At 39.7% G+C, this 144,179-nt stretch overlaps 1 protein-coding gene and 1 long non-coding RNA gene across 2 annotated transcripts; one reads left to right on the forward strand and one right to left on the reverse strand.

The window, feature by feature from the left end:
• Nucleotides 1-14,606: 14,606 nt before the first annotated feature.
• Nucleotides 14,607-110,399, forward strand: slc16a2 (solute carrier family 16, member 2 (thyroid hormone transporter)). The gene is made up of 6 exons (XM_031891160.1): nt 14,607-14,932; nt 97,889-98,033; nt 100,165-100,624; nt 101,857-102,000; nt 106,995-107,223; nt 107,428-110,399. The coding sequence occupies exons 1-6, from the start codon at nt 14,629-14,631 to the stop codon at nt 107,643-107,645; spliced, it is 1,500 nt and encodes a 499-aa protein (XP_031747020.1). The 5' UTR covers nt 14,607-14,628; the 3' UTR covers nt 107,646-110,399.
• LOC105947986 lies at nt 32,268-36,024 on the reverse strand. Its single transcript, XR_001171392.3, has 3 exons — nt 35,358-36,024; nt 34,973-35,200; nt 32,268-33,785 (listed from the first exon to the last, which is right to left on the reverse strand). It is a non-coding gene; the product is annotated as an uncharacterized LOC105947986 (long non-coding RNA).
• Nucleotides 110,400-144,179: the final 33,780 nt, after the last annotated feature.

Raw genomic sequence — 144,179 nt, forward strand, 5'->3', positions numbered from 1 at the left:
ATCCTTTAGCGTGACTTGCTGACAATTTCAGATGGAAAGAAACGATGTATTACGCAAGTTGTGCTATGCTGTCTATATTTTTACTGTATAGAGATTGGGCTCTAGGGGGAAGCACCGTCACACCAACAATATGTTCAGTAGCAGAGAATCAGAACGAAAATATCTAGCAGCAGAAAAGAACCAGACTGCTCATTGACTCAAGGCTGCTTATTTAATTCAGTACTAGACCGGGTCAAGGTTTTTATAACTGGTCCCTAGGGCTCATGAACACTTCACATTTTAAGGTGACTGATCACCCCCACCCCTTGCTTCCTCCCAACAACAGTGATCAACATAGGTAAGCCAGAGATGTCAGTGTTGATTTCTAAAAGGTGGATGACCATGCTCCATGAGTGTCCTGGTCAAGGCCCTGCCCTCAGTTTATATATGACTCCCAGAAAATCTGGGTCCATTAATAGAACTAGTAGAAAGAGGTGTTGGACCCCCTGCTACATAAGCTGGTTGTCATTTATTGACACCTTGCCTTTCTTGTTTGCAGCCATGATCTGCCCCCTTCTAATGCAGCTATAGAGTTATATAGGGGGGCACAAAAGCAGGAGAGCGTGTCTTACCCCAGTGCAATTGAATTAATTCTTATAACAAATTCTGACACGTGGCACCATACATAAAGTTTAGACAACAGAAAGGTACAGCCGTCTGTTTCTTCAGGGATCTTCGTAGGAGACATTTACTAACACTGGGCAAATTTGCACCTGCGTGGTACCCTTTTTGGAAACCAATCAGAGATCAGCTTTGTTCAGCCAGCTGCAGGTAAAACAATGGAAGCAACTATTTGATTGGTTGCTATGGGTTACTGACCAGGTGCAAAGTTGTATGAGTAAATGAGTCCTACTGCCTGAGAACCTCTAATAAATATGAATGACTACTGCACATATTAGTTATGTAATAAAAGACACTTAGGCTGATGCCACACATGGCGTTTTTTCTAATTCTCTCGGCGGCTGAAAAACGCCTGATATCATCATCCATAGAAATAGCTTGAAAAGACTTGAAGCAAACCGCACAATGCGGAAATACGCTAGAAAATGCCTTAGCACGGATTTTTCAAGCATAGGCCGAAATACGCCAGTATTTGCAAAGCAAGCTATTCCTATGTATACGCAAAGGCAGCTGCCAGACCTAGCGGAAATACGCGGCGTTTTTTGCTATTTCGCACTATTAGCACCATGGAAACGGGATTTGCTTACGTCACCAGTACTAGGCTGAAAAACGCCATAGTCTCGGTCTGTGTGGCTTGCACGGCATTTTCAGGCTGAGAAAAAATGCCACGTGTGGCATCAGCCTTAGGGGACCTAACTTGCGGTTTCAGAGTGACAACTCGCAAAATATCGAGTTTCATGCAACTTTTTCGCACACAGACTTTTCTTTTTTTTAGTAAATGTTAGACATTAGTGCAGTAAACCCTAGCAACCAATCAGCAGGTAGCATTTACTAGTCACTTGTTTAAAATCATATTGGATTCTATAGGTTACCGCACCTGGGCAAACTTAGTGTTATTACAGTCGGAAAATATGACTTTTCCTTAAGTGAGTATCTACTGCAAACATTTATTTTTTTTCCAAGTGATATCTGTTTTTACACAATATAAGTGCCATCCTATCTATATATCGGAGTATACTGGGCCTGTTCACTAGTTATGAATAGCACATAAAGATACAGGGGGCCTTGTGGTGAAATGCAATACTCGAAACTGTACTTTTAAGCACATTCTGTTACTCAACAATTCCTAACGTCCCTGTTCTTATTCACAAATAACAATGGTTCCCAAACTATGGGCTTCCACACAAGACCTGGAGCAGTAGCAAAAGGGGAGGGGCTCAAACTTAAGGCCAGTTATGGTGAGATTTGGTAAGAATACCTGTTTGCTGTCTTAGATACCATAGCTAGGGTTGCCACCTTTGCCACTGGCAAACCCCAGATAATTACTGACTGGTTAATACACCAATATTTTCCTACAGTTTTAATCTTGTTATAAATGGGAGCCTGAGCTTCAAGGATTCTTGTTCTGAAAATGACAACCACTGCCATACAGTTTACCAACACTCATACCCATAATCCTGGCTAAAAAACGAAACATTAAATTAATGGATTTTCTTTACTAGAAGCAGATATTATCGATTAGCCAGTCAACCAGAATAAACATTGATTTTCATTGGTCCCACAACCAAGCTGGAAGTAATTCAGAACTAGATGGGTCATGACATAAAATAACTGTAACTCCGGCAGCTCCCAATATGTGCAAAGGATTAAGAATTTAAAATTATTTACCCAAAGCATTAATGTTATTTGATCAGATACACTAAGCTCCAAACAGAACATTCCATTTATATAGCAGGTTTCTGGCTCATTCCTGTTTGAACTGGGATTTCTATTTTGGTTTAAATACACCTACAGCAGCACTAAAGACAAATAAATATGTTTTCTATGCAGTATGCACGGGGATGGATAACTAAAAGGGACACAGCAATTGAGATTAGCTACTCTAAAAAAAAGTAGTTAAAAGTTGAAAAAAATCTTTATTAAATATTCATCTCACAAAGCCTTATGCGTTTCGTGTTTGTCTGACACTTAATCAGGCTAGTTACACTACTGATTTAAAAGGGGCCTGCAGGAGGGTGCAGTTCCTAAACAGGACCAGGAAGACAGAATACGCAGCTGCCTAGTGCTTTAATTAAGTACAATACATAACTATCACCTTCATTTACAACTGCTGTTTTGCTTTATGCCTTTTACTATACTGCAGGCTGCAGCAAATCATGACAAGGTGGGCTCATCCACTGCAATGCCCCCCTACATTCCTAATGCTGCACTAAACTATTTGTTAAGTGGCTAACTCCTTACCTAACTCATCAGCCATGGCCACATGGCAACCCTAATAGTTCTATCCCTACAGAATCTATCCACCATCATGGTTGCTAGCTCTGCAGTTATCCCTTACTTACTCTAGGATAAAATGGCATACACAGTGTCTGCTGTGATTTTATCCACTCCCTGCTAACCTACTGTATCTGGAAGCTTAGCCATGTGTAGCCATATCTGTTACTAAGGTCTGTATGAATAAACTGCATCTAACATGCAGCGACTTGTGCAATTTACATATATGCATATAGGTTTGTTTCCCTAAAATCCTTCGTGCGTTAGTTAAATAAATACAGTGCACACCTTCATTACACGTGCCCTCCCTTCCTTTTTTTACATAGTCTACTGATAATCCTCCATTTTCATATCTACATTATGCCCCAGGATACTTGACCCGGACAGTTGTCTTCTACATATTTTGGATAAGGACTTGGCCAAGGTTCAGGGAAAGGTTTGTCTTTTGAAATTAATGTTATTTAAAGGGGTAGTTCACCTTCAAATTAAATTTTAGTATCTTATATAATGAGCAATTCTCAGCAAATATTCAACTCTGTTTTAATGGGGTTCAATGACCTTGAAAGCCAAAAAACTATTGCTAAACGAGGCTACAGTTTTGCTATATTTTATTACAAACCTTCATATTAAGGCTTCTTCTTTTCATATTCACACCATTGCTTGGTTGCTTGGGTAATTTAGACTATAGCACCCAGATAGCCGCTCCAAACTGGGGAGCAGCTGAAAAAAAAGCTTAATAATTCAAAAACCACATATAATAAAAATAAAGACCAATTGCAAATTGTATCGGAATCTCACTCTCTAAATCATACCCCTTTAAATACTCTTAGGGAAAAGTTGATTGTACAAACATGGGTGTATTTTGTTCCACTGCTGCCCTGGGCACAGGCCTTATTATAAATATGCCCCTGGGTACAAATTTGCTCAGTGTTAATAAATGAGCCCTATGCCATCAACAAATTACCATCCCAACATATCCCATCCTAAGACTTCAGCTTCTTCTAAATCAATAAAAAATAGAACCTATTAATCTACTGTTAACCCTAGCAGCATCAAGGCACCATTGTCTCTGGTCTAAAGATGCTGCCAATGCTGTGCCCCCCCCCCCCCACCAACTTAAAAATAATCATTAATGTGCAATCATTTGTCACTGCTACTAAATCACAACAAAAATCATGGGCTGTAGATCACAAATGGAACAGAAGAGGTCCCCCTATTACAATACAGACCAAACCAAGTAAAGGGAAAGCACCGGTTCATGTGTCAATCTGCCAAGTATTTTCATAACATCTTTTTAATAAATACATTCAAAAGCTGCCAAACCCATGTTATGTTACGTTTATTGCTGCATCCTGTTAAATCTTAGACCCAGAGCTTAATTGTCCTTTTGCAAACTTTAATAATCTTCTGATTGCCAGGGGAGGCCAAGTCTATTACAGAACGTGCTGGCACGGGAAGCCTGAGATTATTACAAACCCTGCTGCATTATTTGCCAGTGAGCCATTGTGAGTGTTACTGCCAGTACACACTGTTACAAGAAACAGAACCAACACTTGCTTGTATCGGAGCATGGGTTGATTTATATAGACTTGCTATAACTATTTGTTCTGGCCCGCAGTCTCAGCCTGGACCTTGGTGTTTAAATAGAAACATGCCCAACTAAATTATTATATTCAATTTGTTGCCACTAAGTAGCTTATTGCGTGCACTGAATTCTTCCCTCCATGTTTATGTCTGAGAGCTGCAATGGTGCTTGTGCAGTGCTGTTTCACTGGGACTATATGATTATGACTATTAATGGGTACTGTAGCTCTATGAATAATGCTTCTTCGGGAGCAGCTACAGAAAATAAGCACATAATTACTGTTGTGGGTAAGCAATAGACTATGCCCTCATACTTTACTCTCTAATGGAAAATAAATAACAGCTAAGCTCTGTTTTAGTTGAGATATGGCCAGCCTGATGTTGCAGAACCACAACTCCCTGAATCCCCTATAGGGTTACTTTGAGATATACAATTTTTCTAAAATATCTGCAGTGGCGAAGCTTCTACTTTAAAATGTAGAAAATAATATCAGCACAAAATGAATGACAGCCATACAAAACACCGCTTTCCTCTGTGTATTCCTATCTAGTGACCTTACAGCCCAGGTAGAAAGCACAACACAAGCTATCCATATGTTCCAAGGCATGTTCAGACCTATTAGCCTGCACAGTCAGCTGTATATGTGTCCCTTTCTCTTTACTGACAGGTGTTTCCTTGCAGGTAACATCCTGCCAGCTTGTCGGGCACGTGACATGAAGTTGGCACATGTCCTCAAGGCAAACTTGGCAGCAGGGAGATATTAGACAGGGCTATGCCTGTTGCTTCATTGTCCTTTAGAGATAACTAGTTATGCAGTAGCTGAATGCATTAAATGCTGTTATTAGGAAACTGGTTCCTTTATAGACAGTGTAATGAATGTGCAGTTTGGCTCTTATGCTGATTGTCAGTGTAATTTTACACAAAGCAGCTATGCCTGTACACACCCTGGCATTTGTTTGCAAAGGTGCCTTGCACAGCGTGGAGTTGTTCACTACATCTGCTCGTGCCGAGCAGTTAAATATCTTGACAACTCCACATGATCCTGGAATGGATTTTCTTGGCACATACAGCAAGACCAAATTTGCTGTGAAATAAAGGCACCAAGAAGCATTTATCACTGTTGGCTGTTTGGCCCTCAGTAACCGACCACTGTAGTTATTGTGGCATGGAGATAAAACCCACAGCCTTCCAGGTGTGGTAAACTACATACTGTAATCCTGCATTCTTTCACCTGTAAAGGTGGGAAAAGGGGTGATACAACTCCCCCTGCTAATCTACTAATTATGGTGCTTTTTATGGAAAGAACCATCCTTGCCATGTCTAAATTGTGCTTCTTCCTCAAGCTGCATGCTGGTGTTTGTGCTGCATGATTTTAAATTAATCCCAATTGATTATGCGGCAGGAAGTGCTAGACATTACAATGATCTCCAACAATTAATTCTGGAAGAAATTGTTCTTGGCTCACAAAAATAGACATGTGCACATACATTACAGCACTATATTTCTGTATTACCATCACCACCAAGAAAAACAGATGAATAGAGAAAAAGAGCGAGAAAGAAAGATGAATAGATAAATAGATAGATAGATAGATAGATAGATAGTCTATCAAACTATATATTTGGCTTGCTTTTTTTAACAAATTACAAAAGTATTTGCAGAACCAGCAAAGCTTTTAAATCCACCCTACTGCTCAATGGCAGGATGTGTTTTCAGTTTTACTTGTGAGGATACAAAGGCCGCAGTTATCCATAAGTTGCACAGGGACTCATGCAGACCAAGATTCCTTCATGGGTCAGGTTAATATTTGGGTTGGATGCTCTCCGAGGTGCGAAAGTGAATGTGATGTGATCACTATTCCACAGATAAATCATGGGATATATCAAAGTATTACTGAGTTTCTAGCAAATCTTTGAGCAGCCGAGGCAGCTAGGTTTCAGTTCAAGCAGCCCAAGCTGAGAATGTGCTATGTACTTTGTTTTTTTCAGATACCAGTTTTTTCCTGCAGTAAAACCCCCCAGAAGGATCATTTTAATATCATACCCTGGCTTCTGACTCAATGTTTAGCACCTATGCATAAATAATGCTATAAAATGGCTTGTTTCTATATGCAAAAACATAATTACCAGCAAAATGTATTCTCATTTTTGACTTGTTTAAATTCTTCATTATGCTTTTACTGTTATACTTACATAAAAATTACAGTTTAACTTTTATATGAAGCCAAAATTAAACAATAAATTTTGTTGTGATAATGCTGCATTTTCCTCGCAAGGCAAAAGGACTAGCATTCCCTTGGCAAGTCTATGTGCGCTTTGAGGGATCTGCACCAAATCTCAATTCAGCTACAAGAAAAATGTAATTTGCACCTTTTTTGTAATTGCTTTTTTGCTACATCAGATAGACTCACTAGATGGAACCTAAAGGGTAAGTAACTTAAGCAGCAGCATAGAAGGGGGCATTCACTTACCCAGACACAGTGAGCAAAGTGCCATGTTTTTATTCCCTCATGCATCATTGTGGGCATGATGTGTGTGTTGAATCAGACTATTGGGCTGCACATTTGCTTCATCACAAATTGGATGCAGTTGCACCAAATATTTTTGCAGTTTGCTTAAGACATTTCCAGCAAATGACGTCTGCGCCCAATTCTTTAGCTGCAACTGTGCTGCACATATTGATGTAGGGTGCCGAATGAACCCTAGAGTTACAGCCTGGTCAGAAAGTAATGGTAGCTCCAGGCTAAAATCATTGGTTATATCTAAAGAATGTATATTGGAAAGTACCATTTTGGAAGAACATTTTTTTTTACTTTTTAAGTTGCTGAGAATAGATCTATCTATGGTACACTAAAACATCACCGTCCCAGTTATTTAATGTAATAATTTATCATGGTGTATTTCTTTGTTCTGTGACTCTTCATTTTGGAATTTAAATTACTGCCCAGTTGATAGAGTTACTGCAGCTCGGATATCCGAAAGGAATATAAGAGCACCTGAAAAGGAAAATAAGTACTAAAATATAACAATAGCAATACATATAATAATAGCATCACAGTTACTTACTCTGACAACTGGATCAGCACAGTAGGGACACAAATAAATATGCAGAAAAAAGCCAAAATAAGAAATTGCAAAGTAGCATAGTGGTTTAATCTGGAATCACTTGCTTGGCGAGGATGACATGCTGTGCAGACGTACTAAAGGAGGACTTTCAGCCAGATATCGGTTGGAATGGTCCCATACACAGGGCATTAAGCTCCCAACTTGGTTGGTAGAGGGGCCAAATTGTTAGCTTATAGTATACAGTGTCAGACTGAGCTAGTCTGGGCCCACTGGGCACCCAACCTGTAGGGCCTTTTTCCAAGCCGACTGCTGCAGATCATCTGCAAGGCTGCACCCCCACTGACGCTGCAGTTCCTGGCACATTCCTACAACATGCACTCCAGGTGGAAACCTATTGGTCTCCTCTACTATCCAAAGCAACATAGCTGTACCTTTCCTTTGCCCTTCCTTATTATACCAATATCTCTTCTTTGTACAAAAAAATGAAAAATCTATTTGACAGTAATTACATTAATAAAGGGGAACATTGATACAAATTTACAAATTTACATTACCATAACATTTCTGGAATAATTAAGTTGCCATTTACTTCATGCAGGAGTCAGATTTTGATGGATAGCAAAGTCAAATACACTGGTGTGTGCTCCCTTCGAGTGTATTAGAGCTGACTGTCTTTCAATAAAAAACACATTTAATTATATAAATATATATAAATTCTTATATCAATGAGATGAAGACTTAAATCAATGAGATGAAGACTATACATTGTATTAAATGTTTATTTTTCAGTAGTTTCCCTTTAAAAACAGAGCCTCTGTATGATAAATGTGGGAAAGCAGTCAATGCTGGCTGTAAATGAAACATTTGCTTTCCTTGCAGGTCACTGGGTTAGCATTTGAGGGTAACAAGGGACAAAGGAGAAATAGAATGCTGTTTGTTTCCAAGCTGCTCTTCCTATGACACACCTGGGAATACAGTGAGACACTGTTTACACTCTCTGCTTAGAGCCTCAGGGTTACAATATTCCTATGTGAAAAAGAATTTTATATTTTATGTTATTTGTTTTCTATCACCCCAGCAGGTATGTAACGTTCCGTTTGTAATTCTTAATTAACTAGGTAACTGCAGTTGCAGTTTCAAATCATTTAGTCTCAGAAGTTCTGCATTCTTAGAAATAGTATTTGATATATGTTACAGGAACTAAAACACTGGCTTTGCGTTATTCTACGGGGTAGTGTAATAAATTGCCTAAAGTCTGCTACTTGTCTAACAAACCAAAGTAAGTAATCAGCAGGTAGCTAGTCATCTTTTTGATTGGTTGCAATAGATTACTAGCAGGTATAGTAGAGAGAGATGGTACCTTTAGCAGCAGTGGGGATAATAGCCTTGGGGAGGGGACTGTGGCTGTGGGATAACACGTATAGTAGGGAGAGATGGTGCCTATAGTAGCAGTGGGGGGATAATAGCCTCTGGTAAAGACTCTGGCTGTGGGATAGCAGGTATAGTAGAGAGAGATGGTGCCTATAGTAGCAGTGGGATAATAGCCTCTGGGAAGGGACTGTGGCTGTGGGATCGCAGGTATAGTAGAGAGAGATGGCACCTTTAGCAGCAGTGGGGATAATAGCCTCTGGGAGGGGACTTTGGCTGTGGGATAGCAGGAATAGTAGGGAGAGATGGTGCCTATAGTAGCAGTGGGATAATAGCCTCTGGTAAAGACTCTGGCTGTGGGATAGCAGGTATAGTAGAGACAGATGGTGCCCATATTAGCAGCGGGGATCATAGCCTCTGAGAAGGAATTATAAATGTATGACACCATTTATAGTTGTACAAAACATTGATAGTAGCATGTACATGCCAAAACTTATAAATGTTGCTGATTTGTCACTCCTTCTACAATATTCCTGCTCAACCCTAACCTTACAGTACAGTTTTCATCTTATATTCTGAAAAAGAGGCCCATAATAATGTTCAGCTAAGAAGAAATTAAATCACATTTTTTAATTGTAATAATTAATTTTTTTTACACTTTAGCTCTGCTCCTTCCATTCACCCCACCATTATAAATAACTTGAATACAAATGTGTGCCCTCAGTTCATGTATCTTTGTTCAGATTCAGACAGGCAATTACTGCTATTTTAGAGATCCCAAGTACTGGGATGATGACATCATTGCTTAATGGCTCTGCATTACATCATGGACTCTGGGGATGCAGGTTATAGCCTGTGCCCAATTGGTTCAATGTGCCCAAGGTAGTTGCGGTCAGTAGTTTATCCCCCTGGAGTTAAGAGTGTGCTGGCTGCATACAGTTACCCATTAGCCTTCCTTTGTGCTATTTACAAGTGCTTTTCTTGAAGAGACAGTCTGAAAGAGACTTTGTCCATATTCTGTCAAGAAGGGCATACATTTGGCAGCCCTATACAGATTAAAGAAAAAAGTGACAGCTCTTAAGAGAACAGTTTGCCTCACCTATCACCAGTTTTTTGATGGGAAAACAAAGGCTCAATTCTTTACAGCACATTTGGGTGGAGTACTGAACTTCCCACAATATATATAGCACCTTTAGAAGAGAAACATGTATTGGAACTGATGTTTAGGGCATTTTTCTGGACACTAAGGGGCACATTTACTAACCCACGAACGGGCCGAATGCGTCCGATTGCGTTTTTTTCGTAATGATCGGTATTTTGCAATTTTTTCGGAAATTATCGCGACTTTTTCGTTACCAATACGATTTTTGCGAAAAAACGCGAGTTTTTCGTAGCCATTCCGAAAGTTGCGCAAAGTCGCGATTTTTTCGTAGTGTTAAAACTTGCGCGAAAAGTCGCGATTTTTTCGTAGAGTTAAAACTTGCGCGAAACGTTGCGCCTTTTAAGTTTTAACGCTACGAAAAAGGCGCAACTTTTCGCGCAAGTTTTAACGCTACGAAATAATCCCGACTTTGCGCAACTTTCGGAATGGCTACGAAAAACTCGCGTTTTTTCGCGCAAGTCGTAATGGCTACGAAAAACTTGCGTTTTTCGCGCAGATCGTAAGGACGCCGAAAAAATCACAAAAAATACGAAAAAGTCGCAAAATGTTCGTTTTCCAATCGGAATTTTTCCAATTCGGATTCGAATTCGTGTCTTAGTAAATCAGCCCCTAAGTATTCCCACAGATGATTCCATGTCTTGTTTTGCCCTGTGAATTTACTTTTGTTTTAAGGTCTGGCATTTATTTTATTAGATCCTAACTGATAACTAGGCTACAGGAAAAAATTGAATTCTTCCCAATTTTCAACCTAATTTTCTTTTAGGCTGGTATCCACATCCATTGTTTGGGGCTTACCTAGGGAGGGTGGCCCCGACGGTATGAAGACATATGCTGTAGTGAATCAGATTTCTAATGTTAGATTTAATATTTAAATCAGAGACTGGGTGCATCTTGGACCTACCATAGATTAGTTATGGGGGTGCAATGAACAAAGCTGCTTCTCAATTATGCAGTATATGCCCACTTAAATAGCTAAATGCTGTTCACAATACAGTGCTTGCAATGAGCTAACCATAATGCAATGCTCTTAGTGTCACAAGGCACTAGACCCTGTTCTTTCTTTGTGCGGTTATGGATGGCTTAAATGGTCTCCTTTTTCTTCCAATTTTCTCCTTCACTGTACAGTGCAATGCAAATGTAGAATACTGCATGCTAGAGAATGCTCCCACCGAGACGCTGAGGCCAGTGATCCCCAACCAGTGGCAGAGGAGTAACATGTGGCTCACCAACACCTTGGATGTTGCTCTCAGTGGTCTCAAAGTATAACTAATACCCATTATTTGAATTACTGGCCCCAGTTGTGCAAGTGATTGTATTTGTACATACACTGGTGAGGAGCTACTGTACCTATGCTTGGCAGATAAAGTAGAGAAGTTGAATTCTGTAGCAATGCATGGGGGTAAAACCAGAACCAGAATTAGATTTAAAATAGGCCTTGGTATTTCCAATACACAGCCACACACAGTCCCCCACAGGCCCAAAATTTGTCAGAATCCACAGACTGCCAGTCTGGCCCTGGGTTACACAGGTAGGCCAGTCCAATAGGCTCACAGCTCACAGACTTTGCTTGCACCTCCAAATAATGCTGAGCAATCACCAGTTCCTCTGTTTGAGAGGCATTTACCGCCTATTCAAATTAAATTAAGCAACACCATTAAAACATGTATTAAACCAGCACCCTAAGCTTAAAAGTAATGCTGACATTTAGAGTTTATGTGTGTTGGGTATTCTTGCTACTAATACTATAATTAATGCCAAAATTCCTGTTCTATTTGGGCCAGTGGGGAAGCTACACTGATCTTGCAGTGGTTTTTGATATTCAGGGATGCATGCAGAGGAGGAGAACAGCTTGCTTTTTAGGAAACTGCGCAGATAGTATTTATGACCTCCCCTTGGAACCTATCCTAGACGTCTTATTATTGGAATCAATATGAAATAATCTGTAAAGCTGCTTTTCCAGGCACACAGAACTGTTGCCTTTATAAATAAATGTACACTCTCGGTTATTTTAGAGAAGGAGAAAGCACAAGGAGATGTTTTTATACCCAGACGGGATCACACAGTCACAATCATTCATGCTCACAGAACTGAACAGCTCTGCAGAAAGCCCTGGCGATCGCTCTGTAGTACAATGTGCTCCTTATCATGCCAGAATCAGGCTTGAATGTGGAATTATGAGTGGAACCTTCTGGCTCTGCCTTGGGATCAGCACGTGTTATTTGGAACTGGGTAACCTCCCTCTTGTGTGTGCAGAAGAACAAATTGTTCAGGCTGCGCCAGTGCTGTGCACTAGTGTCTGGCTGCTGATATACTCACAATGACAGCGCCTCCCCTGCTTCCCACGTGTGCAGTCTGGGTCTGAGCCGCATGTGCATGTTGTGCTGCAGACAGCCCTCCCTGCTGTACAGAATGTAAACAGAACAATGCTGTGCTCATAGCACAAGTTCCTATACTGGCACAGTGCACCTGCCCAGCCACAGGAGTGCCACAGCAGGCAGGGCACAAAAAGGCACCATACACAAATTAATCTGCAGAGAAAATATAATCTTCCCCAAAAGATATGCATACACAATTATAATTTCTGTAATAAAAATGTCACCCTTCACCCCCAATTATTGTATACACAACTCCACCCCCCCCCCCAACAGGAGCATATTATGCAAAGATATATAAAAAACACTGCACATGAATATATTATAATCATGGTTGTGTTGTTAAACTGAAAAAACAACTGGAAAATCCATCCACAGGAACACGTTATGCAACTGCAGGGATGGAAAGGTGTGTTATATGCCCCCAAGCAAGATAGTTATATCCCATACATGCAGGATACAAGTCACTGTGTGTGTAGGAGGTTATTACCATGCAGGGTTGCCAGCCATTGTGTTGCTGGAGTTCATAATCTGTGCTGTGTGCCAATCATTATGTGGTTATAAAATATCTGTGGTTTTAGGTGTCAGGGTTTAGTAATGTGAATTCCGGTTTCCGGGTGCCAGGCACAGTGCTCAGGGTGCTATTACAATATATACTGTATGCTTAGAGTGGCAACCATTATGGGGCAGGGTACAAGTGCCCAGAAATGCAGTATTTAGTAGTGCGGGGCAACCCTAATATCCAACAGAGCCAAGATGGCTGCCATGCTGCTGGCTGATCAGGACCCAAAAGACTCACAAGGGTGCTGTACATAGGATAGTTTATGAGTAGAGTTGTTTTAGGGTGCACTGTGTAAACCACACATTGCAGTGTCCCTATAAATATACTGTAGGTAGCCAGGGTGCACAAAGTTCTTACTGTAGGTTGGGGCTGTGGAAGCATGCTGCTGGTGTTTTTTTCCTGGGGTGCAATGAATTGCAGCAGAAGTTGGTCAGGGGCAGATGGTGGTGGGTTGGGGTGCAGAGGGTGCATGCTGTTGGTGGGTTGGGGTGCAGAGGGTGCATGATGTTGTTGGGTTGGGGAGCAGAGGGAGCATGCTGTTGGTGGGTTGGGGTGCAGCGGGTGCATGCTGTTGGTGGGTTGGGGTGCATGCTGTTGGTGGGTTGGGGTGCAGAGGGTGCATGCTGTTGGTGGGTTGGGGAGCAGAGGGAGCATGCTGTTGGTGGGTTGGGGAGCAGAGGGAGCATGCTGTTGGTGGGTTGGGGAGCAGAGGGAGCATGCTGTTGGTGGGTTGGGGTGCAGCGGGTGCATGCTGTTGGTGGGTTGGGGTGCAGCGGGTGCATGCTGTTGGTGGGTTGGGGTGCAGAGGGAGCATGCTGTTGGTGGGTTGGGGTGCAGCGGGTGCATGCTGTTGGTGGGTTGGGGTGCAGAGGGTGCATGATGTTGTTGGGTTGGGGAGCAGAGGGAGCATGCTGTTGGTGGGTTGGGGGGCAGCTGGTGCATGCTGTTGGTGGGTTGGGGTGCAGAGGGAGCTTGCTGTTAGTAGGCTGCAGTGCTGAGGGTGCATGCTGTTGGTGGGTTGGGTGCAGAGGGAGCATGCTGTTGGTGGGTTGGGTGCAGAGGGAGCATGCTGTTGATGGGTTGGGTGCAGAGGGTGCATGCTGTTGGTGGGTTGGGTGCAGAGGGTGCATGCTGTTGGTGGGTTGGGTGCAGAGGGTGCATGCTGTTGGTGGGTTGGGTGCAGAGGGTTCATTACTAGGGGAGCAGTAAGTACACAGAGTAGGATATTGGGGGTGCCATATAGCGGGCGGGTTGCTGGGGGTTGGGGGTGCAGCATTAGGTGGGTATTACCCACGTGTAACAGAGAGGCATGTGGGCTGTACAGGAAGCAGTGCCTGAGTAGCGAGCAGTGTGCGCACTTACACTACAGCGTGTGGGAGTCAGCGGCTCCCTGTCTGGGTGTCTGAGGCTAGTTTAGCGCTGCCGCACGCTATCCGGGGCATTAGAAACGCAGCGCTAAGTGCCTGCTTGGGAACACTGCAGCCAAAAAACAGGCGAGCAGGTAGAGTGGGGCGGGAGGAATGGGAGGGTCCGGGGAGGGGACCAAGGGAGGGAGCAGTGGGGAGGAGGAGAGCCAAACGATGGAAGAAGAAGCAGAAGAGGACGAGAACCTGCCGCCGGGGGAAGAGCAGGGGATGCGGGACAGCCTGCTCGGGGGAGCCCCGGAAGGGGCTGCAGTGCCAGCTGAGGTGCCTGTGCCAGGGAAGAGAGAGGAAGATGGCAGAGGTAGGGTGCCCGAAGGAGGCTTCGGCTGGGTCGTGGTGCTGGCGGCCACCTGGTGCAGCGGCTCCATCTTCGGCATCCAAAACTCGTTCGGGATCATATATGTGATGCTGCAGGGGGAGATGGATGGCACCGAGGAACAGGGTATGGACTTCAAGACAGGTAAGTGCCCCTGGTACCTGCACAACTTCTTGGAGTTTCCTTAGTTCTACTCACATCCCGGTCTCTTCTCTCTCTCTGGTATGAGTCCTGGTGTGTGTGTGTGTGCGTGGTTACTCTATCCTGGGCTCATTCCCTTGCCCATAATACTCATGTGGCAGCACCACAGCCGCACTGCCAGAGTAACTTAGGCGCTAAGGACTGAGGGGACTGATATGCGCACTCACCACACGCTACTTTATGTATCAACTAATGACAGAGTGTATGGGAACCCGTGAGAGGATAGTGATAAGCAAAGCTAGGCATGGTATATATACACCCATCAGAGTTTAATTAATGATAGTAATTATGTATGTATAATTATATAATTCAGCCATATTTAGCGTCTATGGAGTAACTACAGACACGAACTATTAATAATATCTATAGGCAAAAGCAGAGGGAACTGATTGGCATCAGCTATTAGTACCATGTGAATCACCCCCTTGGCAATCATGACTTCTAAAGCAACCAAAAGAGGATACTGCTTGGCTATTGGAAGTAACTATAGGCACCTTTATAGAGTTCATAGTACATGTACAAACATAGAATTGCTCAGTTATTCTCAATTTCAGAGGCTGCAAGGAGAGTATTATTTGCTACTAAATAAGTGTCTGCTTAGCCTATGTGTGTGTACTGTACATTACTGACACTTCTGTCAGCTATACATAATTCACTATTAGCAGGCACATATTCTGTACCTGGTACATTATTTTCCCATAAGATATATTCCTGTCATCACCTACTGATAACACCACTTTCAGTACTTTCCTTGTCTGCAAAAATTCTCACCATGCACTGACAGTGACATGTATCTCCCATCTCTGTCAAATTCACAGATAACTCTATACATGTTATAAGTACATTTGGGCAAGCTTGTCCAAACAGCAGCCCCCCAGCTGCATACCATAACTAGGGCTGGAGGGCCACAGGTCTGACAGTTAGCCTTTGTTACTTTTTATATTTAACATATATAAAAAGACTAGGATTAGTTACCTGTAAATGACTAATATAGCCATGGCATCATTCAAAATTATTCCTAGCTACATTTGATTTAATCTGAAACTTACTTTAATGGTGTTAGTGCAGGGGTGGGCAAACTTTTTGGCTCAGGGGCCACATTGACTTTTAAAATTTTACAGACGGGCTGGGCCGGGCAGAGTTACGCCATCTCCATTCGTCAGTCCAAGTCTCACATGATGAGACTTGAGGAGTTGGCGGGCCGGATTAAAAAGACCACGGGCCAGACGTGGCCCGTGGGCCGTAGTTTGGCCACCCCTGTCTTAGTGCATTGTTAACTCCCTACAATACTTATTGCCTATTGTTTTATTGAAAATCTGTGGACTTTGTTATTTCTTGAGTTAAAAAGGCAAAAAAAGACACTGCTTCATGTTTTGTAATTGTGAGGCAGATAATTTGATAGTGCCCTATTTTGCCCTGCTTTTCCTGTTTATCTAAAAAAAGTTATACAAAACATAGTTTTTTCATTATCCCTTCCCAGAGGCTATTATCCCACTAGGATAGGCACCATCTCTCCCTACTATACATGCTATCCCACAGCCCCAGTCCCTTCCCAGAGACTATTATCCCCACTCATCCCGTTCTCAGCCTGAAAACTATAGGCCTGTTAGTCTGACATCAGTAGTAGGAAAACTTTTGGAAGGGGTAATAAGGGATAGGGTACTTGAATACATTGCAGTTCACAATACTATTAGTTTGTGCCAGCATGGTTGTATGCGTAACAGATCTTGCCAGACTAATTTAGTTGCCTTTTATGAGGAGGTGAGTAGGAACCTTGATGCTGGAATGGCAGTTGATGTCATCTACTTGGACTTTGCTAAAGCGTTTGATACAGTACCTCACAGAAGGTTAATGATCAAATTAAGGAATATTGGCCTAGAACATAATATTTGTAATTGGATAGAGAACTGGCTGAAGGATAGAGTACAAAGAGTGGTTGTAAATGGAACATTTTCTAATTGGACCAGTGTGGTTAGTGGAGTACCGCAGGGGTCAGTCCTTGGGCCTTTGCTGTTTAACTTGTTTATTAATGACCTGGAGGTGGGCATAGACAGTACTGTTTCTATTTTTGCTGATGACACTAAATTGTGCAAAACTATAAGTTCCATGCAGGATGCTGCCGCTTTGCAGAGCGATTTGACAAAATTAGATAACTGGGCAGCAAACTGGAAAATGAGGTTCAATGTTGATAAGTGCAAAGTTATGCACTTTGGTAGAAATAATATAAACGCAAACTATCTACTGAATGGTAGTGTGTTGGGGGTATCCTTAATGGAGAAGGATCTAGGGGTTTTTGTTGATAACAAGTTGTCTAATGCCAGGCAGTGTCATTCTGTGGCTACTAAAGCAAATAAAGTGCTGTCTTGTATAAAAAAAGGGCATTGACTCAAGGGATGAGAACATAATTTTGCCCCTTTATAGGTCCCTGGTAAGGCCTCACCTTGAGTATGCAGTGCAGTTTTGGGCTCCAGTCCTTAAGTTTTGGGCTCCAGTCCTTAAGAAGGATATTAATGAGCTGGAGAGAGTGCAGAGACGTGCAACTAAACTGGTAAAGGGGATGGAAGATTTAAACTATGAGGTGAGACTGTCGACGTTGGGGTTGTTTTCTCTGGAAAAGAGGCGCTTGCGAGGGGACATGATTACTCTGTACAAGTACATTAGAGGGGATTATAGGCAGTTGGGGGATGTTCTTTTTTCCCATAAAAACAATCAACGCACCAGAGGTCACCCCTTTAGATTAGAGGAAAGGAGCTTCCATTTGAAGCAGCGTAGGTGGTTTTTCACGGTGAGGGCAGTGAGGTTATGGAATGCCCTTCCTAGTGATGTGGTAATGGCAGATTCTGTTAATGCCTTTAAGAGGGGCCTGGATGAGTTCTTGATCAATCAGAATATCCAAGGCTATTGTGATACTAATATCTACAGTTAGTACTAGTGGTTGTATTTATAGTTTATGTATGTGAGTATATAGATTGGTAGGTGTGGGTTAGGTGTGCTGGGTTTACTTGGATGGGTTGAACTTGATGGACACAGGTCTTTTTTCAACCCTATGTAACTATGTAACTATGTAACTGTAACTGCTACTATAGGCACCATCTCTCCCTACTATACCTGCTATCCCACAGCCCCAGTCCCTTCCCAGAGACTATTATCCCCACTGCTACTATAGGCACCATCTCTCCCTACTATACCTGCTATCCCACAGCCACAGTCCCTTCCCAGAGGCTATTATCCCACTGCTGCTATAGGCACCATCTCTCCCTACTATACCTGCTATCCCACAGCCACAGTCCCTTCCCAAAGGCTATTATCCCCCCGCTGCTTCTATAGGCACCATCTCTCCCTACTATACCTGCTATCCCACAGCCACCGTCCCTTCCCAGAGGCTATTATCCCCCCACTGCTACTATAGGCACCATCTCTCCCTACTATACCTGCTATCCCACAGCCACAGTCCCTTCCCAAAGGCTATTATCGCCCCACTGCTACTATAGGCACCACCTCTCCCTACTATACCTGCTATCCCACAGCCACAGTCCCTTCCCAGAGGCTATTATCCCACTGCTACTATAGGCACCATCTCTCCCTACTATATCTGCTATCCCACAGCCACAGTCCCTTCCCAGAGGCTATTATCTCACTGCTACTATAGGAACCATCTCTCCCTACTATACCTGCTATCCCACAACCACAGTCCCTTCCCAGAGGCTATTATCTCACTGATACTATAGGTACCATCTCTCCCTACTATACCTGCTATCCCACAGCCACAGTCCCTTCCCAGAGGCTGTTATTCCACTTCTACTATAGGCACCATCTCTCCCTACTATCCCTGCTATCCCACAGCCACAGTCCCTTCCCAGAGGCTATTATCCTACTGTTACTTAAGGCACCATCTCAGCCTACTATACCTGCTATCCCACAGACCCTTCCCAGAGGCTATTCTCCCCACTGCTACTATAGGCACCATCTCTTTTTACTATACCTGCAATCCCACAGCCACAGTCCCTTCCCAGGCGCAATTCTCCCCACTGCAGCTATAGGCACCATCTCTCCTTACTATACCTGCTATCCCACAGCCACAGTCCCTTCCTAGAGGCTATTATCCCCACTGCTACTATAGGCACCATCTCTCCCTACTATACCTGCTATCCCACAGCCACAGTCCCTTCCTAGAGGCTATTATCCCCACTGCTACTATAGGCACCATCTCTCCCTACTATACCTGCTATCCCACAGCCACAGTCCCTTCCCAGAGGCTATTCTCCCACTGCTACTATAGGCACCATCTCTCCCTACTATACCTGATATTCTACAGCCACATTCCCTTCCCAGAGGCTATTCTCCCCACTGCTACTATAGGCACCATCTCTCCCTACTATCCCACAGACACAGTCCCTACCCAGACACTACTCCCCCCAGAGATACTATAGACATTTTTGTACAGTGAGACTCAAGCAGTAAATTTATGTTGGTAATTAACTTTTACACTCTTACATACAGCTGCTGCTCTGCAAGGCCCATTGTGTGTGGGAGAGAGAGCAGTTATCCCCAGTTGGACCACCCCAAAGAGAGTTCTGTCTGAAGCCATGCACCTGTATTTTTACTACATCTTCCTGCACTGTGTGATATCCATCCTATATCCTATATCTTCACCAGACTTCAGAGGCACATGTTGCTTCCTCCTTCCCAAATCTGGGATTACACACAAACACGCTGCTGATTAATCCTGTCCTGCCTAATTAGACGGTATTGTTTAATCAGATTGGTAACCCGCTCAGTGTCCCTTTCTGCAAAACCATTAAGCAAAAATATATTTATTTATGTGACGTGATGCCATCTGCTCTCAGTAGGCAGATGGTTCGCTTCCATTAGCTGAAAATACACCGTGCGCGAGGGCACCTTCCTCCCCCGCCATACTATAGTAATAGGTGAAACCTGAGCCCTTTATTCCTATTCATTCACTAGGGGCCAGTGTGTATACCTGCGTTGGGCTCTATAATCTTCCCAGACATTTAGCGATTAAATGCCTTTCCATAAATTCACGTTCTTAAAGCAGCAGCCTGTGTTATGGCTGTGAGTCAGCTTCCTAATAGAAACAAAGCAATTAATATAGTGATAGTTATTACAAGTGCATCAACCACATTACAGGAAACAGAAGTAGAACTTTTGTGAATGGAAGCCTTCAAACTGAGCAAAAAAGGGAAGGTTAAAAGTAAATGTTATGCATGTTTGCATATAGAAGTCCCATTCTTTCTCTGTCTAAAATAAAGCTTTTGATATATATCTGGTTGATTGGGATAGTCGACATAGCAACCAAACAGTAATCTGATTTTTTAAATTTTAAATATTGTTTTGTTTTTATATTTTTCTATTCAATGTCATTTCTATTAATACTTCATTTAAATAAATGCCTGGTTACTAAGGTCAGTGATCAGAAACCAGACAGAGATTCAACCCCTTTCCTGCCACTGTTCCATAATTTTGCTGCTTTGTGTGTTGCCAGGAAACACACAGCAAGGCAAAGTTCAGAGAAAAACCAAGAAAAGTACATTTTAATAGTGAAGTTATGTCCCTGGAACTTAGCACTGTAAAAATGGCGGGTAAGCTGTTAAACTGAAGACTGAAAACTAATAGCGCTCAGAATGTTATGGAGTCATGTAATAAAAGATTCACATTTTGTACAATTTTAGTAGTCCATAGACACAAGTGTTTTGGTCTGATGAATAGTAAGTGCTGCTTGCTGATTGGGTGCTACAAATTATTAGCAAAGTTTATGCAAACTTTGCTACATTTATTATATTACCTGTTATTATTGTCTTAGTCTACATCAACAATTAATAACCTGTAGATATGGTTAGACTACAACTCACAGAAATGACTGGTGAAGGATATTAGGCAGTTGTGTGAGTGAGTTTTGGTAACATCAAAAATATACAAATCAATAAAACTTGTTATGGTTGGATTGTACCATTCTAGCACATTAGCCAACAAACAGGTCTCTTAACATAATATAAACTATTACAGAACCTTGCCAAACTGGAATATATATATCAGTAAATATTGCCCTTTTACATCCTCTCCCTTGATCCTCCATTTTGTAATGGGCTTTGTGATCCTTCAGAGATCACCTGACAGGATATAATGCAGCTCTAGCTGTAACAGGAAGAAGTGTGGGAGCAAAAGGCAAAATTCTGTCCATTAATTGGCTGATGTGGCCTAGAATGTATGTCTTGGCTTGTTTGTGTGCACTGTGAATCCTATGATCCCAGGAGGCGGCACTTAATGGTAAATGGCACTTAAAATGGCAGTTTTTTATTTAGGAGTACCCAATAGCACATACTACTAAAAAGTATATTTTTATGAAACAGGGTATTACATATGAAATATTTTATGCAATATATTTTTATAGAGACTACTATGTTTGGGGGTATATTTTTCCTTTAAGCTAATGTATAAAAGGCTTTGGTACCTGACAGTAGCTCAACAAGGCTAAGGGAGTCATTAATCTGACAATTATATGGATCATAGAGGAAGATTATAACATCTAGAGGAAGACTAATAAAACTAGTATGTCCATTACAAATATTCATGTACAGTCCAGTGAGAATAGAATACTTTTTGATGGCCTCCTGTTTGTATCGGCTGATTATCAAATGATAGATCATGTAAAAGGAAAACTGACTTTAATGCCACAATGGAAGGACATGTTTAGTAATGGGACACATGGTATGGGGTTTCATGATATTTGATGGCAGCTTTAATAATAGCCAAAAAGTATAACAACTGTGGGCCCTTAATGTAAGCCATTCTTCACCCTATATCATGGCTGTTGGCAAGATATGCTTCTCTAGGACACCTGCTGCTTTGATTTATACTCAGGATCTCCAACTGACTGTGGTGTATTCCCAGAGCACAGGCAAAGTAACTGTCTTTGTACATCTGTTGCAGTATCTTAATCAGGCAGCTGGTTTGGTTTTAAAAGGTGTTCCCCTCGCTACAGTCACACTTCCTCTGTGGCTTTAATAAGGACCTCGTTGGGGGAGGCTGCTGCTGCCTGTAATTGGTAAGAAACCAAAGCATTGGGTTTCTGCAGACACTGTCCAAGTGTACATTCAGAGTGCTTCCAAGAGATGGCTGCCATGTTCACTGTAAGTCCATTTTAGAGAAAAGGTTAAAACTATTTATCAGTTTAATCAGCGCCTGGCTATAACGTGCTACTCGGCTAAATGGTTTCAATTATTTACAAGGTCTGATTTCTGTGCATGACTCGTTTTTTTCTCCAGCGTAAGCCTTACAGGTCCCGACTGGGATTCGAAAGAGGCCCTGGTATTTCAAGTACACAGAGGCCCAAACAGCCCCCACAGGCCCAATAAATAGTGACTGTCTATGGGATCTTACAGCAGCCCCTCTGGCATTTGCCAGAATATACAGAATGAGTACACTTAAGCTATAATTATAATTGTGCTGATTAAAATGTATCCTCCTAAAAAGTAAATAAAGCTATTTTCACGCATTTACTTTTTTTTAGATAACACCTTGTCATTTTCTTGCAAGATTAAATCATTTGGTATTCTTTTCTGGTGCACTTGTGAATGGGCAATACTGGGCTGTATTCCTTGGAACTAATAACTGGACACACTGACCAAAGGCTTTTGGGCCAAGTTACTAAACTGTACCTGACTGACATAGCTTAAAGTCACTTAGCTGTTAAACTCTTGTTTTGCCATGGTTACACCATCAGTTCCTCATTGTATGTGCACATAACAAGCAAAATAAAGGGTACACTAATGTAAAGTATCTTTTTTCACCAAAAAGGAGCATTGGCACAAGAAACTATTTCATTTTTACCTATTTGGTCCTTTAATAATTATCTTTCACAAATAGCTTTTATCATTTTTTGCTCAATTTTTTTGAGATATTAATAGTTTCTTTAACTAGTATTTTAACATTATTGGCTGCTACATATAACAGCCATGACGTTTGTCAGGAGTGTATTACAGAATTGCTGACACGTGCAGGAATCAGCCAATTACAGCAGGGGTTTGTCAGTGACAGAGTGTGTTGTTTTCTTCAGAAAATAAGTTTAGGTAGAGGAATTCATAAATACAAATTCTATATAAAAAAAACTGTACATTCATAAGAACTATTTGTAGATTTAATTAACTTTCTACTTAGTTTAATGGATTTTTTATAACAGCTTTTAATCCTGCAGTAAACTGTATGTGCCAGCCAGGGCATTTGGCTAAAATAACTGCTGTTTGTTTTATATTTTTGTTGCACTGTTATATTGGGGCTTCTGAGCTAGTTCCTTCCATGCTCCCATCATACTACTTGTTATAGCACACACCAGAGAGCTATTGTTTGCAGAGAGTAAAATTTTATGATAATGTGATTTTAAAATGGATATTAAGCAAATATTTTCTCTCCAAACTATCCTGCTTTACTAAACTTTTTGGGTAAAATTAGTCCTTTTTTAATGAAAATATAATTAAATGGGCGTCACAGTAGTAATTTGGCCTGGCAAGCCTATTCCCTGTTCTATAAGGATGGGTGCAACAAAATTTCTGAAGCCCAGGGAGAAGCAGTGTAAGTTTATATAATATATCAGCATGAACAGAGGTGTATTTCCGTAGAAGGGAATCTGTTGCAATATCATTTAAATGAAGAGTCATAATCTTTTCCTGGCTCACGATAATTAGGTGTTGTAGTAATTAGGCTTCTGTATCAAGCTTTGCAAAATGAGTGGCCCAGAGATAGCGCCCATTTTGTATACCCAAGCCTGGGGTACTGTTTGCACAGCAACATCTTCTTTCTTTGCCCGGGCTCCCCTTGGGCAGTTCTTCTGGGGCTCTTCAGCAGTACAAAAATCTCATTTAAAATTCTGTACTGTGCGTGAACCCAGCCAAACTGAAGGGGATGCCCAGAGGACAGGAAGAAGATTGAAATGTGGGGCTCTGAAAGTTCTCAGGTTCATGCATTTTTTGAAGAAAATGAACCCCGGCCCAGGTAAGGGGTAAGCAACTAGAATCATTGGCGTGTGCCTAACAACTTAGTACTTCCTAATGATTTTACCCTTCCTTGTCCTTTAATAGTACACAGGGCTACGGCGGGTGCCTTAACTTAAAACCTGTGAATGCGGCACCCAAACCATAGACTTGATCATATATTTCATAATAATCAGTTAGGGATGCACTGAATCTAGGATTCGGTTCAGGATTAGGCCAAGATTCTGCCTTTTTCAGCAGGATTTGAGTCTGGCCTAACCCACGTGACTGAACTGTGCAGATTCCTTAAAATCGTGTGGTTTTTTTTAGCCCCTCCGTGGCCTAATTTGCATGCAGATTAGGATTCAGATTCAGTTTGGTATTGGCCCAAATCCTCCCTAAAGGATTCAGGGTTCAGATGGATCCCAACATTGTGGATTTGGTGCATCCCTACTGGATGTCCTAATGAATTCAAGACTATGGAGGTGGAGCAATAGGGTGGTGTGTTTTCAAGCTACTAAAAATAAAGCAATTAAAGCTCCCTGAAGTAGAAAAGGAAATCTTTCAAAGCTGGCATAAAAGTAAAAGTGTTCCTCTGAGTACTTTTGCACTTCAAATGAGCTGTTGTTTAAGAATTTCTCTATGTGGAAGGGTTCTCTAGTCAGAAGCTTTAGGGATCCCTCCAGGTGTTGTTAGCTCACAGCCATTGTTTTGTTTTAGATGACAGAGCCTAAAATTGTCCAGATCTCGATGGGGCAGGTTTGATTTTCAGCTGGATCGGGGATCACATTAGCTCGTTGATATGATCTTCGGTCCGATGGCGTATATGCCCACCACTTTAATTCGATAGTTTGGCCCTAGGGCTAAATGATTGAATTAGCCCAATATCGCCCACCATAGGTGAACATATCAGGAGAAGATCTGTCCATTTGGCGACCTTGCCAGATGAGCGGATCTTACCGTGTATGGCCACCTCTACTGTGTGTAAATGGGGGAAATATAATGGGCCCCATAGCATCTGTCAAAATACACTGGGCTTCCAAAGCAGGAGGCTTCTTATTAGAGAGACTTCCTGCTCCGCTGCAGTAGACGAAAGGAAAAAAGTTTAGGAGAGTTCTTTCTGCATATTTACCTTAATTCTGTAACATCCTTTAGACAACTTAAGACTGGACATTTCATAATAAAAAAGCAATTTTGTTACATTCCAAGAGCTGTTGCAAAAAAATGTTTTTGGTATTATTTAGTTTCTAGTTTTTTACTTGGTATGTGTATTTTGGTATATGGTGCCTGCTTTAAGAGGACAGTATGCCTCCTTGTTCAACACAGGTTTCATATATATAGGGCTTGTACTGAACATACTTTTTACCTACTGTTTTAAATAAGAAATATCTATTTTTTTGTTTTTTGCTTTAAGTTTAAACAAACTATCCTCATTATAGTGGCAGAAAGGGGAAGAAAGTACAGATAAAAAAATAAACAGTGATCCATAAGTCATTTTTAATAGAAATGATAGGGAATATGCCCACATAGGTCCACAATCCGCCCCAAATCCTGCTCACTGTCCCTTAAGGTTTAAAGTCTGCAATTCAGAACTCAGGAGTGACCCCAAAATTCATGCATCTTATTGGACAGTGAGCAGGTTTAGGTGGATTGTGGACTTGTGTGGTCATAAACTTGTATTGCAGGGACAGACTAAGGGAGGGGCTAAAATGTCCCAGTTTTTAAAGGTATGCTCTTCTGTGTTAAGATGCAAATGGACAGCTAGCATACAAGGGGCCTAACATTGTGGCATATTCATTAATATTGGACACAAACATTACCAGTGATGTTGCCTATAGCAACCAATCAGATCTTTGCTTTTGTTTTCTAACTTGAAGGTGACTATTTAAATCTAATTGCTGATTGGTTGCTGTGGGCAACATCACCAGTGAAGTTTGTCTCCAATTTTAATAAATACTCCCCATGGTGCAGTCTTCATTTCCATTGTTGTGATCGTTCATGCAGAGAGCACAAGCACAGTAGGAAGTGAAGAGGGTCTGCTGCTCCCTTCACTTCCTCATCTTCTGAAAAACATTTACAGGCCCATGCGGTGCATTTCAGATGAAGTTTCCAATTCTACATCAGGGTTTTCTCACACGTGTACTCTTTGCTTTTTATATTTATTTTTTTTGCACTAAGGGTGCAAAGGGTTTACATAATTCTTCTAATATTTTTTCTGAGAGTTCTCTCCTCTTATCTATATTACTTTGCATTGGCATACAGAAACAGATTATCATCCGAAACTTTGTTTCATGCCATTTTCTCTGTGTGTTTTTGGCCACCTTTGAAAATGTTTTTCTGCTGTCTGAATAAAGCCCACATCTGGCCATATATGCCCAAATTTGGTTGAGCAGTTTGACCAACTTTACTTATTGTGCTCAGCCACCTGGGATGTAAATAAGTCCTGAGGTTGGTTTAGCATAGCATCCAGTGATCCAGATGATCAGCTGACATGGTGCAGATGAGTATTTTACATTTCATATGAGAGCAAGACAGAGTAGAAAGATAAATACTTCAATAAACACACAAAAAGACCAACTGCAAACTGATATCAGCTAGATAGCACTTTTTCAGGTTAGAGAGTGCTTGGGAGTATAAAATTTAATTTCAAGGTGAACGTTTTATTTAGGATATAGAGAAGTATATGGGTATTTACTAAATAGACCTTTTCGGTAGGCAAATTGTGTTTAAGCATTCCATGCTGCCAGGCAGTCCCCTCCCAGTGTGGACAGTCAATACCAGATGGTTCATGTGCATATGGACATTTCTGAACAGACAGATGAGTGGAAAAAAGTAGCATTTTTGTCCAGCTTCTTTTTAAACCAAATGCAAAACAGTTTTCATGAGATCTGGTCCCAATGTGCTTCTTCCTAATGAAATACTATACATATTGTGCCTGCACCCTAACTAGAGACAGGAGTTTGCATACGTGTTCTGTTTTGTTGTAGAGTTTGGGCCCACGCTCCCACAATTACTCACAGCAAGTGGCATTTTTAATAACAGGTCTGTTACTGCTGCTAAATAAAGCTGGCATTATAGGTAAAGTATATCATTAGAATAGATCAGATCCCTAGTTTATTTAACATTCTTATTTATGTCTTTTGCTCTGTGGTGTTTAGGTGGCTCCATTTTATTTGACTGCTCTGTTTCACTGTGGTGCATGTGGGAGTTTTGCAAAACACTGTGCAGTGGTGGCTGTATCGTGACTTAGTATGTCTCTTCATTGTAGTAAATAGCAGGAGGTTATATCATTTAACTCGTACCTACACTGTACAGCAACACAGGTTTTTTGTTTACTTGATTTAAAATACACTGTACTGTCAGTGGTGCAGGGAGCTAAATAATTAGCAACTTATGTGGCAGAAGAATTTTATAATTCAGCTAAACACTGGCTTTAGAATTGGTTAATATAGTGAATATAAGAAGTTATTTACTAGGATCTACTCGCCCTGATGATTTTCAACTCTTATCTGTATTGTTCAGTCCTTCACAGTGCTTATCATTTTTCAGACCCATGGCTAGCTGAACTGATCTCAAACCCTGCTCTTCCGATATATTTTAGCTTCATGGCACAAATAATTATATGGGGCACCTTACACCTTACCCACCACATTTTCTCACCTCAGCTACTGTACCTATTGCTGGGAATGGAAATTGTCACCTTAGCTACTAGACCCATTGCTTGGAAGGGAAATTGTCACCTGAGCTTTATCCATTGCTGTAAACAGGAATTGTCACCTCAGCTATTATACCCATTGCTGAGAACGGGAATTCTATTGACCATTGCTGAAAACAGTAATAGTCACCTTGGCTACTATACCCATTGCTGGGAACAGGAATAGTATAATATGAGCAGAGGTGACATTTTCATTCAGTTGATAGTAAAATCAGCATCTTTGGGTGTTTTGAATCTGCATTTTGAGCAAGGACTTCAAATGAGGTGGACAAAATACCTGTAATTCTTCTTTCCAGTTTTTTTTAAATGTTTTATCGGTTCTCAGAGCCCAGGCTACTTTTACCTGATAACAGGTGACTCTACAAAAACCTGAGCAGATCTCCTCTACTCCAACCCTGCTCTGCCCATACCCCCTACAATATTACATAGATTCCTTTCATTTGAGTAAATGATTAGCACCATACCTTGGCATTTAGTTGTGGACATGTTCAAATCTCTTTGTTGTGATCAAAATTCCAGTGGAAAAACAAAAAGCAGGATTGGAGTCTTGTCCTGCTGTGGCGGAGAGCCAGGCCAGGATTATTATAAAAAAGATGGGCTGAAGGGGGTAGGATTCATTATTTTAGGATTAAGATATATTTCGTAATTATTTGGAACACCGAATTCTAGTTTATTGCTGTTTAGATTTTTTTTCCTTCCTCATTTATAAAGCAGACATGTTTACATTCTACCTGACTAGGTTGGAGCAACCTATGGACTTTAAAATTTTCTTAAAATACAGGGGGGGGGGGTGGGACTTAGGCAGCATCTATCTACATTAAGCTATAGCAATGATAGTCAAAGCGCTTTTCATTTTCTAGTGGAAATGATCATGTTATATACCCATAAGATCTTGCCATGTATGTCAGCACTGAAAGGGTTACATGGATGAAGATGGAGTGAGGTTGACTCTGATGACTATTCAGCAAATCCAATAACAGGTGGAGGGAAGGTATTCTAGCTGCGGGCTGTTTTTGTTCATCCTCTCTTTCTGCAGGAATGCTGGGGGTTTCACCATTGGAAATACTTTCATTATGTGGCAGTCTGCTGTGTTCCAGGGCATAAAAGCTTTTCCAAATTTTTATGACCCCCCCGTTCACTTGCATTGCATTCATTTTAACACAATGCTTAATAATTTAACAAAACTTACAGGGGTAGTTTACCTTTCAGTGAACTTTTAGAAGTTAGCTTAGCTTTTTGTTCAGCAGCAGATCGGTTTAGAATTTCACAGATATCTGGTTGCCAGGGTAAAAGCTACCTTAGCTACCAGGCAGAGGTTTGAATGAGAGACTGGAAGATGAATAGCAGAGGGTCTGAATAGAAACTTAAGAAATAAAAAGTAGTTAGCTATTAGGAGAATATTGACAATGTACGAAAAGGCAGAGGGTCTTAATTATATTAGAGTAGTTCCAGAAAGGGGTATGTCGGAAACAGGGCCTAGACCTATGGCATATTCAACAATTTCTTTGCTGTAGTGCTCTCAAGCAGAACTGTGCTGGTGAAAACATCCTTCCCCTCTTGCAGCCTCTCCCATTCATATGAAAGGGAAACACTCTGCCTGTGGCAGATGCTTGTGCTTTCAGAAAGGGCTCGCTCATGAACACCAATTTGGCGATTGAAAACTTCTTCTTTTACGTCAAAGACCCGGTCTCCTGGAGGAGGAGGAGGAGGGGGGGGTCTGTAGGATATTCAGTTTTTTTTAAACAAAATGTTTGCTTTTCTGATAGATTTAGTTGCCCACAAGTGTCCCCTAAAACCCTAGATGGGATTCCTCCGGTGTGACCCTTCCTCCTAAAGTATATGCACACCAGTACTCTGTATCCTAAGGCACACATTTTGCTGTAGAAAAATAGGAGGAGGAGGGTCCCCAAGACTAAAGGCTGTGGAATGATGTTCAGTTGCCCTGTACCCTAGTTTTATCTGGATCTGTAACTAGAAATTACATTTTTATTTTGCAATCTGGGAAAATGTTATTGGTTCATGTTTCACTGAAAGCATGCATCTATTGAGCAAACATAAACTACACTGTTTGCTAAGGGCATACTCACAAGCATTTTTTTATGCGTTAGACATGCATTTGAGAAGCGTGTTTGAGTGCACCTAAATGCATTTGCTAATTGATTCTATTATATTCTGCCCGGTTGTGCTAAGAAGTGTTCAAATTTGCGTTCTCCTGCATTGCATTGTTTTAAACCCAACATTTTCTTGCACGTGGCCCCTGTTTGCCTTTGGAACTGATAAAAGTGCATATATCTACGTTTAAAAAAACGAATATGATGCATTTTTGTAAACATGTGTTTGTAAACACATTAAGAAAACATTTGTGAGTATGAGCCCTAAGGATGCAGTGATCTTTAGTCCAAAGTCTTAAGTGAATGGCTACCAGAGGTTTTATTTATATGCCTAAAATCGCTAACTCAAATGCTGAGAGGAGGGTATCACAATGATAATATCTTGGCTGGGTAATGAATAGTTTATTCGACTGCCTGGAAACATTGCTTGCTGGGTAATCACTGAGGCCATGACTAAATCAGTCTTTTTTTCGGCATTTGCTTTATGATAGCAGCCTGTTATTAGTCACTGGTAAACAACTCAATTCAGCTGCAAGAGCTCTTCCCCTCCCATCTCCTGCACAGTGGCCTTGCATTCGGAATTCTGCTTACAAAAATCTGTGCAACCAGTCACGTTCCAGGCAACTATTTTAACATGAAAAAAACTGCACGTTTTTAAATGTTAATTTGGTTTAATTTCTTTTTAGTAATAGGTTTCTACTAGATTAGAGACTTTGCCTGCAGGCACGTGAGCAGGTCACGCTAACACATTTACTTGTAGCTCTGACTGCCAGCAACTTCTCATCGTCACCATCCTGTGCCCTGAACAAGATGCTTGCTGCCCATTCTGCATCAATTAGATGCTTACAACTCGTCCCTGTTTGTAAATGAACTCTTCCTCTGATGTAGCACCTGATGCCAAACAAATTAGGAGGGAGGAGCTCAGGTACCATAGAGGCATCTCTGTGCTTTTAGTATGGTTAATTTTTTGAATTTTGGATGCAATTATGATAGTTTTGTGCACCAAATAAATGTTTCATGTGTGATACGGCCTACCACGTGTATTACTATATTACTTGTTCTTCAGCCTTGACAGTGAACAGTTAAATTTGGATTCGTTTGCATGATGCAAGTGGTGGCTGTGCACTGTCCCTAAAAGTCAATAATCACCAAGTTTACTTTCCCTTTAGGGCACCGGCATACCGCACATTTTAATGAAACATCAGAAAATACTTTTGAATTGGTGTCAGTGTGAATCACAGGTGGTAAAACATTTAAATCATGTAAGCACTGAAAATTGCTTTCTCCTGCATTTTCTGCTGCTTATGAGATCAAATGTTTTTTCTCTGGCGATTCACTCTGACACCAACGCAAAGGTTCTGAGGTTTTGTTGGCCGGCTTAAAGAATAATAATCCCGGACCATCAACGTAAGTGAGAAAGGGGTGTACACAAATGAGGATGGGGCTCATTTATCAACACTGGGCAAATTTGCTTTGGGCAGTAACCCATAGCAACCAATCAGCTGGCTTTTTTTCAGCCTGGTAGAACAGGTAGAACAATACATTCAAAAATTTGATTGGTTGCCATGTGTTACTGCCCACGGGCAAATTTGCCCAGTGTTGATAAATTACCTCCAATTATTATTATTCTTAGTGGCCCACGCCATTAAACCAGTGCTGTCCAAGTTTGATACTCTGGCAAGTACCTTAGTATGTCAGATGACTGACAGGGAAAAATGACAATCCGCCTGCATCTGTATAAATCTACTTTGGGAAACTAGGGTGAACAAAAGTCAGTTTAAGGTAAGGAATAAAAGACTTTGCCCTAGTTGTTGTTCTGATTGAACACTGCTTTCCCCCTTCACAGGGGCTGGCCTTAAGTTCTTTGTATAAGGAAAGGCACTTTTAGGGAAACCTAATAGAAAGTGAATACAATTTACAAATAAGTTATATGTTTTACTTATGTACAAATGAATATTTTGATCAGGTAAAGCCAACTTAAAATATTCATTCAAGTGAAAATGTTAACAGCTTAAGTTGGTTGCCATGTGACTGTAACCGTATAATCACTGGACATTGTCCAATTATAACCCAGCGTAGCCATAAAAAGAAATGGTAGAGCTGTTTTTTTTTACATTTCCCATGTCATATCTGAGGATGTGCATACTGAAGCCCACCAGCTTACTGCATGTTTGCCACAGAGCACTGATAGTGTGTGATTGACTCATTACATTGCAAAGAAATACACTAAGGGCCTTCTGCAGCCATAGTATAAAAAAAGCATAAACTAGGGGCACCCTATAATTAAGAATAATTAAGGCCCCTGCAGACCTCTAACCTCAACCCATAAGCCATAGGGTACAAGCTTGCTTTTATTCTGATGTCTTTAACTTACCAGCCCATTATAACTGGATGGTAGAATTAGTCAGGCCCAAATGAGTTATTCTGAGGGAAAACATGTAGGCGCCTCTCACTTCTTAATCCTTCCATTTACAGCAAAGAAGCAGCACACAAATACCATCCGGGATGCTCTGTTTAAATCCCTTTCCATCCCTATACACACACAAACATGGCGAAATACATGGTCAGGTGGTCTGGCAGTATAGGCACAATTGGTTAAAATTGTTCAAGGTATGTATGGTTATCTATTGTTCTAAATGATCTGCTAACCTTCCAGTGATAGAGGGTGCTACATTACAGTATTAGCCCTGGATCCCAGCAGTCAACACAGAAATACTGTGAATACTAAGTAAAAAAGTATAAAAATTGGTTGAAAGCTACTCATCTAAAATAAAATACATATGCCGATGCTGAGCCTGTACTTACCCTTTAATCCCTAAAAATAGACTCTTTGTATGTGTTTGTTTGAGCTTGCATGTGTGCGGATGTCTTAACTAATTCTTCATACAGAAGACTTCTGTTTCTCTTTAAGTCCTCTAGAAGCAATAAAATAAAGTACTAACTGTCGGAAATGCTTGCAATTGAGACACAAACATTAGCATTTTCGCCGCAGATGTATTCAAAGCAAGCAAGCAAGCCCCACGGAGGCCCAGACTTTTGAAGCATTAAATATTCCTGGAATGTTTCTCCAAGCACAAAACAAAATGCATCTGATCAGATAAAGGTAACTCTTGGTACGAAAGGGACTTTTTACCGAAGGGCAATATAGAAAGTCCCCAGAAAAGCAGCACTAAGGTGTGTCCTGTGCTGTCTCTGACCATGTTGTGCAGAGTCAGAAAATATACCGGCGCACGTATTTATAAATAGTTGCTTTTCTATAAAAGGGGTTATGTCATAAAAAGCATGGGGGAATGTAATAAAAGTCGGTAACAGAAAATTATTAGCAATGCAAAAATGTATGCCTCTGTGCAAACAAATTTGCTTTGCGCAAATCTTATATGGGCTTTGCGAATGTGGAAACTGCTTAGAAAAGTTTGCACATTTTATTGCTTGCGACAGTGCGCAGTGTATGTAATAAAACTTCTTAATGAAAAGTTGCTTGCTCCAAAAGTTTACGCTACCTTCAAGCCTTAAAATTTGCAATGCAAATAACAATATTAATGAACAACTAATGAACAATATTAAATTGAGAAAGATGAGAAAATTCAACAGGGGACATCCACATGTTATTAGGAGCTTGAGAATGAAAAGTTCTGCAGAACATACACCTTTCACTTAATCCAACATACTATTATAGTGCTTTATAACTATTACCTTAATACATTGTCCCTCTTTCCTTTTACATTCTGGTTTGTTAAAAACTGACATTCTGGTTTGTTACAAATTGACATGAAATATGGAGAATAATGCAGAGTACTCCCATTGTCCTAATTCACAAGGAAGGAAGATATCCAACAATGATCCAACACAGTCTGAGATCACTAGGGCAGCTTCCCTCATTCACACGCACAAATGCCTGCCAAAGTCCTTGTTGGTCAACTGTAGCCTCTTTCATCCATATAAACCCGCGGGGACCAAGGTGGATTTTATCGCAGCAAGACAGGCTGCTGATAACATAAATCACACAATTAACATTGTCTCTTATATGCGAATATAAAAATGTTTCCTTTGATGTTTCTGTTCCGGAACATAGAACAAAAATAGTTACTCAGAAGTAGTACAGATTCTCAGGGGTATTTATAAAACTGACCTCTGGGCCATGCTTCCTCTTGAGGTGTATATTAAAGGGATATTGTATTCTATTATTAAGAGGACTTTATCATTCATATGTTCTGTAAGTTTAAACAGACCGTGTTGAATTCTTATCCCCCACCTTTACCCCTGGGTAACTATATTATAAAAATAAGACCATATCACTATTTTTTAAATTTTTGCTCTATATCAGAGAAGGAATATAGCTACATTCTATGATGTTAGTATTATCTGTGCCCTCTTTATGACTTCATGGAATGAGATTATGCCCTAAGAAGACTACTATGTGCATCAAGCCACCACATAGACTGAGACAGAGGCTTGAAAGTCTTGATCATTTGGTTTACACGTGTGAAATATGCATGTTCCAGTCCGTGGCTCTCATGAGCTGATTATCTGATAATAGAAGTTTACACACTAGAAGACAATTTGGTCCTACTTCAAGTGAACATACCCTTGTTCAGCAAACAGTTCCAGAGAACCAGTGACCAGAAGTCATGTGGCCAATGTTGGGAGCAGCAAATCCTGCTCCAGGGATCGTGGAAAGATTGTAGAACCCTGTTGCTGCAATTAGGGTGAGGAAGCTTTTTAAGTGGTTCTGTGGTCAATATATATAATTGGCTTTATTTCTCCTTTAAATATCTAGCAATACCATATAAACAATACTGGCAACAGCTGATACATAGAACTTCTGTTCTCAGATAATCAGTTCATGAGAGCCAGGGACTGAAAGACAAGAGGGCAAACGTGGCAGACACTAATTTTAGCTTGTAACTCTGCCCTAAGATGTCCCAAAAGGTGGAAAGTATCTTCCTCAGGACCCTAGTTGCTGTGGGCAAGGGGGTGGTCTAAGCATGGGTCCTGTGGCCTTTAACTGGGTATACTTCTCCTTTAAAACCCATGAAGCCCTTTTACAAACTGAGATATGCGCTGTTGAAAAATGACAATGGGAAGAAATTGGCAATGTGCAAAGTTGAATGACTAATGTAGCAAATCTTCAGTACATTGCATAATGGGATTTTAGATGTATGAGAAAACTTACCTTGTTCTTAATCCCAGGAAAACTTAATTTTTCTCACCAAATCTGACAGCTAAAAAGAAAACCACTCATTCATATATCTCTAATGTCATATGTTCACAGTTGCACAAGTTATTTCTTGTACGCTTTGTGCTGCTCTCTGATAATAAATGTGTTTCTTTAAGCCTGTGTAGACAAACATATCCATGTTGCTTTTATTAAGATTACCAGATCCTGGTGCATCTTGCAGAGCTGCAATACAGAGTGGTTCCTATTAGAATGGGTCCCACTGGAATTACAGAGGAAGTTACTCTTATACAGGTTTGTCATTACTGACTCCATGAAGTGCAGACTATTTATTAACGCTTCTTAATAAAAGCTAAGGGGCTTAGGAAATGTTTCTCCTTACCTGTACTGCTATCAGGGTGTCACATCTGAAATATTTAGGGCTTGTTCTCACTAGTAGTTGAAAAGCAGCAGAGCCAGTGCTGCAGTCCTGTTAGGTTTCTAGAACTTTTCCCATCTTAGTCCAATGGCATTCTGAAGGCTTAACATAGCTGGAATCATGCTGAAATTAGAAGGCTGTGCTTCGGGTACATCTTCGTTCACAGGTGCATGTAGCTTTGTATGCTTTTTCAGTCAGTGAGCAGTATTTGTGATATTATTCCGCCAAATACAGCTATTGATCACTGGTTCACTGTTCATAGCTGAAAAGTTATATTGAATGCAACCCAAAAAGTCTTTTGCATAATTAGAGAAAATGAAATTCTAAAAAACTAAGTAATTCATTAAAAGTCCCTGTCACTTTAAATTTTATGTACTGCAGTTGAAATATAACTGCATATTCTCTATGTTTCTGGGTCTGAATCCCACTTCAAGTGTAACATCTGAGCTCTATTGTGACATATTAGACATATTATATGTGTTTTGGGCTCTGTCAATAATGGAACCCCTTACCATTATACCTACTAACTGGACCCCAAATGTTGGCCTGAACCCAGCAAAAAATAGAGAGCATCCTGGGATTAACCAGTAGTACCAGGGCTGGTAACTCCTTTTAATTAATAGATACAGTATTACAGCGAATGCAGCTGAACATATTGTGATTCCCCCAAGCACTGGCGGAAGTAACTTGGCTTGCAGTGCCCTATATATATTCTTATGTTAAACAAAATGCTCTTTTATTGACCATTACAGAGGCATTCGTATAGTTTAATAAACTGAAATACAAGACAAACATATTTTATCACCATATAAAGCATTTTTATCTCTTAGACCTATGAAGGAATTGCAAGGTGAAGCTTCTGCTTTTTCTCTGTAGTAGCTATATATCATTCTTAATGTGCAAAAGCTGGCAGGATACTCTTACAAGCAAACAATTAATAAGGGACCAGGCTTTCTGAGTGATTACATCAGTCTGCTGGACTCTTGCAAATGTTTCAGTTCGTTTAATTGGCTTTAAGAAGTGATATGTTTTCAATTTTGAAAATTACCAAATGGAATTAAAGGAACACTATAGGTTTCATTCTCAGTTGCTTGGTGCTCAAATGGGTACATAAGTGTATCCGTCAGAATGACATTCACGGCACGCTTTTACCTACTTGCATTGTGCGCCAGTTGATCAGTTTCACCTAGGTGCCTGCACATACCACAAGGTGCAACACACTGTGCAGCAAGGGAGCTATGTACTTAAGGGCTCGTACTGACAAGCATTTTTTTCTGCGCTCTCCTATGGTGGCTTTCTCCTGTGTTCCAACATGCTGCATTTCACATGCATTTGGAACTTTCATGTGCCTGTGTCAGTGCAGCACATTCAGAAGAATAAATTGCGTTTTGTCCTGCGCTTCCTTGCAGTAAATGCAAGTATGCCTTTGCAGAGATGTGTCCATTTTCATGGAGTTACCTAACTTTTCCTCTGCAGTAGGAACAGTGATACTGAAACTTGCACTTTGCAAATGATGCCCAAACAGCAAATCAAGACAATTTGTGCCATATTCCTGGATAGGGTTGCCACCTCACCCCTTTAATACCAGCCACATATTGAATCCACATCCTGCATGGCTAGTCAGTACGGCACATTTAGAAGTATTAATTGTGTTTTGTCCTACACTTCCCTGCAGTAAAACGCAGGTGTGCTCCACTGCAGGGAGACACCTGTGAGTACAAGCCCTTACAGGGATGTGTGCATTTTCATGGAGTTACTTAATTTTCCCTTTGCAGAATATTCGCAAACAGAAAATTGAGACAATTTATTGCCATATACCTGGATAAGGTTGCCATCTCACCCCTTTAATACTGACCACATATTGAATCCACAGCCTGCATGGCTAATTAGAAATTAATTTAGATGCATGCTGCAGACTGAACTAATTTATGTGCAGCTATGCAGCATGTATCTAAATTAATTGATAAATAGCCATGCAAGATGTGGATTCAATAAGTGGCCAGTATTAAAGGGGTGAGGTGGCAACCCTATTCCTGGGCCATATTCATACAGCATCCCAGTGCATTTAAAAGCTGCTTACTTTAGGTTAAGTATCACACCAGGACCATTAAATAGTACAGTGCTGCCTTAATAGGGACAGTGGGAAGGTATGGCTGTACACCTGTCAACTTTTTTTTATGAATGACTGGCATTTATACTCCCATTTGGGGGATAGCAAGGGGTGTGGTTGGGAAGTAATGAGTCATGGTCAGGGTGTAACACAGCTTAGTTGGGGTGTGCCATGCGCGTGGCTACGAATCACCCAGATTCAGTTACCCAAAAGTCAGTGCCTCTGTGGGCAGGGAGTTTAAAACATGTTATCCAATCCCAGTCCTTGCTCCCCAAGTCTTTCAAATGCTGTGGATAGCATATTGCCCATTAACACACAAATATATTTTAGCATGAAACTCAGTAAAATTATCTGTAACATGTAAGGCAATCATTTCAGTGTATGAGCTAATGTTCTCAAGTGTTGTTACTTACGGCTTTAAGAGAACCACAAGACTTGCCTCTGTGAATCTTTGTGCTAAAACACTGGCAATTCATTGGGACGGAGGAGAGAATCACACTGAGTGAGTGAGCCTGGGGGCTGAATGAGAGCTACTCTTTCTGCACTCAGGAAATGAGCGCCAGTCTGCTGTCACAGGAGACAAAATGTAAAATTTGTGATCAGAAGTCTGTTCAGGTTTTCAGTTGAAGTAATACATAGGTTTGTGAGAGGCAAACGCCCACCCAGAGGTCTAAATATAAACACCTAAATACAAGCTCTGGAGTAGAAAGTGCACTTTGTCCTAGTGTTCAAGTGATGGCTGTGGACACGTTCTTATCAAATGCAGACTTTGTAGCAGCATCACTCAAACAAACCAGCTGGTGTTTCCTTAAGCTTCACTTGCCATTCCCCTTAGCCATGCAGCACCTTTCGGTGTCTCGCCCCCCAACGTATATAATATAGAGCCCACACAAGTTTCCTGAACTGTTTAAACCTGAAGGACTATTGCCCAGGTTTAAGTGCAGGTTGGTTACTTATGTGTATGGCAAAATTCACTCATTTGAATGACTTCCTTGCAGGATGCTCTGGTGGCTGAACAGGCTGAACTCAGCGAATGGTTTTGGTTTGAAAGACCAAATTGTTTTGATTTGTGGCCACAAAGGCCCGGGCCTAGGGCGGCCTTGAACACAGAGGTTGTATAGTCAGGTTGGAAGCTGACCAAATGGTCCAGAAAGAAAAATCTACATGTCCAGTACATTAGCTAGAGCTCTGTATTTTGTCAGAAACTGGACATGTGATGTAAAGTTAATTTGGCTGAAAAAATGCTTTAAAGGAGTTGCACACCTTGGAGGTAACTTTTAGTATGATGTAGACAGTGATATTCTAAAACAATTAAAACTTGGTCTTTATTTTTTATTTGTAGTTTTTTTAATTATTTCACTTATTCTTTAGCAGCTCTCCAGTTTGGAGTTATAACAGCTATCTGGTTGCTAGGATCCAAATAACCTTAGCAACCAGGGACTGGTTTGAATGAGAGACTGATATATGAATAGGAGAGGGGCTGAATAGAAACAAATGTTATAAAAAGTAAGAATAACAATAAACTTGGAGCCTGCTGGGATCAGTAACCCTCATTTGAAAGCTAGAAAGAGGCAGAAGAAGAAAGCAAATAATTAAAAAGTTATAAGAAATACATTATGAAGACCAGTTAAAAAATTGCTTGAAATCAGCCATTCTATAACATACTAAAAGCTAACTTTAATGTGAACCACCCCTTTAAATAGCAGAACCACTAAATAGTACTTTCCCATATTTGTGTTCCTACCTGGGTATTACCGTAGCCGGAGATCTGTCCTGTTAGATGTACAGTAGGAAATGGGATTTAGCACGTGTGGATAACACTCATAGTTGCTGTAACTACAAAGCACTGCCTACCTCTATAAAATTTAACAGAAGCCCTCACATACATACATTAATACATGTTTAATCATCAAACCATAAATTGATTAACACATCTATACATGACTACATGATTTATAAGCCTTAGCCACAGCTCACTCAGCTGTCTCTGTTTCATAGCAAGGAAAAGTCTATATTTAGGGTTCAGAGCCTTTTATTGTGCAAGAACCATTTCCTACTTGCATCTGCAAAGTAGTGTCATTCAAAATAGATTGTGAGTTGTTTATGCTTTCAACATAGTTATTACTTAATGGCCACACAGAATCTTCCCTCTGACCAAAACTTCTTTAGTCTTATAGTCCCCAAAACCGGACCCCTTATCCGGAAAACCATTATCCAGAAAGTTCCGAATTAAGGAAAGGCCATCTCCCATAGACTCCATTTTAATCAAATAATTCACATTTTTAAAAAGTTTCCTTTTTCCCTGTTATAATAAGACCTTCTATTTGATCATAACTAAGATATAATTAATCCTTATTGAAGCCAAAACAATCCTATTGGGTTTAAATAATTTTTTTAGTATACTTAAGGTAGGAGATACAAATTCCAGAAGGACCCCTTATCTGGAAAACCCCAGGTCCCGAGCATTCTGGATAACGGGCCCCGTACCTGTATCCAGAAAGCTCTGAATTACAGTAAGGCCATCTCCCATAGACCTCATTATAAGCCCTTTTCTCTGTAAAGGTAAAACAGTACCTTGTACTTGATCACAACTAAGGGATGCATATAAGTGGCAAAACAGTTCTATTGGTTTTTATTTAATATTTTTTTGGTAGACAAAGTATTGAGATCCACATTACAGAAAGATCCCCTTATCCAGAAAATAATTTTGGACAACAGGTCACATACCTGTATACTGACCCGGGCTGGATGAATTATCAAGGTTCTGGAGTCCCTCTCAGCAAAACTGAACCTTATCAACTTATGTTTTGACAATTCAATGTGTTTCCTTTATTGGAATATTGATGTATTTTAGTTATTTTTTATAAAATCTTGTTTAAAGAAATACATATGTGAGCTCTATCCATTTATTTTGATTTCACTGGAGAGTGGATTTATAGTCCAAAAAGAAACCACTTGATATGTTCTAGAAGTTAAAATCCGTTTTTTTCCATTCAAGGGAACAGATGTGAGACTGAAGTAAGATCGATAGGATTCATAGTTCAGCAGTAATGTTATGGCAGGTGTTACCTAGTTCAACATTTACAACAAGGTTTAGTCCATTACCTAAACCCTTTAGATGACCGATATTTTATTTATCACATTTTGGTCAAAGCCAAAATCTTGGGAGATTTGTTTTTGTAAGCTCATATTTAATATAGATGTAGATTAGCATAACATTTTTAAGCAATTTTGACACACTGTATTTGTCTAAATGTGTTACTTCTAGTAACGGCACCATTAACAACATTAGCATCCTATTCAGGGTTGTATTTATATATAGGCACCTGAGGGCCTGTGCCCTTGGGTACCTAAAAAAACCTCCCCAGCACCTGCCAGGCACTACCTGCATAAATCCGGCAGTGGAGCAGGGGTTGGGGGGTCCCCAGGCAATCTTTTTTGCGGACATGGCATCACTAATGACGGAAGTGACATCACGCATATACACGTGATGTCACATCTGCAGTCTGGGGGGGGGTTGCAGTTCTAGAGCCTAGGGTGGCAACGGACCTAAATACAGTGCTGATCCTATTAAATTGGCACAAGTTAGTTGTGGCTATGGGCAACCTGTTAAGGGAATCCAGGTCCAAGCTTCTGGTAACTCCCTTGAGCCCATGTGCGTAACCGCAGGCTGCAAAGAAGCATGTATGTGTGCAAGTATCCATATGCCTTGCCTGTGCAGGGTAATATCACACATGGCTCTGTGTGATATGGAGCGGTGTTGTACTTTTAGTGATGCATTGAGCTGTGGCTTGAGGAAACTCTAGAAAGTCCTGGCAGCTGAGACCCTGTACTTTTGCAGCTGATTCCCCAGCAGGCTCATTCTCACTGTTACAGTGGAATAAGCAGCCAGTCTCTTGGGGCTTGTGAGCCCATATGTGGTTAGCCACAATGGGTTGGCTGGATTTTATAAGCAACAGGGGAATGTCAGTAAGCCAGTTAGTAAAGCAGCTGACACTCCATCCAACATAATTAGTCATATTCTGAGCAAATCTCCAGTGAGCAGACTTGAGACTTCAAGTTTCAACCCCAGCTGATAGAGCAGTCAAAGAGCACAGTGTCAGCAGATGGCACCTCTGGGGGTCATTATCCAACTGGTAAATCTGCTGTTGAGACCCTAGGGATAAAAAAGAAATATTCACATGGTGATGTCCCTTTTAGGATTTTATCAAACTAGGTGGCCTTCCATGTTTAAATAAATGTAGAGGTAAGCTGCTTGTTGTGTTGTATTGCCCCTAGGATGGCACATGATCATGTGTTAACCTCAATGTTGCCTCAAAGATCCGGGCAGTGCAAGTTAACCTTTCCACACACTCAGTCATGTGGATCATTTTGGGACGTCACTCTGTAGCTATGGTGTTGCTGTGAATTAACGTTAATGCCATGAACAAGGCCCACACTACCTTCTGCCTCTGATTACTTCATTAGTTCTGTTACCATTCCTATAAATACTTGGAGTTATCTCAGGGATGTCGTTTATTAAAAAGGGGTTAGTGAAGATCTGACAGGGTGGGCCATATAGTGTTTCATTTGTGTCTCAGGAGAAGCAGGCAGATGCACCAGCAGGGGGAAGAGATATGAAATGAATTCCGTAGAACCTTCTATCCTCTGTAGTTATCAAACCCCTTGTGTAGTCAGAACAAGCGGATAGGAGTAAACCATTAATAGTCTTTCCTTTGCAGAGGAAGCATGTTGGACACAGCTGCCTCCAAGATTAGCGGCTTTCCTGGATTCTACAGGCGCCTCCAAGAGCAAACGGGGGTTCAGCAGGACATCAAACAATGAATTCTGTGTGGTCCTGCTAGGGTAAAATTTCTTTTTTTTTCTGTGAAATTAAAAGCAGCATTCATCCAAGGGGTAATAAATAATCTGGATATTACATGGCGTCCTAAAGTCTTAGAAATGAAATCCTACGCAGTATCATGGGAAATTCATACTTTGCAGAAAAACAAGGCAGATATGTGATTTATTTCTGCTCTGAAGACCCTGAGGATTATGTATCGTGTAGTGTGCATTAAAGACCCATTTCATTTCTCTTGTCATTTATATTCTGTATGGCATTGGGTAGGGAAAGGTCCCCTGATGCCAGCGACTCCACCATCACATGACCAGAATCTCTTATTTTCCCATCAATTTTTGGCTTTTTTTTCCACTGACTGATGGGAGTTGGGAGCTGACCAAATTAGAAAGGCATTTAATTCATCTATTATGTTCAGATTACAATCTTAAAGGGCAAGTAAAGACCTGAATAAATATATATTTTCCTAATTGTTTTTATTCAAGTCACCATAATACTTATCAGGAAACCTTGTGTATAATCAGGGCTGTACTTGCCATTTAAAAATACGGTTTTGCGACAAAGATAAAACATTTGCTCATACATACCCACAGCTGAGATCTGAGATTGGTTCACGCTAGTGTCAGGATTTTCTGTGAGCAGTGTATATCCTTTTTTTCTGGAAAGGGTTTGCAAGTATGATAGTATGTATGACAAGATGATGTGAACTGTAAAGTAAGGCAAGAGGAGGTAAAACATTTTATCTTTTGCTGCCAATGGCTGTTGAAGATGTTGGGAGCTGTAGTTTAACAGCAATTGGTGGGCTTTAAATTGCATAGTCCAGCTAATGGGGCCCATGCACTTAGGCTACTTTGTCCATCCATGACAGCTTGCTGCTTGGTTATAGTCTGGAAAAAGACTGTTCTTTAGATTCCCTGACCCTTACATTTAGTAAACTCAAGCACAGTTTGTGGTGTGTGACATTTTTATGGAAAGCGCTGAGGGACTGGGGAGCCGAGTTAAATAGGATTCCCTCCAGCTAACAAGGAGTTAATGAGGTCAGCCTACTGGGCGGGAAAGAAAGCAGCTTGTACTCACCCCCTCCCCTTCTGCTTGCCAGCTTTTCTCTGCAGGGGTCACACAGCAGGCACGGAGCTGCATCTCCCTCCCCCCCTCCCTGTTTAAGAGCAAATAGCTACACCCATTGGTCGGTAAAATCTGTCAATTGCATGTTTTAAATATTTTTATTTGCAGGCTCTCCTTAATAAAAAAAAAAAAAAAGAAAAAAAGTTTTTCAAAAATAAAAATGTATTTTGTATAATTTACATTTCGGTTTGTCACAGCAAATGGCGGGGGACAGTCCTTGGCCATTTAATTTCTGGTGGTGTTTGATGGTTTTCACATGCCCACTGCTTTGCAGTGGCCGGCATTCGTTATAAACAGTTATAAAAAAATGTTGTTGCGATGTTTGGTAAAGTTCGTATTACATGGCAAGGACTGTTTTTCTATTTTCTGAAATAAAGCTGTGGCCGAACTCCACCCACAAAAAAGCCCTGGTGTCATTGTGTTTTTCTTGGTTAGGCATTGCAGGCAAAAGGGGTCAATTTTGGTGGGGAGGGAATAAGTCTCCACAGTCTGGCCGAGGAACTGCCTGGTAATTGAATCAGTGCATTTTGGAAAGGCACTCATCTCTTAGTGAGCATGGCAGGAAATCATAGAGATACAGCAATTAGCTGGTGATAATAAAACTGCTGTTACTGCTTTCCCATCACTTCATTAAAAGAGAAACTAATTCTGTTGCTGTCAATGGTTCTTCTTCAACAATTTTTTAAAGGGATGCTGTTGTTTCAAAACCCCTTTAGTAAATTATTCGGCTTAATTTTTCTGCACTTCCAGTTAGTGCTGCACACTATTATTTTATTCATATTTGATATTTGATACTTGCAATGGATTTCATTTTCTTGCTATTGCTATTGGTATTATTTACACGCATATATATATGTATACTGTGCATTTCTTTCCAATACATACAAATTACATAGAAAGTTAAAGAGAGCTTATGATTCAGTCATTCTGCTAATTGATGAGGCACTGTCTTTGAAATAAACATGCACCCAAGCTGAAGTGGATGCCTAATAATCACTACCCACTAATAGGTTTTATTTTTTTTTTCATAATGAAAGAAAATGTAATTCTGAGCAATTTTCCAATATGTGTTCTACAGCCAGTTTAACCCCCATCCCCCCCTTATTCAACATGAGTACAATGGATAGGGCTTGAACTGAACATACTTTATGCCTATTGTTGCAGTTGTTGTGTCTTTTGTTATTTCTTGAGCTAAACAGGGAAACTGAAGGTACTCCATGTTTTCTCCTTGAGAGGTAGATAATTAGATTACCAGAGCACGAATAAAGGTGGCCATACACGCACCGATATTATCGTATGAAACCTCGTTTCGTATGATAATCGGTGCGTGTATGGCATGTCGGCGAGTCGACCGATATCGCAGGAAGCTGCTGATATCGGACGACTCGCCGATCGGACCAGTTTGAAAATTTTGATCGGGCGCCATAGAAGGCGCCTGACCAAAATTCTCCCTTCAGAGCTGAATCGGCAGAAGGAGGTAGAAATCCTATTGTTTCTACCTCCTTACCTGCTGATTCAGCCCTGAATGGTGTGTGGCGGATCTTACGATGTTTCGTGCGACCGATGGTAGTACGAAACATCGTCAGATCGCCACGTGTATGGCCACCTTAACCCTTCTCATAATGGACTTCTGTTTATCTGAGAATGGAGAATCTAATTGTATACCTCACAAGGACCAAACATGGGACATTTTGGTTTTACTATTGTTTTAATGAAAATTCTGTGTTTAGCACAAGACTTGCTCACTGATCTCTGAAAAATGTGCAAAACTTTAACAATATGAAATATGTAATAATGCACATGATACATAATACACAGCCTTTCCGTAGGACAAAGGGTGTAACTCTGTGTAGCAGATCCTTTAACACCTTAAATGACATAGATGTCCTTTTGGGTCAGTATTGTGGAGTTATAAACAGGCTTTATATGCTAAGATCTCCTTGTTTGGCAAAGTTGCTATTTGGCCTAATTTATGGTCATTACCTATTTCTCTATGGGACCAAAGAGACTAAATATAATGAAGAATAGAGTATAGTATGTAAAGATAAAAGACTAGGAAAATTAAGAGGTTGAGTGAGGAGTGGATGAAAAATAGTTTGGAGAGTGGGTCCATGGTCTAGGGTTTTCTGGTGGGCCCCAGTGATCCCAGTCCGACACTGGATCCAATTGTTTGGTCTCTGTGAGAAGTGGACCTCATCCACTGCCTGATGCTACCTGATGGAATTTGGGTAAGTGAATTGTCTACTAAGATTGCAACTGAGAGCCAAGTTCAGGGGGATCCAAAAGTCTGTGGGCATTGGGAAAGCTAGAAAAAGACAATTCTTTAACTGCACTGGAATGTCAATGGTAAGTTTCATGACCAACCATAGCTGTGGGTGGCCTTTTTGAAGACAATGGTCTGTTTATATCTTGGATTATATTCAAGATTCAGTTGTGCGTGGAGGCATACATGTTTGACACCCTGGCTGTCTAGAATAATTGCTCACAAGTGTTTCCCTGTCAACATCCATGCTAGTTTGAGCTTGGATGCTGTGGGTTGTCTTGAGGAGGGGGGCTTTGCACCCCACAGTTTGACAAAAGGGAGGTTTCTCAGGGAATCCAAATTAAGTCGGAACATTAGCTTTATCACCCAAAAGTTGGTTTATATGACTATGTATAATAGAAAGAAAGTTCAGTGTTTATAAGATGATCACGGTGATGCACCATAAACAGCATAGGCTAGATACTTGCTTTTGTGACTATACTTTGGATTATGAAAGTCTTTCTATGTGATGGAAACACATTTCATACATTCTGTGTGTCTTGCTACGTAACAAATCTCCCCCTATCATTTGATAGATGTTCTGATATTCTGCATGAATCCCTACATCAGGAATGGTCTGGCTCTGCGCTCCTGCAAACTGGCTGAGAATGATGGGAGTTGTATTTCTGCATCTTCAGTCTAGACAAAGAGGCACAAATGAATATTTCACATTCTTTAAGGAAAACCAACCTCAGTCGACAGGCACGTTCTGAAATCAAATAAATGCTGCCCATGTACAGAGCTGCAAGCATGAAATAGCATCAGGTCAGATGTGTTCTGAGCCCTCTAGGGGGGTTAAGTAAGGACACCCAGAATCAGTCGATGTGATTGGCTAAGAGCAGGAAGTGCTGTGCTTTAGAGCTCAAGGATCTAGCTTGATTTGTCCTCGTTATGAAATGGCTTTGAGTGATTGCATAACGTAACACAACAGCAGACTATATATCTGGCTGTTTGCTGCAAGGGGGAGCACCCCCCCAGTCATAATGTTCTTGATCCGATGCCAGCTACTAATCTGTGTGTTTTCATTTAAAGACATCCATTTCCTAAGCTGCATGTAAACAATGGACGCCCAAGGTCTGGCCCCCAACTGGGCAAGAGCTCTGAACTTCCAAACGTTAGGATGTAACATGGAGGTTGCTATAGAAAGCAAAATGGACTAATCTGACTTTGTACGTCAGGAGCAATAACACAGACTTGTTCTGGGTGCAGGTTTAGCGAAGGAAGCTTAGTTACAGCGTAGCACCGGGAAAGCTTATAATGACATTCATCCTCCTCTTCCCAGCACAAAAGGTAGTCTGTGCCTCTGTGGAATGTGACAATCGATTATAATCCGGTTTAACAGGCCAAGTAGCTACAAAGAACAGTTGCTACAACAAATCTATTAACCATATCAATGCAACACTTATGCACTAGAATAAAGGCCAATGGAAATAATTTATAATGTAAGCAGGTGTCACTGGGCTCCCCAGAACATGTCAGGGTTTGGCTGATACACCCACAGGCTCATTTATTAACAATGGTCAGACCTGCACCTGGTTAGTATCCCATAGCAACCATCCTGTGACTAGCTTTGTTCAGCCAGTAGGCTGTAGAACAATAAAAATCAAATTTTGATTGGTTCCTATGGGTTGCTGCCAAGGTACAAATTGCCCAGTGTTGGTAAAGAGGCCCTCCGGTGCCTTGCGTCCCCACAACTGAATGTACTCGTCCCCACAACAGAATGTACTGGCAGTAGATTCTTCTCTCCAGATACATATTACAAACATACTTTAAAGTCAAAGTGCCTGTCCTTGTTTATCCTGCTCAGTTGCATTTTTAATGTGACACGGAATTCAGCTTTAGCGTAAAAGCTGAACCCTTTGCCCTTGCCCAGCGTGCCCCATATCTCCTAGATGGTTAAAATATTTCATCAAGACAGGTTTGACACACCTGCGCTGTATAAGCAAGAACATGAATGGGAATGCAGCTTCAGTCTCATTTTGGGCATGATTCCATTTTCTGTAACGCAGTTTGAGATTTCAAAGAAGCCGCTCTGCATTTTTGCTGCATCTTGAAAGAAACCAATTTAATGCCACACAGGTGGTAGTGGGACGCTGGTGGTAACTTGGCATTCTTAACACATCCTTCTCCATAACAGGTCTCAGCTACATAATATATATTAGAAACAGTATACTCACAGAAAATCCTAAACCAATAGATCTTTCTGTGTATGGCCAACTTTATATATCCCCCTCCCTAACAGCTGTTCTCTGGGAGTGGGGTTAAGGGGGTACAGTGGACAGAAATTATTTTTGAAAATTGCTGCTATTTGTATTAGTTGTGGGGCTGCCAGTGCTGGCACCGGGAGCTGTTGCTATAATGACCCTTCCAGCTGCACTTTCAGGGAGTATTGGATGTGATGTTGGTGGGTGTTTTATAAAACTCTTAACTTTATAAAACATTTAACATTATTTTTTCTCTAAAGCTGTTGCCATTAGAAATGGCTTGAGAAACAATTGCTGACCAGCATATCGTGTTTTTTTTTTGGGGGGGTGCTATAATGTTGAATCCTTAGGGACATAGTTATACCCTTAGAAACATGGTGCAATTACCAAACTACAGTAATCACAGCAGCCAATTAGGTGTCTGCTTTCTTTATCTTATAAGTAATACACCAGTTATGGTTGACAGTATTCAGGTATCTCTTCTAAAATCAAATGTCGACAGTTGCATAGTTCTGAGTTGCAAAACGTCTCTAGAAGCAGTGTTAATACAATCACTACTCATTGGGAGCGTGGGTTATTAATGGATGAGCAGCTGTATTATCTGGAGTGGTGAATCACACTGTGGCAATGATGTGGGTGAGTGTAGAGACCTGGAGTTCCAGCACCACACGGAGGGACAGATCCACTGACTGTCAAACTACTATAATGACCAGGACTGTTAATGAGAGTGCCAGTACCACAAAACTGACTGTAACCTAAGAGCCCCCCCTAAGAGCCATCTAAATGGACTGTGTAAGATCTTTTACATTATGCCCTGTGTGTTTTGCTTTGCTGTATTAAATGCTCTTTTACTTAATCTTATATTAAGTTTTCTGTTATGTGTCATGTGACTTGTGGGTCACCCACAATCCCCTTTGCATGTTCTTATGGGTCCCTTTTTCTCCCAGGCCATCATGGGGTCTTTTCACCTCTAGTTATAATAGTAGCTCTTAGCATTGAACAACTCTTTGTCCTCCATCCTAATGGTGCTAGTTATGTGGGGAAAGAAGCATTGAGGGCAAAAAACATTGTGCCTGTTTTTTTGCTCCTAACCTAACCCAGTACCCCTCCTCTTGTCATTAATCATTTTTAGCTGGTGTATATAAGAACATTTTAGGAAAAAAAACATTTGTGACAGTTTTTATGCATCTGGCCAGTCTCCCACTGCCCCTGCAATTTGCCATTTTTTGTTCACAATTCACCTCTATTTGTGCTTTCTTGTTTCTAAACTGTTTGTTCCTCCAGTATGAAGGGCAAAGAAACAAACTTACTCTAAAGCTAATGGCACACAGAGTGGACTTTGGTACAGAAATGATAAAGTATGCATTTCCATGCCAAAAACTGCTCTGTGTGTGCACTGACAGGCTGATCACGTGCCTGACAGCACATTCAGTGAGTGTAAGGCAACATGTCAGCTTTTTTTCTGCTGGCTAGGCCTGGACTGCAATCTTTGGATTCTAGCAAATGCCAGACGTTCTGCTGTAAGATGCCTTAGACAGTCGCTATATATTGGGCTGGTGGGGGACACTTTAGCCTCTGTACATGAAATATCAGGATTTATTTTGAATCCTAGTTTGGGCCTGCCGCTGGCATATATACCTGTGTGGGTTTATGGTGTATCTTGCATTTTGCTTTTCTGGGATATTTTTCTGTAAATAAACTTTCTTTTAATTTTCACGAGTTGACATAAAGGTCCAGTTCATTCCAGCCAGTTGGTATTGTATGGTTTACCTGCCTTAAGCTGAAAGTGTGGGGCCAGGTAGAGACGGTAGATGATAAGTACAGGCATTCCAGGTGCTGTAAATGCAGTAAAAGCTGAGCTTATAGTAAATGAGCTCTTTAGTGTCTTGGCTGCCTTAGCTATTTTTTGTGTATCAAAAGAAAGGGCAGGTCTCACTCTTTGTAGTGTATGCAGTTTATTAGCCATAAGGTACTGTGTACGTTCTTTTGAGAGAGTACATCATGCTCACGCATGCCATGTGTTAATCTTTTTGAAAATAAAAAGGTGGGTTTATGAACAGCAAATTATTTTTTTTTCTTCTATTCCTTTTCTAACTCAGAGTTAGACATGGTCTACTTAAATGCAATGTGTAATTTAAGTTTCACTTAATTTGTGCAGAGGAGGAGGTAAGGGAAGGTGAAGTGGGAATTTGAGAGGCTCACTTAATTTACCAGAGCTTGGATCGAATAGCAGAATAGAATGTTCTTGTGCAGGTAGACTTAGTAATAAAGGGCTGAAACATTAGGATGCAGGGGATCCACAGATGAACTGAATGGAAATTCTCAGTTTAATAGACAATAAATGCAAAAAATGTGAAACGCTGCCTGTGATGATAATTTAAGATGGGCAACAGCAACTGAATTTAAGTCTAAGGGGAATTAAACTCCCCTTTAACACTTTATACAATGGGAATATGTAGCGCTGCACTGCAGGGTTGGTGGCTGCCATGTTTGGCAGGATCACTTCCAGTTTCAGACGCCACAGTGCTAATTGCCAAACAGAAGCATGCACACTGGAGGCAGACCTGGTTCTGATTTCAATGCAGGTGTTGTTTTTCAATGTGGAGCCTGAGACTGGAACAGAAATGTCAGGGCAGGATCTTAAATTAGGGTGAATTGTGAAATCATATCTTTAATATGGGTAAGTCTCCTGGGTAACTAAATAACAAAATAATGGTGCCGCAGGAAATGTATGACTCTTGCATGCCGCCATTTCATTTTCATAATACATCCAAATGTAAAGCAGGAGTATCCAACATGGATTTGGGGAGTTACAGTTCAACTACAGCTGGATGGGTGCGGGTTGAATATTTGTGAGGTAGAAGATTGCAGCTGTGCTTATTAAAAAGCTGAAAGGAGTGGCTGTTCTGAAAAGTAATTAGAGATTTATATTTGGCTTTGGTTGTTCTAAAAAATGTTATAGTTTGTGTTTATTGTGTGAGGAACTGGCAGCACTAACCATATATAACACAGGGGAATGAGGGAGGTGGAGAGGGTGAGAGTGGGAAAAAGTTTAGATAGGGACATAGAAGGATGTGGAGATGGTTTAAGACAAATGGGAGGTAAGATGAAAGGGATATTGGTGTAAGAGAAGAAAGTGAAAGTAGGTGAAGGGCAAATACAAACAGTTGTAACCGTGTGAGATGTCTAGGATGTAGGGCAGCCTTTAGACATCTTATATTTAGTGCTGTACAGAGAACATACATTACTTGCAGGTAATGCTTAGGTTAGATTCAACCTTGGGAAAACAGCAGTGCGAAGCGGAATTTCAAACAACTGAGCCACCATGCCATTCAGATGCCTCTCAGAACCTGCAGAAAGGTTGTTGAAGGATTGGGATATTACATAGGAATAATGGATTACTATTATTACTGTACACTATATTTATTTTAGCAAATGTTAAGCACTGGTGTTGGCATGTAGATTAGGAATGCTGTTTACGTAAGAAGAAAGGAAAATGTATCTATGTGTATAGGGTGGCCATGGGAGGACCAGTTTACATGCCATTCAGCTGAATACACTTTATTCCCAACGGTCAGATTTTTTGTGATTTGGCCGTTTATCAGCATAGGCAGTGCTCATTGTGACACATGAATGAAAAAAGCAGTTTACAGTCTTAAAGGTATACTGTCATGGGAAAACCGGGAAATTTCACATGGGGCTAGCCATATTCTCTATTTCCCAGGGTGCCACATCTTGAGAATATTTTGTAGCTATAGAGGGACCCCAGAACATACTGCCACCATGCAAGTAATGGGGTTGGATGGGCTTGTCTATGTATCAGGGAGTCTCCTGCTGTAGGACAGTATGCCATTAGCTGTCTTTATCCCAGTATAGCATCATCTCAAAGCAATGCTGTTTAGCATATTTTATCTCTGCTTGTGCCTAGAGTGGGCTTAGATAGTCCGGCTTGGGACTCCTCCAGTTACTGTACATGGGAGTAGGGGAACAATTGGTTACCTGAAAGCAGTTCTAATGTGTAGCGCTGGCTCCTTCTGAAAGCTCAGACTCAGGCACAATGCACTGAGATGGCGCCTACACACCAATATTACAACTAAAAAACAAATACATTTGTTGGTTCAAGAATAAAATTTTAAATGGTAAAGTGAATTATTTTCTATGTAAGCAGTGTAATTTAGAAATAAAAAGTATGCCATAAAAATCATGACAGGTGCTATTATGTGCCTAAGCTAATTTGTGCCTAACATTTTTCTTTGCAATTAGTCAGTTTAAAATTCAGTGACAAATAGTCAACACCAGGGACTTCTGGATATTAAGGTTATTCGACAAATAGCATCTCCACAAAAATGACATGGTACAGAAGTGCCATGATCAGCCTCCTGATCTATGCTATGAACTGCCACATATATGGCTTAGATCAAACAAACATGGACTGTAAGGTGTCAGCACTTTTCTCTTTTTATTTCTATACCAAGAATATTTCGCTCATTAGCACCTTTTGATTCTTGTCTTTGCTGCAACAGGCAGCAGTGCTCTTTAGTGCTATCACCCCAAGAGTTGGGCAGGTCAGGTGTTACAGATCCAAAAATTCCCAGCACTCGCAGAAAGTTGTGGTTCTGCAACAGCTGGCCGCCCAAAGGTTGTCAGCCTTTTGGTTTATAGAATAGTGCATAGGGGTAGAAAAGGGAGAAAATAGAACACAAAGGACATGAGATATAGGAGAATAGAGACAGATTAAAAAAAATAAATACCGGGGGTGGAAGGAATCCTCCCTTGAAATGATAATTATGTACTGGTTAAAACAAATATCTGCTGTTGCTTGCAAAGAAAGGTTAAAAAAAAAAAAAGAGAGCTCTGCCATGCTGATCCAATTAGGATGCTGAAGTCTGACAGGCTCAGCATGAGTAACAGAGGAAGACAGGCATTTGCACTTCCCTGAGCCGCTGGAAATCATTCAGTGGTGGTATGCAGCTATCACTGGCCACAAGGGGTAAAACAGACATCATAAATTCCACGATCTGCAACTTATCAAAAGTTCTAAACAAATTAGCCCCAGAGCCATACATAGTACAAGCCATTGGCTGATTTGGCAAAGCAGGGTGTGGTTTATTTATTTATTTCAACGCTGTGCACAAGGGAACTTCTTGAGAATATTTTGTAGCTATAGAGGGACCCCAGAACATACTGCCACCATGCAAGTAATGGGGTTGGATGGGCTTGTCTATGTATCAGGGAGTCTCCTGCTGTAGGACAGTATGCCATTAGCTGTCTTTATCCCAGTATAGCATCATCTCAAAGCAATTGAAGCAATGCTGTTTAGCATATTTTATCTCTGCTTGTGCCTAGAGTGGGCTTAGATACCAGGTTCTGTGGTGGACCCTGAAAGACCCAGTCTGGCATTGCAAGTACATTGATTGTAGAAGAATCCTCTGTGTGTGTGGTGGGCTTTTTTCATATAGTGGTGAGTATCTACCCAGCATTGCCCGCTTTCCACTCAGTACAAGACAAGACTAGTTATTAAACAACTAGTAAACACAGTTTTCATGTTTACTAGTGTATGGTTCCCTTAACGTTATATAAAAATAAAAATGCAGCTGCTTATCATATTTTTAATTCCAGTCTTCTTGAATGCTTGTAATCAAAGACAATATGATAGCAGTTTGATTATTTGCAGTTAGTATTAAACATAGAAAAAAAACATAGAGCATAGGTGCTTAATTGAACCACTGCAAACCAATCAGCATTTAGCTATAATGAATGTGCTGCAACAAATTAGAAAATGAAAGCAAAGGTCTGATTAGTTGCTATGCATTACTTCACTCCTGCTTATTACTCCAATTGGCAAATTGGGCCCCACTGTCTTCAAAGTTATTGTAAATATTTCAGTAGATATTGTCCCTTTCCCTTAGGATACTGGCACACAGGGTGATAAGTCGCCCACAATCAATATTCGCTACCAAGGGCGACCTATCTCCCCAAATGCTTTCCCACTGGCAATAAAGTGAATTACCAGAGGGAAAACATACACAGCACTTTGTTTTTCCGAAGTTGCCGGCATGAAATTCATATTAAGAAGCCTAATATGTTCATAGATGTACTAACTGGTTAAGAGCATAAAAGTAGATATTTTGCAAATGATTGACATAAATATATAGGCAGATGTCTACTTTGGAAACACAGTTTCAGGCCATTAAATTCCAAAATTACTATTATTAATTTATGTATCATGTACAAACATGTTCTGCAGCCTTTTCACAGTAGGGAACTGATAAAAAAAGGCTTAAATGGAATCATATTTTGCAGATACTTCTAGCCCTAATAATAATTTTAGCTCTAGTCCTAATTTTTAATTTTAGTAGTGATGGGTAAGACTTGAGTGTAGAATATAATAAGGCCTTGGCAGAAAGGATTGACAACTTTAGCTGTTCAGGAGCCCCATTACTTGCATTAGAACATGTAACTGTGTTCTTGCTGCCTTGTACATATATGGGATGTCTTATTTGTTTGTTACTACTGAGTACATTTTAAGCAAGTAATTCTATTTTTTTTTATTGCTTGATCTTGCTTGCTGCATAACTCTATATGAATCCAAAATGCCTCCCTTTACATTTTCCCACGGTTAGGCCAGATCGCCACAAGTAATAGGTTTTGCTTGCATAAATTGGATCACCATAGGCCTCATTTGCATACTGCTGAATGCAGCATGCAAAGTTCCAAAAAATAGCAGATTTCAGCCTTTTTTTGCACTTTGCACACTGCGTTTGTTTTTGAAAATGAGTCCTATGGTGGTCCAAATTAAGTAAAGATCACTTATCCATGATACCCCATTTCCTAAGCATAATAGATACCATACCTGTAGCTAATAAAGGATGTGTAATGCTTATTCTGTAAAACCCCAGTGGGCTTTGGTGTCAGGCCATCTATTGCCACCCATTATGATAACATAATGGCAATTGTATTGTTCAGTATTTATTTTTTCTGCTACAATACTGTATTTTCCGGACTTAGGGGGCCTCTGGTTGAACCTGAAGTCTGTTTCCAGTTGCCTGTGGGGGGTTTTCTGTTCTTGAAAGGGATTCTGCTATCCTGTGCATTAGCCTTATATTTCCTATCTGTTCTATGTGCATAACTCAGCTCAAAAGAATGTCAGTCTGTGATCTGTTTATCCCGAGATATTGCAGGATTCGTTTCATGGCCCCAGTATGTCTAAGATGTTATTCAGTGCCACTGAGAAAATAAGTCTTACCTTCTGCTATGTGAATAGTGATCAGTGGTATAGCTACCTATACAGCAGACCTCACGACCAGGGTGGTTAGAGGGCCTGGACCATATAGTACACTGTATGGTAGTTTTATTGTCCCTACCCACTTCTTAAGTTGGCTTAATGGTGGCTTGCTCATTTACAGTGGGCTGCAAGGTAACTGGTGAACAGGCCCAAAGGGTTAGGGGGTTGGGGTTGAGCTTGAGTGTTCAAGCCAGGCCCCCTCAGAAGATTTTTTTGTTAGGGTGGGCCTAGACCAATTAAGGTACCTTACTGATCCAAAGGAATTATCATCAACAGGGGAAATTACATCTGTATCAATTAATGATCCTGTCACATTGGTTATACAGTTGAATGCAAAATTTTGGGCAAACCTTGCGAAATCACATATTTTGTAAGTTAAAAATAGTAAACAACAACATATTTATGAATGTTAATGATCAGAAACGTTTTATTTTTCTAACTTTAAGTACAAAGAAAATAGTAACTATGGTGTGTGCAAAGGTATGAATACACTTTTTTCTAGTAATAAACATTGTTTTTGCAAGGACCCTAATTACCCTATTAGCCCTTAATAGCCATTAGGAGTTGTCAACTGTTAATAATATCTCTGATACCCTAAACTTTGGGCTTTCATGTAGCAATTATGGGCTCCTCTGAGTGAGGATCTGAAACTGAAACTAATTTATGCCTACAAAGCAGGGGAAGACTAGAAAAAGATTGCAAAACGCACCCAGCTCATAATTTCCACTTTCCTTAATGTCATCAAAAACTAGCACTTAAGGGGAACTGTGGAGGTCAATGGAAGATCGGGAAGAGCAAGAAAACTTTAGAGAGAACTGCTTGTATGCTGACCAGAGAGGCAAAAGGAAACTCTAATGTGACAGCAAAAGACCTGCAGGAAGCTTTGGCTGACATAGGAGTGGTGTTGCACTGTTCTACCATGCAGCATTTCTTGCACAAACATGATCTTCACAAAAGAGTCATATGGAGGAAGCCTTATTTGCAGTCTCATCACAAACTGAACATGTAAGGTATGCAAGCAGCGTCTAGACAAGCCAGGGGCCTTTAGAAAACAAGTGCTGTAGAACTGAGTAAAAGTTGAACTGTGGCCACAATTACCAAAGGTTTGTTTTAAGGAAAATAAAAACACTTTGCCAACTGTTAAATGTGGGGATAGATCCATTATCTTTTGGGGTTGTGTTGCAGCTAGTGGCACAAGAAACATTGTATGTGTAGAGAAATGTATGGATTCCACGAAATATTGGCAAATTCTGGATGCAAATGTGAAATGGTCATCCAGAAAGCTGAAGCTGAAAGGGGAATGGCTCCTCCAACAAGACAACATACCCCAGCAGCCACCATAAGCCAATGAAGATAAGCCAGCTGAAGGTTTTGGAATGGTCCTCACAGTCCCCTGACTTAATGGGGTAATTCACTTTCTACTTGTTTCAGTTCAGTTGTTTCTCACCCCCTACCTAGCCAGGCAAAGGGAAAATTTGCCTTACAAACATGTTTTCACTTTCATAGTTTGATAACAGTACACCCAAAATAATGACTTTTTTTAATTGCTATGTATCTTCAATTTCATGTAGGAATTATGCTTAGCATGGCTAAAGATAAGATATGTATCAGCTAATGTATATATAGTATAGAGGGTTGGGGACCTCCAGAGATTTGCTGAGGTTGCCCTTCATTTCTTCTCAGTGGTTGCCCTTCATTTCTTCTCAGTGGTTGCCCTTCATTTCATCTCTAAAGGTTGCCCTTCATTTCATCTCAGTGGGTCCTATTTGAACAAAACAAGCGTCCATCATCAACTCTTGATCAAATGATGTATATGGGGTGTTTTTGAATTGAAATATTGGGATATTTTATGTTTTCAGTATTTTCTCCATAGGTTGCACCTAATTGTGACATGTGGTCTAAACTTTTGAGGGAAAAACCATAAAAACTCAGTGAATTCAGTGTTATCTAAAAGTACATGGAAAGCAATAGATTAGGTGGGTGGAGTTTGTTTATACAACAAATGAAAGATGTCTGGCATTAATAAGTAAACACATTGCAATTAGAAAAATAGCATATTAGCATGGTATGACAAAAGCTAATAATAATTTTGGACAACATTTTATATAGAGAATAATGTGAAAGGAATTCCATAGTCATATAAAGACACGAGTAATGTAAAATATTAATACACAAGAGCCATGAATATCCTGTAAATGATATCCTTATAAATGGTGCTTGGTGATATCACCAGTTCTAATCAGTGCTTAGTGATGTCATTTCTGCCATATGACTGCCCCTGTTGAAAACTACCTGCTGTATAAAAGCACTCAGCCTTCAGTCTTGTACCTTTGTTTGGTCATGAAAGTCCTCGGTTGCTTACAATATCCTTTTAGTTTATAATAGAGTGTACTTTATTTTATAACTTATTTAAGGTTTTTGTGAATGGCCAGATTTGGACTGGTGTACCCGGGGCCCACAAGGTACCTGAGTCATAGGCCTACCACCCTGCCACCACTATATTAAATTCCCTCACCCCTTTCCATTGAACCGCTCCCCTCCTAGCTACTTAATGCCCAGGCTGCACCTCCAGTAAAGATATTAAAAATAACAGTGAGTTCAACAGTGTAACGTAAGTTCACATTTAATTTTGGTTGAATCTTTTCAAAGCTGCGTGCAGACCTGGATTTGCATATCAGGCACCCCTAGGCCCCCGTCTAGGCGCATTACCCTGCCCCCTCCCCTTCTTGCGCAAACATGAGCAAATTTCTTTTGTTGGGTATAGAGCACTGGGGATCAGTGCCCAGGTTGCCTGCACTTGCCCAGTGCTCCGGACCCAATTTACAGGCAAGTTTTGCTGCCCTAGCCCCATGCCTTTGTGGCCTTGCCACAAATCCAGGCCTATTGGTTTCTTTAGGTTACTAGATGTAGGTAAACTTTAGACCTTTATTACATTACCCCATTTCTATCTATTGTACATCTGTTATCTTTCTTTCCTATTAATAACATTTGCTTCAAACATTATTTTTACTGTCTGGGCCAGTACAGTAACGGCCCGGTGCCAACCCTAGCACACACCAGCTCCTCTTTGATGAGGTTTCACAGCGCAAGTGACTAAGAAGCAGTACAGGAGAGATCATGCACCCAGTAAGCTGGAGAGGCAGATGTAAATGCCAGAGAAGTTATAAAATCTCTGTATGGAGTTCACAGATCCACACACTCAAGTTGGCTCGAGCCATTTCTTTAAACATTGTCTAAAATTGTGTCTGTAATCTCTTATCCCAGTCCTCATTTTCAGTAAAGTTTCCCTTTCTGTTTTGATGGAATAAATTACCATTTAGCTGCATTTTTTTTAGGGGTGGGGAGTTGAAAGTGCAATTGAAATAAAATTGATTAAAACTGAATAAGGTGTCAGTTTATCAGAATGCATTTAAACAATTGAACACCATTCAGCTGGTGGGCTCAGCAATAGCACTATCACTTGTCTGAATCTTTGCCCCCGATGTATATCACACGCAGAGAGAAAGAATTCCGGCAATCATTTTCCTCTCTGGAAACTGTATTAACGGGTCAGGGCGAGCTGTACCTCATCTATCCTTCTGTGTAAGTATGTTGTATTCACCCGCTGCTGTAAGAACAGATTTAGCAAGAACTGGTGATTATGCAAGATACAGTTACTGGGCCAGCTATTGCATTTGTCCCAGATGAATTGAAAATGAAACTTGTGACTTGTAAGCAAAACAAACAGTCCTTTCTTCAGTTTTTTTAGGTGGGGGGGGGGGGGGAATAACATTTAATATGTTCAAGAATAACCTACAATTAGCAAGAATTTTTGGCCATCATGTCTAGTTTTTAAAATAATTTTAGATTGCAGTTGATAATGCTAAAAGTTCTTTTCAAGGTATTCCATGTTGCGGGCTGTTTGATCTGTTCAGTGGGCGGGCAGCACAGAGTAGAATCATTCATAAAAATGAAGACAGCTGCAAATTGTCATAAAATATCACTAAATCATCATACATCATTTATGGTGAACTATGCCCTTTAAGTATAAATGTATGTATGAATCTCCAAGTTTCATAAACAAATAACCACATCTCTGGAATTCTCCCGTTCAACAACTCAGTCACAAAGAATGTAAACTAAAAGGTTTCTGCAGATGTTTGTGACAGTCAGTAAACGTAGCTTTAATAGATAGACTCATGCTAAGCTTGACTGAATTCTGAGTCAGTGTTTACAGTTTCCCAAAGCCTTGGAAACTGTTGTGTAAATCCACTATACTTGTATGTCCAAAATTCCACACACACAGTTTTCTTAAGACTTTATTTCTGTTCTCTAATGCACCCTTAACCTTTGCATAGACCACCATAACATTAGGACAGGGGTCCCCAACACAAGCATGAAAAATGTACCTGGGATGCCAAATATGGGCTGTGATTGGCTATTGGTAGCCCCTACCCAAAGACAGGAGTCTTTGTTTGGCACTTGCTTTTAGGCCACTGGGAGAAACATCCAAAGTGTTGGTAAGCAACTTGTTGCTCCTGAGCTAGTGGTTGGGGACCGCTGCATTAGGATAATCACTGATATCTGTGCATTAGCAATGGAGCATGGTAAGGTCTGATATTAAGCTATGGGCACAAAGAAGTTGTTAAGATAATAAATATGGCACAGACTACTTTTCAAAGCACCTTAACATGTAAATGTATACATATATATTAGTATGAGGTTGTATTATATGGGTGGAAAGGTGAAATTTTCAGTTGTCAAGACATGTAACCATACTGTTAAGCACAACTCTGCTCATGCATTTAACTTGTTTAACTCTGCATCTCCCAAGCATGTTATATAGCTTTGATTTAAATTGTGTACCCAATCAAACATAGCAAAGCCAGATAACTGAAAGCCTTTGGATAGATATTTTAAGGCTTAGGCAGCAAATGTAATTTGCCCAGCCTTAATTTGCTTTTACAACCTTGGCATGTTCCTTCAAAAGATCAATGAATTCCTTTATTTTACCTGTGTGTAGGCCACTCTATAATTTTATAAGTACAAAAGGAGCAAGCATGTATAAACGTGTATGCAGCATGTAAACAGTAATTCATGTCATTGTCCTTAACTGTAAGCTGTGAATGTAACCTGGCAGGAGGACTTTTCTCATAAAGAAGGTTAACCCTGGGAAATGGTCATTAATGTATGTTAGAATATTTTGCCAAAACCTCTCACATAAATGCCAACCATATTGTTAATTGTTGATGGATCCTGCTGGTTCCTTTCTCAGTGACATTATTTGGGATATTTTCTTGGGATCTGCTTCTCTGTGGTTACTTATTTTTTTCTTAGGAACCCTAAGGAAGCCTTAGTACCACATATACCAGGCATAAATTTGGTAAAAGTAACTGCAGATTTGTTGGCTTTGATTTTATGGGTAAGAACATGGTTAAGACCTGAAAAGCAAAATAAGCAATAGGTTGCATGTTTGATTAATACTCTGCCATGTGACGCATGAATATGCCTGGATGGTATATATCACCAGTTGTAATGAATGTCAGAATTAGTGATAAAAAGTGTTTCGTTTCACCAAATATTTCTCAAAACTACAGAAAATGCAAAAATTTTTAGAAAATGCAAAAAAATTTGCCAAAACATATTGAAGTCAATGAAGTCAAGGCTATACAAAATATCTGTGACACATCAGGCACAACTTAAATAAAGGAGCAACAATGGCTCAAATAGATGGCACCACAGGATCAGTTCAGTATAAAACTGGGTCACTCAGCACTAAGCTCTAAGAACTGTCTGAGAGCCACAAGGGTACCTAAAATTGGCAGCTTGCATCACACTGAAGCTTTTAGCTGTGGCATTCCCACAGGGCTCTCTGGGTGCAGGTTGGCTCTGGGAGGAAAAGTTCATGCTCTCTACTTTTATTGAAGGAACAAGCAACTTAATAGCTAGACCATATCATGAAGTGCCCCATGAGGTGTCTATACATGTTAAGATTTTTCTCTCCCTACAGACAAATTTCAGAGCGATCCAACAAATCCGTCAAATTATCGTAAGGTTAGTGGGCATTAAACAATCAGACATCTAGCGATCTTGGTTCTACAATAACTAAAATTTCTTTTACAAATCTTAACATGTATGGCCAGCTTTACTTACCCCAACATCCTTCCAGTGTTTACCCAACTTTACACCTAGTACTATTCAGTCATTGTTTGGGTAACCGCTGAGTGTGAGTGTTCTGTCCTGTCTTTCATTCCATGAGACATAGCTGTGCATGATTATGCCCGAGCACCGGATATTTAAGTGTACATAAGAATTTTTCTTTGGGTGTTAAATTTCATTTTATAAACTGTGTCTGTCAGTTTGAGTATTCTGAATGGTGGAGGAGGGTTAAACTAGATTGGTGAGGAGAGATGGTGTGGAGAGAAAGGGTAAACCTTTCTATAACCAAGGTCCTAATTTGCCTGTTTAACCCAAAGGCACACAATATTGCTCTTTTCATTTTCTACATAACATACACATATAGACACCTACATCCTAGCAAGACTCTGGGTCTCTGTGGCATCTTGTAATATACATCCTTGAAATGTCAGCTCAAAACTGTTTTCAGTTAAATACAGATATGGTAAGGAAAATCTGGAGTGTATGTCGTCATAACCTCATTATGTCCATTTCTCTTCTTTTAACACTTTTGGTACCAGTGATGAGGGACCTGCAAATATCTAGGGTTTTTTTGCCCAGGGCAAAGATCTTAGTGGTGAGCCCCCTGCAAACTTCAATGAAATTTGTGATAGTACTACCCTCAAGCAGGTGAACGTTAATATAATATGGAAGACAGCATTTAAAGGGGACCTGTCACCCTAAGAAATAACTCCAAATTATTTTCTATATTGTTAGTTGAGCAAAATAAACTTTACTTACTCTATATAAATAATATAAATCTTGTTTCCTTCTGTCTTGGAATTACACAATCACAGCAAGCAGGCAGGCGCCATTTTGTGGACACTGTTATGAAGGCAAGCTTTGTATCATACCAAAATCTTGTTTATGTGCCAGAATGGGGGACCAGATGCCCATACACATGCACTGGCTACACAGTTAGATGAGGAGGAGGGAGGGGAAAAGTGAGATGTGCAGTGACATCTAGGTAGTGCTGAATGGAAAGTTAAAGTTATTGTCTGCTCCGCCTCTATGCCTAAGGCATAGAGGCGGGGCAAGCAATATATGATTGACAGATGGGTTTTTTAATTGCCTTTATAATGGGGTTGGATGTGTTAATATAAAAATGAATTTGGGTTTCATGTTTAATTTGAAAAGGACTTTTATTATACAGCTTTTTATGTCTCGGTGACAGGTCCACTTTAAAACAGCCTTGCACCATTGGTTCCTACCTGAAATCCAGTAGTTATTACAAACAATGCAGCCCCAAAAACAATATTGCACTTAGCTTTAGTCGCAAGTGCTCGTTGCTCAACACAACCTACAGTTTAGCTATTGGGCTATGACATATAGGATGGTTTATCCAGTGTGGAAGTTCCCAAAACATTCTTGCTGCCTCTCATTATCTGCAATGGAAATCACCACATACTGCTGGGACACCTATGCTTGAGGTGTACATCAGTTCCCATTAATTGGTTCCTATGGTACAGTATCTTGTCATCAAATGTTTCAGGCATATCCCATCATTTAAAGGAAGCTGCTTCTTTGCATGAGACCAAGAAGTGCTATATGTGCCAGTAGCCTTAGATGTAAAGTGTGCATTTACTCTTATGCACCCTAGGAAGCATATTTTATATCACCCAAGTTGTTCCTAGTTAGGCAAGACAAAGTTATTAAGCAGTTGGCTTTGTATGATATTTATTGAGCTAAACATGAATCTTTATACAAAGCTCATCAATACTTCTTAATTTCCAATGGCCAGTGGACTAGGAGGATGACTTATATGTGCTAAGGCTCAGCAATTTGATTCGGGCTGCTAAACCTTTATGTTGTTCCTGACAGGGTTTGCCATGGAAGACATTTAATATGCCACTTTTAATATTAGGAATGCACCGAATCCAGGATTCTGTTTGGGAATTTCAGCAAGGTTTGGATTTGGCCGAATCTGTGGTCCTGGCCAAACCAAATCCTTAAAATTGTGTGACTTTTTGTAGGTATGAAACATTCCTGCTGTTTAATGAAATTGACACTCAAATAAGGTGCATGCACACATGGGAATCGCTTAGTGGTCATTGATTATCCTTAAGAGAAACTAAAGTCGCTAGTTAAATGTGCAATCAAAATAGATGGGTGTTTAATCAATCCTAGTTCCCTCACTTGCCATGGAAATTTGAGAAGCCCTTTTGTTCCCATTTTATGTTTAATAAATGGTCTGTGGTTTACAGACGGTCCCTTGACTACTCGGTTATGGTAACCATGCTAGACACTATTTTTGGTTTGTAACTGGTCAGTTGAAGAGGTTATACAAATGGAGAGGACCAAATCCATGCATCTGGTGAAATTTGCAAAACGTTTATTTAGTGAGAATAATGTCAGATTCTGTTAATGCCTTTAAGAGGGGCCTGGATGAGTTCTTGAACAATCAGAATATCCAAGGCTATTGTGATACTAATATCTACAGTTAGTATTAGTGGTTGTATATATAGTTTATGTATGTGAGTGTATAGATTGGTAGGTGTGGGTTGTGTGTGCTGGGTTTACTTGGATGGGTTGAACTTGATGGACTCTGGTCTTTTTTCAACCCTATGTAACTATGTAACTATGTCCTTCCTTTGCGTACCTGCAAGATGACCTCCATATTTAAGAGTAGGTGCCTTGCTGGATATTGAGCACCACATTGCCGAAATACCCTGTTTTTGCAGAAAGCATAAATAGCAAAGTCCGTGTGAAATGAGGAGCAAAGAAGGGTCAGCGGATGGGGTGGCTGCACCGCCACCATCCCATGGGAAATTGATTTTACTGTAATTTTTGGGCCTCTGCTTTAAGGTATTGTTTGCCTTTGGCACAAACACTTCTTAATGACCATCATTATGCCATCAGTAATTAGTAATTAGGGAAGGGTCTGGCTGTAGGATGTGGGCATCATTGTTTTGTCGTCCTGCCTATAACAATGTGAAGTCTGTAGCGGCACAATAGCATCATGCTGGTTGCACGCTGGGTTAAATCCTGTTATGCAACCCTAAATATATATATACATTGAGATACGTGTGTGTATTTAATTTAAATGTTTGAGAAAGCTCTGCCCTTCAGTTCAATGTCATCTCCATATCTCCAAATCTTTTGTAGCCGCGGCCACTGTTCCTAAGCGAAGTTCTGTTCCTGGTCAGGCCTGCTGGTACTTTGTGTTCTGTTTCGTTTAATAAAGAATTTCCTGCCAGTTATATCTCAGCTCAAAACAATACAGGAATCAGTATCCCCAGAGAGCTGAAAATCCCACACATATCCAAAACTGAAATAAGTTTCTTATTTTGAATGAAATTTCTGCGCATATTTAGGATTTCATGCTGACTTAACCCCTTGCTGGTTTACAAAAGATAGAAGAATTCTGTGGTTTATGTATGAAATAGGAGTACATGCTCAGTCATCCGACAAGAGACTTGCCAGTGTTTGCTGTAACCTCCTGCAATTTATGTGTAGCCTTAAGCTGTGCCACAGATATATGGAAGAAAGAGACTGAGCAAAGGGAGCAGTCCTCTAAAATAAAATCCTTCTGGATGCACGTGGTTAAATCTTGTTATGCATCCCTCAAGGGCCCATGTATGAACACAAAGCACAATATAATGTTTAAATATGCACAGACTCATATGATATTTACAAAGGTACTTGCAACCTACATATACTTTGCAACTTGCATAGGGTTGCCACCTGTCCAGCTTTGACATGCATAGACCCATTTTCAGAAGGGCTGTCAAAACCTCCTGCCCGTTTCCCAAATTATAAAAACCGGGCAGGACTCACTGACATTGATACGGCGACTGGTCAATAACCGATCACTGTGTCAGCCCCGCCCCTGTGATGTCATGGCCCCAACCCTTCCCCAACTCACAACGTCATGGCCCTGCCTTTTTCCCACCCCCCATGACGTCACCCCCTGCCCGGCAAAGAAAGCCTGCAGAGGTGGCAACCCTAAACTTACACCTACCAAAAATGTGGTTTAAAAGGATAGTTCCCCTTTAAGTTAACTTTTAGTATGTTATAGAACAGTCAATTCTAAGCAAGTTTTCAGTTGGTTTTCATATTTTATTTTTGATAGTTCTTCAATGATTTTTCGCCACAGGCAAAAACTATTGCTCTGTAAGGCTACAATTGTATTGTTATTGCTACTTGTTATTACTTATCTTTTTATACAGGTAATCTCCTATTCGTCTTCCAGTCTCTCAGTCAAACCACTCCTTGGTTGCTAAGGTAATTTGGTCCCTAGCAACCAAGTAGTTGCTGAAATTCCAAACTGGAAAGCTGCTGAACAAATAAAATAATCCAAAAAGCACCAAAAATAAAACAAAATGAAGACCAATTGCAAATTGTCTGAGAATATCACTCTGTATATCATACTAAAAGTTAACTCAAATGTAACCAACCCCTTGAATGATTTACACCCAGGGTGCAAAGTAGAGGGCCCAGAGAAGCAATGGACCCCTGTCATTCACTGCCATTTCCTTAGCATGTTACTTCTACACACTCCTCCAATGCTTTCCTTTTTATGTCTTCAGCAATCTCTCAGTGTTCATATTCATCTGTTCGTGAACATATCCCTCACTTTCATTCCTGTGCATTAGATGAAAGAATAACTTTACAAATTCACTTGACAGTACTGAAGGTTTCCATGGGCCTGTAGCTGTATTCATGTACTATAAGAATGGGTTAATATCACAGACTCAGGAGGCCCATTTACATGGCTCTTCATCAGGTCCAGCTAGTACCCTAGGTGTGATTAACAAACAATTTCTCACTTTCACTTACCTGACTTCTTTGCCAAATGAAACATTTTGTAATTTCAGTATCTTCTGCATAGCGTTATGAGAGGACTTGGTAAACTGTGGAATATTCATTTTAAAACAAAATAATACAGTTGAGTATCTTGTAGACTGAAAAGTCTTCTTTTAAATGCAGTGGTCTTGTTATTGTTAACATCTCAGAATTCTTTGCAGTTACTTCTGGGCTACTAATAGGGACCCTCTTATATAATGTGGATGTTTGTAAAGGACTGTTGTTTTTGTAAAGGTTGACTATGATTTAACAATATATTACTCTGTCATATCTTAAAATTCTTTGTTACACAATCTGCTGAGCCTTATTTTTTTGTAGTTTGACCCCAGCATAAAATGGTACATTTTAGTAAATATCCATAATTTGGCATTAAATGGATATCTGTGGAGAATATGGCAGTTTCCGTTACTTGACCAGCAATAATGTTTACATATGTATTTCCTGGGCCTTATTCTAGGCAATAAAATGGAGAAGATGGAAAATGATTTTGTTGCTTGCCTGTTTTTAAAGTTACAAGGCAGTAAACATGCAAGTAGCGTAGCCTTCGTTTCAGATCATTAACAATGTGCAGTTGTGCTCGAACTCTTTATTATTTGATTTATCCAAAACTAGTGTCAATTTCAGCTCTGGAAAAGATCCAAACTTTTTCCTTAACGGCAGTCTCCACTGAATAAAAGATTTACAGTTACTGTGATAGTTTTAATGCTCATCTGAGAATATTAAGAGGTTTCCAAATGGTAAAACAATGCAAGATTTAACCCATGGAACAAGGGAAGCTGTAATGCCAATATATAGTAATTAAAATGTATTTATGAAATGCCAGAATAATTGGGAGCTTAGTACTTAATGACAGAGAATGAGAAGTAAATTGAACAACAAAAAAAGGACATTTTTCTGCCTGCAGAAAGGGTTACACATTTAAAAACAATGAAAGTGAATCAATTGCGGTAATCTAGCAAAAATTACAATGTATGCTCTGGGTCAGAAAGTAGCATTTTCCAGTCATTCATTGAGTTACAGGGTTTTCTAGACCTTTTGCAAACATTCCAGCTTTATATTGCATTGTATGATGTACAGAGTGCTATTCTGAGACAATTTGTAATTGGTATTTATTCAGCAGCTCTTTAATTTAAGCAGCTATCTGGTTGCTAGAGTCTTGTTTTCCTTAGCAACCAGGCAGTGGGTTGAATGAGAGACTGGAATATGAATAGGAGAGGGACTGAATAGGAAGACAATTAATGACAAATAACAATAATAATAAAATCGCATGCTCACAGATCAATAGTTTTTAAATGCAGGAGTCAGTGACCCCCATTTGAAAGCTGGAAAGATGTAGCAGAGGAAGGCAAATTATTTAAAAACTGTATAAAATAAATAGTGAAGCCCAATTGCAAAGTTGCTGGGAATAGGACATTCTGTAACATTCTAAAACTTAATTTAAAGGTGAACCACCCCTTTAAAGTCACTGAGTATTTTGGCTAGGGGAGTAACTTGCATCCAAGCTTCGGCAAAAAGTCCTAAAGATGGGTCATTCATCTTGGAAATTGGTTCATTTGATGGCACTGCTTTGTATGATTGTACTATTTTCAATTTCTTTAATCTCTTTTGCTGCAATAGTATATGCTGTTTTATACCACCATGTTGTAGTGGTATAAGTTTGTGCTTTGAGTCATGTGCCATGCGGTCTTGTACGTTCAGCATTGTCCACTTTGCTAAATTTACATGGAATGGCATTCATTTTAATCTGACTTGGTTTGACTTGGTGGCAGGAGTGGCCCCTGCTTGCAGTGCAGGATTCATATCTCTCCTACCTGATTGGCACAGTCACACTTACCAAGGGGTATTCTCCTCCACTACTCTGCTGCCAAAATTAGCCCAGAAATCACTACTGGGTTGAAAAGAAATAATATATAGGACCCTCTAAAGCTGCTGCCCTAGGCAAGTACATTAAGTGCCATTTTGTTTTAATATTTAGGCCTCTGTGAAGCTGCTGACCTAGGCAGGCGCAGTGGCATAATTACCAGGGGAGCAGCGGGAGCCCCCCACCAGTAGGGCCCACTGGAGTCACAATGCACACCTAAGGTAAGAGCAAGCACATTTTGATGATGGGGGGTTCAATTTCTGCACCAGGGCCCATTGTCCCCTCATTAAGCCACGGTGCAAATAGCTCAGGTGCCAATATAGAAAATATCTCCCTGGCTATTTCTTTATTTTGTTCATATAATACATTCATAACTTTATCCCTCATACTAGCTGGAAAAGAAGTGGCTAAAAGTGAGTGAGCATCTGATGAGCCTGCCAATGGAAGCTTGCGTGGATGGAAGGTTGCGTAGTTAAAACATATGTTTTGACTGAAACCAGTACACAACCAATGACATATAAAAGCCATGAAGCCACCAAGGAGATAGAGACTGGCTGTTACCATGACATCCCCAGTTAGTGCTTGTGCTTTGTGATAATAAGTTAGATAGAATGTTTGAAGTTTTTCCAAGAAGATTTTACCTGAAGCTTTTAACAAGAAAGTATCTGATTTCAGAAAAATTATCTTTCTTAATATTGCCCAATTAACCTTTGAAGATTAACCCGGGGTGATATTAATAGAAATATGAGTCAGAATAGTCTTCTAACTGCTTTTTTTTTCTAACCCCCCCCCCCATGTTCTGGGTTTTTTTTCTGTGAAATCAATACAAGTACTTAAGAACATACTAAAAAGGTGGACATCTGCTTTTCCATTAATACCTAATGCAGCTCTTGTCAAGGAAGATAAGGGAATGGTTGTTTGGAATATGTAGTGATGAGGTATTTATTGGATGGGATTAATGGGGGATTCATTGGATGTTCTTCTAGGTGTACAAGGGTTAAACAACGTTGGCGCTTTAGCTCTGGAGGTTTTTTGGGTGTGCAACAAGGGTTAAACAACTGTGGCTCTTTGCTCTAGTAGTACACAAGTGATCCAGGGCCTACAGGACAGTGCTCTCCAGAATGCCGTAGCGTCCTGTTTTGCCTGAATCACTGCTGGAGATGGTACAGTGCTTAAATGGTGTCACCCTGATACTGCCATGATGTCATGAGATTTAGTGTGGTCTCTGTTCATGGCAAGGGGGTATATACATGCAACCATGCTGCCATCTGATCTGGTGTGTTCCCTATCTGCTGCAGCCAACACTATTCAACTGCTATACATTAAATGGGGGTGTGTGACTGCACCTCAAAAAGAGGTACTTACAGGTGGCTGAAGTTTTAAGATACATCATCTACATCTGTGTGAAGCTGAGTAGCTAAGTTCACCGGGGCATTTTTAACATGGAACAAGGGGACACTGTAACATCAGCTACTCAAATGAAAACTAGATTTATTTAGGACATTGGCCACCTATAGCACTATACCATACAGCGCCCCTTAACAATCTTGAGCTGGAAGTTCAACAACACCTGGGGCAGCTGTTTGCATATATCCAGGCCCGGACTAGAAATGTGTAGATTCTGACAAATGCCAGAGGGGCTGCTGTAAGATGCCATAGACAGTCACTATTTATCGGGCTATTGGGGGGCTGTTCCAGCCTCTGGGTACTAGAAATGGCCCATTTTCAATTCAATTCCGGGCCTGTATATACCTGCAACTTTAACTTCTGCATAAAGGACAACCATAAAAAAAATTTCAAAACAAAGCAAATTGGGCAGAACAGCTGGAGGGCTGAGACTATAGTAGTTTAACAACCGGGGCACAGGTTTCATATCACAGATCCAGAGGATTAATGGCATTTGGAAAAATTCTTTAGAAAAGAAAAATAAAGATTAGCCAGCCCACTTTCTTTCAGTGAAAAACAGATAGTAACGCAATTAAAACAATGTAGAAATGTGAAATCTTTTAAGTGCTTCTTCTGTGGTGCTGGCTCAGTTTGTGGTTTTGTTCTAATTCCGGTACATATTCTCTGACACGCAACACCAGCATTAGGTTGAAACCATGTGTTACTGACTTTAATTGGAGCTTTTATGGTGCTGTGTGCAATTTGCAGCATTATGGCTGAAATATTTCATTGGCAGCAAATTTGAAATACACCTTTTTTATTGTGCCGATGAATACATTTTTTGAAAGATATCTGAAGGCTATGGAACCAGTTTATCTTATTGCCATAATACAGCAGATAAGAGAAATTTTTAATGAGCTCTTAATGCCGCGATCTTTATATGCCCCTGAATGGATAGGGAAAGGGCACGACCCAGAGTTTCTCCCTGCTTGTGCCTCTTGTTGTAATGTCAGCGGTTCTTGGTTTGAAAAAAAAAAGTATCCTGTTAATGGAAATCCTGATTTATGGCATGTTTTCTTATTCAAGAAAGCAATATGTTCATAAAACGCCAATTGCTTCCATATGGGCACAGTGAACCCTAAAACATTTTTATAACCGGAGCGTACACGCACTGCTCTTAATCCTCCTTCCTATGGACTTTTCATTCTCGTTGTTATGCTTGGATCCCAATCTATATCTCTATTTTTTTGCACTTTCCTTTCCGTGTGTTTTTGAAACGTTAAAAAATCTTCGCTCAGACTCCTCTCGTTTCAATCCCAGCAGGAGCGACTGCTCAAATATTTTGAGGTGCAGAGAAATGGGAGTGCAGCACTGTGTTTCCTGCCCCTGCAGAGCCCACCAATGGGCTTCTGTATGTTTTTCTGATGCCCGGTGTTAGCAGGAAATGTATAGATTCCACAGTTCTCTGGGAAGCTAAATATACGAACACTGGGGAGACAGGTCTTTGTGTCTTAGCAAAACAAGAAGAGAATTTAGCATTAAAAAAATAAATAAAATATAGGTTTAGACAGCATTTCATTTGCAGGATATAAAAAAAATGTGGTATTTCCTGGGAATTCATGTGCTGTTTTTTAAGTATCTATGGCTGCAGCTACTGTATAAAATTCTTTGTTAAGATGAGTTATTTTGGGAGTTTTGTAGTTTCACGTGCAAATCAGTGCCAAAAACAGATTCTGCAAGGTAAGGCTGTCAAATATTAAATTATTAGGACAAAGATTTATTTCTGTATGGAAAAATTAGAATAAAGAAAAAGCTTGGCCCATTTCCAGACAGCCAAAAGGCCATTTGCACTGTATTGAATGCACAGGGAGATACAGTATTATAACATAAAAAATGTGCCCACTTTTGGAAAAAAAAATAATGGCCTTCCTATATTTTTATCCTTCCTCCCTATTAATAACATTGGCATCGTGTAATTTTTACTTGCCAGATAAAATACTGGCCAATTGGCAACCCTGGCCCATATAAAGCTTTTCATAAAAGGAGTTATAAAAAAGGTCGGTCAGTCTGGTCATTGGAGAGGCCACTACTTGATGGGGTGGATTCTTGAGCAGCAATTTCAATGCATCATTGTTTGATCTGGATGCTCCAGGCTGCAGATGCCTTTTATTTGGCTCATGTCACAGGTCCTAGGTCAGTCTGCATGTGGCAGGAGCCCACACTTCAGCCCTGTTGCAGTCCATGTTTGCCAGCAGGGCTGAATGAGCAGTGCAACAAAGAAGTTTGAGGACATGGTTTAAAAGGTGCTCATAATTTACACAGTAGTAGTGATATGCCGCAGCATAAATCAGTGTAAGATGCAGAAATGTAGAATCTACAGTCCTCGTGCATTTGTATATTTGTGTGGCTACTGTAAATTAATTAATGGGGGTCACACACTGGCCTTTTTTAACTAAACCCACCTCCATAGAAAGTGCAATCTCTCTAAAACCTCTGGAGACCTGCTCTGATTAGGTTTATTAGGAATACATTTTCTGAGATAAAAAAACTTGGCAACACTATCATATTTCTAACATAAAACTTAGCGGGCACCCACAGTTGCACTGGAATTCTGGTAAATAATGCTGTCTTATAGTTAAAAACATAATAATCATTTGCAAGTATCTTTGTGCAATGTACTGGACTTGGTAAAATAACCTTTCTTAGTCAAAAGTTTGGATTCCACATTGACATCTAAATATTTTTGTATGTGTTCATTGGTTTAATAAGTATAGCCCTGTTAAAATAACCTTTGCAGAAACTTGGTTCTCTCTCTGCATGCATCTTGCTTCTCTTGGACTGTCTTCACATTCATTTGGTGGTGACACATGTACTAACATTTCCTAAGGAAAACTTCCTCCTTATCCCCCCTGATAATCAGCACAGTTGAGTCCTCATCTCATGTTGTGCCTTGAAATTTTGTCTGTAGATGAGGTTTTTTTGAAGCTGCGTTGGAAGCGTCTGAGCCTTGTGAGCAACTGGTGGAGAGCCCTGGGTTGGTATTTAAAATATATTCCGCAGACCAGACAAAATTGTCATATTGTTACGATGTTGTGCTTACCTAAACAAGTTACTAGGTAGCGATCCCGTTAATCTGTTTAAACTAAACAAGTAAATTTGTAAATTTATTTTCTTATAATATGTGGGATTAAACCTGTATTAAATCTGTATTAAAATACCTAGTCTGTAGCCTTTTTCTAGGAAAACTGTACATTTGAACATTGCCAAACAGCCAGTTTGTTAGACACAGTTTCATATAATTTTTAAATAAATACCTTTCATGAAAATTATACTTTTCCAGTTGTATGCGCTTGGATAATCCCATGACAGGCATGGCATCCACCCAAAGTTGCACAACCATTAGAAGAAACTGACACGTGCAACATTAGGCTTAAGGTGGCCATACACGGGCTGATTTCAGCTGCCGATATCGGTCCTTTATACCATTTCGGTAGCTTATCTTCCCGTGTATGGGCACCAACGACAGGCCTGCCCGACCGACATTTGGCCTGAAATTGGCCAGATCTCGGTTTGAGTTTTCCATCAGATTGGGGAACACATCAGCTTGTTGATGTGGCCCCTGAACCTACGGTGCCTATGCCTGCTGGTTTAATTTGATCATTTGGCCCTAGGGCTAAACGATCGAGTTAGCCCAATATTGCTCACCCATAGGTGGGCAGTAATCGGGAGAAGATCCACTCGCTTGGCGACCTTTCCAAATCAGCAGATCTTACTGTGTATGGCCACCTTAAGACCCCCTGATCCATTTTGAAATCTCTGTTTGTTCATGTATTCTCAGTTTAACTGATTTTTGCTAATGCAAAAATATATATATATATATTCCATTTTAAACAGCTTTCTAATATACATTATTTAAGCCAGGGGTCTCAAACTCGCGGCCCGTGGGCCATTTGCGGCCCTCGGTACAATATTTTGTGGCCTGCACCAACGCCTTCGCAAAAGCAATGAATGGATCGCGATTTTTATTGCGATTCAAGGGATAATGCAAGGCACGGCGGGCGGGAGCTTCTGATTGCGGAAATGACGTTATGCCATCATAACAGTTATTATGGGAAGACGTTCTGTGTGCACAATTAGCTCCTTAGTTAGCAGCTAATTGTGCACACAGAACGTCTTCCCATAATAACTGTTATGATGGCATAACGTCATTATACCATATATATCATAGTAAATCACTGTGTTGCTTGCTGCTGCTGTATTTATAAATGCTAATAACAATCATGGATGTGGTAAGCAAGGACTTCCATATATTGATGAGGCAGGAAACAAACAATGCTACATAATCCTTTCTTGTGTATATGTGGGGAAAGATGTTTTCTCTTTATACTTCTCCCTTCCTGTCCAGGAGACTGTTACCTGACATGGCAAGACACAACAGGATGTCATAAGGTAGAGCTAAATTTATTCCGCCGGTCTTTGCCAAAAATGTATGTTAACACTAAAAAAATGAATCCTATATAAATGGAAATAGTACCTACTATCTTGGACATGAATAGTTTTGTTAAAGGCTTCTTTAAATCCTGACATGTTAGCTGCCCATAGAAGCTGAATGTATAGGGTTTCTGACTTTCATGCAAATATTGACACGGATTAGTGAGGCAATTTCCATTTTGTAATAACTCACAAATGTAGAACCACTGAGCGCAGGGTTCTGCACCGAGCCAGACCTTTCCTATGTAATTTAGTTCCTAAAACAAATGAACATTCCGAGAAAGGAGATTATAGGGATTTCTGGAAAATTTGCAATGGAAGGCAAAGGATTTTCTGCTATAATGTTTTTCCTTAAAGACTGAATCAGATGTCAAATCGGCATTAAAAGTGGAAGTTCAGCCAGCAAATTTGTCTGACTTGAATGGAAGGTTTCAGACGTGGTGTCACTTGTTCACAGCCTATAGATGGAAAGAATAAAGGACGGGAGGAGGAATAGAATATCAGGTTGCATAAAACAGTTTATTTAACCTTAGACTTTATATACTGTTCCTGTTTTTGCATGGTGACTGTTGGCTGATAAGTCCAAAATACACATTTGCATCGTGCTGTACGAATGGTTGGCAAACAGCAGACAGGGTCATACCTGCTACAGAGTTAGCTAAGGTGAGGGGGCAGAGGTAACTCATTACTGTAGACTGGGTTCTGGGTATGTGAACTCATGATAGTCACAGTTAATCATTTTTATAGTACAGTATGGTTTAACCCGTCTGCTCAGAGCTCTCTAGGCCACACATACCATGTACATGTGCAAACAGTTGATTGGGTGACAACAGGTGAGTGACTGAGGTAAAGCAAATACATGATTTGTTATCCTGGATGCTCAGAACTGGGGGTTTTCCAGATAAGGGGTCTTTCTGTAATTTGGGTCACCATACTTTGTCTATTAAAAATCATTCAAACATTCCACCTACTTCCCTTATTTCTACAAATTTTTTTGCGACAAGACCATAGCATTATTCCTTTTCTCCTTCTTTCTCTTTTCCTTTTCTTTTGTTGGAATGGTTATGTCATAGAAAAACAAAGTACAAGCTAAGAGCAACATCATTGTTAGCTAGTGATAAAAGTGTCATAAATGTGATGTCGCTGTTTTTGATAACTGCTCAATAAAAGAAGTTATAAAAAAGAAAAATCATTCAAACATTAATAAACCCAATAGGATTGTTTTGCATCCAATAAGAATAAATTAAATCTTTGTTTGGATCAAGTACAAGGTACTGTTTTATTATTACAGAGAATACGGAAATCATTTTTAAAAATGTGAATTTTTTTCATTAAAATGGAGTTTATAGGAGATGGCCTTCCCGTTAAGTCTGGGCTATCTGGATAATGGGTTTCCAGATAACGGATCCCATATCTGTAGCATAATATACTTTTAAATTTGTTTTTAGCTATCTGCAGAGTTCTACTACCTAAGATATACTGTTAAATTATATATTTGTGTGTGTGTGTGTGTGTGTATATATATATATATATATACCCAAAACTGACCCCTGTTGCCTAACATAGTTAAATGACTATTCCTCAAAGTGACAGTGCTAAAAGAACACCCCAGGTACTATAGGCACAACATCTTGTTAATATTTTGAAAGCATTATTGCTATATGGGCACATGAAGGGCACAATTGCAGTGAGCAAAGTGTTTTTCCCCCAGAATTCCAGCATCATTGCGATCTCAAGAGGGTTATGTGCTTGACGCAATTACACTGTGTCAGGTGCAGTTGAGTTTGCAGAATTAATGCAACTGCATATGCACTTTGGCACATCAGGGGCAACGGTGCAGAATATTTTCCAAGTCAACCCGCCGGTGTTCAATGGTGGCATATAAAATGTTCAGTCCGCGAGTAACAATCACCCTATTTATTTAGTGCAACTGAACTGTGATGATTGACACAGGGTGCTGAGTGAATACGGTTCCCCTGTGTCTATTGGTGCAGCAGTGCTTGAATTGGAATTGAACACAGAAAGCACTGAGCAGCACCAAGCAAGTACCTTTAATGAAAGTGGGTTTACATGCAACTGACTGCAGGGAAATTGCACTTACCCTGCACTTGTGGATATACATGAGTCCTACAGTGCAGCAGTGGCAAAAAATTTGAACAGTGACATCTAGTGATAGGCAGCAGCAAACACACTTGTAAATAACTTTTAAAGGAGAATTGTCATAACTATACATATCTGTTTCACAGCAGGAAACTAGTAATAGTAAAAATCAGCCATGCTGAGAGGCAGTTACAGATTCTAAGTTACCATTTACCACTGCAGTCTGGGAAATCACAAAATGACACATAACGTTCTGGTTGTGGACCACATGACCAACGCTTCTATATGACTATGTATTAAAAAAAATGATATGGAATTATATTTGGGAGAAGCCTCTGTTGATAAATAGGGGCAATACCGTAGTGTGCATTTGCAGTCGGTGACAGTATTAAACCAAGCTTTTTCTGGGATGATTTCTAAAATGTTTCTCATTTTTTTTTCTAAAAAGTCACCTTTTCCTGATCATGCTTTTGGGATGGAATATCTGAAATGTGTGATTGTAGCACCATCTGCCCCAAAGCTGTTCCTCTTGGCACCCAGAGTTGTTTGCTTTATAGGAAGGTCGCTGATAAATACAGTTGTCCCACTGAGTCTGAGAAGATGGTAATTTTCCTTCTGCACATGTGGGTGGATTTTTGTGGTATGTAAGACAGGATTCCAGATTGTTTCTCACTGCAGCTGCCATGGGGAATATGCAGATACAATTCAGCTCAAAACAATTATTTCATAATCTATTTAAAGGCATTAACCCTTCCTTTAGGACTGGTGTTCTGTAGTACTTTGCTTATGTCCCAGCATGCTGTGCAGTTTGCCTAGCATGGCAAGTGCTTAAAGAGATGCACAAGTGTGTTATCCAGCTGTCTTTGTGCTTTGTTGCAGGTACTGTAGTAGTAGGAAGCATTCTAAAAACCTTGGTAGGTTACCTTGTACGTCTGGCTTGCACTGACAGCTGACTCCTGACCAAGCTGAAAGCTAACTGATCCCCATACTTAACTGATCCCCATTCTTAACTGATCCCCACCTTACTTGATACCTAGTTGAAGTCTGGCCAGATATTAATTAAGCTAGGAGCAAAATCCTTTTTTACACAAGGGCAACATTGGCCTGTGGATGGCACCTCTCCAGGATAGGTTTGCAGAGACCCACGTGCGAATCAGTCATTGTCTCTGGCGCCAAACCGTCAGATCGATTCATATACACGCACTCACCAAATGAGCTTGTATTACTATTTGCAACCAGATTTATTCAGAAAAGTCAAGATCTCCTCAGATCTTCTCGGTCCCCTGTTCGTATTGGGAGCTCAAGAATTATGGCCTATTCTAGCCAACTAGCAGTTAAGGTCCCCATACACGTTGAGATTCGCTCGCTTGACGAGATCGCCAAGTGAGCGAATCTTCACCCGATATCCCCACCTACGGGTGGGCGATATCGGGGAGCGCGGCCCTGGGGCCAAACGATCAAATTATATTAGCGGCAATGGGGCAGTTGGTTTAGGGACCGCATCAACGAGCGAATGTGGTCCCCAATCCGACTGAATTTTCTAACCTTGCCGATCGATATCTGGCCAATTTCAGGCCAGATATTGGTCGGGCAGGCCCCTCGTTTCTGCCCCTACACGGGCCAATAAGCTGCCGAATGGGTCCAATATCCAATATCGGCAGCTACGTGTATGGGAACCTTTAGGCAGTTTTTATATAGACGTATAAGACCAAACTTTTTCAGCCTAACTTACTATGTTACTATGTATGCAGTAATCCTACAGAGGATTGTATTTCTGATATTATTTCGGTTAGCTGTCATTATCTAAGCAGTAAAATCAGAGCCCCTTATTTTTCTTTCTCATTTGGTCCTTGATGCTGTATATGAATAAAAACACTTTATCTAGCTATGTTATAAAACAACAGGTATTTGGGGATACTAGTCCTTCAGGATTGATTTCTCTCACTGATCTTCTCACAGTCTCCCAATTGTTTATAAAGTCCCACAATATAAAAATAGATCAGAGCCTATGGCAAAGATGGAGAAATCAGGAGCTCATATAGTATAGTAATTACAATTATCCAAATCAGCACCCAGGACTATAGGAAATGTTAGAGGTGTATTTCCCCTTTTGTCTGCAAAGACAGCATATAAGCTCAGACATTGCTTAGATGTATTTAAGGCACTTACTTACATACTGCATACCGATAGATTTGCAATACAGTAGAACCTAACTTTTACGATTTTGTGGGGGCCACCAAAAATCGATGTAAAATCCGGGAAAACATAACATTTTTTACATGAAAATATATATCTCTAAATGGAAAGGTCATCTCCCACAGAGTCTGTTAAAAGCACATCATTCTAATTATTAAAAATGATTTCCTTTTTCTCTGTAATAATAAAACAGTAGCTTGTACTTGATGGTAACTAAGCTGCATGATTCCATATTGGTGGTAAAACAATCATTTAGCAGACTTAAAGGGGTAGTTCACCCTTAAGTTAACTCATATTCTAAGACAATTTGCAATAGGTTTTCATTTATTTATTATTTGTGTTTTTTTGGTAATTTTGTTTTACTTTGTTCAGCTGGTTTCCAGTTTGGAATTTCAGCAGCTATCTGGTACTCTGCCCTACCCTGCCTGTGTGTGCCATACCCTCCCTGTCCTATGCTGCCTGTGTGTGCCATACCCTCCCTGCCCTATGCTGCCTATGTGCCATACTCTGCCTGCCCTACCCTGCCTGTGTGTGCCATACCCTCCCTGCCCTATGTTGCCTATGTGCCATACTCTGCCTACCCTATGGTGCCTACACACAGGCAGCATAGTTCAGGTAGTACATACAATGTCTGAGGTGTGAACAGACGAACAATATGGGTGATTACAGCCTGAGCCTGAGGTGTGAACACTGTAGGGGGTGAACAATGCAGAGATTAAAAGGTGTGAACAGTACAGGGGATTACATGTTTAAACAATACAGAGGGATTACAGCCTGAATCTGAGGTGAGAACCATGCAGGGGGGCAGTTAATCTCAGTACTGATACCATTTAAAGTTTATACAAGGGTAAACCATCAAAGCAGCCAGACAGGTGGGGGGCCACACAGAGGGGGGTCGCGGGCCGCCAGTTGGACAGCACTGTCCTAAATCCATCACAAATGTCCCCATAGACTTCCATTGAGTTTCCATTGGATAAACCATGAGATAGACTTTTCTTATGGAATTGATTCTGGACTATAATGCCATTAGTCTGGTGAATCAAGTCTGGTGAATCAAGTGTGAGGAGATGGATATGCATCTTGACTTGTTGCAATATAAAATAAAGCTGAACTGGAGATGGTGAATAACAAGCACTTGAAAGACACAGTCAGGGAATAAAGGTTGAGCTACTGAGTAATCTAAAAAGCATCCCTGTCATGTCAAGTAAGGTGAAACATAAATTCATCAATTCTCTAGTGTTCAGAGCTTCTTATTTATTAAAATGGCACCCTTATGAGCTTGCCTAGCTGCTGTGTTTCCCCCCTTCCTCCCCATATACCCAAAATGTAATGGAAAGTGCAAGATTAAAGCAACCCAACCAGTGAAGCTGAAAAATCTATGGGTTTCTACAGATTTATTTCAAAATATAACATTCTAAATTGTCTTAGAGGAAAGTTAATGACATTTCCCCATACAACCGATATTGTTCTCCTCAGTCCTTTATAGCCACCTTTTTATTTATTCTTCCAATCATCAGTCACCCTAACTTCTCTTGCAGGGTTGCAGTAAATCAAACCTATTTTGATGTTGAAACCTACTTTTTTTTCCTGACTTAGTGAATGTCCTGTTGTCATCTTTTCCATAATAAGGTCGGTTTGGATGTGATGGTGTAAAGCATGTGGGCTTGCTAATGATGCCACCCAATTCCCCTACTTAATATAAACAAATCCAACATCTCTAGTCAATTTCCAATTGCCTTAATAAGTAGGTGTCTGTAGGTAATGTATTTTATGTCCCATTGTTTTATTTATATTTACGTTACTGTGTTGCTTTTGCTTTTAGGATTGATTTTTTTTTCTCTGGCCTCTCCAGCCCTCGGGTTAATGGTTGCAGACTTTCAGTACTGTCACATTACTGTTGCTTGCAGAAAGAATGCTACTTGACAACATGACCTTCATACATTTAAACATTTAACATTTAAGTCATGCATAGGAACCATGGTGGTACAACAAAAAAATGTATTACATAGACTTGTTATCTTTTCAGCAGATTCAAAGGAGGATATAGGAATCTCTACAAGCACTGCTGGGAAATAAGCTGTTAAAGCCTCTTTCCTTATAATCGCTAGACAAATTAAAGTGCTCAAGTGGGTTAGTTTACTTAGTAATTTTGTTGGACAGTTTTGGCAGGTTACACCATGATTTTTTGAAAGTCTACAGCCAAATTTAACCACCACCGTATGCGATAAAAATTGGGGCTACTGGTAAGTCCGCTATGCTATACATTGAGAACTCTGGCTCCTAGTAACCCCAGCATGTTATGCTTTGAAAACCATGAATACTAGCAGCCTCATCACATTGGATGATGACAGCTATGGAAACCATGTCTGCTGGCAACTCCATCATGTGCATTACACAAGCTGGTGGCTGATCAGCAATCCCAGCTCCTTCCAGCTCTTTGTTCACAGTAACGTCAACAGCTATTGGCTCCCATTTGCATTTTATATTTAGTAAGAACAATGGCTAGCCGTAAAGCCAGAACATTATATACTCTTCTTATGATTAAGCAGGCTCATACCTCAGATATTAGCACTGTTATGCACTGGCATTGCACAGTCTGACACCCCATGTTGCTATACGGCTGCTGAAGAAAACTTTTGATTGTCTGGGCAGGTAAACAGTATTTTAAATACCGTAATAATTTATGTCTATGACTTCTAAAGGCTAGGGAAATGAACTGATATGGCAGAATTGCAAACACTAGTCATATTCATTTATCACATCATGTTCATTTCTATAGTGTCTCAAGACATTTATGGAATTATGTGATTTCATTCTGATTACACTGTATTTAACAATTTAAACTGCATTGTGTCTAGTATTCTACCTTCTGAATCTAAATCAATAGAACGAGTCTATTGAACAGTGTAAGGGATTGATTGAAACCCACAACAATCAGCTGGTTACATTTACTGGTTTGGGGTTAAAAAAGCAAACATTTCTATGGATATTTCTTAGTAGAACCACAAAAAATGTTGCACCTATGACATTAAGCCTTAAATGCTTAAACTGGATGATGATATGTATGTGTATAGTGTAGGCACCCGCTGTGACATTACAGCATTGCTTCAGCCATAGGCAAGCAGGCACTTTTTCCATAGCTACATAAGGAGAAGAGAAAATGGAACAGGGCAACAGAGAAGTCACATTAAAAGAGAACTCCACCCAAACACTGTTTTTTACATATTGAAAGAAAATATAATTCTGAGCTTCTTTTCCACTACATTATTTAAACGTTTTCAAAAGTTATTTGCAAATGTAATGGTTTATAGTTATTCTCTCTATTCTAATCAAATTTTCTCTTTTTATTCTCTAACTCTAAAAACAGTGTTGTAGGGATTTGTTTAGTGTCAGACTGGGGTGTCCAGGGCCCTCTCGGGCTACTGCCTCAGGACCCCCCACCCCAGTCGCCAACTCCTCCCTTTGTCAAGCCTGCCTGCAAGCCTTCGCCCAAGTGTCACATACCTTTCACTCTCTCCTTGCATCTGCAATCGGGGGTGAGGGAGGAGGGCCAAAAGCTTGGAGCATTGAGCAAGCCTGGGTCAGTGAGGCCCACAAGGGTTTTTTTCCGGCTTTCCGCTTACCCAGTGCGACCTCGAATCCATTCTCCTTGAGGTCTTTCTAATCAGCTTGCTTCTATTAAATTGTTGTAACAGAAAATATATAGAGGCAAACAATTACTACTTGTAATTGTAGATATGTGTGTGTGTGTGTGTGTGTGTGTGTGTCTGTCTGTCTGTCTGTCTGAATATATATAGATATGAATGCACACATATCAACACTGACATTTTTTAATTAAGGTATAATGGAAAGGTGCTTAGAATTGCAATTTCTTTCATTATACAACAAACAGTTTGGGTGGAGGTTCCATTTAATATCACAGGTAACATCCCAGAAGGCAGTTAATGAATGGTTACTCACTGCCTTATTTAACCTGTCAGGCTAGAGGGTTAATATACAAGGATTAGCAACTTTATTAGGTAACCCAGCACTTCCCATGAAACTGAGTACACTATCAGCTGCATATATGAAGTCATAGTACAAAACTGGTGCCAAAAGAAAGATATTACAATGCATTAGTAATCATACCATGTCATGAATGGGGTATTGCTGAAAAAGAAATAATGAAAATGTAGAGAAAATTAACACAAATGCTACACGCTGGGGGAGGGTGGTAGTAAATTATTTCATAATCTGGTATTTCTTATGGATTTATTCTGCCAAAAATCAGTGATGTTGGAGGTTGTGGCTAGCAACATTAGGTTCTCCTTATGACCCACAGGATCATGTGTGAGACCTTTTTCCTATGCTCAGCATACTTCTGCTCTCATGATTACTGGAGGATACTACACTGAGCTTAAAAGATTAGAGAATAAAAGGGTTACATACAATAAGTAATGAGTTTATGCCAAAGGTGCACTATGGGTGCAGATGTTTTGAAATGATAAATCTATTAAGTCTGTGTTACAATAAAGATAATGAAGACAACATTGATGGACTGTTATTGCCTTAGCAATTTATAGACTGTATTAAACAAAGTGGATTTAAGTAATGGCATATAAGAACTTTCCTTTTCATTACTGCTACTAATCCCTGAAAATGTCAAACATTCTCTCCTGCCATTGCTAGCCCTGTGTTATTTGGAAGGTGTTTTGAGCGCAGAAGGTCTTTAAGCCTTTTGGTGCCAGAGGGGAAAGGACTATAATTGGAGCTAAAAGAATTAGTAATGGTACAGTTAATCTACACAATATATGACACATCAGTTATTCATACATCATAACAAATACATTATGAACAGCACAAAGCTTGTGAATGCAAGTCTGCGGAGCAAAGAATAGGGCTGCTAGTGCTGTTAGCTAGAACAGCCAGGAATATATAATTATATGAGTAACCTTAGAATTTCTGCTGGGCCCATGTTGTATGTAAAACTGATGAAAGCAATCAACATTGTTAAATCAGTTATGCAGATGATTTTATAGACTTGTGTAATTAAAATGTGTAATTCGAGAAACAGAGGCTGTTTTTGTTAGGCTAGGCAATGGTGCTCACAGTTGGCCTGTTTTGTACCATAACTATTTCTTTATTTAAGTTCCTTTTCAAGTGAAGTATTGGTTTGTTCATTATAACTAAGGGAATGTTGCTAAACAGCTCAATTAGGATGCTCAGTGGGCTCCTGTATTTTCAAAACCAGTAAAATGAAAGGGTCAAAATGCATCCCCAGTAAGTTTATGTTGGAATCCCTCTTTAGTTTACAATATGCTTTCATCACTTTTACTTTAACTATTGAGAGACATCCCCTCCAGTGCCCCAGCCACCCCAGTGTTGATTCTACTGTGGGAGACAATTGGAAACACATAGACATAAAAGTTTGCCCCATGAAGCAAAATATTGTTCTAAGCAACATTACAATTCACATTACACATTCATTACAAATTGGAATTCTTTGTTGAGTTCCTCCTTAATGTGTTCAGTTATCAGCGTTACTGAGATAATAAAAGTTATCAAGGCAGACAAAACAACTCTAAGGCCCATGGCACACAGGCTAAATTTGGTTGCCTGAATCATAGAAATGACAGGATGCAAGGACATGTTTGGGAAATGGACCTAAGGCAAGAAGCTTGCAAAACTATTCAGACACTTGACCTATTCTCTTATTTTTGAGCCAACCCAATTAGGCCACCTTTCTCTTTAGACATATCCAGATGGGGCTGGGGCAGCGACGTAAGGGGCCAGGCATGGTGATGTGGGGGGGGCGTGTGTGGTGACGTAAGGGGGCATGTCAGTGGCCTGTGATTGGCTATATTTCGTGTCAGTCATGGGACAGTCCTGTCCAGTTTTCAGACGTCTAAAAACAAGGAAGGCAGTTTAGAATCAGGCAGCCAATATTATTACCTTGCTCTTTCTTGCCCTTTAATTAGCAGGTGACATAAGAGTCCCTAGCAAGGTCTGAAGTGGGTCATTATCACCCTTATCCGTTTTAAACTAAATGGTAAGATGTTATCATGATGAAGATAAAATGGTATCATGATATGGGATTGGTTGACTTCTCTGCTATCTTTGTACCAGAGGAAACTTTCAAAACTATTCAGACCCTTATTTTTGAGCCAATCCAATGTTACATTATCACCCTCATAATATGGGATTGGTGGACATATCTGCAATCGTTCTACCGGAGAATACTTGAAAAACTATTTAGACCATTGACCAATTCTATTATTTTTTAAACCAGTTGATTGTTATCTTTCCTTTTCCTGTCCTTTAATTAGCAGGTGACACAATGAGGCCCGGAGTGGATCATTATCACCCTCATGATATGGCATTGGCTGCCATCTTGACCTATTCTCTTTGTTTTGAGCCACTCCAATGTTACCTTGCCTTGTTTTGGAGATCATTGTCTTGCTAAAGGTGAACATAAATCAGAAGCTTTTAAAAGATTGAAACAGTTCTCCTTACAGTATTTCTCTGTATTTCACCCGATCCGTTCATCCTTCTCTTTTTTTTTTTTTTACAAGATCTCCATTGGCTTTTAAACATCTCATTTAAAAAAATGAATGTGCTCAGTAGAGGACTTTCCGCATTTCCCTTAATTTTAATGTGGCTTTCCTTTCCTTTTAATGATACAGAAGAACAAATGTAGCAGCTACTCGAAGCAAATTTTATAGTTTGGTCTTTTATTGGCTGCCATATTTTCCAGCCCCCATTTGTCTCCTAATTACCGAATTACCACATTCTGTTTGTCATTTTCCTTTCCTAATTTTAGACTTGGAAGAAAACAGTGGTTCTTAGTAAAAGTGCTCAGGCATTTGGCTATTTTCACAGGCTGGTTATTTGCAGATCCCTTTCAGTCTGTGTATAATTGGGTAAATCTTTGCCTGTTACTTCACTAAACAATTTCTTTCCTCCTTTCAGCTAATTAGTTTGTACTGTAGCTGGAGAGACGGTGGTCTCCCACTGAAGCCCTAGTGGCAAACATACCCAGAGATACAAATGGTGGTGGGATTTTAGCAAGTCTCATTTTAGGCCAATAATTAGCAGCTGGGAGAGCACTTGCATGTATAATCTGCTGCTTGGAATCTTGGGATGAGAATGAATCCTGTAATGTTTTTGCAGTAACAATGGCAGAAGTTTGATTGCTCAAATGAGCACTTCCACAGGGCAAATCATTTTGATTTTCTCACGGCTCGGGGTTCCTTCAAAATTCTGTACACAGGTCTGCGTGCAAGGCAACTTCCTCTCAAGCCTCATTAAAAAATCGTTTTCTTAAGGAACATACACAATGACTCAGAATGGAAAACAAAAATAATATAATTAAAGAGGCTGCTACTTAATGAAAAGTTTGTATTTTTGGCTAAAAACAATGTCCTTGGGGGGGTGATTTCTTAACAGTCACAGTCAGGGCCGCCATCAGGAATAACAGGGTAACCGTTAAAAGGGTCCTCCACACCAAAGCTACCCTAATTCTTAACCATTGGTCACCTGGGTAGAAGGCCCTACCAACAAGTAGATTGCGACCCCTGGCTGCAATACCCTTTATAGCCCCCGATGGTGGCCCTGGTTATAGTCACTTTTGATCTTGTTTGGGGAAATGTAATGAAAGTCTCCATTCTTTAACTCACCAAGCAGCAGTCTGACATGCTTTATTCCTGGGACTTTAGCTGCCCCATGTCTGGAGATTATGATACTGTCCTGGACATTCTTAAACCTAACCCTCATCCTCTCCAAACTAAATAGTAAGAAGTAAGGCTTCAAAAAAAGCCTAGAGTACATCATTATAACCCTTATGATATGGGATTGGTTAACATCTTTGCTGTCTTTCTACCAAAGCATTCAGATAACAATGGTCAAAGAAAGATCCTAAACAATTCTAAAGGAGGACGAAAGGGTTAATCACTTGTTAGGCATTTCCCAGTAATTATAATATCTGACTTCAAACCAAAGACCGGAACTCCTCATTGTTGAAAAATGCACCACCCTAGGGTACTATTCTAGTAAACAACAAAAATTGGAACTTAGATGTGGAAAGCCTTTTTTTCTCATGCATACCTGTACAGGGTAGCAGAAGGGATTGAATGGCAGTCGGGCCGGCCCATGGATTTTTCAATGAAGAGGACTGGGGTTGATATTAGTGATTATAGATTTAATTGGCAGGTGACATAAATGCCTGGCAAAGCAAATAAAACAACTCGACAATAGTTTTATGCAATATAATTGAAATGCCTTATGAGTAAGGATTTACAGTAAATAATAAAGTGAAAATAGGCTACAAACATAGCATCTATTACTCTTCAAACAATACCATTTTGAGTTATTCTACATTTATATAGATATAAATATATATATAAATATTTTTTTTCTTTCTTTTTGGCCCCACAATTGCTTTTACCATTGTGATTTTATCTTCTTGGTTCCACTGTCTAAATAGGCATGCTGGGAGCTGTATGTCCCAACAGGTGGTTGACTTAAAGTTTAATGTGCCGTATTTAAGAGTGTATTAGGAGCCAAGAGTTTCCAGCTATGTGGAATGGGCTAACGAGATTGTTCTGCATCTTGCTCATATTTTGTTCCTCCATGTTTGCTATTGGCACATAGCAGAATAAACTCAGCTATGTGATTTGCATACAGACTAATAATTTATTGGGTAATGCATTGCATATATTGTATTATATAATCTTTCTGGCGGGCCAGAGAGGCAGCGTTCTTATCAAGGGACTAGCTGGACATTGGAAGGTATCAGTAATTGCCTGGATCTTCTTTTCTTGGAAAAAAACATTTGTGGCCAGATGTGTATTAGGCAGCTGCCTTACTTCCCTGCATATCTGGGCAGGATCAGGGAGAAATCGCTAATTTGTTTAGGACAACATAGCCTATGAATTATAAACAATAAAAGCTGCTGCAGAACATCTTGGGATTGTCATGGATACAACATGCAATCTACAGAATTTGCTGATTTAAAAAAAATGATGATAAGAAGTGACTTATTACTATTATTATTATTAACAAGTATTTATAAAGTTCTGCTGTGCTGTACAACAGAACCTTACTTTCTCTTCTTCGTCCAGTACCACCCATGGGAAGTATATTTGCAAATACACTTTTTGGCTCCAGAAGCCAAGAATCTGTATGAGCTGCAAATAGCAGATTTTCGTTGGCAGAATTTAGGAAAACATCAGACAGCTAAGTTAACAAGTTACGCAACAATATTTGCTACTGGGTTATAAGACAAGTCGCCATCTACCTCATATGTTATATCATATATCATTTTCAAGTTACATTTGCTGCTTTTTATTTTTCTCATTCTATTTGTAAAGTTGAACACAACACTTATTTATTTATTTATTGCCGTAGGGGCCCCAGAACATATCAGACCTCCCATTATTAACTGCACTGCTGCCCTAGAGCCGCCAATGTTTGATGTATCTGCTGCAGTTTGAAGAAGGCCAGTGATTAACAAAATACATAAAAGGGATAATTATACAGTTAGCAGGACTGACCGTATGTTGCTATGCCTTTAAAATACTACCATGCCCAAAATACGCATTTTAAGTACATAGAGGCCCAAACAGCCTCCTATATGCTCAACAAATTGTGAGTGTCTATGGTATCTTACAGCAGCCCATCTGGCATTAGCCAGAATTCACAGATGGCCAGTCCAGGTCTGACCCTGCTCTAATCTCACATTTTTATTATGCCCTGTTACCAAAGAGAGTCACTTAACAACACAGCTTTTGCCCCTGCTCTGTTGAGCATTGATAATGGGCATGGGGGGATCAATAGGGTCAAACCATTCTACTCTATGCAGTCCACCTGTCTCCACCTGTACAATTCCTTGCTACCTGATATGAATTTCATTTAGAGAGAAAGGATTTAGACAATTATTTTTCAAACTGGGACTAATCTTTCCATCACGAAAATAAATTGTTAAATCTTAAACCCCAGGTAATGTTTTACCAAAGCTTAATAAATCAGTCCCTTAATATAAAGAGATAATTCTGCCACCAGCTTCATTTGTTTTTGGAAGGACAAAGGTTTGATGAACTTTGAAGCCCTAAGATCCTCCATAAACCACCAAGTGAAGTGTCTGTAAAATATTATCTCAAGCGGCCTGGATAGGACTGAGTTGGTAGAAATCATTCATGATGATTCCTGGAAATGTGACATTGACAGCTTTGTCAAAGTTCAGACTTTTATTTGCAGACTTGTTCCACATTGTTTAGATGAGATGGTCTAACCTGTTGGACTGCCAAGTTTTTGCAGATACCCAGCTGTTATTCATAGGGAGCCTGTTCCAGTTGCCTTTTGCAATTTATTTTTATCAATCTAAAATGCTGAAGTTAGCACTTTACTCACCAGGAACAAAACACTGACAGTGTGAATAGATAGCAGATTTCTGGCTGAGCACTGTTGTTGTGCAATAGCAAAGAGTGTTGTGCAATAGCAAAGAAGAAGACATTTGGACCAGCAAGAAGCCTGTTTTGCAGATTAAAATGAATCTGGCCAAAATTTGTTTTCTTCAGATATCCCATATCAGTCAACCAAATATTTGCTTATTATTCAGGATAGAGAAGGTATGGAGCTGGGGCAAATGCCACCACTATTACACCTACTATACTTTCCTTTATGAGTGAGACCTATAATACAATGATCAATGACAAAAAAAATCCCACAGCACTGTTATTCTTTTAGGAAGCATGGGGCAATGCAGTAATACTATTGAGTTCCTTTGCAGTTCTGTATGTTTTAGACTTGGGTCAGAATCGCTTTTGGGAATTGCTCTTGGACTTTTGTACAAGACTACAGAAGTACGGCATATTCAGTCAACATTGTCTCTCCCAGAACATTATTAGGTGTGGTGCCAATTCCTTAGTCAGATCCTGGTATGGTCCCCCTGAATCTGATTTATGCGCCGTGCCAAATAAAAAGTCATGGATTGTTTGCAATTAATAACACATTTTACATAAAAGTACTTCAAAGGCTATCTAGTCTATCTAGCAAGTTGTCAAGAATCCATTTTTGTGACATCACATGGGGTGGGCAGAGCTGAATAATTGTTCTCAAATGACTTCTTCTACTCCCACTCAGAATGTTCATGCCATTAGATAATTACAATCATTACATTTATTCACTACATATCCTTTGCAATACAGCCTGGAGCTATTGTGCTACCTGCCTCTATATTTATAGCAATGCCACAGCACCTTACTATCCCAGTGCAATTCCCACTAATAAATCCTTTTTTTAAGTACAATTAAATATTCTTTTATTGATAATTGTTTCTTTATACCCGTCAGACATGCTTAAACTCCTAATTGAATTTAACATTATTATCTACCCCCACTTTTAAAAAATTGTATAATCCCAAATTAAAAATACTCTCTGGGCAAGAGCTGGATAACACTATTCATAAAGTAATTAACACTAGTTTAAAAAGCAAATGACTCTTTATGCAAACATTGTAAATAGTCTGGTTGACATCACTGATTTAACATCTGGCCTGGGGCAGTGAGGAGAATAAGAAATCCACAATGTTGATAAACACAGCCATTTGTAGACACTATCAACAAATGGCATTCAACATTAGTCACAGGGTTTATTTTTCCAACACAAGTTTCTTTTTAGCAGCTGTTGTCTTAGCTGAGTCACTCAGAGACAGACATTTATCACTGTACACTCAGTAGTAGTTGGCCAATGGAAGAAAAAATTGGTCTCTTTTTAATAAAGAAAAAAACATCTAAATCCACTGTATTTATTCTCTCAACATGTTTTTATAAAATCTACCTAGGTGCCCCTGCTATGGCACTATGGCAAGTGCCATTTGTAGCCAATTTCATACCCTCGGTGACTTCTGTCTTCTTGTATTAAATTATTTGACAATGGGAGTCCTATGGGGAGTATATAGTGAAGTCTGTTGCTACCTGCAATAGAAACTTGAAGTAATGCTGCATAATGATAACATATATCATTTCCATTAGACAAAACTAAGAAAGAAGCTATAGTATCCATTTAAAGTGTGTTATACTACAATACGAATGTTTTTAGCACCCATTTGGTTGTTTAGAACAAGTATTAGTTAAGTATAGTTTTCCATTGCTAGTAATCATACCTTGCACTCCCCCACTTATTTCCAGGGCCAGATTTCCCTCCTTCCCTTCAGGAAACATCCACCCCTCTCTAAATCTGTGATTTGGAACTGTCCTGGTAGAGAAGTGTGAACTGTATGTTTGACATAGGATCCATGGCCACTGTGGCAGAATGCTTTGTCCCAAACATAGCTAGAATTTCAGCCATAATGCATGACACAACCACTGCTTTGTGTGAGAAAGGAAGGAGACACAGACACATTAGTTAAATGAAATACACCCTACTGTTCAAGCACAAAACTCACTGTAATGTTAGTTCATCGCATTTTCACAATACTTCTTTACTATATTGTTGAATTACATTGCAGTTATGAGTACCGTATATACGTATATATATATAAGCCGAGGTACCTAATTTTACCTAAGAAAACAGGGAAAACGTATTGACTCGAGTATAAGCCTAGGGTGGGATGCAGCAGCTACTGCTAAGATTCAATAATCAAAATAAACACCAATAAAATTACATTAAATGAGTGGGGTAAATGTTTTTAAATATTTATTTAAACTGTAAACTGGCTCTAGCGGAGAAGAGGGTCAACAAAAAAATATGGTATCAACGATGCTACTTTAAGAGTACTACCCCCTTAGCTCAATAAGCAACCAAGCTAAAACACAAAGAGTTAAAATCCTTATAATATATCCCTATAAATAGTTTATATACAATATAAAGTGCAATGTCTAGTGCAGAATGGGACAGGTGAGGATGGTAGATGAAGAAGAATTTGGGAGCGGGCCAGGGCACTGGAGGGTCTGGTTGCGGGTGGCCTAATTTGCACACAGAGGGTGCCAGTCTGGAGGGGCCTAAGGCACCTGACTCAAGTATAAGCCGAGGGTGACTTCTTTCCTCAGTATTATTGGTAGTTGGTATTATTGTCGTATTGAAAGATATGGGGTAAATTTATCAAAGTGTGAAATTAGAGCTCACCCCAGAAAAAAACCCCACTCTGTATTTATTCCTATGTGATTTTTAGAAGCGTATTTATCAAATAGTGAACTCTAAGGAATCTAGGAATAATTAGAAAGAAGGTACATTTTCCTGTGGTGAGCTAATTTCACACTTTGATAACCCTGTCCCTATGTTTTATACTATATTTATTGAGTTTAGTCAGTCATACTTTGATTAGTCACATGAAGCCCTACCCTAGTGGTATTCATAATATTTAAACTGCATTTTTCAATCCAAAATCCTTTTGGCCTCTATCCTGAGCTTTAACTTTCATTTTAGTTATAATCTATCTTTCCACAGAATCAAGAAACTGCAAAGATAGTCTTTTATGGGAGTATTTGTCCTCCTGCCTCTGCCAGTGACTTTAGGGCGCTGGCACACGGGGAGATTAGTCGCCCGCGACAAATCTCCCTGTTCACGGGCGACTAATCTCCCTGGATTGCCATCCCACCATTGAGAATGCTCTCAAAGCAACTTCCGCAATTTCACTGAAATCGCGCCGCCGCATATGCCATCCCACCGGCGATTTACATTTTCGCCAGTGGGATGGCAATCCGGGAAGATTAGTCACCCGCGAACAGGGAGATTTGTCAGAGCCCTTAGTGACCCATTCAGTTATTAGATCAGTGATTAGATTTGTACAGTTAGCTGCAGATTAAACACTGAAAGCAATAATCTGACTGGCTGTCATGAATTATTGCCCAGGTGCAAATTTGGCCAGTGTTTATAAATGGTCCCAAGAGTGTACAACGTATGTAGAACCTTTTCTCTAATCATTGATGAGCTGGCCTTATATTATCCATGCATCAAAGGGTTAAGAATAATAGCTTGTACATGCTTTGCACTGGTGTTTCTGAAGCAGTGCCCCTAATCCTACTGACCAGGCAACCTCTCTAAAAAGACTTGGCTTTAGAATCCTTATTCCATCAATGGAAAATATGTCCTGAAGACAATATATGCCACAGCCACACCACAATCTCGTCTTCTGGATTTAGATTTTTCCACTCATGCTCAGAATGCCTTTAGTTTCCTCTGCAAACACAGATGCACACTTAGTGAAGAAGCAAATTCTGTTTGCTTGAAGAACTCTGCTCCTATGGTCCTGTTTAATTTAGTGGGCATCTTTCTTGCTCGCCCCACGTGGCATGTTCCTCGGGTTTGTAGTTTCAACGAAGACAATGCATTTAAAGGAGAAGGAAAGTCATTTTGCCATTTTAGTGCCAATAGATTTGTCACATTAGTGCCACCTAGAACACTATATTTATTCTGCAGAAAGCTTTATCATGCCTGAGTAAAGAGCCCTAGAATCTGTCTCTGTTTGTTTAAGATAGCAGCTGCCATTTTAGCATGGTCATCTTAACTTTCTGCTGCAGCTCTAGCTGCTGGAAGCTCAGGTTACACATTCCTAAGTGAGGGGGGAGTGAGTTTTATGAATTCTTATGTGAGGGAGGAGCAGGAGAAAGGAGAGATCTCCGCAGACACTGGGCCTGGGAATGAAGGATTTTTCTGAGAGAGGAAGTCAGATACCAAAGAACATGTTTACAAAAAAGGAGACAAGAAATCCTGCGTTTCTTTTAACAGAGGACTCAGTACAGCATTACTGTAAATGCTTATTGCTGTATTTACATAGACCTTTCTGATAAAACTTACTTAGTTTTTACCATTCCTTCTCCTTTAAGCATGTTATCATGACAATTTCATTTTTGTGTTTTATCTATCTATAGTCATTATAAAAAGGTTTTTGAAAATGTTCATATGTTGACATTTCTTTTACAAACCACTAGTTTGAGGGCTTGATACATCTGCAATAGCTAGGACATAAGAAAATAAATTGCTATGAGGCTGCCCCCCCTCCAGATACGTGATCATGGGGTCAAATATTGTAGACCTTTGAGTGCTATTGGTTTATTAATCCTTATTAACACTATAGTGTAACATAGAGTACCAATGGTCAGTTTTTTGCATGACACTTAATAGGAGGGAACTTTATGGAAAAGTGAGTGATTGGGTGGATCAGAAGAGTGGTTGGGGTGGAAAGGGGGCATGGTCTAATGTGTTTCTTTGAAGTGTTGAGAGGTATTTCTAGGCTTCCAGTCACTGTGCCACTATGTATATTATATAAATTATATACCTTTAGGTAAATATTTATATAAATATTTGAAAGCCATTCTGTAAGCAGATTACATGATGTAGTAGGAAATCTTTTATGGATTCATGGATAGAAAGAAACCACAAGCCATTTCATTGCAAAAAAAAACATTAAAGGGACACATGACTCCATCAACTGAACCTGTTCACAAATGCCCTGATATTGATTTATCATAAAATATTACTGTAAAATCACTAATGCTGGGGAAAAGTGCTTGTTCTAAATGAAGCATCTGTTTGATCTAGCAATTCTCATACTTGTCAACCTTGTTAATGTACTTTACCTTCCTGAATCTAAACAGAAGCAAAGCAAAGCTGAAATTTTCCAGTTGATATCAGTGGGCAGTTCAAAGGCTCACCAACACATTATTGGGTGATATATATGACTGGGGTGATGCTCTGCACTTTGCATTCACAGCAACAGAAACATCAAACATCAACCCACTGCTTTTCTTTTTTTAATGTAAGAGCATTTTGGCCATACTGTGATATGCCTTGGCCATGCCATGCTATAGCCCCAGTTCTGTCCAATGGTGTCTGCGCTGGGATTGATTTGGGAGGGTTATAGGCCTTTTTAGAAGGGTTTTGTGCCATAGCCTTACAGTCTTTACATTTTTACATGTATATGTTTCCAGTCGAGTGCATGCAAATGAAACACAGGTTAGGTTCCAGAGGACAACATTTTATGTGAAATATAGGACCTGCAAAAAGTTGTTTTTGTTTGAGAATTAATGGTTAAATTGCCCTGAACTTACAATTTGAAATTTAGGGCAATGAACGGCAGCAGCTATTGCAGGTTATGTGTGCTCAGACAGTTTGTGAACTGTAGGGCCAATGTGCTTATTTGTAATGGGCAAGTGGGTCAAGTACAATGGTTAGTTTTATCACGCTGGATTACAAGAGACCATTTTAGGAAGCAGGATTTAAACCATGAGATGTGTTTTGTTCAGTCTTCTCATTAAAATATTTTAGCACAATAAAATGTATTTATATCCTGGCACAGTGTATCACTATCAGATGTGTGGCCCACATCACACGCTGGTATTGCTCTTCCTGTGTTGCTGAGATGCTTAAAATACCCACATTTTTTTGTTTAACTCCATGAGGAATCACAAAGGACCAAATATATTTCTGGAAGTCACATTGTACTTCCCAGTTATGGATTCTGGACATCACTGATCAGATCAGGACATTGGCAGACCCAGAGCAGAAACATTTGTAGCTTCTGTTTTATGGAATATAACTGGAAAATGAGTTTCTATTTCCGTATTTAGCACCAAATAGACCTTTAAAGTGACTCGCCACAGTGGACTGGAACCTGTTACACTTATAGTGGTTTCCCCCAGTAATTGAAGTTGTGCTAAGCTCCCTTGCTGACTTTGTTCTGCCAGAATCAATATATTTTTGGAGCTAAAGTGGCCCCAGTATGCAGCTCCAACACTTCACTGAGCACTGGAAGCTTTAAATCTCTCTGGGCACAATGTGACTTTCTCTGCTTAGCGAAGAATCAGGTCTCTATTTCTGGGCTACATTAGCACTAGCTATTTCCATTAAAAATGTCCCAGCCCCAAGACATTAGGGTCACATTCACTTACCCAGATGCACTGAACTGACACAACTTCAGACACAATAGGCATGTTTTTCCCCACAATGCACTGTTTTTTCTTCAAAATTCATGCTTCGTTGCAGGTACAATTCGGTCATTGAAAGGGACAAAATTGCCTTGCATCCTGCACACTTTCCATGCAGTTGTGTGTAATTTTTTCACAGTCTGTCTGGCATGAGTTTCGGTGTTCAGTGTGTCTGTGCACAAATAGACTGCGCATGTGTGCTGTGTCTATTGACGCAGGGCACTGAGGGAACCCTGCAGCTACTGCCTGATTACTGACTGCCTGACCGGTGCTAACTGCAACTATATGTAAGTCTGCAGAGTGTAAATGGACACAAGTACAGGTACCTACTATCCAGAATGTTCTAAATTACGGAAAGGCTATCTCCCATAGACTCCATTATAAACAAATAACCCTAATTTCCTTTTTCTCTGTAATAATAAAACGGTATTGTGTACTTGATCCCAACTGAGATATAATTAATCCTTATTGGAGGCAGGACAATCCTATTGGGTTTATTTAATGTTTAAGTGCTTTTTTAGTAGACTTAAGGTATGGAGATCCAAATTACAGAAAGATCCCTTATCTGGAAAACCCCAGGTCCCGAGCACTCTGGATAGCAGGTCCCATACCTGTACCTGTCTGCAGAACAAACCCTTTTGAGTCCTGGGTATGGCACCGATGCATCACTTAGAAAGGCGGGAGCTGGTATTTACAGGGTTTACTTTGTCAGTTGTTACTCCCCTGGATTTAAGACTATTACCTCACCACAAACTGGTGGGTACCAGTGGAACTCATGGTTGACAGCAAGTAGGCAGTATTCTCAAATAATACACGGCTTTTGGTCAGACTAGCAGTGGAATGAACCAGATGGACGCCAACTATACTGTGATACATGAAGGTGTAGCAGATCCCAGTGAACCTTCACATGGCATCATCATTTATGTCAAATGGACTTGCCTACATTTGACATCAAACTGAATGCTGCTGCAGCAAGTAGGGTTATCATAGTGACTAATGTTTATGTATATTCAACGATAATGGCAAAGGACAATGTTTCTAACTGGTTCCTGACTTCTTTACACTTATGGCTTATCTGCCGGCTAAACTTTTCTGTGAATGACATACTGTCCAATCTGTCTTATGGGCATTCAGTAGTTGTACAATAATATCTGTGTATATTTGTGTGTGTGTGTGGCTGCCGTAAGTTGCATGTGTGTCCCTCTTTTGATTTTCCTCTGTAGCCCTCTTTATAGTATCACTGTTTGTTCATACATAAGGTTACATCTTCAAGAAACTGACTGCTTTAGTGTTCTTTTTATTCTTCTAGATTGTTTAGACTTGCAGATATTCCTAGGTGGAGAATTAGGCAGGAGAAGGGTTACAAGGACAGTGAAATAGTTCTATACAAGGACTGAATGAAAACCATATGTAGGTTATCAACACTTTATTTAAGACTAGAAGGCTTCAATCTGGGCAATTTCACGCTTGGTAAGAAAAAAATAAACATTTACGGCTTTTGAAATCAACAGGCTGTGTAATTGCTCAGGGTCCATGTATCAAAGCAAAAGAGTGCTCATGTTGGCTCTTGGAAAAAAAAAATTATTTTCAGTTTTCAAGCCCTTCAGATTATTAGGTTAACGACAGCACATTGGGGCGGAGAAATGCTTGTAACTGCAGTATATCATGAGCTGACCTACAGTATGGAAAAGTTCACTCAATTCTTTGGCCTCATACACATAGGCGTTGGATTTCCAACTGCAGCTGTCAAAAAGTCAACAAAAAAATGCAACTACAATAACCTTCTGTAATATGATTGCATCCCATTTTTAATGCATAAGATACTCCCCAAAGAGGGCTTGAAACCATTTGGTCAGAGGTGAATCAATCTGCATGTAGTAACTTGGTACTCCATATACAGGAGTGGCCATTTGATTCCTATTGTGACTAGTTGGATAGGACATAACATGATATATGCTACACTGGCTTTACAGTTGGATTGGAAGCCTTAACCTCGTTAATTTGTCTGTGTAAAAGATCTCAACTTTTTAAGGTTGCCTCTTTAGTCAATTAAATACAGCCAGATGCAAAATAATCAAATGCTGAAAGTCTAATTAGAGTTTTATTTATTAATCAGCTAATAAAATATTGTCCTACACCCTTTGTAAAGTTTTTTGGGAAGAATTTAGCATTCTTCCAGAAAGGCCTCCAGTATTTTCAAAGTAATGGAGTGTGACATTAATACAAAAGCATTTAGGGGCGTGTTTACTAAGATTGAAGATAAATATCACTGGTGATGTTGCCCATAGCAACCAATCAGCAGTTAGACTTGAGCAGTCACCTACAAGTTAGAAATCAAAAGCAAAGTCTAATTGTTGCTATGGGCAACATCACAGGTAATATTTATCTCCAATCTTAGTAAACATCATTATTACAGAGAATGGATAGTGCATAAATGCCTAAACAGTATGTGAATGGGTGTAGCATAGTTACCTATGGTAAAGCATTGTGAAATGTATCTATGTAGCATATGTATCTATGGTGAAACATAGTAATCTACCTCTTTCTCTGTGTAGTGAGCTGAAAATCTGTGAAATAAATAGTTATATAGCTCAGCTATGTATAAACATTTAAAGGTGTTACAGTAGCAAGACATATTGTGGTCATACTACCAAATCTTACACACTGTGCTGACAAATGGTTAGTGTGTGGTGCGATGGAAACAGAATTTAATGGGTTTTGTTTTCTTCCTACAGCTTGGGTTGGATCGCTAGCCATGGGAATGATCTTTTTCTGCTCTCCAGTTGTGAGCATCTTCACAGACAGACTCGGCTGCAGGAAGACATCATCTGGAGGAGCTGCGCTTGCCTTCATCGGATTGTTATCAAGCTCATTCACAAAGTATGAATATGGCACTGAATTTTTTATTCCAAGCAGAGGGTGGCTCTCAGAGGAAACTTCAGTTGCAATGAGCAATAAATATTTGCCGAAATATGCCCCAGCTTTATAACACATTATTTTAACTTAAGCATGGTATATATGAGGAGATCTGGTACTTAATTCACAAAACTTCCATCAGGTCAATTCTCCCTGTACCTAACCAAACAGTTCTGTTAGAAGACAGTAGATGTAACCAGGTGGCAATTATAGGGAAAATTCTTACAAATCAATTATATAGATTATCTCACCTTATTGGTTTGTTACACTACCAATTCCTATACCACCTGTTGAGAGTTATGAAGGGACAGGTAAATAAATCCCTGGAATACTTGATGAATGTCTACAAACTGATTTTGCACAATGATGTGTTCTCAAGTTATTACTACTGGTTGTGAGCCATAACAGTACATATATATATATATATATATATATATATTCCTTATGTAGAAGTCACTCTCCCCCCCCCCACCATTGCGCACTCAGGAGTTAATAACGCATACGTAATCATTGTTTAATATAATCCCTACTACGCCAAGGCATTAGCATTATATCCTGCAATATAAATAAGACAGTCAGTATTCAACATTCATAACATTAGAGGAAAGGTTGTAGGCACCATGTTTCATTTAGAGCATTCAGTACCAAGGTGTTCAACTTGAAGTTCCTAATGTTCCCCTTTTGTTTCTGTATTCTTAGTTTTAGTTCTCTTACAGTCTTGCCTATTATGTGCTCCCCCTAGCCAAATCGATAAGCAGATTCTTTCACTGTTATATTTAGATTGCTCTATTGCTTTCTGACTGTTAGGTTGGAAACGTTATTAAATGAAGCAGTGGATAGCACTAGATACGCCACCTTCCAGGGCCCAGGGTTGAAGGTAGCTTTAGAATATAGTAAAATAAATGGTCTGGAAGTTTGTATGACACCAATATAACTAGAAACTTCTGAAGATAAATTTCTAGTAGTAGTAGATCCAGTTACAGATAGAGCTGAAACTGAGTAATAACTAAACTGTATATTGTTTATAGAGTTGGAGGTCTTTACTGTTGACTTTAATAACATGCACAGCAAGTTACTGGCTTAGAACATAGTGTAAAGTAGGGACCCTAAAATATATATACCTCTGATTGTCTTCCAAAATATTTATAAAGAAAAGCCCACTTACCTTGTATACTCTCTCTGCAAATAGCCCTGAATGTGTAATCATGCCTTACACCATTCTTTTCCCATAATTAGATTCTTCTGTATAAAAGGCAGATGAATTCCAGATGAACCATAGCCTGACTGTAACACTTTTATTACTTTTCCCTTTAAGTGGAGCAGCCTTGGCCTGCTAGCATTAGGCAAACCATCAAAGCAACAGGAATACTAGTTAATGAGGCACAACATTACAGTAATTATTTATCAGTTCAGAGAGTGTTCTTGGGTACAGTACACTATGTCTCACAGCTATATTCACGCAGTTCTGCCACAGAAAAGAGTAAGCCTGGATATTGTCCTTATCCTCCATAGTGCTTATTCCTTGTGCCTAAACAACTGCTTGGTATGGTCTCTATCTGCACTTTGTGAAGGAACACAAGTTTTGCATATCATAAATGCACATGATTTAATGATTTAATAAGGCTTTGGATACAGAAGCAAAAAGGTAATGCTATGCATTTAGGGTAAAGACACATGGGAGATTTTGATTGTCAATGTCTTCTCAGGAAAAGTCACAGTGATAAAAAGATGTTTTCCTGCCAGCTACCACTGCTTATTATCGGCAATGGCATAAGGCTGCCCTGTGGCCCACTTCCTTTGGGAGCCATTGTTTAAGTTAGGGAAATAATGTACAGTATGTATGATACAGTAATACATCTTAAAAGAAAGTATCATTGCTAGAGAGAATAGTATGACTAGTTGCTAGATTACTGACTCAATACCAACTGACCCATTTTGGCCCATGCATAGGGTCAAAATTATGACCTTTCTTAAACAATTTCTAATCAATGCTTATTAGATTTCAGTCTGGAAGATTAGAAAATCTATATGGTCTGATTGCTGGCCTTTAATAAATTGTGATAAACTGATCCACTATCTTTCTACCTCTTGCTAGGTCACTTGGAGTTCGTTATTTTACTTATGGAATCCTTTTTGGCTGTGGCTGCTCCTTTGCTTTCCAGCCCTCCTTAGTCATTCTCGGTCACTACTTCAAGAAACGTCTTGGTCTAGTAAATGGCATTGTGGCTGGTGGCAGCTGCGTGTTCACTATGTGCCTTCCATTTTTACTGAAGATGATGGGAGGAGCCATTGGCCTTCAGCACACCTTCCAGGTGCTCAGCGTGTTCATGTTCATCCAGATTTTCCTTTCCCTCACATTCAAGCCTCTCCTTCCACCCCCAGTTGATTTCAGCAAAGAAAAGGAAAAGGTGGCTGGGAGGAGCAAGGCCCAGCAGTGCATGGCACACACACGGAAATACTTTAATATGCAAGTGTTTCGGAGGAAAACCTACACAATTTGGGCACTTGGTATAGCCACTACAGTCCTTGGATATTTTGTTCCCTATGTCCATCTGGTAAGTCTTACTGAAAGTTAATATCTGCAGTATTTAGAACAAGAGTTTCCTGGGTAATGAATGAGATCTGAATTCTATTCAGTAAATAGCAATTGCATTTCTAGTGAACATTTACTGTAACTGATAATAGTTGGGAAGAATTTTGTTCCATTCTTCAACACCAAACTGTTTCAATTGTGTAATCTTTGTAAAAAATTGCTTTGTTCTGGTGATTAGGGTTTCATTCTCAAAGCACACTTTTATTGCTTGTGCCCCCCATTGTTTTGTTACATCATCCACCTTCAGAATCTGTTGACAGATGGGTGACTTGAAAATTTCCCTTAAATTTAATTCTGCACAAGGCTCCATAAATGTTGGTAAAATCCTAATGCAGCGAATCATATTTAATTCTGCTTCTGTATATGCAAGCGTTTGGGTATGCTTCCTTGGAGTCACCTTTTTTTATCAATAAAAATCTTTATATTTTGAGTTGTATGACCTGTACTTTATATATGCTCTTTTAAAAGCCTGATGTTATCAGTAATGTTATTGTGAGAATTGACATTTACTAAAAATCCACCCATGATTCCATTAATTTCATTTCTGAACCAGTAAGAGACGTTTTTGGATCCAGATATGTTGTTTAGGGGTTCTTTGTGGCTTGTCCTACAGCTCAGCTGTAATGCTTCATTTTCACAACTTCATTCTACAGGTACAGGATCTATTATCCAGAATGCTTGGGACCTAGGGATTTTCCAAATAAGGAATCTAAATGTAATTTAGATCACCATACCTTATGTCTTCTAAAAATCATTTAAACATTAAATGATCACAATTATTTTGCAACCAGCATGGATTCATGCAGCTTCATTAGGATTAAATCGAAGGTCTTGTTTTATTATTACAGAGAAAAAGGAAATAAATCTTGAAAATTCAAATAATTTGCTTAAAGTGGACTCTATGGGAGATGGTCTTTGGAAAAGCTTTCTTGATATTAAGAGATTCTGTTCTCCCGTTAATAAACATAACATTCAAACCTGAAGAAAACTTTGGGGGAATGTATAGATATAGCACCCAAAAGCAACCAATCAACAGATGGTCTAATGTTTTAAAAGGAACATGTCATTGCTTAAAATGGATCACTAGACTAGCAAGCTCTGCCCCTCTTACTATACTTCTTTTTTTATATTTTGCAAAAATATTTGCCTTTTGTTACTGCTGGCATGTCTGACTATGTGCTTTTATGCTTTTAGATCAAGTTTGTAGAGCAGAGATTTAAAGAGAACACAAAGGAGTGGGTCTTGCTGGTTTGCATAGGAGCCACATCTGGAATTGGGCGCCTTGCTTCTGGAAGAATTGGCGACAGTATCCCTGGTCTAAAGAAGATTTACTTACAGGTATAAAGTCTGGCAACTTCTGTCAGTCCTATTGCCTGTAATCCATTGTACATAATTCATTTTCAGCATTAATAAGACCTGGTGTGTTTTTGTCATTTTGCATATAAAAAGTCCATTATGAGTGCATTTATACAACACAGTACTTGTGGAATTGGGTTTAGTTGATGTTACAGGTCACTGGACCAGCATAATTTTTCCCCGGAGCGCTATACAATATATGGTCTCTGACTGATTCACTGATTTCATTTTTTTTAATGGAAAATCTTAAAGCCGTTGACTTTGCAACATGATATTTGGCGCCGTCTTAGGATTTCCCCCCTACATTTAAAACCAATGGAAAATGCATTCACAGCAAGTTCATTAATGTGCACTTAACCAAACAGATTTATTGGTCAAAACAATAGGTTTCAACCCTAACGCCATACCTAATAGAGAGCTTTGCCCTGATCTTCCAGCTATGAGACGTTGATAAATAACCTCAGAGTTGTTACGATTTTTATTTTTTTCTCCTTTTTTTGTTAACCCAAGCATATTGTGAATATTTTACTTTTATGTGGTGCAGCTGCACCATTGTAATTTATAGGGTAACATTAATTTCTTTATCCAGGGTTATAACATATAGAATGTCCCTGCAGGATTTTGGAAATGAAGTGCTGTGTTTAGCAGGTTTCTTGGCCAGCAAAGGCTTGAGGTTTTATAAGATGCTGTATAGGCTAAAGGAAATTTTATCCCGCTGACGTGTAATGGGTCCCGAGTCCAGACCCTATATAACAAGGCTGTTAAATCATGACATGTGGGTACAGACAGGAGAATGGTTTATTGGTTTTCGATTCCCCTGAAATAACTAAGTGTTCATTAAAAGTGTATTTTCTTGTGTTCCGAAATGAAGACGTAAGACAATAAATCAGCACTCGGTAAAAGTCTACATTTTTCCCTTTGCCTGAAGGGCCTGGATACCTTGGTGCGAGAATGTGATATGGGAATAAACCATCTACGGCATGGAGCCCAAATTCACAGTCTCAAGGCACTAACATTGTTCTTCAGGTTGGACTCTCACCTAGAATGTTCTATAATTTTGATTATTATAGCAATCATGAAAACACTGATTTTAAATTTAACTATAATATTTAAGATTTATTTTATTATGACTTTATGACATGAATACTGCCTATACATTTATGCATGTATATGCAACATTTCTTATATCATATTATAATAAATTAGTATATTTTATTCTATTTAAATTGTGCTATACAACTTGTTCCATGCAGTGTGTCAATTCTCTGTTGTTCCAAAGGATTGGGGCCTAGATTTTTTGACTGCTTACATTTGCTTGAGCTTTAAATGGTATCAATACTGAGATTAACCGGGCCCTGTAATGTTCACACCTCAGATTCAGGCTGTCAGACCCTGCATTGTTCACACCTGCAATCCTCTGCATCACTCACATCTGTATTGTTCACACCTGTAAGACCTCAGACTGTAAGCACCCGCATTGTTCATCTGTTGTACACCTCAGACATACTGTAGGAGCATTATATACAATACAAACTCTTCATGTTAGAGAGCTCATGATCAGTTACTTGCATAGTTATACTCTGCCTGCCCTGTTCTACGCTGCATTTGTGTGTCATACTCTGCCTGCCCTGCTCTATGCTGTATGTGTGTGCCATACTCTGTCTGTCCTGAGCTGTCTGTGTGCCATACTCTGCTTGCGCTATGCTGCCTGTGTGTACCATACTCTGCTTGCCTTATGCTGCCTGTTTGTGCCATACTCTGCCTTCCCTATGCTGCCTGTGTGTGCCATACTCTGCCTGCCCTATGCTGCCTGTGTGTGCCATACTCTGCCTGCCCTATGCTGCATGTGTGTGCCATACTCTGCCTGCCCTATGTTGCCTGTGTGCACCATACTCTGCCTGCCCTATGCTGCCTGTGTGTGCCATACTCTGCCTGCCCTATGCTGCCTGTGTGCGCCATACTCTGCCTGCCCTATGCTATCTATGGGTTCCATACTCTGCCTGCCCTATGCTATCTATGGGTACCATACTCTGCCTGCCCTATGCTGCCTGTGTGTGCCATACGCTGCCTGCCCTATGCTGCCTGTGTGTGCCATACTCTGCCTGTGCTATGCTGCCTGTGTGTGCCATACTCTGCCTGGCATATGCTGCCTGTGTGCGCCATGCTCTGCCTGCCCTACCCTGCCTGTGTATGCCATACTCTGCCTGCCCTATGCTGCCTGTGTGTGCCATACTCTGCCTGCCCTATGGAGCCTGCCGGATCTGAACCTGGCATACATAACTAGTATCTCTGTACAAACAATAAATGGCCTAATGATCTGAGAGTACATCCAAGATGTACCTGTTTTATGAAGTGCTTTAACCTAAAAGGGATGGAGTGGTAACCTTGAAGCTTTCTTAGACCGAATATCACACATATACACAGATATGTATATTACATAATCGGTATGGTAGAAATAAAATAAACCTTATAACAATAAATATATACATGCAGAGCTGTCTGTCCTTGGTGTTATGAGTCATATTTAATGTCCTGAAATGCTCTGTATTGCTATAATCTTCTTGCGAGTCAAGTGATAAAAACAACAACATTGCTACAATAATGTATGTATTGAGCTTAACAAATGAATTCACAGCTTGGCCTTATCTCTCCAGTGGAACAAAGGGAGAGCAATATGTTCATATGAAGGAAGGGTCTGTCTGACACATCTCCTGGTAATCTTTGCATTTGTTTTCCTATGGGACGGATGGGAGAAACATCTGCACTCTAGTACTCTAGCACAGAACTATCAAGATTAGTGTTTAATCTCACACTTTTTCACTCCTCATAATTTCAGCATCTAACACCCTGTTCTGCCAGGGCAGCTCGGGAAACCAATGTTGTGCTTGGCCACCACGGATCGTTAGTTGCAAATACAGCTGAATGGCATTTCAAAGAATATATGCTAGCCTGAGTGGATGTGTGTATGTACAGAAAGTATAGGCACACACACACATATATACAGTATATACACACACTGCATATACAGGTATACAACATGTTATCCAGAATGCGCAGGACCTAGGGATTGTATCTCCATACAAGTCACTAAAAAATCATTTAAACATTAAATAAGCCCAATAGGATTGTTTTACCTTTCAATAAGGATTAATTATATCTTAGTACTGTATACTGAAGAGAGAAGATAGACACCGTAGACATATATGCCAGCATTTAATATAAAGCCTATCACACAGCACACCCACAGCACCCTTCATTCCAAACTGTCTCAAATCTTATAACCATAAAGGAAGAGAAAGTCGTTTTTGTTTTCTCTATTTCAAGCCAAACCACCTGTCCTCTCAGTCCAATCCTTTCATCTATGTCATTCACTCACTACACTCTGTCCACTTCTAAATCCTATATATTGAATCTCTCTCTCTACTGAGATGTTTCCTTCTAAATAGAAACACTCACTAGTCACAACTGCTCCTTTCCTGATCCTTCAAGCTCCCATCGAATCTCTGACCTTCTGCATCCCTCCAGAGTTTTAGTTTGTTTATAACCATTTGACCAACTTTTTCTCTACTTGCACTTTACTTTACCCACTTCAATATGGTTTTTGATCAGTGCATTCAGTTGAACAAACCAAGTCTCCAATGGCCATTTGGTTTTACACATGTAGGAGCTCATGTAGATCATGAGCTCCTTTGTGATCTTATTCTCCTTATTCTTAAGTCCAGATTCAAAATACTCCCTGGCATTTCAGGTACACAGAAGACCACAGGTCCAAAAAATACTAACCATTGAATACATCTTACAGATTACTATGGCCTGTACAGCACTCTCATGTCTGTGGTCGTACCAGTCCAGCCACTTTTTATCTGTCTCGTCACCACTTAAACTCTCTGTTGGGGTCTCTCTAGGCCAGGGGTAGGGAACCTATGGCTTGGGAGCCAGATGTGGCTTTTTTGATGGTTGCATCTGGCCCGCTGCCAAATCTTTAATAAAAAAAAAACCCGGGGGGCATGGCCTGCGCTCGGCGGATAGAAGACGTGTTCTAAGCCTTATGCAGCTGCCGATTTGGGTCCTTCAGACCGATTTGGCAGCTTATCTCCCCGTGTATGGCCCCTAAAATTGGGCAGATCTCGATCAGGTGGGTTTGATTTTTTCCGTCAGGAGCAGGAGAAAATTTACCTTTCCCCTGCGCTCGGCAGATAGAAGACGTGTTCTAAGCCTTAGAACACGTCTTCCATCCGCCGAGCGCAGGCCACGCCCTCCTCCACATCGCATCCGGCATCCTTGGGACCCACCCTACCTTGCCCCACAGCATCCACGGCCAAACATATTGTATGGCTCTCACAGAATTACATTTTAAAATATGTGGTGTTTATGGCTCTCTCAGCCAAAAAGGTTCCCGACCCCTGCTCTAGGCCATGTGCTTGGACTTCTACTCTTCACACTATGTAGTACCTCTCTTGGAAGACTTATTAATATTTTCTGCTGCCTCTCTGCAATATACTCTTGGTTATCCTCTGGCTTCCATAAGGCAAAGTGAGAACCTAGTATTTTTTTTTTTAATTTTTAGAGCATTTTAGACAAAAAAGAATTGATTCTATTTCAACCTACCCACACATGCCCTAACCTCTCCCTCCAGTCACTCTACAGTAATTCCACTGCACAGATCTGTTGCCTTGGAGTCACATTTAATTCTGCACTTACTTATCATTTTTTTCAGGAACATTCCTTACCCTGCAGAGACTAAAGTCTGTTTCTGGGCTGCCTGAGCATGGGAAGATAATAGGAATTTAGCTTAGAGGCAAATAGTTAACTCACATTTATAAAAGTTTCAAAAGTCTACTGCAAAATTTACTAAAACATTCTACATTAGGTCTGTTGTCAGATGGTCTACCAGGCATAACAAGTGCTATGTTTTAGCTTTGTGCATACCACATTGCTTCGTTGTTTCTGATCTGTGCTGTTATCATGTGTTTCAGGTGGCCTCCTTCTTGCTGCTTGGAATATTGAGCATGATGTTACCTTTGTGCCAAGTGTTTGAGAGTGTCATCGTGGTGTGCTTATTCCTGGGACTGTGTGATGGCTTTCTAATCAGTATGATGAGCCCTATTGCCTTTGAGTTAGTGGGACCCATGCAGGCATCTCAAGCCATTGGTTACGTTCTTGGACTCATGTCCATCCCAATGACTGCTGGACCGCCCATTGCAGGTTGGTTTGAAATAGGACACATTTACCTTTCCAAGTGCCCTTCCATTCTTTAGCTCATAATTAATGAAAAACACAAATATTCGAGCATGCGTTACCATATGATTTCTAATAGAAATAATCCTATACAAAAGGGCAATATATTTTCTTTTGTGTGATTGGGTTTGAGAATAATATTGCTAATCAAACAACTTTCTTTTACTATAGGCCTCTTACGTGATTACTGCGGGAGCTATGACCTTGCATTCTATCTGGCTGGCATCCCACCGCTGATTGGAGCTATGGTGCTTTTGTCTGTACCGCTGGTCCATGAGAGAGACCTGAAGAAGAAACGACAGATGGAGGAGGAGAAAGAGAAAACACAGGACAGCGTGGTGAATGGAGAGCTTCTGCCTGGGAGCCCAGTAACAGATGAATGTGTGTAGCCCAGTTTCCTCTTATCAAACACCTACAAGGCATCAGGCATATGTAAGCCACCTCTGGGCTATAAAGTACTGGTGGAGTACAGTGCTATATCTCATTCCTCATTTCACATCCTTGACCTGATTGGCACTGGAATGTAGATGGACTCTGGTTTGAAGGCAGTTTAATGAGGTGCCAAAAGTCTAGAATGTAAAAGTAACTGTTATGAATGTATGTACAAACACATTTTCACTACTGTAGGTATGTGTGTATTTGCATACTTACACAGGCGCATACACAATCACACATACGCTCACAGTCCCCTGTACAAAGATGAGGTTGTATGTGTGAGCACCTGTTTGAGTGTATCTTAACACTAGTAAACAAGAACTGGAAAAGGTATTCGCAGCACAAAAATGTACTGATGTTGTGATTGCAGCTTTTGCTCTTTTCTTGTATGCTTATAGGTAGTCTTAGCTATATGGCTTATATAGTTACTATGCTTAATAATGAGCCAGTATATGCTGCAGCAATCTTTGGCAAGGAATTGTCCACAGGGGTTAGTAAATAGGCACATTGACAAAGGGTTGTCTGCCTAAATGTGTTTGTACATGTTTGAATTTAAAACTGGGTGCCCAGGGAAATAGTTAAATGGCCATGGCACAATGAGTGTTTTAATTGGTGTTAAAGTAAAACTTAAAATAGAGAGGATCACTACAAATAACTTTCCAGAGTTGAGAATAGAAAGCTAATTACGTCTTTGGTACCTAAAATTGCATACCAAAAGAAAATGACATTTGTGTACCCCGCTACATGGATCCTCAGCAGCAGGGAACAATCCACAACAGACATAATCATTGGCAACTGATATGCCTTGTGTACCATAGCCCTAGAGAGTGATAGGCTGCTACTTATAGAAGAAGTCCATCTAACCAGCTATCACCAGATCTAAAGCAGAAAATGCAATTTTGCACTCAACAGATTCAGTCCAACTGTTCTGTGTTACCTTTCCATGCATAAAACATAAAATACCATTTTTAAGTGAAAGGAATATTTGAATTCCAAAGAATTATAGAAATATAGAAGCGGAGGTTAATGGATATTGAGTGTCTTTATAAAAGCAAATAATGCCCCCCCCCCTCCAATTCTCCACTTTTTGGTGGGACAGTATGGCAGCACCTACTGCATCAAACCCAAAGTCAGCTGATCCATCACACACTTTAGCTTCAGTCGCAGCCACTGATCTGCCGTGCCCACACTCTGCTTGACTTTCAGTTGCAACATTTCATTTAAACACATCTGCAATGTGAACTAGGCCTTACTGAAACAGTTGTTGATACATAGAGCATCATTTTTGAAGAACACAAAAAGCAGTCTTCATTTTCCGGTTTATACATTTCTCAGTACAGTGATTTCATTAGCACATTATGGCTTGCACAATATTCTTGCAGTGGCACCTTCAGTATTCCATTACGGCCTGCAGTTGCCAAACTTACTCATGTAATATAGTGAATCTTTATTGCACCTCATGAAACATCTTCTTTGGGACCATCTGCGATCAGTGAAAAACTTGGTGTCAGTGTAATGATTCTTTTGTAAAATGGGCTTCATACTTTGATTATTGTAACATGTTGTATTGTATAATTTCTGGGAAGAGTTTATTCAGCACATGAATATTCAGCTTACATCCAAATTGGAATTTTTGGTAATTCAGCGGTTAAAGTAGACAGACACTGACCCTTTCTGTATAGTATCTGACTATTTGGCTGGCAGGCTGAACAGACGTCACAGTAAAGTCACCTTTGGGTGGTTCTGTTCGTTTGGAACAACATCTGAACTATCAGAACTGCAGGAAGTGAAAAGGAGCTGTGGCTCTTCTTAACCTTATTATCTGCCAGTGCAGAATTCACTGGCCAACAAATAGAATTTCCAAATTTACCCATTAATGAACAAAACGGTATATTGATATCCTATTGTTAGTACAAACGCTACATGATATACAGTACATGATATTGAAGCAAATGCCAAAACACTGATTAATACATATATTTATAAATATGTATTGTGTGTTTTTTATATATATATATATATATATATATATACACACACAAACACATTTCTGATTACATATATGTTGCCTTCAGGTGGCTTTGGCTTTGCACGCTACTGTATTGAGGGTTCATAGTGTACCAAGAATATATTGTGTATGATGGATGCCATAATAATTTTATGGTAGTACAACCCTGGGATAGCAAGCAATGAGGTGAAGGTGCCAAAAAGCAGTAGCATTAATCCTGCAATGGCAAACGTGATATTTCCAGTATCCCAGGTATGCACCCCAGGTATATTTAGACTTCCCTTCTTTTGCCAGGGTATCACTGAAATACCCATCAGCAGAGAAAATAACTCTATATAGTTTTACTGTAAGCAAATGTTCATTTTAAATGGGTTGTTCACCTTTAAATTAACTTATAGTATAACACATGCAAGTGGTTTTTTAGTTGTTTAGCTTTTTCTTAAGCAGCTCTCCGGTTTGTAATTTCAGGAGCAATCTGGTTGCTAGGTCTTGTTTGCCTTAGCAACTAGGCATTGGTTTTAATGAGACACTTGAAGATAAATACAAGTGGGACTGAACAGAAGGATAAGGAATAAAAAGTAACAATAACAATACAACTGTAGACTTACAGAGCAATAGTTTTTGTCTGCCGGGGTCAGTGACCCCCATTTGAAAGCTGGAAAGATATAGAAGAGAAATGATCCAAAAACTATAGAAAATATAAAATAAATAATAAATAAATAAAGAAGACCACCGTGCTATGAATAGGACATTATATAACATACTAAAAGTTAATTTAATGGTGAACCACCCCTTAAGGATATATGTGAAGTTGACAGAACTAGATGCTTGTTATATAAAAAAGCATTGACAATCATTGAAGGAAATTTTGCCTTAGAGAGCAGGTGATATAGACTGTAACTGTCATGGGTTATTTACCTTTGGCTTTCCAGATGTTGCGGGCCCCACATTGGACATCCCTGGTTTAGGAACTGATAATTTGCAACCAGATCACCCGTGTTAAAAGGAAGGTTTGATTCAAGCACTGGAACTATGTACCCAGATTAGGAATACCTAGTAACCAGGCATGTAATGTTGGACTGGGCCTTATAGGTCCCACCATAAAACCTGATATTAAGGGCCTACTTTCACAGCAATACGATGTAAACAGGGATAAATGCAATAGGACATATAGAGGCCTATGGTGGAAATAAGAAAAAGTTAATAGGAATTGTCTTGAGCCCACTGGGAGATACTATGGGAGGCCAGTGCACTCCTGGTACGTACAAAATCCAAACCAAGGATTTGGCTGAATCTGACCATTGAATGCCTAACAGAGTGCTTTGCACCCTTACAATCAAGTCACTTTTTTCCAAATGATGGGTTTTAAATAAAAAAAAATATTGCTGATAATTGAATATGCAGATTCAGCTTGCTTTTGGGACAAAACTGTATTACAAGATTTTATATTTAGCCAAATCCAAACATAGTTGATTCAGTTCCCCTATTGTATTTTTTACTGTTGGGAGAAAACTGGGAGTTGGTTTGCTACAGTAGCTAGAGGGTGAAAGGTTGAACATCCCTAATTGATATAATTCCCCCCTCCGCCCCATTTGAGGAATAGAAAGAGGGCTTAAGCATGTATAGATAAGGTATGGGATGAAAGGGATATGTACAATACAATCAGAAAATGATTCTGCAATGCATGGAACATCTTACTGTGAATCACCTCTCTTTCCATTACTGCCATGGGTGCAAACTGGTATTATATACTAAACTTTCAGCTTGTGGGTGGAGAATCCATGTCCGAAGACATCAAGGTTCATAAGCTTATTGTAGAGGTTTTAAGCAGTAATGTTTTTTTCCCTTCCTTGGTATAGACAAGTTCAGGTGTTCCATTGCTGTTTCTTGAACTGATTTTTTAACATTTGGAGCTTGACTAGTGCTGAGCAGGCTAGAAAGAAACAGCAAGTACTAAGTAATAGGGTAGCACCCTGGCTTCATGTTATGCCTTCATACTTCACTTTGTCTCATGGGGAGAATAATAGAAAGATATGCCATATTCCAAAACATGATTTATTTTCCAATTAAAGGAAACCATTCTGTAAAAAAAGACAGTGTCAGTCTGGGGTTTGTGGGTCCCACTGGGGCTGGCACCCGAGGAGCCCCATGGCCCCCAGGGTCCCTTGACAACCGAACTCCCCCCACACGTCCCTTATACTTAACTCTGCCTCAATCAGGGCAGGAAAGTCAGCAGGGAAGCGTCAATGCCTTGCATCAGGTCTGAGCTGGCCCTCCTATTGTGTAGAAAGGAAGTGAAGAGGTCATATAATAATGAATTACATAATAATCTGTTATATGTTTCCATGAGACAAATCAAAAAAGGCAAATTAAAGTAATTTGGCCAGTACAGAATCTCTGGTGCACAACACACCAAGGTATTCTGTGGTATTACAATAACTAGAGCTAATAGTATCTTTTTCTATTTGTGACCTTCCATCCACCTTCATGAAATGGCTCCCCATCTGCTTCATGCCAGTTACTTGTTCTCTTTTTAAATGACTTCTATGCCTAAAACATTCCATCCGTGCTTCGTCCCTATTGTCCTGATGCAACCAGCTTTTGAGAAACATTGTCCCTGATTATATACATTTAGCCTGATGGGATTAGCTCTTACACTTGTTATGGATCTGTGAATAGCCAAAAAAGTCCAAGTAGGACAGCTATCATAGCAGTGTCTAGTAGGCACAGAGTAGATGGAAATACTGTTACTAATAGTTAATGACCCCAGCTCTATCTTTCTCTTTTATGTTGTTTTTTATGGTTGAAAAGTTTTTTGCTAATATATTTGAATAGTATATTGGAATTGAGTGCCTTTGCAGGATCAGGTGACATGCAGTCCTGTTGTTCTAGATATTCTACGCATTACCCAAAGCTTTCGATTGGCTGGAGACAGTGGGTGTTTCTGTAGAGGTGCAGATTGCCGACCCCTTCACCATTGTATGTCCAGTACATGCTGCTAGATGGATTTGCACCTTAATAGACTAGGTTTAGCTGAAAAGTGCCATTTTTATTTGTTGCTTTAAAGGAAGTTTACTGATATTTTGTATACTTTATAAGGAAGGGTTATGTAGCGTTGTGTTCAGTAAAAACTATACTAAAGTCTTTATATCAAGCCTTAACACCTTCCCTTGTGGGTGCCAGTAATGTGCCGATACCGAGCTTTCAGAATTGGGTTATACCACTTTAGCTAGTGAAAAATCCCTTGCCTAAATCCCATCACAACCCTTTCATATCAGTATTAGGAAACGGATTGGTCAGTCAGTTACGTCTTAATATTTCTTTGAATTTCCTACTTTGAAAAACCATGGTGACTCCCACCCACAAATAACTTCAAATATTCAGCTGTGGTAAAGCCTGTTGAGTGGTTAACCATAAAATTAAATTGTAAAGGGTTATGTAATAAAGGGCTCTAAGTTTGCCCAGGTACAGTTAGCTATAGCAACCTATCAGCAGGCAGCATTAACTGGTCACCTGTTAAAAAGCAAACATCTTATTGGTTGTTATAGGTTACTGCTCCTGAGCAAACTTAGTGCACTTTATTACATATGGGGTAGCATCTTGTTGACAGTGATTGCAGTTGGCATTTAAACTGTCCCTCATTTGCTGCCAGGGGATGGATTGGGTAACATACTGGGAGAAGAGGTGTAAAGAAAGTTATATAAGAAAACATATTGATAATATCATCAAACCTAAAAGTCAGAGAGAATTTGAATTTTCTGGCTTGAAAGAAGTAGAAAGGAAGATCATTTAGTAACCACAGAGGGGAAAAAATGAAGAACAGATAACCAAGTTGCCATGGTTACTTCAGTCTACAGGATATTGAAAGATAATGTTATGTGAACGTCACCTTTAAGTAATGTGCATTTTCTCATTAAGAAAGTGATTATGTCATTTGCTGTGTGTTTTATAGACTTTCATTGAAAATAAGTGTTTTGTAATATCGGGAATCCTTGCCCCCACACCACCAAATTTGGAAGAGCATTTATTTTTACAAAACTATATTGACAATGTATACAGATAATGTAAACTGCCAAAGTTACTGTACAGTGGGTCAAAATACACTTCTGTGCAACAAGAGCCCAGTAAATAGGGGTTTGTATTAGAAATGAGAAGTTAATCCAACTAAACAAATGTGTAGAACACATTGTCGGAACAAACTATTTGTTCTTTGGTTCTTGTTGAACATTAGGTGTAGTTGCCCTTTAGTAAGTAATTTAGAGTTTAGTTAAGTCCTTGCCACTGCCGGATGTTCTCAATACCAACCATTTAACGCCTCACCCCTTCTTAGAGGTAGGAAAGTACCACAGACAATGGATCTTTGTAGAACAAGAGCGCAATGTATAATTTAGACAGAAAGGGCCCGATTCACTAAAGTCCGAAATAAGGAGTGCTATTTATAGCATGCGTTAAAAATCTTATCACTTCTTATTTTTCGCTCGATTCACTAAAAGGACACTTCATAATTAAGAAGCGATGTTCTTGGCGTTATTTATCTTACGATGACATATTTTAATTAAAAAAACTATGCAATAAGCGTTATAGGGGCCGATTCACTAAAGGTCAATAACGCTTATCGCGTAGTTTTTTTCATTAAAAAGCATGCGATAATTAAGTACCGATTCATCAAAGTCATTTCGCATGTGTTAATCCGCATATCGCATGCACAAAAAAAACGCAAAACGAATAGAAATAGTACTAACGCATGATTCACAAACACATATGAAGCGTTAAACGTGCAAAATATCGTGTTAATCTGTGTGAATATTAAACCTACTTGGGGCAGGCGGTACTTAAAGAAAATTGCGGTTCGTGAGCTATTGGCAACACAACATGGAGTTTGCAGTCGTATTTTTTCAAGTATATGTTGGCCCTAGAGTGATGCATCCTCCAGTTTTCAGGGAAATGGTGGTTTTCAGAAAGTAATGGTTACGCGCGTAATATATTGCGATCTGCATAATATATTGCGCTCTGCATAAAATATCGCACGCTGCGTAATATGTTGTGCGCTGCGTAATATATTGCTTGAAAATATGTCATCGTAAGATAAATAACGCCAAGAACATCGCTTCTTAATTATGACAAGTGTCCTTTTAGTGAATCGAGTGAAAAATAAGAAGTGATAAGATTTTTAATGCATGCTATAAATAGCACTCCTTATTTCGGACTTTAGTGAATCGGGCCCAAAATGTCTAGTCATTTAAACAAATAACAGTATTATTTACATTACAACCCCTTATGCGTAATGGATGTAATGTAGAGAATGGAGATCCAACATTGGGACTCAAACCGACTGTGAAGATCGGAATCTGATCTCGCTGTAAGATACTCATGGATGCCAGGGCTTAGCTGCATAACTTTTTTTTTTTCAGGCTTCCTACTATGAAACTGCTGAATGATATCATTATCTGTGTCTAGAAATGAATTTCCTGCTGCCAATTCTACATTTACTTTTGTGTCGTCTTTTAATTATGATAGGTTTAATTTAACAGGCATCATTGTATATAACAGGAGTAACCTCTCTAGAAACGCTTTTTACGCTGACTGGTCAGTAATTTTCTTAGATTTTGAGAAGTGACCAAACCACCACTGTTTTAAATAATAAAGATAAATAAAAAAAAAACAACAAAAAAAACTTTCTGCATATGAAATGGAAATCTGTTCTTTGTGCTTTTTGATGTGTAGAATAAAAAAAAATATTTTGTAGTACATGTCCTTGGTTGTTTTTGCCATTTTATCTTCTGACAGTTTTGATGGGTGCACATTTGCCCTGATCTCTTCATTTCCTTCCTCTCCATAAGGGTGTATGGGGGGGGGGGGGGGGGGGGGTCCCTGAACCAGCAACAGTCAAACAAATGTTCCATAAACTTCCATAAAAATTGTGTGTATTTTTGTGTAGTAGTGCAGATTTGGGGGAGCTTTATATTTCAGAGAAGTTAAAGTCCCTTTTTGAGCTTACATAGGGCAGTGTATTTACTAGTGCTCATAAATGTTTCTATTTCCTTCTGGCAATAAAACATCTGGTCTCAGTTTATAGGAGGTACTCTACATACACAAAGGATCAGAGCAAGAGTCCCTTAAGACACATGGCAGGATTAATTAGCGTTTAACTGAAAGGTGGCCTTACATTTATTACAATGCTATCAGGGCCAGAGACCTTTATGCTACTTGGAAATCTGTAGATGTGGCCACTGCTATTCCTCTCTAGAGACAGGCAAATGTCAGATTAGACATCAGCAGCTTTTATTATTGACAAGGAGAGCGTTCGCTGGTTTTGAGTGATCTTCACTAACTGCTGGAGGAGTTCTGAGTCGTGTTGATCTAAGATGGACAGCAACCGTGATGGAGATCAAATACTGCTGCCCTTAACTCTCAGTTTACCCAGTGCTACAAAATGTTTGATAATCTTGCTTTCCTAAATGTAATTAGAGAAAGGTTTGGGTCAGGTATCAGTTTCTAACAAATAATATCCAGAATCTAAGAAGGATTTGGGTCAGGTATCAGTTTCTAACAAATAATATCCAGAATCAGAAAGGTTTGGGTCAGGTATCAGTTTCTAACAAATAATATCCAGAATTATCAGTTTCTAACAAATAATATCCATAATTAGAGAAAGGTTTGGGTCAGGTATCAGTTTCTAACAAATAATATCCAGAATCTAAGAAGGATTTGGGTCAGGTATCAGTTTCTAACAAATAATATCCAGAATCAGAAAGGTTTGGGTCAGGTATCAGTTTCTAACAAATAATATCCAGAATTATCAGTTTCTAACAAATAATATCCATAATCAGAGAAGGGTTTGGGTCAGGTGTCAGTTTCTAACAAATAATATCCAGAATCAGAGAAGGGTTTGGGTCAGGTATCAGTTTCTAACAAATAATATCCAGAATCAGAGAAGGGTTTGGGTCAGGTATCAGTTTCTAACAAATAATATCCAGAATCAGAGAAGGGTTTGGGTCAGGTATCAGTTTCTAACAAATAATATCCAGAATTAGAGGAAGGTTTGGGTCAGGTATCAGTTTCTAACAAATAATATCCAGAATCAGAGAAGGGTTTGGGTCAGGTGTCAGTTTCTAACAAATAATATCCAGAATTAGAGGAAGGTTTGGGTCAGGTATCAGTTTCTAACAAATAATATCCAGAATTAGAGGAAGGTTTGGGTCAGGTATCAGTTTCTAACAAATAATATACAGAATCAGAGAAGGGTTTGGGTCAGGTATCAGTTTCTAACAAATATCCAGAAGTATCAGTTTCTAACAAATAATATCCAGAATGAGAGAAGGGTTTGGGTCAGGTATCAGTTTCTAACAAATAATATCCAGAAGTATCAGTTTCTAACAAATAATATTCAGAATATTGGGTCAGGTAGAGCCTCAACTCTGTACAAAACTCATTTGTACAAATAATATCCAGAATCAGAAAGGTTTGGGTCAGGTATCAGTTTCTAACAAATAATATCCAGAATCAGAGAAGGGTTTGGGTCAGGTATCAGTTTCTAACAAATAATATCCAGAATCAGAGAAGGGTTTGGGTCAGGTATCAGTTTCTAACAAATAATATCCATAATTAGAGAAAGGTTTGGGTCAGGTGTCAGTTTCTAACAAATAATATCCAGAATCAGAGAAGGGTTTGGGTCAGGTATCAGTTTCTAACAAATAATATCCAGAATCAGAGAAGGGTTTGGGTCAGGTATCAGTTTCTAACAAATAATATCCATAATTAGAGGAAGGTTTGGGTCAGGTGTCAGTTTCTAACAAATAATATCCATAATTAGAGGAAGGTTTGGGTCAGGTATCAGTTTCTAACAAATAATATCCAGAATCTAAGAAGGGTTTGGGTCAGGTATCAGTTTCTAACAAATAATATCCAGAATCTAAGAAGGGTTTGGGTCAGGTATCAGTTTCTAACAAATAATATCCAGAATCAGAAAGGTTTGGGTCAGGTATCAGTTTCTAACAAATAATATCCAGAATTATCAGTTTCTAACAAATAATATCCATAATTAGAGAAAGGTTTGGGTCAGGTGTCAGTTTCTAACAAATAATATCCAGAATCAGAGAAGGGTTTGGGTCAGGTATCAGTTTCTAACAAATAATATCCAGAATCAGAGAAGGGTTTGGGTCAGGTATCAGTTTCTAACAAATAATATCCATAATTAGAGGAAGGTTTGGGTCAGGTGTCAGTTTCTAACAAATAATATCCATAATTAGAGGAAGGTTTGGGTCAGGTATCAGTTTCTAACAAATAATATCCAGAATCAGAGAAGGGTTTGGGTCAGGTATCAGTTTCTAACAAATAATATCCAGAATCAGAGAAGGGTTTGGGTCAGGTATCAGTTTCTAACAAATAATATCCAGAATCAGAGAAGGGTTTGGGTCAGGTATCAGTTTCTAACAAATAATATCCAGAATTATCAGTTTCTAACAAATAATATCCATAATTAGAGAAAGGTTTGGGTCAGGTGTCAGTTTCTAACAAATAATATCCAGAATCAGAGAAGGGTTTGGGTCAGGTATCAGTTTCTAACAAATAATATCCATAATTAGAGGAAGGTTTGGGTCAGGTGTCAGTTTCTAACAAATAATATCCAGAATTATCAGTTTCTAACAAATAATATCCATAATTAGAGAAGGGTTTGGGTCAGGTATCAGTTTCTAACAAATAATATCCAGAATCAGAGAAGGGTTTGGGTCAGGTATCAGTTTCTAACAAATAATATCCATAATTAGAGGAAGGTTTGGGTCAGGTGTCAGTTTCTAACAAATAATATCCATAATTAGAGGAAGGTTTGGGTCAGGTATCAGTTTCTAATAAATAATATCCAGAATCAGAGAAGGGTTTGGGTCAGGTATCAGTTTCTAACAAATAATATCCAGAATCAGAGAAGGGTTTGGGTCAGGTATCAGTTTCTAACAAATAATATCCAGAATCAGAGGAAGGTTTGGGTCAGGTGTCAGTTTCTAACAAATAATATCCAGAATCAGAGAAGGGTTTGGGTCAGGTATCAGTTTCTAACAAATAATATCCAGAATTATCAGTTTCTAACAAATAATATCCATAATTAGAGAAAGGTTTGGGTCAGGTATCAGTTTCTAACAAATAATATCCAGAATCTAAGAAGGGTTTGGGTCAGGTATCAGTTTCTAACAAATAATATCCAGAATCAGAAAGGTTTGGGTCAGGTATCAGTTTCTAACAAATAATATCCAGAATTAGAGAAAGGTTTGGGTCAGGTGTCAGTTTCTAACAAATAATATCCAGAATCAGAGAAGGGTTTGGGTCAGGTATCAGTTTCTAACAAATAATATCCATAATTAGAGGAAGGTTTGGGTCAGGTGTCAGTTTCTAACAAATAATATCCAGAATCAGAGAAGGGTTTGGGTCAGGTATCAGTTTCTAACAAATAATATCCAGAATCAGAGAAGGGTTTGGGTCAGGTATCAGTTTCTAACAAATAATATCCATAATTAGAGGAAGGTTTGGGTCAGGTGTCAGTTTCTAACAAATAATATCCAGAATCAGAGAAGGGTTTGGGTCAGGTATCAGTTTCTAACAAATAATATCCAGAATTAGAGGAAGGTTTGGGTCAGGTGTCAGTTTCTAACAAATAATATCCAGAATTATCAGTTTCTAACAAATAATATCCATAATTAGAGAAGGGTTTGGGTCAGGTATCAGTTTCTAACAAATAATATCCAGAATCAGAGAAGGGTTTGGGTCAGGTATCAGTTTCTAACAAATAATATCCAGAATTATCAGTTTCTAACAAATAATATCCATAATTAGAGAAAGGTTTGGGTCAGGTATCAGTTTCTAACAAATAATATCCAGAATTATCAGTTTCTAACAAATAATATCCATAATTAGAGGAAGGTTTGGGTCAGGTGTCAGTTTCTAACAAATAATATCCATAATTAGAGGAAGGTTTGGGTCAGGTATCAGTTTCTAATAAATAATATCCAGAATCAGAGAAGGGTTTGGGTCAGGTATCAGTTTCTAACAAATAATATCCAGAATCAGAGAAGGGTTTGGGTCAGGTATCAGTTTCTAACAAATAATATCCAGAATCAGAGAAGGGTTTGGGTCAGGTATCAGTTTCTAACAAATAATATCCAGAATTATCAGTTTCTAACAAATAATATCCATAATTAGAGAAAGGTTTGGGTCAGGTGTCAGTTTCTAACAAATAATATCCAGAATCAGAGAAGGGTTTGGGTCAGGTATCAGTTTCTAACAAATAATATCCAGAATCAGAGAAGGGTTTGGGTCAGGTATCAGTTTCTAACAAATAATATCCAGAATCAGAGAAGGGTTTGGGTCAGGTATCAGTTTCTAACAAATAATATCCAGAATTATCAGTTTCTAACAAATAATATCCATAATTAGAGAAAGGTTTGGGTCAGGTGTCAGTTTCTAACAAATAATATCCATAATTAGAGGAAGGTTTGGGTCAGGTGTCAGTTTCTAACAAATAATATCCAGAATTATCAGTTTCTAACAAATAATATCCATAATTAGAGAAGGGTTTGGGTCAGGTATCAGTTTCTAACAAATAATATCCAGAATCAGAGAAGGGTTTGGGTCAGGTATCAGTTTCTAACAAATAATATCCAGAATTATCAGTTTCTAACAAATAATATCCATAATTAGAGAAAGGTTTGGGTCAGGTATCAGTTTCTAACAAATAATATCCAGAATTATCAGTTTCTAACAAATAATATCCATAATTAGAGGAAGGTTTGGGTCAGGTGTCAGTTTCTAACAAATAATATCCAGAATTATCAGTTTCTAACAAATAATATCCATAATTAGAGGAAGGTTTGGGTCAGGTGTCAGTTTCTAACAAATAATATCCATAATTAGAGGAAGGTTTGGGTCAGGTATCAGTTTCTAATAAATAATATCCAGAATCAGAGAAGGGTTTGGGTCAGGTATCAGTTTCTAACAAATAATATCCAGAATCAGAGGAAGGTTTGGGTCAGGTATCAGTTTCTAACAAATAATATTCAGAATATTGGGTCAGGTAGAGCCTCAACTCTGTACAAAACTCATTTGAACAATTCTGTCTTTAATAAAGGTGGACAAAATAATGCAATGCCCTCCATTCTCTAAAGAAATCAGTCATATGTGTTATTTGTAGATATTTAGGGGGAGATTTATCAAAATGTGAATTTAGAGATTAATACATTAAAACTCACCCACGCTTTACTAAAATCCCATAGAAATGAATAAAATGTGGGTGAGTTTTTATGTATTAAACACTAAATTCTCATTTTGATAAATCTGGCCCTTAAGTTAAATGTAATCCCAATGTGAATATAAGGGGCAGATTTATTACAATGTGAGTTTAGAGCTCACCCCAGAAAAACTCACCCACTTTATGTTCATTCATTTAGAATCATATTTAACAGTTGGTGAAAGCTAGAGTTCACCATTTGATAAATATGATTAAAAGAATCCCATAGGAAAGAACAGCAAGTGGGTGAGTTTTCTGGGGTGAGTTCTAATCTCACATTGTAATAAATATGCCCTAATACTCAAATGAATGCTACATAAATTAAGACCTAACAGTTTAACATAGCAGGGATTCTAACTGATGCACAGTTTCACTATATATATACAGAAATGGAACCTGTTATCTAAAATGCTTGGGACCTAGGGTTTTTTGGATAAGGGGTCTTTCCATAATTTAGATCTCCATACCTTAAGTCTGCTAAATAATGATTTAAACATTAACTAAACCCAATAGGATTGTTTGCCTTCAGTAAGGATTCATTATATCTTAGTTGAGATCAAGTACAAGGTACTGTTTTATTACTGCAGAGAAAAAAATAAATCAGAATGAATAAAAATGAGAATTATTTGATTAAAATGGAGTCTATGGATAATGGATCCCATACATGTATATGCAAAACAGTGATTGTTTGTCCATATACATCAAAGTCATCCCCAGTCTGGCTAGTCCTACTCTGACTTTTATCTGATTCATTAAGAATTCTACTGCTTCAATAGACATTTAACAGAGGGACTGAGTTTCACCTGCAGCTTGTTTGCTTTCAAGGTTAAAACCCCCAAATGGTTGCCCTTTTATTGGCTCCCGTGGGATCACCTGACTGTAGCTGGGAAGGGTGGGAGCTACAACATGGAGCTGGCCACTGCTCCTGTATAAACTATAGCAACAAAGGAAAAGTTATGAGGTTGTGACCACAAAATACATATAGACAGAAAGTAGAGATCCTCTGCACTCCCCCATAATCAATATATATAGGGCATTAAGACATTCTGTGCATTAAGCTACTAAGAATTACCCTCCCCTTTAAGCAAAACAGGGATTGTTTGCCCATATATTGCAATATATTTTAATTTGCCCAGCTACGTCAAAGTCATCCCTTCTGGCCACTCCTACATTCAATTTTATCTGATTCATTAAGAATTCTACAGCTTCAATATACATTTAACAAATGGACTATGTTTAGTGGTATATACAGTATATATACAGGTATATATAGCTATACAGGACTTCAGTATAGATACCAGACAAATTAAAGAAGGTCATACACAATCTTGCATGTATTTTATATCATTCACAGTGAGCCAACTAACTGGCCTGCAAGGAGTGATAAGCAGCAGTTTGGACTACGACCACAGTCACATATGCAGGTATGTATGTGGCACCGTTCCTTGTTCACGCACTAATTTTGGGTCTTGGGTCAACAACATTAATATGCTCAATACTATGTCAAGTACATGTCAAATTCACAGTTTCCTTATCTTGCTCCCAAAATGTGTCAAAGTAAAAACCAGACATCATCATTCACTATCCTTATTCCTAGAAATTCTCTTTGATTCAAATGTAGTGAAATGTACTGGAAACAAAAACTACTGGTAATTTACAAAAAAGATTTCTCAATACACACCAAACCAGTTTGGACCCTGAGAAAATGTTGTAAATGTTGTTAGAATGCGAACATATTTTCATTTTGTGTAAATGTAAAAATTCCATGGAAACAACAGACTGAAACATCTTCAGGGCTGAAAATATGGTTCAAACCAGTTTGATGCCTTGCTAAATAAATATACAGGGCTAGTTATAGATTATGTTTGTGTAAAACGCAACCATTGGGGGCAGTGGTTGATTGTTATTAGGCCAATGGAGGAGGTCGTCTGGGGCCCATAGTCGCCAGAGGGTGTGGCAAGAGAGGTGCAAGGGTTGGCTTGTTAAGGGGAATAGTCCAGGTCCAAAGCCACAATTAATACACCCCTGTTTGTGGGTGGTCAAAAATTTCTACCAAAACTAGTAAACCTCATGAAAAAGGGGTTTATTGCTTTGTTTCAGAGACAAATCCACAGATTCATTTGGTTTTTGATGCAATACTGGTTGACCTACAAAAACTAAAGAACCAAGCGCCTCAAAGTTTTACAGCACCGGGCAATAGTATTTTTATTGTGATTTAGGCTGGCTTATTTGGCATCAGCCTTAGTTCATAGGTATTTTGGTAACTCTGTCTTTTCAGGTGCACCATGTAAAATACTAGCCTAAAGAAGGGATCTCAGAGTCCAGAAAGCATATAGTTAGCCATTTATACTCTCACCTCATGCCACTCTTGTTTTTTATACCTTAGTGCAAAAATTCAAGTTGATTTTTTCTGATGTATTTGGAACCTCAGGGACATCTAACTCATTAGCTAAACACCAAAAACTTCTTACGCCATTTTTCTAAACTGGAAAAAGAAGAAATAGCTGTGAAACAGAAAATAGAAGATTATCCCGCAAGGAGGAATTTCTCAAAGACAGATTGTGTTTATATACAGTAACCCCAGGGACGGTGTTTGGAACCAGATACAAGGGGCTTATAATGGGTCTGTTTAAAGCAATGTTGTACTACAGGGCACTTATACTCTCTATCATTATTCCCCCAACTAGAGAATTATGTCTAATGCTTTCTAATGATAGATAATGAGAATAGATGAGCTAATTGGAACAGACAGGGGAGAGAAAACTCTGAAATTCAGTTTCCTATGATTAGTTACTATGGATTGGTTTGAACCTACACGTGACCTGTCCATCTTAAATGCAGAGTGCAGAACTCAGTATTCCCAGAGACTGAATACTCAAATATCTAGCAGATTGTTACATAAATATGTTTCAAGCCTAATGTTATGCCCATTTATCTTTTTAACAGTTTTATATTCTTCTACTACAATTCGAGACTGAGAATTGATTTAGTCAAGTTGACGTTTTAAAACAAATATTAGACACGTATTAAGCTTAAAAATCTTGAAATATTGGCAGAGATTCACTCAAAGTCAATGGGAAATGTATCTTCAGCCTTCAAATGGGTTTATTTATTAATTTTTGTTTCAGTTTTTTAAGACAGTTAAGACTTCACAGCCTCATTGAATCTAAATGGAACAATGTGATTCAATGATTACTTGACTGTAATGAATCCATTCAATTTTTTTCTTGTCAAAATTGTATTTTTTGTTAATTATTACAAAAAATATATGTATTCTTTTTTTTAAATGATGATGCAAATTTTTTATTGTTCTTAAATTTTAATATCCAAATTATGTTTCAGGGCAAATTTGCCAAATCCTATATTTATGGATTCCATGCATGCCTAATGTATAATGTCAGCAAATTCCTTCAACATCAAATACTCCTGTTCTTTTTTCTTCATCTGGATCTGGGCATAGCAAACTTGTCCCTAGTAAATAAGCCTGAATAAAACCTATTTTTCCATCGTCTATAAGCATCAAGTAATGGAATGACACAGTAGTGTATATATTTGTGGCAATAGTCACAAGAATTCTGCAGCACAGCAGGACAAACCCTGCCCCTTTCCCTTTTCCATTCTTTCTTGATGAACCCCGACAACATGGTATCAAGAAACAAAACATCTACATAATTCCCATCTCCTTGATTGATGTAGTCATATGAAATCTCTGAGGCATAATTTAACAAGCTAAAAATGTTCAAAACACATTTTTGGCATGTCGAAATCCAAACTTCTCTCTTACTCTTATGTTGCTGAGGAACATAGATTTAATGGCAGCAATTAACCTAGTGATCCCCAACCAGTGGTTTTGGGGCAACATGTTGCTCACCAACCCCTTGGATGTTGCTCTCAGTGCCCCCAAACCAGGTAGTTATTTTGGAATTGCTGACTTGGTGGAAGATTTACTCCCAAATAAAGCCCCCTGTAAGCTGATAGTGTGCATAGAGGCTGCCTAATAGCCAATCTTAGCCCTTATTTGGCACCTCCATGAGCTTTTATGGTGCTTGTGTTAAGAAAGGTTGGGGACCTCCGAGTTAACATATGCCAGCCTCTGGCCCCTTAGCGGCCCACACACATCTACAAATGTATTTGCCCTTTATACCATAGGTGAAGCCAAGTTATAATATAAGATGTTGAACATTAATAAAGAGCAAAATGTATCTTGATGTAGTAATCTTTTGCTGGATTATGGCTGCCCTGAAGCCTGGGGCTTGCTGTCTCTGCAAACAAAGGCAGAATGAAACTCATGCAACAGCAGCTGTAGTTCCATGGGGGGCTTAATACAACCGGCTCACTTTCTTATCAGCCCTGTTATCTGGGACTCCTGTGACTAGAAAGCAGACTAAAGGTGGCCATACACGGACCGATTTTTTACTTACAAACGACCGATTCCCGAACAATCCGATGCTATCGTTAAGTTATCGTATAGTTGGTGGTGTACGAACGATCGTCGGCCCACTAAACGAGCCGACATTATCGTCCCCAAAATCGATCGGCCAGGTTTAAAAATTTTGGTCGTTTAACGATAAAATCTGCCAGTTGGTGTGAGTGTCAGACATTTGTCTTTCAACGATTGTTCTCTGCGCATGTCACGATTGCCAGCAGCGGAAGTCAACGACATTCGATCGTACGTAGATGTACGATCGTACGTATTTTACGATAATGATGCGACGAAATCTTTCCCGAATTATCGTTGCCCGTGGATGGCATATCGTATGGGAACTCGATCGCCATACGATCGTTTGTCGATATAATCGTTCATCGCACAACGAGCGAAATCGCCTCGTGTATGGCCACCTTAACTGTGAGCCTACATTTTTTATTATTATTTATCACTTGGCTTTCCCTTTACCTATTTGCCGTGACCCAGTTTGTGTTAGACTGCAAAAGTAGAGAACTGCAGAATAACATGTTAAAATGATTCAAAATCAGTGAACAACAAAAGCAACTTGTACACTTATATATCTTGTACATCTTGCATATCTTGTCTTATCATTAATACGATATATATATACACAGGTATAGGATCCCTTATCCGGAAACCCGATATCCAGAAAGCTCCGAATTACGGAAAGCCTGTCTCCCATAGACTCCATTATAAGCAAATAATTCAGATTTTAAAAATTGATTTCCTTTTTCTCTGTAAAAATAAAACAGTGCTTTGTACTTGATCCCAGCTAAAATATAATTAATCCTTACTGGATGCAAAATAATCCCATTGGGTTTGATTAATATTTTATTGATTTTTTAATAGACTTAAGGTATGAAGATCCAAATTAAGGAAAGACCCCTTATCCGGAATACCCTTGGTCCCAGGCATTCTGGATAATGGGTCCTATACCTGTATATATTACGGATGCACTGAACCCACTTTTTTGGGTTTGGCCAAACCTCCGAACCCACCCTGGTGGATTATGGTAAATCCCAAACCGAATCCTAATTAACATATGGTAATTAGGATCGGAAGGGTTTAAAAATTGGCACAAGCGGCAAAAATTTTTCCCCCCGACCATTTATGCTAATGCAATGTCTAGCAATTAATCACATGATAAAAACACTACCTGCTGATTAGTTGATATAGGTTAGTTGCCTTTTATTATGTTACCCTCTTTTTTTCCTATTTTACCTAAGGAACAAGATAAAAACATTTGGAGAGTCGTTTTGACACAAACTTTCATAACTTACACTAAATTTTTACATTATAGTTACATAGTTACATAGGGATGAAAAAAGACCAGAGTCCATCAAGTTCAACCCTACCAAGTAAACCCAGCACCCACAACCTATACTTACCTATCTATATACTCACATATATAAACTATATATACCAACATTAATACTAACTGTAAATATTAGTATCACAATAGCCACGCCCCTCTTACAGGCATTAACAGAATCTGCCATCCCAACATCACTAGGAAGGGCATTCCCCAACCTCACACTTCTTACAGTGTAGAACCCCCTACGCTGCTTCAAATGGAAGCTCTGTACCTCTAATCTAAAGGGGTGGCCTCTGGTGCACTGATTGTTTTTATGGGAAAAAAGAACACCCCCCATCTGCCTATAATCCCCTCTAGTTAACTCACTGGATGGTCCATTGGATGTAGAAAAAAAGCAAATGGCACACAGAGCTATAAATTAGGGAACAAGCCCTTCAAGGTTTTATTGCGGAGGTGCAACGTTTCGGGGCAGAATAACCCCATGCTTGATATAAAGAGGTTATTCTGCCCCGAAACGTTGCACCTCTGCAATAAAACCTTGAAGGGCTTGTTCCCTAGTTTATAGCTCTGTGTGCCATTTGCTTTTTTTCCAAGTTGGTTTTGGGAGGGTGCCGATCCCTCCAGCAGTGTGCACCGGGCGTTTATTATTTTGGAGAGCCAGGGTGTGCGTAAAGGGTCTCTGTTGTGCTTACCATTAGATGTAGAACACAGGCAATCATAACTGAGACAAGGTATTTGACAGCTTGTAACTATGTAACTATGTAAATGATCCCTCTCTGGGACTGGGATCCTGAGAACACTTCCACTGCAGGGCGTTCAAAGTAAAATGTTTTTTTCCCTGTATAAAAAACATCTCTTTATTTAAATGTAAGACTGAGAGACCTTGACCTAGGTCTACTAACCATAGTTACCTACTGGCATTTACATTCTGATCTCTATGAGATCTGCTGCTCTGCATTTCTTTGCTATTTTCAGCACAGATTATTCCTTGATATATTGATGATGAATACAGGTTCTCAAGACCTGACTCTCCCAACTTCCCCATGGTTCAAACTTCCCTTCAGTCCTAATCATGGTTTCTTTTCTTATTGATTATTTATTATATCATTGTCTAACTAGCAGATGTGGCATTTCTCTACAGCCTGTTCCATCAGTACATCAGCTCAGCATCACACTGACCTTCCCATCGAAGCAAATCATTTTATTAGAAAAAGCTGCTAGTGACCCCTAAGTAGCTTAGCCTGAGATTGACCCCTAGTCCCCATTGTTCAGTAACCGGTGGTTAACCCCCATCTCTGTCTTTTCCGTGAGTTAATGCTCATAATTTATTGAGGTCCTACTTCCTTATTGAGAGATCTTATTTACATGTATGAGGACAGATACGTATGTGCATCCTTGCCCGCTGATTTTAATCTCAAGATAAGACACTATTTAAAAATACTTTTAGTTTGTTTTCTTGGGGCACATTATAAATGAGCATTTTCCAATACTTCATTTAACACCACAAACAAGAAGGTGTTTTTTTTAACATAAAATATAAAAATAATTTTTAAAAGCGGCAGAACACTGCAGAGCTTATATTGAATTAAATCTTTGGCGGTATATGTTAATTGTATCATTTTCCATGCAAAAAATAATTTTATGTTTTTTTTTAAATTTACAGCACAAAAATAGTATAAAGGTATGGGACCTGTTATCCAGAATGCTCAGGACCTGGTTTTCTGCATAAGGGGTCTTTCTGTAATTTGGATCTCCTACCGTAAGTCTGCTAAAAAAAATATTTAAACAGTAATTAAACCCAATGGGATTGTTTTGCCTCCAATAAGGATTAATTATATCTTAGTTGGGATCAGGTACAAAGTTCTGTTTTATTATAACAGAGAAAAAGGAAACCATTTTTGAAAAATTGTTCAAAATGCAGTCTATGGGAGATGGCCTTTCCGTAATTCGGAACTTTCTGGATAAAGGGTTTCCGGATAAGGGGTCCAATACCTGTACCTTTTATACTGCTTAAGAAAAGTTAACTACTACTAGCATTAAATATCATGAAACGTAGCATTTCGTTTGTGGGTACCAAAAAAAAATTCTTATGGTTGTAATTACATGGACAGTTTATTGGCCCACAAGTATGGGGCCAAAGCAACAGCAACTTCCCCAGTGTCCCCGAGTGATATCTGTTGGTATAATTACTGAATGACTGACTGGAAAATTCTGTTTGATAAGGATCATCTTCTCTGATGTGTGCACATTACCGCCATGTAATCTGATTGCTGGTCTGGTATTTGGTGTTGGACTGGGCCTCCTAGGAAACAAGAGAGCTGAAGGATTTTGCTATGCAATAGAGCCCCCTAGGAGATTTCCTGATAACCTGGCATTCTGCCCACTACCTGGGTGGTTAAAATAGACCAAAATATGATCATTTGGTGTCCTTAACAAATTAAAAGATCTTCCTGAGTACACTTGGTGCTTCGTAAGTATAGAGTATGGCAATTGGTCAACATAATTAAACTTTCAGTCTGTATCAAATAAGATTGATTTTATACTGCTGAATATTAAATACCTCCTGCTGACTGATTGCTATGGGTTACCAACTCTGAATGTGAATTACATTATCTTGTAGATTCTTGGTCCTGCCTCAGAACTCTATTCTCTATGAACGCAACATGGATAAATGTTGTCCCCATGCAAGGATCGAGTTTTAAACAAAGCATTAGGACATTTGGTTTAGGTTTTGTGTAGGAAAGGCAAGGGGATATTTGTTAAACTTGGAGTTTGTTTGTTGTCTGCTATTTTCCTGGCTTCTAAAATCTATTCACCCCTAAAAGAAGGACTGAAAAGGCATCAGTTGTCATCATGTCAAGCCATCTTGAAGTGATCAAGGAGAGGATCCTGAGTGTAACAGCCAGTACACTAATGTCAGATGTTGCCATGGAAACCTGCAAAAGAAACAACTCACTGATGTAGATACAGATAATATTTCCATGGAAAGAATAACAAAATGAGAACAAGCACAGCCCAACATAGGTACAAATTGTGCCGATACTGGCGCTCCATTGCAGAAGTGCAGTTGCCAATAGCATCAGTAATTAGTTGTAAAAGTCTACTACAATTTATCTATGAAAAATTCTGAATTCCAGCACAATAGACTTCAACAACATATGAGCATAAATATTCAACTCCAACTTTAATTAATTTGAAGGGGTTGTTCTTTGTTAATTCTGTTATTTGTTCTGCAGTTCTCTTGTTTGGAATTTCAGCAGCTATCTAGTTGTTAGGGCCATGTTTACCTTACCAACTAGGTAGTACTTTGAATATGAGATTGAATAGAAAGTTAAGAAATCACTTTCAGAGCACTACTCTTTTTTTGGCTGCCGGGATCAGTGACCCCCATAAAAAAAACTGTAAAGATGTAGAAGAATGTAGAAAAAAATTAAAAAATAAAGACCAATTGCAATTTGCTTGGAACTGACCATTTTATAACATATTAAAAGTTAACTTAAAGGTGGTACCATCCCTTTAAGATAAGGAATAGTGGGCTATAGAGATTTTTAGAGATCCTGAGTGTCGATTGATACCAACACTTGCATCTTTGCAAGACATTTGCATTCTTTCTCTATACCAGACGCCTTTATTTTGCCAGCTGAGAAGAGGGCACATCACCTTTAGGTATAAATAACCCTCCATCATATACTGCAGGCCTACAATGAGAAGCTATATAATAAAAGGCAATCAGCCTCATGTTGCCTGACATCTAGCTGCTGGGGTAGCCTAGAATAAAGCAGTTCTAGCAGGCAGCATGTAGCTATTTCTACTCTTTTTAGTTGAATCCTTGCATTGGATGAACAGACACATGCCTCTAGACAGACACTAAATGAAGCCGAGACACATCTCTTTATTCATTATCTTATGGCTGTAATATTCCATAGTGCTGAGTGACTGATGTGTCCATAACATCTCACCGCAGGGTGGAATTTTCTCACGTGTGATTAAGTTACAGCGTTTGGTAACAACAGGAAGTTCATTGGCCCCTGCTCTTAATTGTTATTGTTCAAACCGTACTTTCACAAGGACCTCAAGAGGCAGCTGCCTAACATGAAGCACGTTGCCATTATTTGTGTGGATTGTGAGCAGTACGTTCCGGCTAGGGGATGTGGGTTCTGATGTACATGCCAGCTGTGGGTGTGTCCTTCTGTAGAGCATCTGAAAAATATTCTTCTTTGGAGCCTGTGGAAACATGTCCACAAACCCTTTAAAGGTAATACTTAGATTAAAGGACAGTCATCAGGATTTCCGGAAAGTTGTCAAAAACATCTCAAAGCAGAACTGCTTCTTGGGACTCCCGTCTCATTCTATGTTGTGAGACTGTGCTGCAGTATCTAAATCACCTGCTGCCACAAAGCTACAACTCCCAGTATCCTGCCCCCTTTCCCACATTTCAATCGAATAAAGGGAAGGGGCCTGTGGTTCTGGGTGGCAGGAAGCTTGTGGGTCCCAAGTTACACTACTACTTGTATACTATATAGTAACTCCTTCTCCAGTTATATCCATTTCTCCCATGCTCAGTTTGTCCTTGTGTTTCACTCTTTACTCCATTAACTATTCTGAGTGTGTTAGCACTTTTCCCTGTCACTCCCTAGTATATAATATGGCACCAAAGATGCTTCCATTAAAGTCTGTGATGCACTGAATTCCGGATATGGACCAGGATACAGCAGAATCTTAGCACCTTATTGCAGGCTATACATTCTAAATGCTAAATGTTCAGCCAAATGGTATAATGTGACATTAAAGCTTAAGACAAAGGAATGTGACAATTTGTTGTTCACAATTGATGCATGTTTATTTTATTTAATTTAAATATACAAATTAGGTCTGGCATTCAATTTGGTTGTCTCTGGGCCCCATTAGGCAAGACTGGCAATCTATAGATTCGGTAAATGCTAGAGAAGCTGCTGTAAGATGCCATAGTCCCTATTTAAGGACCGGTGGGGGTTGTTTGGATTTATGTGAACCTGGCATGCCAGGGTCTATTTTGAACTTCAGTGTAGACCTGGGCTCCATATTGTTAGTTAGCAATGTCCTCCCCATAGGGGCCCCAATTATTAGCCCTCCAGTCACCTCCCCCCCCCCAGGTGGTGAGCTCTGCCAACAAGTAGAATGTTACCCCAATGAAAAAGTAATGCACTACACACATGGCTACTACCCTGATCTACCTAAACTGCGCCAAAACCCCAGCCATGATCCACCCTAATTATGTTAACTCCCATGCAAGCCCCATTCTTCACCTTTAAATAGTATCTTTGCATCTTATGGGTCCCCTGAATGAAATACCTCCTGAATGTACTGATGGCAGACTATGACATTTTTTTACCTGGGTAATTTGCAGGTATCTACATTTAGTGCCTTCCTAACCTGATACCATGAGATTAATCACTGCATTCTGATTATGGGTATTCTGCTTATTTGCAACATCTGAGGCAGATTCCAAATCCATTTATAAATCCATCTACATATTATAGAACTGCAATTCACAAACCCTCACCAGTCTGATTCCTCCAGTGATCATTAATAATAAGCTGGGTGCTTTATTCTGGAAAAAAAACCTTTACAATTTATTCAGCTGAACTATTTTAAATTTAATTAATTATTTTTTTCTAAATAATCCTTTTAAGGGTATGAGCAGTTATTAGAAGGCGTAAAAGAGCCTTTTCTTTAGCAGTAAGTATAATCATACTTAGTACTTTAGTGCTCTGTCAGGATAAAACCCCACTGAAATGATCCATTGTGTACATACTGTTTGTTTGGGAAGTAAAGGAAGTCAAGTAAAAAGCTAGTGCAACTACACATCAGAGCACATCAAAAACACAGGAAGAGCTTGCTCAGTTGGACAGATCTTACTTAAAGGGAAAATATTCCTCATTTTAGTGCTCATCCTCAGTTTATTTCTACTTAATAAAGCCTTTCTTTTTATAGGTGCAAAACATTCCTTCTCTTTGAATTGATTTTCACTGCTGAGCTGTTATTGATAGATGCCAACATACAGCATCCTATTCAGACCAGTTTTTTAGAGGGGTTAAGGCTGGGGCAACTGGCCTCCCCCCTACAGCTAAGGGAGCCTCACAGAGCAGCAGTTATACTCCCTGTTCGCGGGCGACTAATCTCCCCGAGTTGCCATGACCCGCCATCCCGCTGGCGAACATGTAAGTCGCCGGCGGGATGGCACACGCGGCAGGTCGATTTCCCGAAATCGCCGAAAAAGACTTGGAAATCGCGCTGCCGCGTGTGCCATCCCGCCGGCGACTTACAGTGGGATAATAGCCTCTGGGAAGGGACTGTGGCTGTGGGATAGCAGGGATAGTAGGGAGAGTTGGTGCCTATAGTAGCAGTGGGATAATAGCCTCTGGGAAGGGACTGTGGCTGTGGGATAGCAGGTATAGTAGGGAGAGATGGTGCCTATAGTAGCAGTGGGATAATAGCCTCTGGGAAGGGACTGTGGCTGTGGGATAGCAGGTATAGTAGGGAGAGATGGTGCCTATAGTAGCAGTGGGATAACAGCCTCTGGGAAGGGACTGTGGCTGTGGGATAGCAGGTATAGTAGGGAGAGCTGGTACCTATAGTAGCAGTGGGGATAATAGCCTCTGGGAAGGGACTGTGGCTGTGGGATAGCAGGTATAGTAGGGAGAGATGGTGCCTATAGTAGCAGTGGGGATAATAGCCTTTGGGAAGAGACTATGGCTGTGGGATAGCAGGTATAGTAGGGAGAGGTGGTGCCTATAGTAGCAGTGGGATAATAGCCTCTGGGAAGGGACTGTGGCTGTGGGATAGCAGGGATAGTAGGGAGAGATGGTGCCTATAGTTGCAGTGGGATAATAGCCTCTGGGAAGGGACTGTGGCTGTGAGATAGCAGGTATAGTAGGGAGAGATGGTGCCTATAGTAGCAGTGGGATAATAGCCTCTGGGAAGGGACTGTGGCTGTGGGATAGCAGGTATAGTAGGGAGAGATGGTGCCTATAGTAGCAGTGGGATAACAGCCTCTGGGAAGGGACTGTGGCTGTGGGATAGCAGGTATAGTAGGGAGAGCTGGTACCTATAGTAGCAGTGGGGATAATAGCCTCTGGGAAGGGACTGTGGCTGTGGGATAGCAGGTATAGTAGGGAGAGATGGTGCCTATAGTAGCAGTGGGGATAATAGCCTTTGGGAAGAGACTATGACTGTGGGATAGCAGGTATAGTAGGGAGAGGTGGTGCCTATAGTAGCAGTGGGATAATAGCCTCTGGGAAGGGACTGTGGCTGTGGGATAGCAGGTATAGTAGGGAGAGATGGTGCCTATAGTAGCAGTGGGGGGATAATAGCCTCTGGGAAGGGACTGTGGCTGTGGGATAGCAGGGATAGTAGGGAGAGATGGTGCCTATAGTTGCAGTGGGATAATAGCCTCTGGGAAGGGACTGTGGCTGTGAGATAGCAGGTATAGTATAGCAAAGCACAATTACAGATTGCACTGCCTCTAGTAACCAAAACAAAGTTGCTTTTCCTTTTGTTGCTTCCTCTTACAAGCAAACACACTCCCATTGATATCTATAAAAAGCAGAAATGGAACAGATTGTAACCTATACCCAGGGGGTAAGCAGATTAAAGAAAATGCTTGCTTTTTCATTTGGTAAATTAGTCTTTCATATTAGAGCAGTAGATATATAATATTTCACAAAAACCCTAACTGATAACATATATGTAATTTAAGGAGGACAGAGGGAGTACTTCTAATGTAAACTGCATTGTGCCAAAGTATTTGTCTCTATATCTCTATGGGTAGTGTATGATGTCAACAACTCGCCATATGTTATTTCATATATTTATTAAATCCTTACTCACAGTATATTGATGTTTATCTGTGTGCTGGTCTGCTTGAGCCACTGTCCATTATTAATGATGTTGAAACATTATACAAATTAGGTTGAAGGCCTCATTTTATTAATGTACCAAACCTTAATGCATAGATGTAACCTCCAGCAATTATACTTATAGCTGAGTAGCTATTTTTTATGGAAAGACAAACTCTCACAGTTTTAATTAATGTTTTTTTCCTGACAGATTTGATTTCTCTGTCAAAGGTAATAAAATACCTGAAAGGCAAAGTAAGCTGCTAGTTTGTTGTGGTAGAGAAATCAGACAGTAAGTGGTGCTTCAAATTGAGTTAATCTAATCTCGTCTGGGAGACCATTATTTTAACTCCATACACAGTCCAAAAAGCTTAGGGGAAGGAAGGCAACTTGAACTGTAGAAGTCACTGTTATTTTGCATGGTTTTTATTTCAAACAGTACATATACCTTCCCTAAAACCCTACATCAATCATCTCACTGTTATGGAACATGTTGGGATTACTGTGCAATTTTTACTTATTAATATTATACTGTAATTAAACTACTGCTGTACATTGAGGTACAACAGCACTGAAACACTGCTATGGGAGGTTTACATCCAAATGTTTTTTAATTCATATAAGCAAAAGTGATTTTTTTTCTTAACATGTACAGGCAACAATGCTCTCTATATGCAAGATGATCTATAGTTCTTTTTAAAGATCTATATATTAGACATGTGCAGTATATATCAGGGCTGGAAGTAGGGGTATGCAGAAGAGGTATGCGCCTAGGGTGCAACGCTTGATGGGCACTAGGCACACTTTTGCCTACCTGCCTGCCTACCTCTAAACTGCTGAAATTCCAATCAGTACATCTGGAGTTGGAGGGGGGTGTTGCCTTGAGAAAGGTCCCGATGGGGATCGAAACGTAACGTTGGCTGTTCATGCATTTTTTAATATAATCTACTATTCACAATAGATCCGGTGTTGCTGGTCTTTTTTGCAATATTTAAATCTTTTACCGTGCACCCGGGACAAGAATTGAAGCGGTGTGCCATCCTTGGTTCGATATATATATATATATATATATTGTCCCAAAATATATAGTCCATAGTGTGCAGTAGTTTTTTTTTTAAACGTGAGTAGATGCTTAGATGTTATTTTGGCTGTATGGAGTGCATGCAATTTGGCTATCTATACACAGTGTGAGAGAGAAAATCCCAGGAAATGCCATTGCCAAAACCTGTGTAGTGTCCCAAATGTATTAAATGTTCATAAAATTCGAAAAAAATTATTTATGCTTACTTTTTCTTGTACAGTTTCTTAGAGGGGGTAGTGGTACCCAGATATGTAGAGCCAAATGTCAATCCATCTGACCAAAGGCTGGATTTGATATCAATTCGACCCATTCACTTACCTAGACATAGGGGCACATTTACTTACTCACGAACGGGCCGAATGCGTCCGATTGCGTTTTTTTCGTAATGATCGGTATTTGGCGATTTTTCGGAAAATTGTCGCGACTTTTTCGTTGCCATTCCAGATGTTGCGCAAAATCTGGTGATTTTTTCGTAGCGTTACTACTTTCGCAACTGTTTCGTAGCCTTCTCGCCGAGTACGAAAGATTCGGATTCATTCAAGCTGCAGAGTGCCATTGAGCCCTATGGGAGACTTTCCTTGGGCCGGGTTGGAGCTGCAGAGTGCCATTGAGCCCTATGGGAGACTTTCCTTGGGCCAGGTTGGAGCTGCAGAGTGCCATTGAGCCCTATGGGAGACTTTCCTTGGGCCAGGTTGGAGCTGCAGAGTGCCATTGAGTCCTATGGGAGACTTTCCTTGGGCCAGGTTGGAGCTGCAGAGTGCCATTGAGCCCTATGGGAGGCTTTCCTTGGGCCAGGTTGGAGCTGCAGAGTGCCATTGAGCCCTATGGGAGGCTTTCCTTGGGCCAGGTTGGAGCTGCAGAGTGCCATTGAGCCCTATGGGAGACTTTCCTTGGGCCAGGTTGGAGCTGCAGAGTGCCATTGAGCCCTATGGGAGGCTTTCCTTGGGCCAGGTTGGAGCTGCAGAGTGCCATTGAGTCCTATGGGAGACTTTCCTTGGGCCAGGTTGGAGCTGCAGAGTGCCATTGAGCCCTATGGGAGGCTTTCCTTGGGCCAGGTTGGAGCTGCAGAGTGCCATTGAGCCCTATGGGAGACTTTCCTTGGGCCAGGTTGGAGCTGCAGAGTGCCATTGAGCCCTATGGGAGACTTTCCTTGGGCCAGGTTGGAGCTGCAGAGTGCCATTGAGTCCTATGGGAGACTTTCCTTGGGCCAGGTTGGAGCTGCAGAGTGCCATTGAGCCCTATGGGAGACTTTCCTTGGGCCAGGTTGGAGCTGCAGAGTGCCATTGAGCCCTATGGGAGACTTTCCTTGGGCCAGGTTGGAGCTGCAGAGTGCCATTGAGCCCTATGGGAGACTTTCCTTGGGCCAGGTTGGAGCTGCAGAGTGCCATTGAGCCCTATGGGAGACTTTCCTTGGGCCAGGTTGGAGCTGCAGAGTGCCATTGAGCCCTATGGGAGACTTTCCTTGGGCCGGGTTGGAGCTGCAGAGTGCCATTGAGCCCTATGGGAGACTTTCCTTGGGCCAGGTTGGAGCTGCAGAGTGCCATTGAGTCCTATGGGAGACTTCCAAAATCATGCTAAGTCTGAAAGTTTCGCCCGCCGCTTACGAGCGCTCAATACGAAAAAGTCGCGACAAGATACGAGCGCATCGTAATGGCTACGAAAAACTCGCGTTTTTTCGTGCAAATCGTATTGGTAACGAAAAAGTCGCGACAATTTCCGAAAAGTCGTAAAGGCGCCGAAAAAATCGCAAAAATACGAAAAAGTTGCAAAATGTTCGTTTTCCAATCGGAATTTTTCCAATTCGGATTCGGATTCGTGGGTTAGTAAATGTGCCCCATTGTGTACAAAGTCAACTTTTAACCATGCTTTTCCTACAGTGCACCATTTTTTCCCACAGTTCTGTCCTCACTGCAAAAGGACAATTATCTTGACACAATTTCAGTGCACCTACACCAGTTGCATTCGATTCGCCAAAATGGACACAACTGCATGTTTCTGGCTGGTCTTATTTCTCGTGTTCAGAAATGTTTGGGATGAGTGGTGGCGCACTCTATTCATTCAGCACAAGTGTGATGTGCCTATTGACACGGGGCACTGAGGGAACCCTGGAGCTATGGAGCTACTACCTGGTCAGGAGTTAGTGGTAGCTTCAGGGTTTCCCTTTGTCAATAGACACAGAAGCTTCTGCTTCAAGTCACAAGGCCGGAAGGACTGAGCATCGCCAAGCGCAACTATATGGAAGTGTAAAGAGCACATTTTGATGCAAGTACCTTTAATGAAAGTGGTTGTATTCACTGGGAAAAGTGCAAGCTTCCCACTACATTTGCGGATGTTAATGGGCCCTAAAGTGTTGAGATGCACACAAAACCACCTTTAACAAGGAAAACATATATAATAAACAGCACAGCATATGCTTTAAATAGCAATGCACACAGAAGTTTAATTTATACAAGTGATTTTTAAACTTTTTCTCTCTAAACCACCTTTTAAAGTCTAAAATTTGAAGACAGAAATCTTACAAATATTTGAAAATATTGGGGTAACTTTTCCCCTCCTCCTTTTGGTTTGTACTTTTCTCCTGATCACTAGTGATGGGCGAAATGTTTCGCCAGGCATGGATTCGCGGCATTTCGCCATTGGCGGATTGTCTCACGAAACAAATGAAAAAACTTGCCGCGGAAAAATTCGCTGCACGTCCAAAAATTGTCGCCGGCGTCAAAAAAGAATAGTCGCGGGCATCAAAAGAATAGCCGCGGGCGACAAAAGAATAGCTGTGCGACTAAATAATAGCCGCTGGCGATGAAACAATAGCCGCGCGACAAAATAATAGCCGCTGGCGACGAAACAATAGTCGCGCGACAAAATAATAGCCGCAGGCGACAAAAGAATATTCGTGGGCGACAATTTTTTTTGTCGCACATTTTCGCCGTTTTGCGAATTTTTCGCCGTTTTGCGGATCTTTTGAAAGACTCGCAAATTTTTCGGCAAAGCGAAATGGAACAGATTCGCTCATCACTACTGACCACCTTTACTGTCTCATCAGATTCAGACTGGCTTCCAAGCCTAGGATGGGCATTGTAATGTTGTCTGGTCAAGCCTTCTGCCTGTCATGCACATGTTAATATTATCTTCTGTTAGGAGTGGGTCTCTTCCACATGCCAGACATCTAGCAGCTATAAGCACAGGGTTTGCATGAGAACTTTGGATGATTTTGCTTATATTAAGATTTTGGTCTTCCATGGAATTTCACAGGCTGCTTTTGGTCTGTTATAAAGTTTAGAATTACATTATAACTGGACAAGTTCACAAACATGCACTGTGTTCTTTTCTTGGCATCCTTAAATTATGTGGGAATTATCACTGGTAGGCCCGTTTGGCTGGGCCTTACACCAGTTCATTACCACCTTGTAAATATTTTCCTTTATTGTGCAGATCAACATTTTGGCGTCCCTCCCTGTTATTTCTTTCAAGTCTCTCTGTAATCTCTCTCCTCGCCCCCTATTCCCACATTCTCAAATATCTGTGGTTCTTCATTGGCAATTCCAATACTCACAATGTGAGAGTAGCCTGTACAGTATTGCAGTATTTTCTTTTTCCTTCTCATTGCCCCGTTTTCTCCAGTTGTAAATAACACTTCTACATATGACATTTATATTGATATTAAGAGGCTCCTGAGGTATCTGTTCTGGGCAAAGATAGCAGCTCATTGCCACTAATCTGTAGCCAAGTGGGGGGAATCTCACCATGTAGCACTAATTTTCCTGCCTATAGGTTTTTTGCTAATCAAAAACACATTGGCCAGACTTTCTTTTTTATGCATGGTGATTTGATTCTGCCACTGCCTAATTTGAAATGATCTTTCTTTGTTATAGGGGTAGGAGCACTATTTATTGCCCTAACTTAAAACCACATCCTATAAATGTTTTTTTTACGTGTAAGCATTATCGGTAGTGCAGTGACTGATCTAAAAAGCTGTCCAGGCTTTCTTAAAAAGTTAAAAAATAATTACAAGCTGAGACCAATCTATTTCATGAAAGAAAAAAAATCCTTCCTGGCTCCTTAATCCAAGATAAATGCCGCATCAGCACACCACCTGACAGTACCCCTCTTCCAGTGCCAATAACTTCTGTTGCTGATTTTTGCCAGAAGCATTCCAGCCCCCAGCACTTCATCACTGCACTGCATATCCTGCCCAGGTACCTGGGCTGTGTGACCCAACATGACCAGGGCCCTCCAGGGTTTCTCCTGGTGCCCCGGCAGGCCAGTCTCATTCTGGACCAATTTTTGAGTCCTAAACCAAAGGTCAAAGAAGGATACTCATATTGAACACTAATTTTTAAATGTACCATTCAACATACCACACCACTACTACTTTTACCAGGTCAGTTTCTCCATTTTTGGCCCAAAGTTGGGACTTTCCCTTCTTTGACTTACATTTTCTCTCTTTTCTCTTAGCTATACCAAGAGCAAAGGGTTACACTTGGCTCCAACCTATCATTCAGGATGCCATATATACTTGCTCCTTTCATGCCTTCTGCCCTTTCTGATCTTGCTGATCGTTTAGCAGCTGACCATGCCTTATTAAGCATCATATATCTCCTTCTCTCCCCTGCCTTTCTGTTATTGTATTGCTATGTTACTCATATACATACATCTAGCATTTTCTTTTTCAAGTTAACATGATCCTTTTGCTCTTTACATTTGTTTGGTGTCTCATGTCAGAGCTCCGAGGAGCCAAGATTATGTCTTATCCAGAAGTTATAACTTAATTTTTAAGAAGGATCAATTCCGCATTTTAAACTGTTAAGGAAATATTGCTGGAGGCCTGTGTTTTGGTAAGCTTATAAGCGACCTGTTGGGATCTTTCTATATTATACATAAGCAGTTTAGTTCCATTGATTAATGCACCAATTAACAATCAGTTCATCCTGTCCCTGCATTGCTTGATATTGCATAGGTTACGCCAGTCATTCCACTGCTGAAAACTTTATGTAGGACACCAATATAATTTAGTAAATAGATCCCAATATAAACAGCTGATGTTACTCCATAATAAGCCGTACATATAAATAGTTCAAATGATTAGTTAATGTGCGTAAGAGGTATTAGGCAATTCCAAATTTACCTGCAAGTATAATGCCAGTAAATTTGTAATACTGGCCCAGCCCTGGCTTGCATTTTACCAGCTGGGTGGCAGTCCTAAGGAGGAGTGAGATGTGTGAGAGATAGGGAAAGAAGCAGAGAAGGGAGGGAAAGTTTAGGGAAATAGAAGGTATTTTATTCATGTGAATAAAAAGAAAGATCTTGGTTAAGACTTACAGCCTTTCATGCATCTTATTGCATTTCACAAGTTTCTTCTGTGGATTACCTGAATTTCTGTAAGTACATGTATAGAGGGTAAAAACAACCTAAGGCCAGTCAACTGAATATTGAGGTGTATCTGTTTAGGGTTTCTGTGTTGATCCCTTGATTAAAGGTAAATAATTATCCATAATAAAGGCATTTTTTGCCAGTCATTCATCTACTCAGTATTTCTTCAATTAACTACTTGATTGAAGACTATTTGTATCTGTGCACAGGTTAAATTGCATTTGTGTGCCTTACTTTATAAAATATAGAGAATGTGAAACAGAGCATACACTCCAGCCCATCTCAGTGACAGAAAGAGAGCACAAAATATCTCAACAGCAGTTTTATATCAAACTTTTTTGAAGCACGGGATGAGCTGGGTCGCTTTGCTCTCTTCTGTTAATTGAACCACTTCTTGGATTAATGTGAAATCATATCAAGAACCTGACATTTTTCTGTTCTAACAAAGGTCAACAAACACTTCTAAGCCATATGCTTATATAAATTCAAAGTAGCTTTAAAAAGCCTAGACTGAAGGCCACTTACCGCAATAAGACATGGAGCTACTTGATGCCAGCTACTTGTTGCAGCTACAAAATACAATAATAATTGTCTCTATATGTGTTTTAGCAGAGACAATTCTAAGTATTGTTAATGGCAGGGTATTTTCTGGTATTTTGTAGCTGCAACAAGTAGCAGGGTACAAGTAGCTCATAGCCCTTAGAGTGAGATTTGGAGACAACATGTATTGACTGCCCTAAATATTCTAAGAACTGCTGATAACTGCAACTGGTAATTTCTGCACTTTGCACATCGCATTAGGTTGTGCACAAACAGAAGCAGGTCTCTAAACTCCATTTTGGAATGAAGAAATCTGCAGTTTCCCCATGTATACAGTGCTGGATGCATTAGGCAGGGCTGCATGGGTGAGAACCCACCAGAGGAAAGCAGGTAGCTGTCCGCTAATGTGTGCATCATTCAAAAGCACAAGTTAGGGAGTGTCAGGATGAGCAGCCTGCAAATGGATTCCTTACCGCCTGCCTTAGGGTTCTGCCATCCTTCCTAATGCTGTTCGCTGCACCAAGTTACAAAGTGCTTGGCAAGTGAGCTCTAAGGGGCACGCTCTTAACCCCTTAACGCTGTAGCACTTTTGCCCTGGGGAATTAAAGATGATCCCTAGATTGTTTGCATAAGCAAGGTTAATGAAACTATGTTCAGATTTTGTGCTTTCACAGGTATAAATATGAATCTCTATTTGGTTTGATTGGGAATCTGGAGCAGATACGCTTTTTCTATGATATCGGTAAATGTTAATATGTATCAATAATTTACTGTTTATTTAACTAAAACATAGTTTGAAATCTGGTGGAATATTACAAGACTTTATGTCCACAGTAAACTGAAAACTCCTAAGTGCACACTTCTCATTGCATGCTTTAGCTGGGTTCCAAAACGTGAGTGTTTTGATACTGACTTTTGGCAACAACTAGCAATTGCAGTGCAAAATGTGACTTATTGAACCAAAGGCAGTGCCTGCTTTTCTTGTCAATGGCTCATTATTACAGTAGGTGCAGGTCCTACACGTATGTGCTCTTCGACATCCTTGACATGGCTTTTCTCTTAGATTTGTGTGTTCTGCAAAGAAATTCAGTATGATGTGCTAACCAAAGAACATTACTTTGTAGCATACAAACCCAAAGTCCTGCTTTATTCAGTATAACTGGGGAGAGGAAAGCACCCAGTTAAGAATTTGTGCAGAGTATGAGGTGGTGCAGTTTCTTGTGCTGCACACAGGGGTTTACAGTAGTGAGTCTTGAGCAGTGGGCTAAAATACCATACAAGTCAATAGTATCTTAGGAAGCTGACAAACAGTATTGTTATTGGTTAGCTTGAATGCATGCTTAAGAGCTAATAGTTAGTGACTAGAGTGAGAAGTTGGAGGTAGAAGGAACTATAGCACAAAAACTAAAATAAATACTGATAATGTCATGAGTTTTAAATTACATAAAAAATATATTTTTCAGAATTTGGTGGCCCTATAGTTATTCACAGAAGCTGCTGGGTTGGTCCAGTTGGCAGTTGTGGGTCATGATGGGCAGATGTCTAGGTTTCTGAAGTTTGATGTTGAAAAATAAAGGAGTTGAGGGAAGAAAACCCAAGAGCTAACTAGCGGCTCTAATCTGTATTCTAGAGTTAGAGTTAGAGGGGTTGTGATATCAGTCTGTATCCATGCCACAACAGAGGTCACGTGAGGTTCTATATTACTGTCCCAGAGTTTAAAAAATGCCCTGTCAGCAGGAAAATAATGTAATACAGGACACTCATTACTCATGTAGACTTTGTGAAACAAAAACAACTGAGCGCACAAATTCTAATGAACTTGCGTAAAGATGTTGGCTAGACATAAGGTCAATATAATCAAAATGAATTCCCATAGGCGGTGTCCTCAGCTAACTCTCTTTAAGAGAATGCAATTCAGTATTTATATAGCTGTATTTCATAGTTCTATACTCATACAACAATGTTCTAAAGACTTGTGTAAGCTAAAGAGTTCCATGAGGATGGGATCTCTGATATGTGTAAGGAATGAGACTTGTGAGACTGGATCCATGATTATTGATTATGAAGCATAGTGAAAAGTAGATCTGTTCCCTTATAGGGCTTTTTGATCCTGCTCTCTTGTTGACTCCTATAACCAATTATTTGCAAAGTATTGTTGGTTGCACCTTAAATCATTACCAGAATACATTCCATCAATGATGCCACTGGACTAATGGCATATGCTGACCTTTCAGTTTCTCCAAATCCCATCTATAGTCAATTCAGAACGATGCTCTTAGATTATTCCATAGTCCCTCACATGTTGACCTTCTCTGTTGCATTCTTCTGCAAGACCTGCTGACTGAGGCTTTTAATTCAAGTTCCAAAGTATCATACAAAATAACTCTTTAGCAGTGTTCCACGTTATGACTCTTCCATTAGCTCAAAGTCTTTTATGAATATACCTCTAGTTTTCTCCAATCTGAGGCTGTCCTTCCCAGCATTGATATGGCCCACCAGGATACCAGGAACATTCCTGGTGGGCCCAGGTATCAGTGGGCCCGCCTGCTAACTAAATCTTTTGCCTTAGCCATTC

This window comes from Xenopus tropicalis, chromosome 8 (assembly GCF_000004195.4).
Source record: "Xenopus tropicalis strain Nigerian chromosome 8, UCB_Xtro_10.0, whole genome shotgun sequence".
Classification (NCBI taxonomy): Eukaryota; Metazoa; Chordata; class Amphibia; order Anura; family Pipidae; genus Xenopus; species Xenopus tropicalis.

What these genes read in the sequence shown, in the direction of transcription:
- slc16a2 (XM_031891160.1), top strand. Translation starts at nt 14,629, where the DNA reads ATGGAAGAAGAAGCAGAAGAGGACGAGAACCTGCCGCCGGGGGAAGAG. An exon ending in GGGTATGGACTTCAAGACAG is followed by an intron (nt 14,933 to 97,888) that starts GTAAGTGCCCCT and finishes TTCTTCCTACAG; the next exon opens with CTTGGGTTGGATCGCTAGCC. An exon ending in TAAAGAAGATTTACTTACAG is followed by an intron (nt 102,001 to 106,994) that starts GTATAAAGTCTG and finishes CATGTGTTTCAG; the next exon opens with GTGGCCTCCTTCTTGCTGCT.